This window comes from Sorex fumeus, unplaced genomic scaffold (genome assembly GCF_029834395.1).
Source record: "Sorex fumeus unplaced genomic scaffold, SorFum_2.1 ptg000072l, whole genome shotgun sequence".
Lineage (NCBI taxonomy): Eukaryota > Metazoa > Chordata > Mammalia > Eulipotyphla > Soricidae > Sorex > Sorex fumeus.
The window spans coordinates 33,708,819-33,846,832 of NW_026606129.1; the positions used below are offsets into that span (position 1 = coordinate 33,708,819).

The window sequence follows — 138,014 nt, forward strand, 5'->3', positions numbered from 1 at the left end:
AAAGCTGGCCTCCATCAGAGAGAAAAAGTAGATAGACTTTTCTCAATGCCACTCTCAATGTGAGTACACTGAGTGAAGGAAAAGACACTTAGCATCTTTGAAGGCAGATTGATTTTACCACAATCAAAAAAGTCCCAATTGGGCTGGAGAGAAGGTACAGAGGGTTAGGGTGCTTGCTTTTTTTTTTGGCTTTATGGGTCACCCCAGTGATGCTAAGGTGTTACTCCTGGCTCTGCACTCAGGAATGACTCCTGATAGTGCTCAGGGGACCATTTGGGATGCTGGGGGTTGAACCCAGGTTGACTGTGTGCAAGGAAAACACCATCTCCACTGTGCTATAGCTCTGGCCCCAGGGTGCTTGCTTTACATGCAACTGACCTGAGTTAGATCCCTGGCAACTCATGGACCCCTGAACCCTGCTAGGAGTTCATCCTGAGCACTGCCAGGTGAAACTCCAAAACAAACAAAAAATATATATCCACATTACAGTAGTTGTTGGGATTAATTTAGTGATTCTGCACTGTCTTACTTTCTGCCTCCCCTTGTTATTGTTTTAAGGTGATTTTCTTATGTTTAATCACTCCAAGCTTACTCATGTTTTATTATGAGGGTATAGGAGTGGTAAAAGGCAGAACCGCTCTCCTTTGGTTTTCTTTATAATCAGAAAGAAAAAATGTTCCTAGCACAGCCGATCAAGTTTCTTCTTACTTGTCTTTATTCAGGTTTGGACCATACACCTTTTTTGAAGCAAGGTTGGGATATTTTTGTAAAATGTAATTAAATCTACTACCTAAACAAATAGTAGTTCTAATGGAAAAGTGGAAACAAAAATGGTCATGGATACTGTGTAAGCAAATAATGGTGCTGGTCATATTATATAACTACATATTAAGCCTGAAATAATAAAAATGTAATGATTCCATAAAAAATATAGAGTTCTTCTGCCCTATGCATATCCAGTTCCTATAACAAATCCCACCACTATTATTATCTTGTCACTTGTACATTTATTTAACTTAACTTTTCCACTGACTTTTCACCCTTTATTCATATCCCTCATATCTCATAGCTATTGTCTTACTAGTTTCTGATGAAAAAGCACACAATTGAAACAGCAATCTTCTATTACTTTACATTATGGGTTGACTGAGTGTAGACCTGGGATTGGCTGATAGGGCTTTACTTGGTTCTGAGTTGGAAGTTGGATCCACATCTGCAAGTCTCTAGTCAACCTTGAGATGGAAGTTGAACTAAGAAGGGCTCGTAACTCTCATACAATGGATGCCAAGAATTACAAGTGGGCCAGCTTGTACATACATACACATGTTAAATCTTAACTTGCTTCATTATACTTATTACTACCTATTGCCCCCCAAATTTAAAAGGCTCAAACTAAAGGTCAACAAGCAGATAACCCTTCATGTCTGTTAGGAGGAACTACACAATCACAAGAGAGAGATCAATGAAGGGAGATGTTCAGAAAAATAGCACTGTAGCACTGTCCTCCTATTGTTCATCGATTTGCTAGAGAAGGCACCAGTAACATCTTCATTGTGAGACTTGTTGTTACTGTTTTTGGCATATCAAATATGCCACAGGTAGCTTTCCAGGTTCTGCCGTGCAGGTGGGATACTCTCTGTAACTTGTTGGGCTCTCCAAGAGGGACAGAGGAATAAAACCCACGTCGGCCACATGGAAGGCAAATGTCCTACCCACTGTGCTATTGCTCCATTTTCTCTCTTTAAAATATATTCTAAGCATTCCAAAATCTTGGCATTTTCATAACCACTCTAAACCTCATACTGTGTTAACACTGATGATATGTGTATCAATAATATCCTCCTTGATGACTTTACCTGGCTATGGTTTTAGGTCCAGCTTGAAAGACTTTTCATCCCTCTAGACCTTCTCTTGGTGTCATTCTGGATTAGTGGATTCTTATGATAGCTTCTGTGGGGCCTTCACATTTATTATTATGAAATTAGTTATCTTACATACATTGTGTGTTTATTATTATATCACATTAGATTATAAGGACTGCCTAATGCTCTTCAATTAAGACTAGTATTACATTTGGGGGGAGGTTCTCATGCCTTTATGATATAAAACAGAATTTGTGCTAAAACACTGAATAAAATACTGCTGAAAAAAAAACTGGTGGATGGTAAGTTGAATTCTACCCTAAAACAATGGGAAGTATTGAATAACTGCCAATGTGATTTCTATTCTGGTATTTTGGGAGGGGAACACTTCGTCAGTAGTGGAAGATGTAGTAAAATATCATGGGACTAGAGAGGGTAGAAAGATAAGGAAACAGGCATAAGCCTGTTTACTAGTATTTCGGAGAAATAAGAACCATGAGAGGTGGGAATGAGAGCAGAACAGGCTCAAGAGATATTTAAAAAGTAAATAGATTCTACAGCATTTAGTTCTGGAAGATAAAATAGACACAAAGTCTTAGCTGGTTTTTGTTTCTGGTTTGGGTGGCTCATTAGTGATAGAGTTTCTTCTTGACATGTGTGTACCAAGGTGACATCTATTTTGAAAACATAGCTAAGGAGTATGTGATGGCAGTGTAAAATTTGTGGAATCAGTTCGGTAGGCAAGTGAAATAATTATTGCTCAAGTGATAAATTAGAACCTGATAATTAGTTTTCTAGACCCTCAATTCATCAGGGAAGCCAGAGAGATCCACGGGTCCCTCAGGAGAACTAAAATAAGGGGCAGAGGCTATAACAGGCAAGCATACCATTTGACCAATTACTGGGAGTAAAAACAGATTTATAAAAATGTGAAGAAAGAATAGCTGGATAAGCAATTAGAAATGTAGAGCACTTTTTTTTGTGAGGGTTTCTATAAGAAAATGCCATAAACAGGATAGTTAAAACTACAGAAAATTATTTCTTATTGTTTCAGAGACTAGAAGTCCAACATCAAAGAGATTGTACTTTTTTTTCTCATGAAGCCTCTTGTCTCGATTTGCAGATAGCTTACATTCTTATTGTGGGTTGACATGGCCTTTGACATTCTTTCACTGATGGGGAGGGGGTGTCTCCCAAGCTATGTGTATGGTGTTTAGGGACTCCTCCAAGTGATACTCATTGTTCATTAGTAGGTCCTGAGAAAGCAGAGCTGTGATCAGACCTGCAGAGCTGGGGACCAGCAGGGCCTCCTCTGTGATACTTGGGAGCTCTAGTGCTACATTTGGAGTGCTCAGGGAATCATGAGGTGCAGAGTATGCTTGCACTAAATTATCTCACTGGGACATGCCACTGTCTTTATAACCTTATTTAACCTAATTATCTTTTAAAAGATCCTATCTTTAAATAGAGACTTTAGGGTATGGATTACAGCTTCAACATATGCATTTGGAGGAACACAGTTCAGTATTTTATTTTTCCCACTGCCAAACTAAACGATATATATAAACGATATATATATAAACGATATATATATATACATATATATCATTACCACAAAAGCTGTTCATGATTGTGTTTCTAACATAAAATGTTCTAATACCCATCCCTCCATCAATGTACACTTCCCACCCAAACCCCCAGTCTGCCTCATAAGAGGCACTTCTTTATCTCTTTATCTATTCTCTCTCTCTCTCTCCTATTTGACAATATAGATACTGAGAGGTGTATGTCTATGTTCTTTGCAGCATTATTCACAATTGCCAGAATGTGGAAAAAACCTGAGTGCCTGAGAACAGATGAATGGATAAAGAAACCACAGTACATCAACACAATGGAATACTACACAGCTGTTAGGAAACATGAAGTCAAGTCATGAAATTTACTTATAAATGAATGTACTTCGAGTATAATACTGAATGAAACAAGACAGAAGGAAAGGGACAGCGAGAATGACTGCACTCATTTGTGAGACATTAAAAAAGAAAACACAATATGAAACTAATACCCAGGGAGAGTAGAAACTAGAGTCAGGAGGATTGGTTGACAGTTGGGCGCCTGCCTCGGGAGCTGGGAGTGAAGGCAGTTGGAATAGCGAAGGAACCACTATGGCAATAATAGCTGGAAATGATCACTCTGGGTAAGAACTGCATGCTGAAAGTAGGTAAAAGTACAATTCAGTCCTAACAGGAGGATGTGATAGTATCATGGAAGTCAAATGAGAGAGAATGCTAAGTGAGAGAGGTGAGAGCTAGGATACATGGTGAAGGAGAAGAATTCAGGTAACTATCCATGTGTGATTCACCCACTACTCATGCCAGATGAAGACATGATGCAAGCTAAGCGAAGGAACTTTCCATTGGAGAAGTGATGGCAATGGTTTGATTAAGAGTAGGATATAAGGAAGTGATAATAATATCAGAGGATGGCTCTGATCTCTCTGGACACACCCCCAAATACAATGGTGATCAGTCAGGTGATTATAATCAATTACCCAATCAATTTATTCTTAGGGTAGATTCTAGAGTTAGACCTCAATGCTGACTTGGGCTCTGTCCTTTCCTTGTTACGTGACTTTTGCCAAATATTTAATCTAATTTTTCAGTTTCTTCATGTGTTCATGTGTAACATGAATGTTTAGAGCATGTTACAAAATAACAAATGGTTATCACTTTTCCTTTATGCCTTAAAAAAGTTGCACTTTGGGGGCTGGAGTGATAGCACAGCAGGAAGGGTGTTTGCCTTGCACATGGCTTTCCCAGATTCAATTCTCAGTATTCCATATGGTCCCCTGAGCACCACGAGGAGTAATTCGTGAGTGCAGAGCCAGGAGTAACCCCTGTACATCGCCGAGTGTGACCGAAAAAGCAAAAAAAAAAAAAAGACTTTTTCAACATAATATGTATTAATTTTATAATTTAAAAACTCCAAAAGAAACAATTTGTGCTTTCTGTAAACATGCAGCATTATTAGTTGCCATGTCTATTTGCTCGAGTAGGGCGTTTGCCTTGCACGCAGCCAACATGGCCGACCAGAGTTCGATTCCTCCGCCCCTCTTGGAGAGCCCGGCAAGCTACCGAGAGTATTCGATATGCCAGACACAGTAACAACAAAATCTCCAATGGAGACATTACTGGGCCCGCTCGAGCAAATCGATGATCAATGGGAGGGCCATGTCTATAAAGAATTTTAATGAGAGGAATTGGTTCAGGAAATAGATATTCTTATTTTTCCTTTGTTGGAAGTCACAAAACACACTGAGCACTGAAGGGCACTAAAGGCTTGGGCTGTGTGGACTGTGTGGCTCCAAGCTGGAAAGTTAATAATCTCTGCTACAAAGACTTCATAATTATTGAGAAGGAATTCTAAACAATGAACAAGACACACCATGTTAGAAAGGGTCATATTTACATTATAGGTTAAATAGACTAAGTGATCCTTGGGCAGGAGGGCTGGGATCATGAATGACCCTGGAAGATGACAGCCTCCTAATACTTACTATTGTCTCAGCGCTTATTGGCCTAAGAAAATGATCAGGAGATAGGAGCTGAGAATACGGAATGGTTGATTTACTAGGAAAAGAATCTCCTTAATGGCTCTAGCTTCCAGTAAACTCAACAGCTGTGCGTCAAAAAGTTCAGGTGATAGAAAGTTCTTGTCTCTTTACAACTGGAAAATGCAGCTCTCAAATGAACTCCATTTTGGTTCTGTTCAATTGTTTTTTGTGTATCAATTTAGAGCTTATAAAACTGAAAAATGAGAATATATAAACTGTTTAACTTTAGGTCCATTTTCGGTTTGAATGTTTTTCAATTTGGCAAGGGCTTAAATAATGCCTTTTCACTGGTTAAGTCTTAAGTCAAGTGTTTTTTTAATTAGGGGGTGGGGTCATATAAACTGATGCTCAGAGTTTACTTCTGACTCTGTGCTCAGGGCTTACTCTTATTGGTGCTCAGGGGAGTAAACAGGGGTCTGATATGAGCAAGGCAAGCATTTACCCTTATATTATTTTGCTGGCTCCCTGAGTGGAGCTTTTATGTTTTGTGTTGTTTTGTTTCTTTTTGTAAATATCCACAGTAATTCTTATGTGGCTAAACAGAAGACTCCACAAAGTCAAATAAACAATTATGTGTGAAAGCAAAGTCTTGATCAGTTATATTTTTAATGAGAATCCCCCTCCCAAAATCAGTACCAAAGTTTTAATCTCATCCTATTAAAATTACATGTGAATTTACATGTCTCTAATTTCATTGCGATCATTCCTAAAAAGTGATTTAGCACTTAATATTGCTGAATTTAAGCTCTCATTTTTATGAGATTGATAAACAAACCAGAAATATTAAAGGCAAACAAAGTCAAAGGCAGAAGTTGTGTGCTGAAGAGATATAGTACAGCTAGCAGAGGACTTGCTTTCTGAATTCCCAGCCCAGATTCAGACCCTGGTATCTCATATGATGTTCTAGTCCTTCCAGGAGTGAACCTGAGAGCCAGGAGTAAGTCCTGAGCAATGCCAGTTATGGCCCCCAATCCAAACACCAACCAATCAAACAAAAACCTAAAATAACAAGCACACACACACATGTACACACACACACACACACACACACACACAAACAGCAATGGTAATATGTGATGACAAGACCTCAAGTTAAGTATTACAAATTGTACCGTGGAATAAAATTGTACCATGGAATATAAATATCTTAAAGCTGATCTCAAAAAATATAAAATATCTACCTTCAGAATAAACATAGAAAAGAGTCTTTAGAGTCAAGTGGAAATTTTTCACTTCAATGTATTTGGAGAAAGGAAGCATATTTATGCTACATGGGGGGTACTGGGCAAATGGAGGGGAAAACAGAAAAGAAACCTTCATTTTTAAGAAAAGGAAGGAACAATGACATCATCCTTATTGAAACTCATCCTGTTCCTATCTTATGGTATTAGATAATAGATGGACTTTTCCAGAGTCACAAAACAATGGGTGAGGAAGTAGCATTTTCTCTGAGTCTTTACTATTTCACTCATGCAGTCAACTAACAAACGTGTATTAGACATCTATCTTATGCTAATGGCTAGGGGATAAATCACTGAATGAAGAAATACATAATTCCGTCCTTGAGAATTCTGAGCTTGACTAGGAGAGAGGAATGGTGATAAGGTATGATACAAACCATTCCAAAATTACAATAGTAGCAACTGCTAAAAATAGAATTGCAGGGGGCTGTAGTGATAACACAGTGGGTAGGGCGTTTGCCTTGCACACGGCCAACCCAGGTTCGATTCCTAGCATCCCATATGGTCCCCTGAACATGGCCAGGAGTAATTCCCGAGTGCAGAGCCAGAAGTAACCCCTGAGCATTGCCGGGTGTGCTGCAAAATAAATAAATAAATAAAATAGAATTGCAAATGGTGCAAGGAAACTTATAATAAAATGTCTACTCAGAGAGATGAAAGGAAATGGTACTCCTACATAGAACCAGGAGTAGGCTGGATAAAGGGAGAAGGAAAAGATGTTGACACTCAGAAGATTCTGTGCAGGAAGAAAATATTGTATGTATAAGGAATCCAAAGAAGGCACTCAGTAGGAGAGTAGAAGAGGCTAGAAGGAAAACAGAATATGGTGAGTGGGGGGAGGAGTTACATATATCTTAAAGAAAGTATATTTTATTCTCTATCTCCAGTGCAGTGGAAAGCCATTAAATGATTTTACTCAGACGGTTGGGTTGCTATAATCAAGTTTGCATTGTGAAACTACCCTTTGTTCTGATTTTAGAAACCAAGAGACAGGGCCCCAAATGACCTAACCTCAGATGAGGTATTGGTAGATTCTCACTCAGGGGATGGCAGCGCCAAGGTCAAGGAAGATGCTGAGGAAAGGATGAGAAGCAGAGTTTTAACTCAATCTGCTTGCATCACTAAAGCGGCTCCAACTAGGCTGTTGGGGCACAAAAACCGGGAGCCAGTCTTTTTGATTACACTGCTTGTTTCTAGAACTGGAAAATGACGGTGCCCTCCCCATAAAAAAAATCAATCAAAAGCAGCTCTGTGCTGAATGGGACATTATTGACAAGACATAAAGTTTCAGGATCAAACAAGGCAACTCTTTGATCCATAGCAAGACTTTAACTGGAGATTATTGGAAGGGCTCTTTGCCTGTATTCCCAGTAAGTCTGTCTCCTGGCCTCTGGCCTCTATAAGCAAACAATCATTGCGCAATGTCAGGAAGAACTCCCAACCAAAGGTTGTAAAGGACCAGCATCTATGTTTTTGAGAACCATCAATTAGGATGAGCTTATAATTCCCAAAAGCAGGTAGGAAAGAGAAAGGGGTTTCGGTTAATAACTAATGTGGAGGTTAGGAAGAAGTCAGGCTTATTTGGGGGCAAACCTGCTCACTCTAGCAAAGAGCTGGAACTTAATCCTGCCCCACTGTTCCTCCTCCTGCAGGGAAGAGACTGTTTTCTCTCTACACCGGCAGCACTGGCAGCACGCTGACTTCAGGCCGGTGGTATTTTCATCTTTTCTGCCTATTCAATACATTGTGAAGATGACATATTCCCTCTGGGGAAAGGCTGATCATTTCCAGGGAGTCACGGAATCACTTTGAAAGAGACCCTTTAAAAATAGGAGACCCCCACCCTTCTCCAAATAGGAACCCTCCACCCTTCTCCCAGCTCTTCTGAAAGGGATCTTAGATATAAGGAATCCGAATCTGCATTTTAATAAGACACTGTCAGGGGAAACTGATGCACATGAGTGTTCAATGGGGGAAACTTCTGCACTCCGACCTAGTGTAAGAAAAAACATTTGGCACGTAACCACGCCTGTATAACTGAAGTTATGTATAACTGAAGCAAGAGTTTAATGAAGCAATACTTAAATATTTCCTTGGGGGTATGCTGGGGGAACATATGCTCAAAACTCATTCGATTTCTGCCTTCCACTCATGAGTGGCTTTAGGCAGCCGGAAAAAAACAAACTCCAAAGCCCTTAGGAGGAGTCTAAGAGAGGTGCGGGCGAGGGGGTTCGACGCCAGTGCAGAGGGGGGCTGCAGTGGGGGAAAGCACGTCCCCTTTCTGGGCTCGGCCACTTTCTGAAACGTGTGCACGGAGGAGTCACTTCGGAGGAAGCACGCGGAGCTGGAAGGCGGCGACGAGGGGCAGAGGAAAGTTTGCCCAAAGCACGGGAGGGGCCAGTCTCGGGGACGTGATTGGCAGTTCGCAGGGAGTCGGGGCTGGAAGCGGCCGAGAGGGAGAAGGCTCCGGGCCGCGCGAGGTCCTGCCCAGCTGTTGGCGAGAAGTTTCCTGTTCCCCCCGCGGCGCCCGGGTGCAGCGGAGTGAGTCACTCGCGCGCCCCGACCGACGACACCCCCGTGCGCGCACCCGCCCGGGGACGGAGCCGGCCGTCCCGCGCAGCTCCCCTCGGCCGCCGGGGCCCTGCCCAGCCTCCGCCGGCCTCCAGGCCCCCTCGGCGCCCGCCCGCCCGCCGCCACATCTGGCCGCACCTCTGCCCGGCCGGCCCGGCGCGGGGTCCCGAGCGAGGAGCGCTGCCGGGGCTCGGGACTCGGTCTATGCGGAGCAGCGGGGGCTGCCATGGGTCGGGGGCTGCTCCGGGGCCTGTGGCCGCTGCACCTCGTCCTGTGGATGCGCATCGCCAGTACGATCTCCCCGCACGTTCAGAAGTCGGGTGAGTGCTGCTTCCCCCCTCTAATCCCCCAGACCCACCAACCCAGGCTTGGAGGAGGGGAGGGTGTGCGGCGGTGAGTGTGTGGGTGGGTGGGGGGACGACGACACCGGGGCTCCCCGCCCCTAAGTCACGCTTGACAGGAGACGGGGGAGAGCGATCAGCGCCCGAGAAGACCCCGAAAAGTTGCCCCCCGGGACAGTGGGCACCGCGCACCCCTCCACCCGTGGACCCCGCGAGCCGCCCCGGGCTGCGAGGCTCCTCCGGGAGGACAGAGGAGGCAAAGTTAGAGGCGATCGGGGCGCGGGGCGCGCTCGGCCCCTCCGAGCAGCGGGCAGGAAAAGGCGTCGTGCCGGCCGCCTTCGGGCGCACCCCTACCCCCGGAAAGGGAAGTTTGAGAAGTTGGTGTATGCGAACGCGGCGGCGGAGCAGCGGTTTGCACCCGCCAGGCCCCCTCCCCCCGAAAGCCCCGGGCGCACCTGGAGCCACCCCGGCCCGCCGCGATGCTGCAAGTCCAGCCCGGGTGCGGCCCAGCCGGCCCCGCTCCATACGCCAAAGGGCAGGGCGCCGCGCGCCGGGGAAGGGCTGCACGTTTTTCCCCCAGGCCGGCTTCTTGGCCCGGAATCCGGGGATCCGAGTCTCCAAAAAGGAAACAATTTCCCAAGGAATGTTATCTGGCCCCACGGCCCACTTGGCACGGCCGAGCCAAGAGTGGAGATGGTCAGGTGGCAGGGGGGACTTAGGGGCCCAACGCCCACTCGGTGCTGAGCGTCTGCACACCCTGTCAGCCGGGACACCGGGGGCTCTGCGAAGGTCCTTTGATAGAAACCCAAGGATAAAACTCCTAAACCCTGTGCCCACCTGATTTCTATCTTCAGAGGCTCCTGAGAGGAAGCGAGGGGGAGGGGTGCAGGAAGTGAGTTTTTCAGGGTTAATGATGCAAAGAACAGACACCCCATCCAGCCCACGAGTGCCTGCGTTGAAGTTAGAATGGTTTGTGCCTGTGATCCTGATTATTCACTGTCTGCAGTTCTGTGTACCTGAGTGTTTGTCCCACTGTGAAGCCATCAGTTTCCTTATCTGTAAAATTGGGTAACGGAGGAGGGATGGGTCACACCCGGCTGGTGTTCAGGGCTTACTCCTGACTCTGTGCTCAGAGGATTGGAGTACCAAATGTTCCAGGGATCCAGCCTTGTCGGCCGCGTGCAAGGCAAGCATTTTGCCACCTTTCTGGCCTCTAGAACAGGATCATTTGACAGTTCCTTTACAATCTTTAAGCATCCTGGTCCTCCTTCTCCCTCTTTGGTGACGTGAAGTTACTCATGTTTAAGTTTGGGATGAAATGTGAAGGATTGATAGCCCACTTTTGCCAGGGCTGCAGACTGTCTCCACCTTTGGTTCTAAATGGTACTTCTCAGTACCATTGAAGACTTTTTAAAAACTCTTTTCTATTGAAAGATCATGGAGACAGGAGGTATTAAAATGGAATGAGGAAGGACTACTGAAAACAAAAAATCCTAATACAAAATTTCAAGTTCCACAGTTGAGTAAAATCTGTTTCTTCCTGGAATATTTTCTTTCTTTCCTTTTTTTCTCTTTGTTTTTGGGCAACACCCGGCAGTGCTCAGGCTTAATCTTGACTCTGTGCACAGGAATCACTCCTGGCAGGCTCAGAGAACCATATGGGTTGTTGAGGATTGAACCTGGGTCAGCTTCGTTCATGGAAAACTCTTTAAGAGCTGCTCCTGTCGCTCTGACCCCTCTTCTGGGATGTTTTCTTTCCCTGGTAATATCAGCAAGTGTTTTACCTGTCTCTGATAGGACTCCAGACTCCTAGGAGTGAAGTTACATTTTACTAACAAATATTTTTTAATGGCGTCCATAATTTTCTATGCATATTAAAATTTATGAGAACTTTTGCATCACATTATGAAAGGAAATTAGGGAGCCTGATTTTCCTAGGGTTTGTTTACAGGGGTAAGATTTATGATTTGCAATTCCAGACTCAATAGTTCATGAGTCAGTTTCATTTCATCTGTATACACACTTTTAAACAATTAGCTTAAAAGCCTAGTGACTTTTTATTTGGGCTTTTAAGCAGGTTTACAAAATGCACAAAATCCTTGTCTTTATGGAATGAAAGATTCCAAATGGTTGAATTTAGAAATCATTTTGAGTTTGCATTCATTTTAAGTTTTTGAAGCTGGTTGGAAGTAAAAGGTAGCTATAATGAAGACAGGAAACCTGATCCATCCATTTGCATTTTGATTTTCCATGGTTTCAGGGTCTTTCTGACATAATTGGTAAACTGTCAAAACATTTTACAAGACATTTTCATAAGATATGAGGAAATGAGAATGTTTATAACATCCTGTTAGGTTACCTAAAAATACTGTTTTCTGTTTAGTATATAGAAAATTGGACAAAAGGTATCAGCATATGAATAAACTTCACTAAGAAATAATTTTTAAATATTGGGTTTGATGTAATAGATTCACATTTTTAATGCTCAAAAGCTACTCTTGTGGGGAAAATGTTAAATGTGGGGAAAAAAACACTTTATTTTCAGACTTGAAAATAAAGTATTTGTCTTTTATTTTTCAAATACTTAAAAAGAGATTATTGTTGAGGACTACGTACTGTTAAAAGTCAGTAAGGATAAATTTCTTTCCTCATCATGTTAATGATCTACTTATTTTGTCTAGGGATTAGAAATCTCTAGACCCATCTTTTGATCTTTGTTCCATTTGCTTTTGTTCCCAGAAAGCACATTCTCACCTCTAGGTCACTTCATTTAATAATATCATAGTTTTGACCAATTATGGTTCATACAAAATACTCATCAGCTTTGGAATGTATTTATTGCCTTCATTTAAGACCCTGGTTTGATGAGCCCTCATTGTCTATGTAGTAAACTAGCTGCTACTCCTTCCTTCCTTCCTTCCTTCCTTCCTTCCTTCCTTCCTTCCTTCCTTCCTTCCTTCCTTCCTTCCCTCTCTCCCTCCCTTCCTCTCTCCCTCCCTCCCTTCTTTCCTTCTTTCTTCCTTCCTCCTGCCCTCCTGTCTCTTCTTCTCACATACCCTTCCTCCTTCCCTTTCTTCTTTCTTTCTTCTTCCTCGGTGTATGTGTGTGTGTGGGGGGAGTGGTGGTGGTGGTAAATCTACCGCAACTCATGAATTACTCCTGTCTCTTTCGCTGGGATCACTTCTGGTGGGCTTTGGGGGGCCATATAGGGTGCCAGGAAATGAACTTGCATTGACTGTATGCCAGGAAAGTGCCTTACCTGCTATCCTATCTTTCTCACCCCCTCCCCCTGCTACATATTTTGTACTTAACTTTGCCAATTTCCAGCAAAAGTCTTGATATTTTAATCCTGTTTTTCCAATAAAGAATAAAAGTTCATAGATGCCATTTTAAAAAGTGGTCATTGCTCATTAGCAATGGTGTTTTTTGGGTTTTTCTTCTACCACCAACAGGATGCACAGTCCTGGCCTCATGTTCTGATGAGTCAGACAAGCCTTTTGCCCACACTGAATGTAACATGTGCATGGTATAAGAGGGAAAAAAAGAATACATATTTTAACAGCGCTTAAAGAATAATTGAATACTGGTGACTTATATTCTAGAACCCTCGCCCCCTTTCAAAAATTCATTTTGTGCCAAATATACTAGAAGGGGGTGCATGTTGAAAGTTTTCCTTCTCAATCCCCCTATTCTCCCTCTGAACAGATTGTTTTCCATGAATCTCGTCTTTCTACTTGCTTTGTATCATATCCCTTGTCAAACACCTTAATTCTCAATTCTGCAGGCTGCATGGTGAATGCACTGATACGCAAAGTACAAGCAGTGGGATCCAAGCTGCCCATTTGAAGGTTCTGTCGGTTACTGCCTTACTCTCGTCCTCAGTACCTTCCCTCACCTGAAAAATGAGTCTTAGGGAGTCCTGGTGAGGGTTAAATCAAATAATGCTTCAGCATGTTTTAACAGTGTTGCTGCATAACAACTCCTCAGTAAATATCAGCTTCTGTTATTATGGTTAAGTCTTTAATCACTGCTCCAGAGGCCAGTGATAGGTCTGATTCTGCAGCCTCCTGCCCTGCAAGTTCACTCCACAGCTATCATCCGGCAGACACGCCCTGCACACGGTGTAGGCAGCTGTGCCTCATTCATACTCTATCGGTTCCCTGTTCTGACTCCTGCTACCTGGCTAAATTTTGCTCCTTTTTATGACTTAACTCAAGTGGCACCATAAGGAAACATGTTTGAATGCTACCACTTGAACCAATTGTCCCGTTTTGGTACAGGCTATTTTCTTAGCTGATCAAAACAGTAAGCCTGAGTTCGAGCATTATGCACATCCTCCTGTTCCATTAGACCTTTCACTCTCCAAAACCAGGAGTGTGTCATCATTTCTTTATCTTCAGGTACTCCCATGGTTCCCAGCATACCAATTAGCCCCGAGGAAATTCTGAGCTGAGCCTCCAGTTCTGCTCACTAGTTACTATGAACAAGTTGAATATTTGAGCAAAGTGGTAGGCAGTGTTTATGGGGACTGTGGTCTGAATGTGAAGGTCTTTTAGTGTTTATTTTTTTCCTATTGTTAAGGTGAGCTGGAGTGATAGCACAGCATTTAGGATATTTGCCTTGCACGCGGCCAACCCCAGTTTGATTCTTCCACCCCTCTTGAAGAGCCTGGCAAGCTACCGAAAGTATCCTGCCCCCATGAGAGAGCCTGGCAGCTCCCTGTGGCATATTCGATATGCCACACACAGTAACAAGTCTCACAATGGAGATGTTACTGATGCCCATTATTAGATGAATAATGGAAGGACAGTGCTACAGTGCTACAGTGTTAAGATTCAGGAAGGTCTATTTGGTGCCAGAAATTAAACCATACTCTCTATCACTTGAACCTTTTCCTGGCCCCTATCTATTTTATTTTATTTTTTAAGTGCGGGGGTGGAGTGGGGGTGGGGGAGCAAGTCCAGGTCTCACCTGGCAATGCTCACTCAGGGTAACTCCTGACTGCACACAGGAATTATTTCTGGTAGAACTCAGGAAACCATTTGGGATGCTAGGGATCTAGTCAAGGCAAGCACCATACTGCAGTACTGTTGCTCTGTCTCCATCACCCAACCTCTTTATTTGTACATTTTGAAATTTGGTGTAAGGCATTCAAAGCCATTATGGTAAGGCTGTTTTAAATTATTTAGGACTGGAGAGATGGTTCAGGGGTAAGGTTCTTACCTTGCATGCTGCTCCTCTAGGTTTGGTCTCCTGTTCTATCTTCTCCCAATGCTAGCAGTGCCAGGAGTGACCCCTGAGTGTAGAACCAGAGGAATCCCTGAGCATGTTGGTGCTACAGTCCTTTGAACTATCTCCTCAGCTCATGAAATATTTTAAAAGTTTCACTCAAGACATTTTCCAGTAAACACCATATTCCTTTTTTTTTTCTAGAAGATTGTCAAAAGGAGAGTTTCATTAAAAATGAATCACAGAATTCTGAATTTTGTTTTAATGTTCTCTTTTTCCCGTCATGGTTCTATGTTTTGGTTTATAAGCAAAGCAGTAGCTCTAGGGGAAGTGTGATCCTATAACAGGCACTGACTGGAGAGCAGTGTGGGTATTATTTAGATATGTAACCCCCCAAACAGTTTTAAATAAGGTACAGAAGAACCACACTTCTGGCTGTGGTGTGACATTATTTCGCCAGTTTCTGTATTAAAACATAACAGTGTCACCGTGCTGTCTTCTGCCAGTTAAGTCTTCCTGCACAGCTTTTACAGATTTAACTGTTTGTCATCAGTAGAAATGATTTAGCAGATTGACAGTGGAAGCAGGAAAACTCCCACTTATTTTGCACACCCTCTTTGCCTTGTAATACTTTACTCATTGGGCACTTGTTGCTTCTGACTGAAACAGGATACTTCTTTGCCTGGAATTCAGAAGGTTTGAAATATGGAACAGGTAAAATGACTTATCCCAGGGATAAAAGGGGAGATAAGATATTTGAGAATCTGGTCTGAGTCAGCAGCTTGACCTGGATTATCTCATTTAATCTTCAGAAGGAGTTTTCAAGATAAGTTTCCCTAGCTTTATTTTGTAAATGCAGAAGATAGAATCTATGCAGGGTTCTTTGAGATTTGCCATTCCATGTATGTGTGAATTCTAAGCTTGCCCTGTTTGTATTCAACAGGCTCTTTTTGCATGCATGTGTGTGTTTGTATGTGTCTATGCGCGCGTGCGTGTGTGTGTCTGTGTCTGTGTGTCTCTGTGTGTGCACATGCGCATAGTGTATGCATACACCCATGCCTGTGTTCCAGGGTGAGGACTGAGTAAATGGGCCATCATATTTAAGAAAGGGAAAACTTGCCACCTCATGTCAATCATGAATTCAGTTCCGCTGGTTTTATGATTTGCTTTCTTAGTATGCTCTGTCTTCTTCCTGATTGTCATTCTATCACCGGAAATCAAGATAGGGCAGAATCTGTTTGCATAAGGAAATTCTGTAGTTTCTACTCTAGTTGTAGCACCTATTGGTGGGGTCCGCTGCAGATAACCCAGAGTTTAACCATTTACAGCAGTTGGATGTGCACTATTTTCAAAAAAGGTAGTTTTTATACCCCACATTCTGTGAGTGTCTGGCCAGCATCTGTATAGTAGCCTCAGAATATCTATTGATGAATATAGAAGAGAGAATTTATTCAGCATAACCAAGGGGGTCTATTTGCCTTTTGAGGTTCAACTAATTTGAAAAGCTGTTGGTGATTAAGATTGTTTGCACATCAGGATGGAATCTGCTTTGACGTGGATCAACTCTTTGGATCTTGGTGATTGATTTAGGGCAGTTTGTGTGTAGTCAGTTTAGGGATCCTTAGCCTGTGTTTTATTTCCAGTGCCAAAGCTCCAGATCATGAGAATGGATTTAGCTGCAGGGCAAGTACCTGTGACTGGAGAGATTCTGCCTGAGAACGGCTCTTTGCTGTTAAGACATGTGGCTCTTTTCCCCCTTCTCCACCCCCATGATGAGATATTTCCTTCCAATTGTTTCTATCTGAGTGAATATATAATCACAGTATATGGGTAAAGGGGCTTTGGCACTGGGCAATTTAGAAGATGGTACTATTATTTCTCTCTGATTAGAACTTTGTCCCTGGATTGAAGAGACTCCTGGCCTCCAAGTCCACATTCATTTCGTTTTTGAGATTGCATTGACTTTATTTGAAAACCAGATGATCCAGATTGGCTTCTGAACACTCTGTGGATCCTTGGGTCTGTGTTTCTGAGGGTCTCCAAAGGACTGCTGTGTAACTCTGTGTGTGTGTGTGTGTGTGTGTGTGTGTGTGTGTGTGTGTGTGTGTGTGGAGGTGTGAGTATTTAAACTCAGATGTGCTTATTCATCTCACAAGCTCCTTTTTGGTGTAAGTTGGTGGAACAGGCAGGCCATGGAAACTGGTTCCTGGCCTGTTTTTGGAATGTGTTTCTTCCTACCTCCTAGTTGTATGGAGGGACTTGAAGTAGTTCAAGAGTGTTGATTTTGCAAGACTTTGTGAAAAATCTACTTGCCCACCAAAGTAGAAGAATGAAGCCTCTTTGGGGGAACCTCCTAAGTATTCTCAGGAATGCCTTAGTGCTCAGGCCTATGATGTGCTGCTGCTTGGGGCTGGGTGTCCTGGGGCCACAGGGACCACTTCTGCATGCAGTGCACAGGTGCTTGTGGGACACCAGGCTCTACCCAGTGGTCCTGAAAGGCTGGGAATATGTGGTGCCAGGGATTGAACTTGGGGCTTCTACATTTTGGGCACGTAATGTGGTCCTTTAAACTATCTCCTTATCTAGTAAAAGCAATTTTATTGGATAGTTTCTTCGCTTGTTTTGTAACTTTCAGTATTTTGGCGTGTGGTAGCTGGCCCTCCTGAGTCCTGAGTCTTTCAGTGTGAGGACTCAGTCTGACATCACCACATTCCTTGGCAGAGGTGTTGGGTACAACATTTGTTTTGTTAATTGTATCTTGTTTTCCCTGGAGCGAAGAGATTGCTCACTATGAAAACGTTAAGAATGGTTTGTAATCCTAGTTTTATATTCCCTTTGGGGGGAAAAATCAGTTTTCCATAGTTTGCATTCCTGAAGGAAACTTTAATTTCAGTTATTGGTCATGCTCTGCCCTCTTCATTTATGCACTTTAAAAAAATTCCACTTGCTTTTTTTTTGTATTTCTTAGGTTAGGAACAATAAAATAAATAGTAGGGGTGTCCTCTTCTAGAGTTGTCAGTACTCAATATGAGGATCCCTGGCTTCCTCATTTCTATTTGAGGGAAATGAGAATATCAGAGCTGTATAAAAAATGAAAAATGGGCCAGAGAGATAGTACAACTGGTAGAGCATTTGCCTTGCATGCACCAGGCCCAAGTGTGATTCCTGATACCCCATAGGTCCTCCAAGCCCTATCAGGAGTGATCCCTGAGTGTAGAGCCAGGAGTAACGTGTGACCACCAAACAAACACATACACACAAAAAACCTAAAAGCTCTTCTGAAGCTACGAAAGGTAAAGAGTTGTCAAAACTATGTATGCTGAAGAACAAGAATTTAGACAGAACTCACATAATTGTTTCTGAAGAAAAATAAGAGGCATATTTCCAGTCCATGTCACAGCACCTTTTCCCCATTTATTAAAGCTGCAAATCCTTACACAGAATTCACTGACTGTGGAAAACAACTCACTTGCTGCTGGTGGATGACTACTGGTCATTTTCCAGCTCTGCAAAGCATTTCTAGGGAAGTAGAGCTGGGCTTATGTTTTCTGAGCGTGTTGTTCTGCTTTTGAGAGGAAACTTCTGAAAACACTTCATGTACTAAATGGGTTTCCTCATAATGATTTTAGCCATCACATTCAGACCCTGCTACTGTCTGGAGGAGACTGAGCACTAATCATTATTTGTGGTAGATTTTATAATGCTCATTATAAGTCATGTAGGTATTAGGATACCTGATTAAAGACACCCAGTTAGCAAATGATGATGCTGGTTTTGGAACCAAGACAGTCTGGCTTGGAAATATGCCTCTTATTTTTCTTCAGAAACAATTTTGTCCTAATTGTTCTTAGGAGATGACATTATCTCAGTTGACCTTGATCATTTCCCCATAGCATGGGTAATGGGAAACTCTAAAGAACAAGTGATTATCCAAATAATTTGTCTTTGTTTTATAATACTCTATCTTGTCAGTGTAATAGAATAAAATGGTTCATGTACCAGGTGATCAGACATCACGCTTGCCTTATTGACCTCAGTGGAAAAATGAAATATACACCGGGTGAGGGATGAATCTTTATTGTTGACTCATGGAACAGTTATGGCATCCAGACTTTAGGTATTCTGAGTAAAGCAGGAATTTTATTTGGATGGGTTAAGGAAATTGAAAGATTTGTATGGGGGTATGTTTATCCTCTTACACATATCATATATATGTATGTATATATATACATATGCTGGAGCGATAGCACAGCGGTAGGGCGTTTGCCTTGCACGCAGCCAACATGGCTGACCCGAGTTCGATTCCTCCGCCCCTCTCGGAGAGCCTGGCAAGCTACCGAGAGTATCTCGCCCGCATGGCAGAGCCTGGCAAGCTCCCTGTGACTTATTCGATATGCCAAACACAGTAACAACAAAGTCTCCAATGGAGACGTTACTGGGCCCGCTCGAGCAAATCGATGATCAATGGGAGGGCCTTTCTTTCTTTCTTTCTTTCTTTCTTTCTTTCTTTCTTTCTTTCTTTCTTTTATATACATATGTATATATAGAATGCCAGAGTGAGTTTGCTATGAAGTGATGATAGATAGTCTTCAAGCCTGCTCCCCAGTATTAGCCCCTGTCCTGGCTATGGAAGGGACTGTGGCAAAGTAGTAATGGAGTGTTATAAAATTAAACAATATTTCTGAAATCTTGTGAAGTTCAGAATCTTAGAGCTCACATATGAATAAACTTAATAAAGGTTTTGTCAATTTAGAGGCAGTTCAAATATTTATAACTGATAATGAATTATGAAACTATTCCAAGTTATTCAAGAATCAATTACAAATTATGATCAGTAATTATAGAGGTAAGACTGAATTACTTTTTATTTCTCCATAGAGAATACATTATTGGGAAGCTTATCAAAGATCATGTAATTAAAATGGAACACAACTATTTCAGACATATATTTGGTAGCTAGTAAAGATGCATCTTTTCCTCCAAATGTTATATTTGTGGTATTTATACATTTTAAAATTTATAGTTTTTATGATGCTATTTTGAATTCATCTATCCATCTGTTCACTTACATATCTAAATTTCTTTTTTCAATCTTTGCATTTCTTGAAGAGTACTGAAAAATTATTAACTTGAGCTTCCGTAAGACGCAACTCTATGGCTAATGGTAGGACTTGCATGTGAGCTTAGTAAAGTTTAAATGCCTCCCCACTCCCCTCCTGCCCAAATTACAGACAGAAGTCTGAATTGTTATGACACCAAATCAAATTTATTTCTCGCTTACTTAAACCTTTTGTCAGTTTCCTAATTTAGAGGCCTCAGGCCAAGTAAAAAAGACGATGCAAATAAACAACTTTTAAAAATCCATGATCTTGAATGAAACAACCCAGGCCAGACCCTTCGTTTGGGACTGAGATGCACTGGAGACAGCTGGTGAAAACTGTAATGTGTGTCAGAGCCAGGGTTTCTGGGTGCCGTGCTTAAGCCCCTTATTTCTTCTGGGTTTCATTTTTCTTCTATGATGTATGACATAAATTGGGCTATATGGGATGAAGAGAGTACAGAGAGTTGCCTGGCACATGGCTGACCCAAGTTCCATCCCCTGAATCACATATAGTATTAGTAAGCCCCTGCCAGGAGTGATCCCAGAGCACAGAGTCTGGAGTAAACCCTGAGCACAGTTTAGAGTGATAAAAAACAAACAAACAAACAAAAAGAACAAATATTGAGCTAGATAAAGTGTAATATTTTTTCTCTTTGAAGCATTTTATTCTGTATATTTTTAAAAGGATTCATTGAAGTTGTCTTAGAAAACTTGGTTCATTATTAGAGAAAACCACCAAAATTTAACACAAAGCCAGAATGGTAGCTGGGGTGTGTGGGGGGGGAGGGTTGTCAGAACTTTGCATTCAAGTTTGGCCCCTGAAAGCCTGTGGCTCCCTGAGCAGCAGTGGGAGTCTCCATGGATGCCCCCAAGCACTGCCAGGCCCTGCATTGTATGCCCCAACCTACTTCTCTGATGTAGCTTGCAGTGGCCCTGGGATCCCATTGAGCACATCTTGGGAGCTGCCCACCCTCCCCCAAAAGATCATCACAAGTCGGAACTGACACAAACCACCAGTACAGATTTGGAATTTGTTGAAGATGTTCATTATTTTTAAAAAGGAAAGAGAAGCCATAGTTATTTTGAAAATGTCCTAGGGCAGGTGCCTGAACACACATCCTGACAAAATAGCATGTTTACTGCAGTTGGCACTCCTGCTTTGCTGCAGAAAAGCCTTCCTTGGGTTTGGTGGTCAGACCATTCCTCTCTGGTTAATTATGGTGCTTTCTTTCTCCCCTTCCGCCCGATGGGTAAAAGTGTCTGTGAAGATTCTTTTTTTTAATTTTATTTTTATTTTTATTTTTTTAAGGTGAAACACTGTGAAATGCTTTACTGTGTCTTTGGAGAGAAAGTCCCATGGACTTCTCGCTTTGGGTGGGAGTGGGGGGAGGAAACATGTCAATGTAATAAGTTTTTCTTTGCCCTTCAAAGACAACCTCACCAGGATTCTTAAAATATTCCCAGCAAAGGTAGAATTTGCTTCCATCATCAGAGTACTGTTTTCTTTCAGAGCTTCCTCTAGTAGCTGCTAGGCCTGCAGATACTGTTCACAGCAGAGCAGGCCTCTGCTATCTACAGCTCTGAAGGACTCCTTCGGCTACATAAGCATTTAGGTTTTAGCTTCTAAAAGCCATCATTTGGGAGAGAAAAGACCATATGATAAATCGTGTCCTTGAGGACTGAAGAGATAGTACAGTGAGCAAGGTGCTTGCCTTGCACACATCTTACTTGGGTTTGATTTTTGACATTCCATATGGTCCCCTGGACCCCTAGGAGAGATCCCTGAGCCAGGAGTAAGGCCTGATCACAAATGGCAGTGTTACCCCCCCAAAATAAATAAATAAATAAATAAAAGCAACCAAACAAATGTGTGTCCTTGAAATATGTGAAAAGCAGTAGCATATTTTATATGAACTAGTCAGGAACATCTTAATTATATAATTATTTAACACTGTAGCACTGTCCCATTGTTCATGGATTTGCTCGAGTGGGCACCAGTAATGTCTCACAACAAATTGTGAGACTTGTTGTTACTGTTTTTGGCATACAATTACGCCATGGGGAGCTTCCAGGCTTTGGCGTGCAGGTGAGATACTCTTGGTAACTTGCCGGGATTTCCGAGAGGGGCAGAGGAATTGAACCCAGGTTGGCCACGTGCAAGGCAAACACCCTACCTACAGTGCTATCGCTCCAGCCCATAATTATGTAATAGTTTCTAAAAATATCAACCCATCCGACATCTTCTTTTAGTCATCAATTCTATTAGAGGGGCCAGAGAAATTGTACTATGGGTAGAGTGCTTGCTTTCCAAGTGGCTGACCTGGGTTTGATCCCCAACACCCCACAAAAGTCCCCTAAGCACTACTAGGAGTGATCTCTGAGCACAGAGCCAGGAGTAAGCCCTGAGAAAAGCCAGTTGTAAACCCCAAATCCTTAATTAAGTAAATTCCGTTAGATGTAATCATATAATTTTGATGTTTTCTCTTATGATCTCTTAATTCTAATAAGCGGTGGGCCTGTCCATCTCTGTTGCTCTCTTCTATCACCTCTAGCTAGCTGCCCAGCTTGTACTACTTCTCATTCCTTAAGAAAGCATTTTCCCATCGTTTACCATTTGTCAGTTAAATAATATATATTGAGACCCCAGTTTTACACCCTGATTGGGAAAAAGTAGCTTTGATAATTGTGTCTAAAACTGTTTCAATACCTCTTTCTTCTTAGTTAGGGTCAGGAACCGGTACCATTAGCATCACTGAGAATTTATTAAAAATGCCAAGCATTGACCCTTTTCACAAATCAGCTGCATGGGAATGCATATTTTAAACAAGATCCCCAGGTAATTCCTGTGTGCACTAAAGTTTGAGAAGCATTGCTTTCACAGCATTAATGCATGTTTCACAGAGGAGTTAAATAAGTAGAGATTTCAGTGGAACCAATTAGAATTGCTTCTGTCATTGATGAAGGCAAGAAGTCCAGGAAGGTTCCTGGTAGTATGATGAGGGTCTTTGGACTCCTAGGATACCAGACCCCTCCCCCTGCTTTTTTGTTTGTTTGATTTTGAATTTTGGTTTTGTGTCACATCCACCAATATTCAAGGTTTACTCCAGGTGGTACTCAGGGGGCCATATGGGGTGCTGATGATTGAACCTGGGTCTGCCACATGCAAGGAAAACATTTTACCTGCTGTACTATTTTTCTGACTCAGCAAGCCCCTTGCAACAGTGAGAATAAATGCACTAAGAGTGGCAGAAGAGAGAATGCATGGGTTGATTAATGAGTCACTTATCACCAGGCTGGTTTCCCAAAGCATCATTCATGGCCCTCTCTGCTGAATCTTCCTTGAACACCAGCAGTAGAATACAGAGATCTATTCTCTGCCAAACTCACAGTATCCATCACAGATTCTCAATAGGCATTGAATCACAGAGCACCTTGACATTTGTAGGCCTTTTTTTAAAAAATTTTTTATTTACTGAATCACTGTGGGAAAAGTTACAAAGCTTTCAGGTTTAAGTCTTGGTCATGCAATTATCAAACACATTTCACTTCACCAATACTTATTTTTCACTACCAAGAACCCCAATACACAACCCCGTCCCAACCCTCCCAATGCCTGTGAGGCAGATGAATTCTAGTTAACACTCTGTCTACTTTGATTAGATTCATTATTTCAACAAAAGATGCACCATTATTCTTTAGAGTTTATACCCCCAAATCAGACATGCTGAAAAGGCATTGTGAAATAATTTGTTTTCTACAGCTGGTTATAAGAATCAAATGATGTCGCGCGGCCGCAATAGCAGCTCGATTTTGGATTTCTAGTATTTTACTATTTAAGCCTGGAAGTATTTCTGCTGAGAGTCAGATAACTATGAGATTGGTTTCTGTGCTCTGGGGCCATGGCCGTGCCGGAGAGCTGCTCGTGGGGGGCAACTTGTGACCTTGTTAGGGCATGAAGGACGAGCCAGGAACACCCCCCCTTCCCATGAGGTTTCAGTCGCCCCTCATGACCGGCTCATACCTGGCTTTCCATAAAGCTCCTAAGTGGCTGCCATCTTTCTTTCCAGAAGGAAAAAGGCGGAAGGGAGCAACACCCTTTCCCCTCCGGGCAGGCAGTGGCTTGGATTAATGCATAGTCCATTCACTTTTCTGCCTCAAGCTGCCAGGTTCTGCATTAAGTCCGTGTGCTTCTGGAGCCATGGCCGTGCCAGAGAGCTACTTGTGGGGGGCAACTCGTGACCTTGGTAGGGCGTGAAGGACGAGCTGGGAACGCCCCCCTTCCCACAACTTATAAATATTTTTTAATCTTCTTGTGTCTTAAACTTATTTGGTCCATGCTCATTGAAGACTCACTAAATTTTTCTTGAATCTCAACATTTTTCAGACAATTACAATAGTGACACTATTGTTTTTTTTCACTGAATAGCTTCTATATTTTATTCAGTAGGCAGTTTTGTGTGTGTTTGTGTATGTGTGTTTGTGTGTATGTGAGTGTGTGCGTTTTAATTACTTTTGTCTTTAAGGATTGAGGGACCCTGTCAGTTTCAAAAGCCACTCTTTAGAATTTCTGATTTTTTCCAAATAATTTTTATTTTCTGACCTTTTTTTATGTTAAGCTAGTGATAGCACAGCAGGTAGGGCATTTGCCTTGCACGAGGCCGACCCGGGTTCAATTCCTTCGTTCCTCTTGGAGATCCCGGCAAGCTACCGAGAGTATTCCACCTACACAGCAGAGCCTGGCAAGGTCCCCGTTTGGTGTATTAAATATGCCAAAAACAGTAACAACAAGTCTCAAAATGGAGATGTTACTAGTGCTTGCTCTAGCAAATTGATGAATAATGGGAGGACAGTGATACAGTGCAGTGCTAAGCTATATTTGGCCCAAAACAAAACAAAACCAAAACCTCCAGAAAACTGGGTGGGTGGAGGATAGATGGGTGAAGGGCGTGAAATCCCCAAATAACCTATCTCACATTGCTTCCTCTGCATCAGATTTTACTAAATCATTAAAATGTCTTTTAAATATTAATATCGGCTATTTAATATCAAGATTTATTTACATAGAAACCTAGCAGCTTAAAATATGCACAGTCTTGTTTCAGCTTTGCTCTTAGATTCTGGAAGCATGGGTAAGTCTGAAGTCCTATTTTCTGTCACCTGTAGGACTTTCCTAAATGGGTTTTGTCTGTGGCTCCATTTGTTCAATATATGCAGGTTGCCACCATTCAGTCTTACATGTGGCTCTGATGAAAAGACAGTGATAGATCCCAAGTGAGATCATAGCCCTCACTTTATCTTTGAGGCCAGAAATTGCCTCAGTATTCTTGAAGGACAAAGAGATGGAACCCTGGAATACTGTGATGATCCCAAGCATGGGTAAAGAAAAGCCTCCCTCTTACTTCCAATTCTGAACCTAGCGCTTGCCCCAACCCCTAATTCATCTCTGCCAGACTTCTTACACTTTTTTTTGCTTTCAGTTTCTATTAATAGAGGTCTGATATGCTTCCTCCAGATTTCACGCATTCTTCCCATGCGTGAGAATATCTTCTTTGAAAGACACCAAGTCTACTTCTCTTGGGTTGTCCAGTATTTGTCCAGTCAAGTTCTCCTTTCTCTTCACAGCTCTCAAGTAGGGCTTCTTCCCTCTTAAGATGACCGAGTTGCTGAACTACCTGATTATTTATATGAGATTTCCTTTTCAAATGGAGGCAATTCCCAGAGGTGTTGGGGAGAGAGCCTGGGAATCCCTGACAATGCTTAGCCTATTTTGCAGAGCTGTTGATTTGGTGCTCAGGCCCAGCCTGAATTAGGTGAACTAAATTAACAACTAGCAATGGTGGCTTCATGGGGTATATGGTGGCTGGGGATTGAATTTAGGGCCTTGCACATACTAGGTTTGTGCTCTACCACTTGAGCTATCTCTCTGGCCCCTATATAATTGGTCTCAAATCTCTTACTACCAGAAAAAACTCATTGAGGGAAAGGGTCAAGGATGTAGCACAGTAGTGGAGCTTGCTTTGTATGTGTGAGGCCCTGGGTTCTATCCCAAGCATATAAGAAAAACAAAAAAAGAAAAACAAACATCTTGTTGTGGGAGAACCTTCTGTCTTTTGTCAGATGTTTTCATAGCACTTAGCTTACATTTTCACCAAATATGTTGCTGTTTGGAATGCATTATTTTAAAAAGCCAATGAAGCTGCTTATAGTTTAGATAACTGTGGTGTGTGTGTGTGTGTGTGTCTGTGTCTGTGTGTTTGTGTGTCATGTGGTGAGTACACCTCTTCCCATTTTACAGCTAGTGTGAATGTCAATAGCTTTGTTATTTATAACCATCTGTACTTTTTTCTGAGAGAACCATATGCTTGGGGAAAATTTCCAGCAACCTTATTTGCTCTTTATAGTAGAGACTTACTCTGTCTTCACGTCTTTAGTTCCTGTGAATTTGGGGGAGCTGCCATCTGTGGGTGTTAAGGGCTGTTGGTTTTCTACCCATCAGAGCTGCCCTTTGGTTCATTTATATTCCTATGCGTGAATGTTTTCAGACGACTCAATGTGTTCTGACTGTAGAGATTAAAAAAAAAAACCAGTAAACCTGACTTTGCCTGACTTTTCTTTCATCTGACTCAGAAAATTTTTGCTACTTTTGCCTTCTAGTTTTGTTAATCATATGGCATCACCTATGAGGGAATGATTGCAGGCAGGACAGTTGAATAAAGGGGTCTTGATGGTAAGAGATTGAAGACACCCTCCTACCTGCTTCAGTAAACATCCCAGTACTTCTGGTTTTATTTTTGGTAAAGTCCCACTAAAAGCATTCATGCTAAAGAGATGTAAGTATAAACTCTTCCCTTAGATGGGTTCTTAATAAGAATAGATCCTCAAGGAAAGTAGAGAAGAACTCAGCTGTTCTTTTAACTTGGTCTCCATATCTTCTTGCATAGCCACCCTGGAGAAATATGCAGTAATTATCAGTGGTAGTATGCTTCCTGTGCCCACACACACAGCTTCCAGACAGGTCACTTCCGTTCCAGCCAGAGCAGCACCCATGATGTTCCCCACTGTCTTGGACTTTATAATGTCACCTAGACATAGAAATACCTACCCCTGCCTTCTCTATCCGGGGTGGAGGTCAAGATGAGATAATAGTTCTAGGTCTGGGTATTCTATAGCACTTTTGTGGAATTGTTGAAATAGAATGTTTTTATTTCGATGTACCACTGGTTCAGTCTCAAAATTGCTGAGTTTGGGGGAAGAGCAATAGACAGCGGGTAGAGCACTTGCCTTCCACGCAACTGACCCAGGTTCCATCCTGTACCCCATATGATCCCCTGAGCACTGTCAGGAGTAATTCCGGAGTCAGAAGTTAGCCATGACCACCACTAGTTGTGGCATCAAAACAAAAAAATAAAATCTAATGAAAGCCTGCTGAGTTTGGTGATGGTGATGTAGGTGAGGTTGTTTGTAGCAATTATGTAATCAGCACTTGGCAAATTGTTTTGTCAAATTCAAAGTGTTTTCTATTTGAGGTGTTTTTTTAGGTCTTGTTTTGATTTTGGCTGGTGCTTAGGGCTTACACTCCTGTCTCTGTGCTCTGGGATCATTACTGGCTGTGCTCAGGGAATTGTATTGGGTGCTGGGGCTCAAACCTGAATCTGAGTTGTGCAAGGCAAACACCCTAATCACTGCACTATCACTCTGACCTTGTTACCTGTTTATTAATGAGATGCTTTGATGTCTTCAGGGCACAAGAGAAAGGCACAAGTAACAGTTTCTTAACAGATCATTGCTTGAATAATTTATTCTAACAAATTTTGAGTAAATGCTGATGCTCCAGTTAGCTTTAACTCCCCTCTACTCCAAGCCTATTGGCCTTGCTGCTTCTCAAAATATAGCTTATTTTATATAAAAGCAATGGACTAAATGTTTGATGCATTTGTTACTCTGTCTTGCCAGTCAAAACAGTTTTTCTCTCTACGTTATTATTCAGGTTCGTCTATAAGCTCTGGGAAAGAAAAAAACAATACTTGACCTCTGCTATAGTGGAAGGTTTGAGCTATGATAAATACTTTATAAAACGAATGTTAAAATAGATTCTGTGGAGGAACCCCCTCATTTCTTGGCAAATTTCTTGATTGCTCTGGCATTTCTTCTCTTAAAATATTTTGCTTTATTATGCAGTTTGAGACTTTACGTTGATGAGGTCCTTGGAGCTTGTGTTTTCTAAATCTTGATGTTATAAGGGAAGGAAGAGACCAGGTGATGGTTGTGCTGGATGAAAGCAGTTACATATATTTCAAGACACTCAGAGTTGTGTGTACTATGTCAGTGGGGACCAAGACAGCAGAGGAAGTCCCTATTTGTTATAAGCATTTATACCTATAAAATGTATTGTTAAAATAGCACGAACTATTAAAAAAATGTGAAAAGTCATAAAAATAGTCATTGGCCAACTTATTTAAGCCGATAATAACTGGTGCCAGAAAGACAGAAGGTAAGTGACTTGAATAATTTTACATCATTGAGATTTACTGGGGGAAGGAGCATCAATGGAAAAAGTCAACTTTGAAGAAAATGTATTGACAATGTCTGCATATACTAATTTCTCCATAATCCCCTATGTCAATATCTGTAACAGATTTTTATTTGCATGTCATATTTAATCTGGGAAATAGCCCTCTGAGATGGAGAGAACATTTACAGATGTGGAAATGAAGGGCCAGAAAGATGAAATCCTAGGAGGTGGCTACAAATAGTCATGAATTAGTCTTTTCCTCATATGTCCATTTTTAGTAATTGTGCTCCCTCTCTGCTTAGTTTTTCTCTTCTTTTTTAAATTTTTTTAAAGTTTTTCAATAAATCTAAAATAAAAACTGAGATTCCATTGTGATTTTCTATTTTGTGTTTGTTTGTGAGTCATACCTGGTGTTGCTTAGTGCTTACTACTGACTCTTTACTCAGGGATCACTCCTCGAATACTCTAGGGACCATATGGCAGGTCAGGGATGGAACCCAGGTCAGCCATATGCAAGGCAAGTACCCTACCCACTATACAATCTACTGGTCCTTGTAGTTTTCTATTTTTTTCTTTTGGTTTCTTGATTGTAGAAGACAGAATGGAAGGGTTGACATCTTGACGTCTGGTTCTTGGCCTTGAACATGAGCAGTCCTATTTAGTAATGGAGAATTCTCTCTTTCAAGGCATACTTCTTTGTATGTTTTCTGCACCACTCTTTCTGAAGTTCAAACTATGTGTTGAGTCATTTTTTATTTTCCTCTTTTCTTGTGCAGACAGTTTCTCTTTTAATCATGATGCAGACTGCCTTCCTGACAATTCTATCCGTCAGTAGGCAAATATTTCTATTTATAAAAGGCTATGTACCTTTGCCACAGTCTCGTGGTTATGCTTTTCACCAGGGCTTTGGGTGCTCAACATCATCAAGGAGGCGGACATGTTTACCTCAGAAGCACAGTTCTTCACTGTAAAGGCAGAGCTATGTCTTAGACTTTTCCAGAACTTCTTATAGATGGAATGTCTGAATAAAAATAGAACAATACAGCAGCCTATACAATAGCCAAGAGTTGGAAAGAACCTTTTCACCCGTTGACAGACAGTTGTATAAAGACATGTTATAGATACATGATAGAATACTCAGCTCTTAAAAAGTAAAATGAAATCCTGCTATGTGCAACAACATGTTTGGAGCTAGAGGTTATTATGCTTGGTGAGCTAAGTTAGATGGAAAAAGATAAACACTGTATATTTTTTCTCTTACACATGGCCCACAGAGAAACAAAATATAAAACAAAAACAAACATTTAGATTATAAAACCAAATTGGTGGTTACCATTGAGAGAGGTGGAAGGAGGTGGGTAAGTTAGCAAAAAGAGGTCATTTTCTTTGTTGTTGTTGTTAAGGATATGACCCTTACTGGGGATTTTATGTAGTCTCTTCAGACATTGATTTATAATGATACATACATGGAATTTAAAATGCACTGACCAATTAAAGAAACTTAAAAGAAAAAAGTTGTTTTGAATTTCAGGATATTAACAACATAATCATTTAAGATTTAATTAAATTGCTTTTCTATAAAAGAAATTTGACTTGACATTTTAAAGAACAATCTTGGGGTTAGACAAGAAGTAAATGTTTGCCTGGAACACAACCTTGACCAACCAGGTTCAATCCCTGACACCTCCTATGGTCCCTTGAACACTATCAGCAGTGATCCCTGTGCACAGAACTAGGAGGAGGATCACTGGACCATACCACTAGGGATGCCTATGTCTTTATTTATTTATTTTTTTTTGTAGGAGTACTGCTATTTATTCAGCCACTGATCATGAATTGGGCATGAACTCCACCTTATTTTTTTAAATTTTATTTATTTTTTCTTTTTATATTTATTTATTGAATCACTGTGGGAAAAGTTACTAAGCTTTCAGGTTTAAGTCTCGGTCATACAATGATCAAACACCTTTCCCTTCACCAGTACTCATTTTTCACCACCAAGAACCCCAGTATACCCCCCTCCAACCCCTCCAATTGCCTGTGAGGCAGATGATTTCTACTTAACTCTTCTCTACAATGATTACATTCATTATTTTGACAAAAGATACACCATTATTGTTTAGAATTTCCCCCCAAACAATCAGAATTGCTGAAAAGGCATTGTGAAATATTTTGTTTTCTATAGCTGGTTATAAGAATCATATGATATCACGTGGCCACGATTTTGGATTTCTGCAAAGAATCAGATAATTACGAGATTGGTTTCTGTGTGTCTGGTGTTATGGCCATGCCCGAGAGCCGCTCATGGGGGCTAATTTGTGACCTCGGTAGGGCGTGAAGGACGTGCTGGTACCGCCCCCCTTCCCATGAGACTGTAGTTGCCCTGTCACCGCCGGCTCATACCTGGCTTTCCTATAAGCTCTGAGGTGGCAGGCACCTTGCTGCCAAGGGGGAAAATGGCGGAAGGGAGCAACACCCTTTCCCTCCCAGGGAGGTTTGATGCTGTAGTTTAATGCATGGTCCATTCACTTTTCTGCCGCAAGCTGCCGGGTTCCAGATTAAGTCCTTTTGCCTCTGAAGCCATGGCCATGCCAGAGAGCCACTTGTGGGGGGCAACTTGTGACCTTCGTAGGGCGTGAAGGATGAGCTGGTACCACCCCCCTTCTCATGAGACTGCAGTTGCCCCTTCACCGCTGGTTCATATCCAATAAGCTCTGAGGTGGCGGCCACCTTGCTGCCGGGGGGAGGGGGGTGCGGCGGGGGGGGGGGGGGGAGGCGGAAGGGAGCATCACCCTTTCCCTCCCGGGGAGGCATGGTGCCATAGTTTAAAGCATGGTCCATTCACTTTTCTGCCACAAGCTGCCGGGTTCTGGATTAAGTTCTTTTGCCTCTGGCCATGGCCATGTCAGAGAGCCGCTCATGGGGGTCAACTCGTGACCTCGGTAGGGTGTTAAAGATGAGCCGGTACTGCCCTCCTTCCCATGAGACTGCAGTTGTCCTGTCAACGCCAGCTCATACCTGGCTTTCCAATAAGCTCTGAGCCGGCGGCTACTTTGTATGCAGTCCAGATGCATTTCTGCCAAAAGCTGCTGGGTTTCAAGATTTGTTTCTGAGTCTCCGGTATCATGGCCATTAATCAGCTTGATCAGGAGCCAGAGAAACCATTTGTAGGTGGTGACTCGGGGTCTCGTTGGGATGGGGAGAAAGAGTCAGCTCCACCGCATGTGGTGAGGCTCCATGTGTCTGGTTACTGCAGGCCCAAACCTGACTGTCCAGTGGCCTCTGGAGGATGGTGGTCACCAGGCCGCTAGGGGGAACAGGCCAAGGCACAAAACCTATTCCCACCTGGAGTGGCCTAGCGCCAGTAACCTACTGCAGGAACAGGACGCATTTCTGCCAAAAACCTTTGGGTTCCGAGATTCACTTCTGAGTCTCAGGGATCATGGCCATTAAGCAGTTCAATCAGGAACCAGAGAGGCCATGCCTCCAGCTGAGCCGGAGGTGGTTTGTGGGTGTGTCTCCCACATACCTAACTTTTGGCCGTTTACTTTCTTGGTAAACTTTGCCCTGAGTTTTTGGGGTCTGGCCAAAGGCACAGCAGCAATTTTGGGGTATCTGAAAGTCTGACGTTGCCATCAGGCTGCTGATGCACTCACCTCACCGGTACAGATTGACCTGCTGGCGGCACCATACCATCAAGGGATGCCTATGTCTTTAAAATAATTTTGAGCAGAAACTGTTTTCAGTTCTTCAGCACCTAACACTAATTTATGCTCTTGCTTTTTTATTACTTGTAAAGTATAAATGTTACCTCCCTAACATCATAACACTGGAGAAATTCAGTCATAATGTTGTTTTACTTAATTTTGCTTAAGAAAGCCAGTAAACTATCTCTCCTAATGCAATATGAACTGCTTCCTCTGCTTCTCTACCATTATTTGTCAGGATTATTTTTCCCAGGAACTTGGGAACTGAGGATTGTTAAGGGGGAGATTTTTCCTCACAGAGAAATTTTCTAGAAAAAGTAAACCTTATTAAATAATAACTGTGTTCAGGAATTTTTATAAGAAAATTTTCTTCACAAATTATAATTGTGCATGCAGATTTTTGCTAAGGCAAATGTAATCGTTCCAAGAAAAATACTAAGCTTTCACTCATTTCAGTAATAAACCTTCTTTAGATCTGGTATGCAGCTGGTGCTCTATCTATATTTACTTAATGGAGTGAAAAAAAGAAAAACATCACAGAGACTTGAAAAGAAATTAAATTACAGAAATATTTTGATGTAAAAGTTACCTTGTTTGTGTTATATCTAATTTAATTTTGTGATTTTTTTTCTGAAGAGCTTATCTACAACTGTTATCTCTGGTCTGAAGAACTATTTGCCTTATTAACTTCTTTGCTAGATTATCCAAAAGGAGATCCACTTTCTCACATTGGCCTTCTTGAACTCACTGTTCTCTTTGCCGTGTATGGTCAAAACATTTGAAAAATTCAACTTTCTCAGGAAAGTTGCTCCTAATATCTATCAAACAGTTCTTCCTTTAAGCTTATTGTGCTCTTGGTGATTGGCAAAGTATTTCCACCCTTTAAAAAGCTGGGAATTTGTAAAATATTCTCTTCAAAATTATTCTAAAAGTGATCTTTCATGAAGAATTTGTACAGTAGCAAGCAAATGCCTCAAGGCCAATTAGGTTTATAATCATTGCCTTATCCCAAAACATGAAGAGGGTTTGAGTTATAGAAATAAGTTATTTAGGTTGGGCTTCACTCTACCTGCATACATCTGTAATGAGATTCTGTTAAATGCTTAGTAATTGTACTCAGCAGCCACGCCTAGTGGAGAAATGTCATTGTAGGCTTGTCTCTCTCCATGTCTCCATACAATATTGCTGTGTACCCACTTTCCTCCCATTAGTTTCTTTTTTTTATTAGTGAAACACCATGAGGTACAGTTGTAGACTTACAAATTTTTGTGTTTGGGTTTCAGTTATACAATGATTAAATACCCATTCCTCCACCAGTGCCCATTCTCTACCCCCACCAATCCCAGTATCCCACCTACCCCCATCCCCCCATTCCATCCTGCCTCTGTGCAGGGCACTCCCTTTTGTTCTCTCTCTCCTTTTGGGTGCTGTGGTTTGCAAAAGAGGCATTGGGTGGCAATCATGTTCCGTCTATAGTCTACTTTCAGCATGCATCTCCCATCCTGGGCGGATCTTCCCAACACCCTTTATTTGGTGCTCCCTTCTCTGTCTGAGCTGCCTTTACCCTTAGAGTGTGCGGCTGACCTCCAAGTCATGGAGTAAACCTCCTGGTATTTATCACAGCTATTCTTGTTTGTTAGTCTCCTATTTTGTTACGTTATGTTCCCCAGATGAATGCAATCATTCTATGTCTGTCCCTCTCTTTCTGGCTCATTTCGCTTAGCATGATATTTCCCATGTAGTACCACTTGTATGTAAATTTCAAGACCATAGTTTCTTATTCATGTAAAATAACTTCTTTTCTGAATTGTATTTGATTTTTCAACCCTGTTACATGTTAGAGTCACCTTAGGAGATTTAAAAACCATCCCAATGCATAAGCCAAATTCCTAGAAATTGTGATTCTTTTACCCTGTGTAGGACACTGTTATCTGTATTGTTTTTGAAATATCCGCAGTTGACTCTGATATAGAACTAACACTGAGAAACACTGAGATAGTTTCATTTAGAAATGATATAAATGGAGAATCTGAATTGAAAGTTTCAAGTATTTATTTGCTGTTTCCCAGCAAAGAAGTACTATTTATTGGCTTCAAAAGCTTTTTTCTTCAGACCTTAAATCCAATGTAACAAAATGAGCAAGCTTGTGGAGTAGAGCTACGGGAGAAACAAAATTCCTTTACATCTGGAAATTCACCCACAGAGTGAGGTGAAAAACATCTTTAAAATTTCCATGTTTTTAAGTCTTTCAAGTAGACACCATAGACCATTTCTTAGTACCTATCATCATAATGGAGTAGGTTACATTACTTATTCTTTTCCCTTCTTGTGCTTTGGCTTTGGAATTACAGACTGTTTCTGCCCTGGATACATGGCATGCTGATGTTTATGGAAATACTCCCTTCCTAATACGCTAATTATAATACTTTGTTGTAAAAGGATCCAACCAGGCCTCTTTTTATCATCTGTGCTTTTACTTTTCATTTGAAAAGGACTGTGAGAATAGGGTTGTCTTGAGGGAGAAGCATATACTTAATGTTTATGCCCATGGACTGTTAAAGATTATAAACCATCCTGGAAATACTGGCTAAAGAGAAGTTAAAGAGGCAGGTAAATGTCTCCAAAGAGAGAGCTTGGCTCAGGAGGAATGTGTTTAATTAAAGTTTACTCCATTCCCAGGAGCACATAGAAGCAGCTATCCCTAGGGCATTGGGATTTTCCCTTGGGAATAAATTCTGCCACCTCTGGTCACCTTTCTCTGTTCTGAACTTTCAGAGGCTCATCCTTATTTGGCATGCTGTGACTTTCCCCCTCCCTAAAACCACGGAGAAAGAGCCAATATTTTTTTTCTAAAATGTTAATTTCCTTGCTTTAGGCTTATGTGGGATTTGACTGGAAACTTAATCTGGGTGCTTCAGCGCCTGCATTATGTTTCGTTTACTGAAATGGGGCTTAAAAAGAATTACTTGATACCTCAGGAGTCAGAGGAGCCTTCCTTTTTTTCCCCCATCGTCTTTTATCTTAGGCACCGGGATTTGCCCGTTGAGAGGGGGTGCCAGCTGAACTTGAGCCTTCATAAGTTTCAGCCTGTTGCAGACCAAGTTCAGTCCAGTGTTCTCACTTCTGGGACCTTCTGCTGCTGCCACTCAAGGTTTATGGGTTAACCAGGGAACTCTAGCCCTTGTTTCTAACTGTCATCTGTCCTCCCTCAGCAGCAATACTAGGGACAGTCGATCATTTAATACCAAACACATTCTGAAGGATCTTGGTGTGGAACTTGAATTACAAAGGGTCTCTATGCCAGAAGCAAGTGTCTTCGGTGAAGCTTCTCTAGCTCTGCCCTGGTTCTCTTTCATGGCACCGAGCATCTCAGAATCCAAGTGTCGCTGGAGGCTGAGAATGCCCAGTTTAGATCTCAAGAGGGGCTGGAGCGATAGCACAGCAGTAGGGCATTTGCCTTGCATGCAGCTGGCCCTGCTGAGCTGGGGTCGATTCCTCCGCCCCTCTCGGAGAGCCCAGCAAGCTACCAAGAGTAAAAAAGCCTGGCAAGCTACCCGTGATATATTCAATATGCCAAACACCGTAACAATAAGTCTCATGATGGAGATGTTACTGGGCCTGCTCGAGCAAATCGATGAACAGCAGGAGGACAGTGCAGAGCAGTGCAGATCTCTAGAGCTACATCACCCAATGAAAGGTTCTGCACCCAATGGAATGTTCTCTTTCTCTGTCCTGTCTACACGGGCTACCATCTGAGCACTTGAAGTTGCTAATGTGACATGAAATTGAGTATGGAAATTCAATGTTAGACAATGTAAATGTATTGATTGGGAGTGCATGTGTGTGATTTGGGGGCAAGGGGGGGATTGGCATTCTACAGGTCTAGGAAAAACCCCTGGTGATTCTCAGCAGCTTGGGGGGGGGGGTTGGTTATTAATCAGGTCTGATGTTTTGGTGCTTCTAAAGTTCAGTGGTGTCAGGGACCACCAGGACCCCCAGGGCCACCCCCAGTGATACTTTGTAGGCCACCTGGTAGTAGGGATGAACCAAGATTTTATATGTGCAAAACATGTCCTCTAGCCCTTTTATTTTCTACCCCCTGGGTTTAATTGGGATCAGCACTGTGGCACTGCATCACTATCCTCATGTTGTTCATTGATTTCCTCGAGTGAGCCTAGTAACATCTCCATTGTGAGACTTGTTGTTACTGTGTTTGGCATATTGAATATGGCATGGGGAGCTTGCCAGGCTTTGTCATGCAGGCAAGATACTCTTGGTAGCTTGCCGGGCTCTCTAAGAGGGGTGGAGGAATCGAACCCAGGTTGGCAGTGTGCAAGGCAAAGGCCCTACTCGCTGTGCTCCAATTGGGATTAATGTGATTAATGTCAATTTAAATTTAAAAAGCTCCTCTGTGCTTTTGGCCACCTTATTATGCAGAGCCACCCCAGGCTGCCCTTGACTTCAGAAAAGATGTGTCTGGAGAGAAGTTGACTCTTTCAGGTGCTCTAGAAGCTTTGCAAACCTCCTCTCTCCAGGAAAAAAAATCTCCTTGACTTCTGAACCATCCCCAACTCATTTGGACTAAATCAAACTCTATATTTTTAAGCTCTTCATTGATTATTCACATCTTCCTTAACCAAGTTCACTGTTAATTTTTTTGTCTTATCTTCTTTGTGATTATATCTTTAACCTGTATTCATCCCTAAATTGGAACTATTAAGTCACTTCAAAGAAAAAAAATGTTTTAACAAATACTCGAAATTTATCAGAAGGGTTAAATTTTTCTCTGGAAACTTGAGGAAGGAGTAAGAAACCTTTCACAAGACTTAGGAAAGGGAGAACTAGAAAGTGCCATGTTTCCTGAGTGCCCAGCAGGCAGGGTGCAATTTTGGAGAACAGCAGTGAAGTAGACAGAGTCTAATTCATGTTAGCAAACACAATCCCGCTTGTCTCTCAGAGATGATTTGTGCAAAGTACGAGGCAGAGAGTGGTGAGTATTAGAGATTTTGGAGTGTTTTGTCACATCCCATCTGAAGAAGGCATCTATCAACGATAAGGACACTGATACAGTGTCTTCAATCAGAGCTCCACAGACTGGTTGCAGAAGTGTGGTGTAGAAAGGTTGAAGAAAGCTATTCTGGTAGGAGAGAACCAATAAAAGTAGATGGCCTTCCTTCTTCTCCATTCTTCTCCTCCATGGTCTTTGATGTCTGCTTCTCTATATTTGCCAATGGAATAACAGTGACAGTGACATTTCTTAGACATACATTTTTAGATTGGAGTCCACAAGAAACAAGCCAGTCGGTGACCCCATTGATGCTAGTGAAAAGATTAGTCTCGAATGGAAGAGTCCATGAACTGTACTTTCTCCATTCAGCAGTCACTCATATAACTTGTTCCTTAGCCCAGCACTCAGTCAGTTTAATGAATACAGTTACTGAACTGGAGGACAAATGGAAGTTGCAAATGTTAGCTGCATCCAAGAGCTTTCATTCAAAGTCTTAAGAGCTAGAAAATAGTGTTGGACTTCCTAGTCAAAGGTAATTCATGACATATCTAAAAGTTACTTATCCATTGTATTAAATGCTATTTTATTATGCAAATGTGACCCTTTCCTATGAAGGAGCAATGTGTAGGGATTCTAGCAATGTGAGAAAATGGCATATCAAGGACTATGGCTTGATGCTCATTTTCCACATTAAAATGGCAGCCGAAATCTATCATGATGCTCCTGCATCCAGTTAAACAAAGCATCATATCAATGTTGTTCTTCTTACCAGCTTGATTGGGATTGTTAGGACTTAGAGGGCAGTTGAATTTACACTCATTAGATGGTAGCATCAGACAAAATGCAGCTACTTACCTCATGAGAGTCCTTTATCCTGTTTACTGCAAATAGCATTAAGTTCATGACAGCAATGAGTAATGCCCAGGAAAGGCAAAGATCAGCCTCACACTTTTTCATCCAGCAGCACTGTGAGAAAACAAGTAAAGTTGTCCAGTTTAAGGGCAGATTCTCAGATTTCATTTCAAATTTCCTGCTCTTTGTTGTCCTTTCTTTAAGCCTGAACAATGGCTGAAACTTGTTTCTTTTTTATTTCACTTCCTCTGCTTGAAAAACATGAAGGGGGGAGGGTGGAGGTGGTTCAAAGAGTTTAGTGTTATCTTAGAGACAGAAGTGAACCTGATCATGGTTTTTAGTCCCTGTAGGTCAACTAATCAGGTAGTTTGGCTGCTTTTACTCAGTTAAAAGCCTACCTGAATTTTATTTAAAGAAGATTCCTGTTTTGATTCAACACTGAAACTAGACTGCTCTCTACTTTCATTTCCCTGAAACTATTTCTTTCTCTTAATTTGCATTTTGAGGAAAATCAACTGAGCTTTATTTTGAAATGACTTTTAATTTGATTAATACTTATTGAGCCCCCACTATGCAGTAGACACTGGACTGATGTTTTTGTCATTCATTGTGGATCAAGACAATGACAGTCCCTGTCCCCATGAAATGTACAGCCTAATGACTCCCAGCCCCATCAACTTACACACTTTTCTGTTCTGTAAATTGGGAACAAGAATACCAGTCTTCCATAGTAATTTGTCTGATACAATCAAGATACTGATTAAGCAATAGGATATTTTTGTACAATAATGCCATTTGTTATATACTGAGTCCTAAGAAAGTCTTCAATTTTTTTTTTTTTTTTTTTGCTTTTTGGGTCACACCCGGTGATGCACAGAGGTTACTTCTGGCTTTGTACTCAGGAATTACTCCTGGCGGTGCTCAGGGGACCATATGGAATGCTGTACTATCGCTCTAGTCCCTGTATTCAGATTGTAAGTTAGTAAAGTAAAGTAAAGGCCCTCCCGTTGATCATCGATTTGCTCGAGCGGGCCCAGTAACGTCTCCATTGGAGACTTTGTTGTTACTGTGTCTGGCAGGCATTTTTATAATGTTCAAGGTTGTTTTAAACTGCTATTAGTAAATTACTCTGCTCTAAATCAGAATTTCTTTCACATCCCCCATAAAATGAGAGGAAATGCCTCCAAGTGTTGAATGGAAAGTGGCTCTTTGTCACCTGACATGATTTTCCTTCCTTCCAACCTCATGATGCATAAATGACATATAGTATTGTTTTGTAATGCTGATCAGCTCTGGAGGGGAGGTGGGGGTGGGGGGTGGGGGGGGTTGGAGCGATAGCACAGAGGTAGAGCCTTTGCCTTGCAAGCTGCTGGCCTGGCCAAGCCAGGTTCGATTCCTCTGCCCTTCTCCTAGTGCCCGGCAAGCTACCTTGAGTATCTCTCCCGCACAGCAAAGCCTTCCAAGCTATCCGTGACGATTTTGATAGGGCTAAAGCTATAGCACAGCGGTGGGGCATTTGCCTTGCGGGCAGCCAGCCCGGCAGAGCCGGGTTAATTCCTTCAGCCCTCTCGGAGAGCTTGGCAAGTATTCAATATGCCAAACACAGTAACAACAAACAACTCTCAAAATGGAGATGTTACTGGGCCCGCTCGAGCAAATCGATGAACAACCAGAGGACAGTGTTTGTTTGTTTGTTTGTTTGATCAGCTCTCAGGATCAGGCTTAAGTCTTTATATAAGTATAAAAGGGGTGGTATAGTTAAGTAGCACACTGAAGTTACAGAATGGATTTTCAGCTTGCATAGAAAACAAAATGTAAATCACAGGAACAATCTTGAGGCCTTTTTTCCCCATAAAACAGCATCTAATATTTAACTTGGTTGACTATGTATTTGGACTGTTCGGCTTTTTCTTCACTTTCATTGATTAAATTGTGGATTTTTCTAAAGAATCAAGGACATTAAAGATCATCTTAAAGATTACTTTGTTCATTTACCTCTTTGACTTGTCAGAAGACAGACTATTAGAATAGATGAATAGTTGCTTCCAGACCCTTCTCTGTTGTAGCCAGTCACAACTCCCAGCATAGTGGATTCATATAGCATAGAGGTAATCATATAGCATAATTTTTACATGAGTAAATGCCCTCAGTGAGAAAAAAAATAACAAATACTGCTTTCTATATATTTGAATGACTTAGAACTCTTAATCAAGTTAATTAAATATCTAGTATAATTGCTGTTCAATTTCTTCTATATTTTTCTCATCAGTTATGACTCAGAGTGTAGTGTTTTTATTTCTTTAAAAAAAGAAAGTCAAATATACTTTAGCTCGACAATTTAGAATTCTGTAATCTTCAGGCGCCTCATTGCCTCTTCATCTCTGCATGTCAAACTCACTAATTTTATTAGCATTTTGCCAGATAATACACTGTGTCTCAAAGCCAAGGGAGATCAGCTCTCTCCTGTTAAACATGTTGCAAGAGTCAGCAGACGATTTGAAAATTGAACTTGATCCTCAAGTTACTGCCTATTTGTCAAACCTAAACTAGTTTTGAACAATATTTTTAAACCAGATTACTTGCCTCTAAGAAGGATCTTTTACAGATACTAAGAACTCCTGGGAACTTTATTATAACAATGATTGGTTTTATTATATCTCTTTGAAAGCTTTGGATAATAATGGTAACACAAAGTTATTATATTTTAATTTGTCTATTCACTCATGTTTCATAGAAGATATTTTAGAAGTCATTAAACTACTTCATTCTATTGATGAGTAGGAATAGATTTACCAAGCTCTTAATTATCTTGTCATGTTTTTCCTGCAATTTTATTTCATGAGAGACCATTTGCATGCAGTGAATTTTTTCTAACCAAAGACTGCTGGCGTGGCATTCTTTATTGTCTAGACAGCTTTTCACGTGTCATTCAACCATTTGTCTCATCATCCTGACTCTAAAAAGTACCGTTTCATAGATTAAGAAGTGAGGGTTCCAAGAAGTTATGTAGCTTGCACATAATGTACAATTATTATTATTATTATTATTATTTATTCCATGGATAATGTTAGTAGAATTCAAATGTTATTATTTATTCCATGGATAATGTTAGTAGATAGCGGGTAGGGCGTTCGCCTTACAAGCGGCCAACATGGCCGACCCGAGTTCGATTCCTCCGCCCCTCTCGGAGAGCCTGGCAAGCTACCGAGAATATTCGATATGCCAGACACAGTAACAACAAAGTCTCCAATGGAGACGTTACTGGGCCCGCTCAAGCAAATCGACGATCAACAGGAGGGCCTTTACATTACCTTTACCTAATGTTAGTAGAATCCAAATTCACTGTCAAGATTTTGATCTTGTTAGAGACATAACCAAGTTGCCCTTAGAAAACATCTCCTAAAATAAGTGAAGTAAATTAGGAAAATTCACAAATATTTCTCTAAGAAATTAATTACTTTTCCTTCCCTTGCATATTTCCCTCTACTCCTATAGGCCAAACTCACTGCCGTTGACTTCTGTTAAAAAGATGTCAAGTTAAAGCTTTACAATGGGACTATATTGTCAAGCATCAGAAAGATTGCTTGACTTTGTTTCTCTCTAGCCAAGAGAATTGATCTTGTCGAGATTATTTTACCTTTTGGACCCTGATTTCCCCATATGCAAAGTGGTGACAACACAAGTACATGGTTTTGATGAGTAGATGAGTAGATAAAAATATTCATTACAGAGGGCTGGAGCAATAGCACAGTGGGTAGGGTGTTTGCCTTGCACATGGTCGACCCATTTTCTATTCCCAGCTTCCCATATGGTACCCCGAGCACCTCCAGAAGTAATTCCTGAGTGTGTGTGAGCCAGGAGTAACCTCTGTGCATCACTGGTGTGACCCTCCCCAAAAAATAAAAAGAAAATACTCACTACAACACCTAGTACTTTTCTAGGCAATTTGTTTACATTCTATAAATGGTAATAATGATATTAAATACTTCAAGTGAGGATATTATTCATTATTATTAAAATTCCACACATCTGAGTTTAAAGCATAAAGTTTTCCAAAAGGAAATTAGAATGCAAGATTCTGGTTTGAATGTAAAACTGTAATATTGGAAATAAAATAAGGGACATGTTAAATCATGATAATGTAAGCAGTAGGGACCAGGCAAGGGGGTGGAGAGGGAGAGTCAGAGGAATGGCTGGTATGAAACAAGTTTCATTTCACTAACACCAGCTCAAAGGCCACATCCTTACCACCAGCTGCCTGCCATCATGACGCAGTTCGAACCCACTGTTGCCAAATATTTTTTATTAAATGTAATTAGAATTCTGTATTTTCATGTGAGCTATCAAAAGTTGAAAAAGAAAAGAGTTCAACCTTTGGCTTTGGAATATGAAACCGATTGCCAAGAGGAAAGTGGGATAAAGACCACACTAGAATTGACATAGTGAGTAGTGGAGGGATGTAGGCACTTTGATGCTGGTGGGGTACAGTAACTTTGTATATCAGTATCCTCTTCTTTAACACTATTGTAGGTGCTAGAGAGGTAGTAGAGTCTGTGTGGCATCTGCCCTAAAAATGGTAAACCTGAGTTTGATCCCTGACAACCTCTATGGTCCCTGGAGCCTGCCAGGAGTAATTCCTGAATGCAGAATCACTAGTAACCCCTGAGCACTGTCAAATGTGGCTCAACCCCTCCCTACAAACAAACCCCACCCCTGGCCCCCAAATCACAAAACAGCACAAGAAAACCCACTGTTGTAATCATCTTGTCTAAATTTACAATAAAATACAACAAAATCTACCCTAAAAAGAAAGTTTAGGCTATACAGAACATATCTGTGGTCTGTCCCATCACCTAGTATTCTCTGCTTAACTTCTCGCCACGTGCTTTACTCCCATGTTACTTGGTGATCAAAACCCAAGGGACATCAGGAGTACGTCTCTTTGAGTGAAATATTTTGACCATTTTTCCAGGCAAAATTATACAAGTATCATTTGTTTTTATCACTGTTTTCATGTACTTTATACAACTAATTGATAAATCTTGCTGTCTCTGGTCACACGTGAGGACCATGTAGCACATTTGAAAGGGTTGGGAGTTCCCTCTCCAAATAAATTTATAAATGAAAGCCTCCTTTCATCGAAACTGATCTTTAGATTAAACAACTTGCCTATGTGAATGGTTCATCCCAACCACCTATTTTATTTTTCTGATTCTCTAATGGTTGCTTCCTTAAAAAAAATTATTACCAAATTATGTACTTTGCTTTGCATTTTCCATTAAGTTGCATTTATGTCTGCTTAAATTGAAAATGAGTAACATAAAAACAAAAACGTGTTTATGTAGACTGTTTTTTTCTTTTTGGGTCATACCCAGCAATGCTTAGAGGTTACTCCTGGCTTATGCACTCAGGAATTACTCCTGGATGTGCTTGGGGAACCATATTGGATGCTGGGAACTGAATTCAGGTCAGCCACGTGCAAGGCAAACACCCTACACACTGTACTATCTCTCGGGCCCCTAGACTATTCTTATTTCCCAAGTTCTTTGGATAAGCATTTTTTGTGCATCTTGTTTATTTTCCCTTGCAACAGTGTAAGTATCTTGAGGAAGGCATCTCTTAGTCTGACCTACCTTTTCATGAGAGTTTAATATGAGGTGCATAAGGGCAGAGAATTATGGATGTTTGTTAGGTTGGCTAATTTTTCTTGTAACAAATTATTTTCACTAAATTAGAATGTTATAGAACTCTATAAATTGTGAGCTCATTATCTCGCTGTACTATTTAGCAATGCTTCTCTGAGTGTCACCAAGAGGGTTAGTTAATCATTGCTTATTTTAAGTAATCTTTGGGTTATTTTTCTTGTTGCTATAGCATCCCATTCAGGTCCTAGTCCTATCAATCAAAATGGAATAGTTTTGTCAGTTACTATCACTTTAAATTATCAACTTAGAGCACCTCTCAGCGCAAGAATAAAATTATTTGGACAGTTTATGAAATAGTGTTAACTTCTGCTCCTTCACCTAAAATGCCATCCCATTTACTTAAGCATGCAGCTTAATTTTCGCCACCTGTTTCCAACTTTCCAGCCCCAGTTCCTGCTTGCTTGCTTCTTACTGCATTTTGTTTTGCTGATCTCAAAGTCTCAAATATCCCAGATACATACATGCATTGCCAAAATTAGGTTTATCAGCAGTCAACTAAAATTGCTCACATATAGACAACAACATTTATTGCAGAATACTCAGTACTTCCCAGCATTCAGAAGCATTTATCTACCAGAGTCCTGTTTACAGTGTAAGAAGGTGATTAAGAGACTTAAAAGATTTTCAGCTTCTAAATATGACAAAAGTACTAGTATTCTAAAATGCAGCCTTTGGCAATACTAAAGATATTTCCATCTGCAGGAATCATTTTTAAATGTTTGGAGTTTTTTTCCTGATATGTGATCCAATTCTGGGACATAGAATAAAAAAGGGGGGCAAATTTAGCAAGTGTTGGAAGAGCTCAAACTGCACTTCATTCCTTAGAGAGTAAGAAAATTTAGGGATAAGGAAGAAAACAGAGTGTGCTTATGTGGGAGTTGTTCAGAGTTATTTGGCTGTGGAGTGTTAAATAAGGAAGGATGCAACTGAAACTCCAGCTTGGTTATTTTATGTTCGTCACTGGAAAAGCCAGTTACTTTTCCATTCCACTATAACTTGTTTTATTCTACAAATGACTTCTTTAAAATTTTCTTATTAACCAAAAATTAAAATTCCTAGTTTAAGGGCACACTAATGTTTTTAATTTAAAGTACTCTTTTGGATTGGTTCTCTTAAAATATTATTTTATTCCTTTAATTTATTCTTTTGATGAGCACAAATTTGTGCAAATGCTGTTTCTTAAAGTAACCCACAGTAAACTATAAAACTCATGAGTCACAGAGGTTACTGAAACCCAAACCCTCAATGGTAAATTTATTTGGTTGAGCACTTCATAAAAAGAAGGAAAGATATATACTATCTATGTTGCAGTGAATTTAGGCTAGAGTTTTATTAAGATAATCTAAACTGTCTAGTCTCAGTGGTTGATTAGCCATTTCTTGCCTTTTAAGTTTATAAACTAAACTGATTTCATCCAGTTCAACTTTAGAAAAGAAAGCTTCTGTTCTGAACTTAGGTAGACAAAGTTTGGAATTCTGTTCTAGGCTGCTGGGAATTTTTCTATGTTCTCTCTCTCTCTCTCTCTCTCTCTCTCTCTCTCTCTCTCTCTCTCTCTCTCTCTCTTACTCTCTCTATCATCTCCCTCTCTCTCTGTCCCTTTGTAAATCTAGTGTTGGCCATAACAATCCTATGGACATCATTTCTTATCTACACTAGATAGTGTTGTCCATGCCAATCCTATGAACATCATACGTACTAGAACATTCATGTGCCTCTCAGTTTTTGAATCTGTCAAATGGAGGATGCTTATGTTGTATCACTCTCTCTTCAGAGACTTGACCTCTGGATACCCCATTCTGCTCCACCTCCTCTGTTTTATTTTATTTATTTTTATTTTTATTTATTTATTTATTTATTGAATCACTGTGGGAAAGGTTACAAAGCTTTCAGGTTTACATCTCAGTCATGCAAATATCAAACACATTTCCCTTTACCAATACTTATTTTTTACCATGAAGAACCCCAATAAAAACCCACCCCCCACCCCTCCCAGTCCCTGTGAGGCAGATGAATTCTAGTTAACACTCTATCTGCTTTGATTAGATTCATTGTTTCAATAAAAGATTCACCACTATTATTTAGAGTTTACCCCCCCCCCCAAATCAGACATGCTGAAAAAGCATTGTGAAGTGATTTGCTTTCTACAGCTGGGTTCAAGAATTAAATGTTGGTTTTGGATTTCTGCTATTTTACTTATTGACCCTGGAAGTATTTCTACTGAAAGTCAGATAGTTAAGAAATTGGTTTCTGTGCTCTGGAGTCATGGCCATGCTGGAGAGCCACTCATGGGGGGCAACTGGTGGCCTCGGTAGGGCGTGAAGGGCGGACCAAAACGCCCCCCTTCCCATGAGGTTTTAGTCACCCCCACACCCCCGGCTCATACCTGCTGTCCACAAGGCTCCCATGCGGCCGCCATATTTCTTTCCAGAGAGGAGAGGGTGAATGGGGCAACACCCTTTCCCCTCAGGACAGACATGATGGCCTGGATTAACGCATAGTCCTCTGTTTTAAACTGTATTCTCAGCTGAGTAACTTTCTGTTCTTTTTCTACTTTCTCAAAACCCCTATCCTTCAAAACCGGGCTTCTCCTTGAAAATGAGCTATTCCTAGATCAGTTCCTCTTCTTTGCTGATCTCATACTTGCATTCAAAAGGAAGAAGGTTACATTTGCTATTTTTACCTCTAAATCTTCTACATGCATCACAAAAGGTCAGGGACAAAGTTACTCTTTGAAATATCTTAGTTTCATGGTACATGGAGATATCACAGACCCTTGATAAATCGTTTGGTAAACAAATTTCAATGTATAAGCATAGATGATCTTTTATACCTGGTTTTTTTTTTAAAAAAAAGTGATTTATCTGCCATTTCAAGAGATTTTAAGAGGATTGAATAAGACATCCTTGCCCAAGACACCTGTTTCGGTCCCATGTACATTCTGGTCTTCCACTTTACCAAGTGGTAGTATCTCCAGTACTGCGTCTATGACCAAGTGGTAGTGAAAGAAATACTCATCTCTCCTACTTTTAGAATACTAATCATTAGTTCATAGCTAACGTGATCATAGCTCAAGTGATAAATCACTTGCCTTGCATATATGAAGTCTAGAACTTACCCTTTCTTGCCAGTACACTTCAAATGTAAAATGTTAGGTCTTGCTAAGAAGTTCAAGTAACTCTTCAGAGAAGGAAAATAGTCCTAAAATATCTTTGACTTACCCATAAGATGTGGTGGTTTGTTTTTAGCTATGAACTTAGGTATTTGATGCCCTTGCAGATGTCTTTATTTTAATGGGAATCATGAAAGAACTACTCCTAGCTTGTCTGACTCGTTTTATTCTGGGTGTCAGGCTATTGGGAACAGCCAATAGACTCTTGCCACCTGGTCTCAGAGGACACAGGCATTGGTTGCCAGCCACACAAGCTTTGACAGCTATCTGCCAGATGGTCTCAGAAATGCTAACTGCAATTAAAAACCTTTCCCAGAACAAGTCTTTCAATTGTGGGCCCATATGCTGATCAGAGCCTCAGGGCATATGATCACTTAAGAGTCCAAGCTTAAGAGAAAAGCATCTGGGAAGAGTTTTAAGATGAGAAATGCATGTGCAAGAAAGCAAGATATATATATATATATATATATATATACACATATATACACATATATGTATATATATATATATATAAAATCTTAGCACACCCAAAGTGAGAAAAGAAAGAGAAAAATTGGCCACGTATTGCATTCTTTCTGGCTTTTGTTCTCAAAGTATGACTTGGTGGTGTTGGCATAATCTAGGAATATTTCCTACCTTTAAAAGGAAGTTTGGTGAGTTAGACTCTAGTGCTCCTTCCTTCATCAACATCTATTCTAGGTATTGGCAAGGAAGGGAGGACTTTCTGCATGTGCCTGAGGAGAGTCCATTTTGATGACTTTAAGGCTAAAAAATGTGTGAATGAGCTTCAGGCAAGGAGTTAGAAGAAATTATTCCTCAAGATGGTAGCATTGACTATTGCCCGATATTCCAACCTCCTAAGTTGGCTATAAACTTCATATTTGGTAACCCAACAATGTTTTAAGTCAATCACTATTTACCCCTAGAGGTTAAGCATGTTCTTTTTAAATTTTTATTTTTAGTCATTTATTTTTAATTGAATAACCATAAGATAGAGTTACAAATGTTCACAATTAATTTTAATGCATGCAATGATCAAGAACCTATCCCTCCACCAGTGTACATTTTACACCATCAATGTTCCAAGTATCCCTCCCACCACCCCCATTTCATCCCGCCCCCTGCCTCTGTGGCAGGTGCATTCCTTCTTACTCTCTTTCTCTACTTTTGGGCAGTATGGTTTGCAATACAGATAACTAAGAGATCATCATTTATGTCCTTAGTCTACTTTCTCCGGGAGCATGCAGCTTCCATCCGGAGCTATCTCTCCAACCATCATTGACTTAGTGATCCTATTTCTATCCCAGCTGCCTTCTCCCCCATATCATAAGGCAGGCTTCCAACTGGGGAGCAATCGTTCTGGCTCTTGTGTTAAACACATTCTTAAGGACTTTGTTTTTGAACATGTGAAAAGTATACTCTGAAGTATAGTGATTTCTCTTCACCTGTTGCCATGGATTATTTGAAATGTGATTATTTATACCAATTTTAAAGACCCTGCTATAAAATATAAGTAAGAGCTTAACGGACATTTGTAGAATCAATTCATACTTAAACCCCTTTCCCCAAATAAACCAGGATGCTACAAAACAGTACTAGACAGGTGAGATGGATAGAAAGACACACTGAATGCATTTTTATGATGTTTTCAGGATGATTTGTGAAATCTTGGGGCTTTACCTAATAGTTTAGTTACTAGAAAATTCTATTTTTTTAAATTTTTATTAGTGAAACACCATGAGCTACAGTTGTAGACTTACAAATTTTTGTGCTTGGATTTCAATTATATAATGATCAATGAACCATGACTTCTGTCCAGAGATCTTTGTGTATTTTTCTGGAATAAGTCTAAACCTTAAACTGTGAACTCTCACCTTTAAAGACAATAGCATCATTCCAGATAGAGACACAGTCAAGCAGTTACTTAATTAATTTTCTCTAAATCAGGAACTTCTGTGTCTTAGCAGTGAGTTTAAGGAAAATGTGCCTTAAAATGAGGAAGGCAGTCTGAGCTAGACTGAAGGTCTTTAGTGAATCATGGGATCGTTAGAAGAGCGGTGAAATAGAATGGGCCACGGGACACTGTCAGATGCTGAAATAAGTTACCATGATCACTTCCTTCCCCTAGGGAGTGACTTTCTAGGGCAGAAACATTTTGATTGGAACTTCTTTCTGTGGAATCTTCTTCAGTAACCAGTTTGCCCACGATGGCTATATAATTTCCTTAGGCTCCTGTCCTGCTCACAGAGAGTCAATAGGCATTCAAATACAGCACCTTCATGTGAAAGCATCTTAATTAAAGACCCTTAGGAGAGCAATTTAACAGTAAGAATCGAAGGGAATTTTAAAGTTAATTAGGATTTGCTATAGGGTTAATTTGGTACCTTTTGTTGGGTTATTGTTTAGAGTAAAATCCTTTTCCCTGGTTTTTCCTGTGTATGCATTTACTTCTCAGTCCTTGACTTGACATATCTTCTGTGTTAAGTACAAGGCGTTTGATTGTCTTATGAAGTCAGAGTAGTAGTTTCTTTCCTGTAGACTGCAAGGCACTGATGCAGTGGTGCACTGATCCTTCACCACCTACTGCACCCAACTCTGATTATCAGTGTGCTGCTCCCTAGTGTGTTAGCAATGGCATTTGAGGACTCTGGGGGTAGGCCTCAATGATGCTTACTGTCTGCAAACAATCAGGAAACTGCATTCTGAAGTATTGAAGCCAAAGTTTCTGCCTCCTCTGCCTCCTCATTTCAGAGGAAGTTAACAAAACGTTTTGTCAAAATTAGGTGAGCTCTTTTCCCCAGCAAAATGAAAGCTACCGTTAAGCCCCTACACCCACTTCTGTACACCAGAGAGATACACACTCACAAAGAAGAAAACTGACTTAAAGCAAGTCTGAAAATATCTTTGCAGGCTAAAATGGTTAAGGTGGAAGGCCTGTTAATAATGAAGGCAGTTGGCTGGCTTGTTGGGGAGTTGGTGGGAATTGTAGTGAATATATCCTGTGTGAAGTCTTGGGGGAGAACAGGAACAAACGGATGAAGCCAAAAACTGTTTCCCTTAGTGATAGTAAGTTTTACTACAATAATGGGAACAATGAGGCTTCCTTGCTGAGGACTCCTATTAGATCCTGTATGTATTTTAGCTAGCACACTGTATGTACTTCCTATTATGAACTCCTTTTTTGTGCGCTTCCCTAACCTCATATACCTAAGTGTCCAGGTATGGAGTAAATTTGTCTGTTTGCTTTGGTTTCCCAGAATTTGCTAGAGAGGTTTGCTCTTTCTGGGCCTCCAGACTAGGAGTGTATTCACTGCCACATGCAGGCCTCTAGGCACTATCCATGGGAGCTCATGCACTGACTTACTTTTCTGGAATACGTATAAACCTTAGTAGGCTGTAAACTGTCACCTTCAAGGACAATAGACGAAGAGCTGTGAGAGTGGTGTCCTTGAGCTGGACCCTAGTTGGCCATTCTTTATTCAGTCTCTGTTTCTGTCTCCGTCCGTCTCTCTGTCTTTGTCTCTGTCTCTCTCTCTCTTTCTCTCTCTCTCCCTCCCTCCTTCCCTGCCTCCTTGTTTGATTTTTGCCGGTCTCTTTTCTGTTGCTTCCCTGTTGATTGTGCTTTGCAGGCATCAGATCTAAGCTACTTATCCTTGTCAACACATCTGCGGCTGCCAAGGCAGCTTCCAGCACGCTTCTCATCAGTGTGCCTGTCTCTCATATCACTCCCGACTCCTGTCACTTTACTCACACTTCTTAACTTTTGTTAGAAAAGGATTTGCTAGCCCAGAAAAGGAGTCCTGCCCCTCCAAGGTGTGGAAGTGCTAATTACGCAGGTTTAGGCTCATGCTTGGCACAAGGAAATGTCTCCCAGCTTTTAGTGAGGGATTCCTCTCCACTTCAGTTGGTGCACATGGCCGTGTGTGTGTGTGTGGGGGGGGGGGGGGGGGGACAGAGGATCTGTCTTGTGACACTCACCATTGATTTTTCAATACTGTTCTACTTTGCAACTTTGGTGGGTCAGAGATTTCACCCTTAGTTGCCCACTAGAGTCATCTGGGCAGCTTCTAAAATTCTTGATGCCCACACTATCCTCCAGGGTAATTAAATGAGCATATCTAGAAGTGGTACCCAGAATTTCATAATATTGTTTTTTAAAAATTTAGTTAATTGTACTTTAATTTAAAATTAGCAAAATTCTCTTTTATTAAAGTTTTTAGTTTTTCATTGAAGTAGCATGGTTACAACACTGTTTATGTTACGAATTGCAAAATTACCACCCCTCTACCACCACTAGAATGCCTAAGACCCTCCACCTCTCTCCCCATCTACCTTACAACACATACATATAAACACTGCCCAAACCTGACTTGGTAACATCTGATCTGTGTTCAAAAGCCTAGGAGTTGAAGGGGTTGTTATCATTAGATATTATTTATTCCTTTGCTTTGTTTCTTTATATACTGCATATATTCTGCATTTGTTCTTTTCCCCCTGACTAATCTCACTTAATATAACCCCCTCTACCTCTATCGAGTTGTAACGAAGGCAAGATTTCATCTCTTCTTTTCGCTATGTAGTATATTAAACTGTGTATATGTATCATGATCTTCATTTTAAATCCATTCATCTGCCATTGCACATTTGGATGGTCATCAGATCTTGGCTCTTGTAGATAGCACTTATAATTAACATAGCCCTGCATTTATTTTTTCAAATGAACATTTTTGTGTTCTTAGGAATAGATGCTAAGAGTTGGGATTACTAGGCATACAGGAGTTCTATTTTTTATATTTTGAGGTGTCACCATACCTTTTTCCATGTGTCTGAACCAGACAGTAGTCCCACCAACAGTGAATCATGGGTCCTTTTTCTTTGCATTCCTGCCAACACTGGCAGTTTTGGTCTTGTTGATGTATGCCATTCTTCCTGATGGAAAGTGATATCTCATTGTTGTTTTGACTTATATTTTCCAGATAATCAATAATGAAGAGCACCTTTATGCGCCTCCTAGCTATATAGATGTGTTCTTTGATAAAGTGTTTTTTTTTTTATATCCTCTCCTCTTTCATGGGGCTGATTGTTCTTGCTGTTGTTATTATTTAAAAGCATCCTAGGTGATTTATTTCATTGTGACCCAAGAGTTGATAGCTCTTGGTCTAACCTTAAATCCTAAAATGCTAGAAACCCGAATTCCAACTCAAAGAGGATTAATTTTTGTATTTAACAACAATAAAGATTCTAGGTCTAGAGAGGTACTACATAGTTCAAGGAGCTTGTCCTGCTTGTAAGCAACTTGTCTTCAATTTTGGTATTGCATGTAATCCTGGAGCACCATTAGGAAGGTGGTGCTGAGCACAGAGCTAGAAGTATGCCTGGGGCACTGCTAGGTAGGGTTCAAAAGTTTGTAAAATATAAATAAATATAAAACAATAAAACTCTCCAAGAAACAAATAGATGTTTACCTAAAACATGTATATATCAAAAAATACCAACAACCATAATAATAACAATAATTTTGTATCAAATAAGCTAGACCATTTTTTCTTTGCCTGTGTCTTGCAGTGAAATCTAAAGAATTGCATTAGTAGTTTCACAAGCGAATCAAATCTAACCATTATAGAAAAATATATGTATTTGTTGTTATGTTAGTCTCAAATTGAAAACGAGTTTGAGAGAGCATTTTGGTCTGTATTTTTAGCCAAAGCATAGAGCTCTTGGTCTGGGAGACATTGAGAATTTCAAAATAGTTCGGTACCTAAAAATACCCTTCCTGAAGTGGGACTTGAGGCCTGAGAGGGATGAATGGTTTTTTTCTTCTATATTTAAAGTTGCCACAAAAAGTCTATCTTAAATTTATATATGTTTGTATTTTTAGAGACCCAGGAAGCAGGTGTTATGCACCAAGCAACAAAGAGGGTTACGTGGCGGGGCAGTGAACAGAAACCTAAAAATCTGAAGACAGGGAGAAAGGCAGGAACCTTTGACATTAGAAAGAAATAAACTTTCCACAGATAGAGGATGAACAAACTTGCCTCAGTTTTTGCAGTGGAGATCTGTGTCCCCCATCTTCCTAAAGGCCAACTACTAGGTCTGGGCCACATGTGTCTAGGTGTTTCAGCTTTCTTAGTCTAGCATAGAGGTAAATGTTTTTTAGTACATTTTCAGGCTTCACTTGACTCTAAACTCATGCCTTTATGCTATTGCCAGTGTAAAAGGAGCACATTGAAGAAAACATTGGGGACGATCTTGTATCTCCTCTCAGCCTATACAATGTATGCTGCAAAGAGTCGTCAACAGGTTATGGATGAATATGAATGTATATTAATCCTGACACTTCCTTTATCTGCAAACATATTCTGTGTTCTTTCCCACTTGGTATGAAGGATCAAATGTAATATCTTGTGCTTCTTCGTTTTGTGACCAAATATCCTTTCAGTAAATGTTTTCAGACACTTTTTATGTGACAGGCACCATCCTTAGCATAGGTGACATGATATGTAAATAGGCTTAGAATAACCCATGAAATTTTCATTTTGACAGTGAATTTATAAATGAGGAAGTGATTTGAGGGAGTATGAGCTAAAGAGAAAATTCTTCTATAGAAGTTGCTATAGACTAGCATCAGGGCGGTTTTCTAGCAGAAGAGTGAGAGCCAGGCTTAAGGAAGGAAAGGACTTGTCTTCCACTTGGAAAAGCCCGTTTCTCCTAAGGAGTGATAAGTCCTGAGTTGCTGCTGGTGGTGGTGGGGTTAAGGGATAAAGTGACAGGAAAACGCTCTAAAGAAGTTGCATGACTTGGATTCACCTGCAGGATTTCAGCACCTCCTCAGTGTTTTGAATCGTGTCTCATAGACACCCTAGCCAAGGCTGGTTTGTCAGCTGATTTCTCTCAAGGCACTGGAAGTGAGAGTGAAGAGAATTCCTTACAGAAAAGACCTTTGACAACTCTACAGGATGTAGGTCAGGAAAATCCTGCTTTACCCCCACATTCTCCCAGAATGTGGCCAATTTCATTCACACTTTAGAACTCTGCTCTTTGAGAGATGTCTGCTGGTCTGGGTGCGACTCCTAGATTTAGTTCCCACATCTTCTTTGCTTCTCTCTATTTTGGGTCACCCTACCCTGATCTTCCCTCGTCTCTTCACCTGACCAAACTATTATTTACTTCAGGGTACTTTCCATTGTGCCACCAGCACCTGCTGCTGTGGAGTGGGCTAATCCAGTGTGTGCTTCTTCAGAGGCTGCAGAGGTTTTCTGTAGAGAGAGTGTCTTGTGATAGTCACTGACAAAGGCAAGAGGTTCCTCCCACTGCCCCCACCTCACCCACCACCCTACAATGGCCTTGATTACAAATGGTCTCTGGGAGGGAAGCTATACTCTGATGTGAAAGCATTCTTTCATGTTTCTCGGTATTCATTCTAAGGACTTCGGGTTTATTTGAAATTGCATAAGATCATCAGGTGGGGGACTGGAATGATAGTACAGTGGGTAGGGCATTTGCCTTGTACATGGCTGACCCGGGTTCAATTCCCAGCATCCTATATGGTCCCTTGAGCACTGCCAGGAGTAATTTCTGAGTGCAGAGCCAGGAGTAACCCCTGTGTATTGCCACATGTGACCCAAAAGAAAAAAAAATAAAATAAGATCATCAGGAATTTATTGGCTGCTTAAATAATCATTTCCTGTTTCTTTCTCTTCCTTTTTAGTTAACAATGACATGATGGCCACAGACAGCAATAGTGCAATAAAGTTTTCACAGTTGTGTAAATTTTGTGATGTGAGATCATCTACCTGTGACAACCAGAAATCTTGCATGAGCAACTGCAGCATTACGGCCATCTGCGAGAAGGCACAAGAAGTCTGTGTGGCTGTCTGGTAAGGTCGTGTTTTATGAATCCTCGCCTTTTCCTCTTGTATGGGTAATCTGTGCTGCTTGTACAGTGTCAGTGTGTCTCCATTTCTTAAAAGTAGACACTCATTCCCTATCCTTTATATGACCTCTCTTTCAAATATCAGCATTAACATTTGCAATAATAGAGATCAAACCTAGGCACACATGCGTATAAAACAGACACTGTTGCTGAGACACATACCCAGCCCTCTCTTTCAGTTATTAAAAGTAGTTTTCTAGGGACCGTGTTTTTATTTGGTGCATACACAAGTATTTTTGTGTGCTTGTGGTATGATATTTATAATAAATCTTATCAACAAGAAGGATTTCCCTCTTAACTGGTCCTTTAACTGAACCCCCACCACTCAGTGTTACACTGTAGTGACAACAGAATCTTTGTTCTTCTGAGGCAATGACAGACCTGTTTCGTGGGAGGAGAAGAAATGAAAGGTGGACTGTCAGAAGAGAACAAAGCACTTATGAGAATAGGGGAAGTTACTCCAGGAACCAGGAAAACATTTCATTTCCTAGTTAGAAGTTCTGGCCATGCCCTTCACAACCTCACTGGGCCAGCCACTACATCTTTCCCTTGGATTGAGTCATCTATTTTTTTAGATGAAATTCCCTTCTTGCTTTCTTAATTAGAACCCATCTCTCTTACACCCATGCATGCACAAACACACATACACATCAGTATCTCTTCCTCACACACAAACTCTCATATATTCAGTCCCACTCTCATACACACTCACATATACTGAGACACACACAGCCTCAAAAACCCACATTAATTAACATATGTATATTATGTATATATTTCAGACTCAATTCTGACATTTTGAATTAACAGCTAATTTTTTTAGGTTATTTATGTCTCTTGGCCTTTTAATAAACAAGAATGTAAAGAAACAAGCACTTTTCTCCTTCTGAGGGCTGTAAGTCTTTTGAAACTTTTTCCACATATAAAGTTGATGATAGATATGAACACCTTACAAATTTCTGCACACACTGTAATATGAACTAGTTTCTTAAGAACTAAAAGGAATATTAGCAGCAAAGGTCTCCTATGACTGCCTGTTGTACCTGTCAGCTTCCTTCATACTGATATCTGAATAATATTGGGAAATTGCATCCAGTGAGAAAGGATAGGTATGGTTAGAAGTATATGAAGCACATCATCTCAGGAATGATTGAGGCATTAAAATGGGGTTCATCCATAAAGAGAGAGTACAGACTCGATTTCAGAGATATTTGAAGGATCCTCTGGTGAAAAATAGAATAAATTTGTTTGCATAACTCTGAAGGACAGAAGGAAGCACTATAAAATTTAGAAGGGGAGGACCTTTGTTTAGTGCAAGTGTAAATATTTTCTTAATTGTATGTTTCCAAAGTGTGGAACAAACTTCCTTCTCAGCAAGAGTAAAGCTCAGGAGAGGTTGAAACTGTATGAAAGTACAATGCAGGGCAGATAAAGACACCAGACTGGACAATCTGAAGGCTTCCTTCATTTGTTCTCTTCTCTGTTGGCATTGCAGTGAAATTTCTATCAGGGTGCAAGAGCTTATTTCATAGAAACAGGCTCTTTTAATCATATTTTCTCCTGACCTCTAAGTACAAGTCTGAGTTATTGATTATGGACCAACTATCTCAGGAAAAGATCCTGTTTGCAGATTACAGGAAATAGGAACATGTGGGGCAGAAGCCACTGTTCCCTCTGCTCTCCAGTTCTGAAGAGTAAATGTAGTGACTGTTCATTAGATCTGATTTGGTAGAGATTGACTGCTATGGAGAATGTGGACGCCATAGCCCTTACCCCAGACCCAGACCCAGCCCTTACCCCAGACTCAGGACTGACCACCTCAGCTCTGTGACACTGGTTTCTGAGGATTTACCTGAATCTTTCCAGAAAACCTCCTCTATTGACCAGAGAAGCTTTGTTCATTTATGGCTCTACCTCCTGGGTAGCCCACCTCTCTTGCCTGGTTTATGCAGGGATACAAATACCTGATGATTCTGCCACAGATATCTCTGTGGGCCATCTAAGCTACACATTTTCCAAAGAATCAGCTCAGTTGTTTTTTTTCATCTGTGTCTATGTGCATGGGATAAGGATCAAGGCGATCCTGAAACTGATCTCCCCTTCAGATACCAAAGGATAACTACAGTTAAGTTTAAGGGAGTGGAAAGTTATCTGCAGATGTTAAAATTGCCCAAGGCCCCATTTGCTCCCAATCTCCACAGTGTTTAAGGGTCAACTCTATTTTCCTTTGTTTCCTTCTTGTACCCAGCTGTATGCAAAGATGTTCTACAAAGTTAGTTCTGCTTACCAAGAAGAGCACTCTTGCAAGAGTGAATGGAGGAAGCAAAGGAGGTCTTTAACCAGACTCAAGTAGTATGATTCATTTCCTCTTTGTCACTTTAGTTCTCTAGGCCAATGGGAAGTAGAAAGCAGGAGCTGTCCTGTGGCTACTGCAGCTGTGCTGTATGGCTCATAGCTTCTCCTGCATCCCGTTCCTTGAAACTTTAAATGAAAGAGATTCCATGCTTTTCCCTGGAAGCATAGAGGGTTCAGTTTGTCTTTATTAAGAAACATCAAATTCCACACTCTGCATATTCATACACATTCTTATGGGGACAGGGAGAGAGATGCTCTCATTTTCTGGTTGATATTTAGCAAACACTTTCTATAGTTTGAGGTTCAGGATGGGTAGATTTTTTTTTATTAAGTATTGAGTCTTTGTAATTTACACAGTCAATCATGGTTGAATTTCAGGGATACCGTTTTTCAACACCAATTCCACCACCAGTGACAACTCCTCTGGCTAATATCCCCCAACTCCCTTCCATTTCCCAGTCGGCTTCCTTGACAGGTACATTTTTAAGTGAAGTTTATGTAGTTTGATCTTATGTTTGCATTATTGCTGTCTCTGTCATTTACATATTTATATCATAAATGTACATGTGGGCTGGAGCGATAGCACATGTATATACTTATACCACACTTATACACCACTGATGTTTTTGACGCTCCGGATCCCTTCCCCTATTCCCCCTCATTTTCCTTTTCTTACCACCATAAGTTTCCTTCCTTCCCTGCCTCTTACATTTCTGTAAAGGGTAATCTTGGTATTTCCCCTTGAAAGCATACATTTCCTCCTCCTATTATTCTGTACACCACAAAAAGTGAAGTCATCTGGTACTTGTCTTTTTTCTTCTGGATCATTTCATTTAATATCATAATTTCCAGTTCCATTCAAATTCTAGTGAATTGAGTAAATTCATCTTTTCTTGCAGTTACATAGTATTCCATTGTGTATAGCATACTTTGATTATCCACTGATCTGTGGTTGGGAATCTAGGTTGATTTCATATCTCAGCTATGTGCTGCAATGAATAGTGGTGTGCAAATGTCCTTTTGAATGAATATTTTTGTGTTCTGGGAGTGGATACAAAGTAGTGGAATTGCTGGGTCATATGCTGGCTCTATTTTTACTTTTCTGAGAAACCCCCATACTATTTTCTATTAAAGTTGAATCAATCAATGCTCCCACAAGCAGTGAATGAGAGCAAAATTATCACCACATGCCTGCTGACAAAGTTTCTTCGATGTGTGCCATTCTTATTGGTGTGAGATGATATCTCATTGTCATCTTGATATTGTTTTCTAATAATAAGTGATGATGAATATTTTTCATGAGTCTAGTGGCCATCCTTTCATCTTCTTCAGAAAAAAAGTCTTCATTTCATGTCTCTATTTGTTGATAGGGTTTGTTGTTTTCTCTTTGTGAGTGCTTGGATATAAAGCATTTTGATCATATGCTTTTTGACCAAGCAAGTACAAGCAGAGATAAACAAATGGGATGCCACTAAACTAAGAAGCTTCTGTACCTCAAAGGAAATGATCACCAGAATACAGAGACAGCCACAGAGTGGGAGAAATTTTTTGCCAATTCCTCGTCCGATAAAGGCTTACTATCTGAGATATATGAAGCAACGGTAGAACTTTACCAAAAAAAAGAAAAAAGAAAAAAAGAAAAACCATAACACCCTATAAAATGGGAGAAAAGACGAAAAAAACATGTTCAATGCAATTTTTTTCTAGTATCATGTCTATGTGTTTTGGGTATTAGTGTAATGCTTGATTCATAAAAACTGTTAGGAAGTATTCCTTTTCTTCAATATTTTGGAGGAGCTTGAGGAGTAAAAGTAGTATGTCTTCTTTGAAAGTTTGATAAAACTCACTGAAAATCCCAAGGAAGGTAAAATTTTAATGCAGGTTTTCTTTCCAAAAGTAAAGTCTTCCTACAAAAGCTTTCAGAGCCAAAATGAGGTAATATGAAGAAGCAGTAACCTCTAATTTACATGGAAAAATATTTCTGTGTTCTCAGACACTTCAGTATCCTAATAAATCATACCAAATAACACAGAAAACCCTAAGTGGCATCATCTAATAAAAACAGGAAATATATGATGCATCCACAACCTGCAGAAAGCTCCTGAGGAAGGAGCACAGTGGTACTCCTTTCATTATTTCCGGCACATGTATCTTGCTAGAATAGCTGCTGAAAAACCAACCCTGGTCTCTATTTTCACTTTTTGCCTTATTCATTTAGACAAAACAAACACAAACACTGTCCTCCCGTTGTTCATCGATTTGCTCGAGCGGGCCCAGTAACGTCTCCACTTTGAGAGTTGTTGTTACTATGTTTGGCATGTTGAGTATGTCATGGGTAGCTTGCCAGGCTCTCCGAGAGAGGCGTAGGAATCGAACCTGGCTCAGCCGGACTGGCTGCATGCAAGGCAAATGCCCTACCACTGTACTATCGCTCCAGCCCTTCTAGACAAAATATTTTAATTTCTTTCCGTGAATGAAAATAAGTGCTAATGAAGCTAAAGAAGGATTTTTGAATAGGGATGTTTGATCCGAATTCCTGAAAAGTATTAGACACCAAATGCCTCATTATTCTGTGTGGCATCATGCCATTTCACTTAATTCTCTTTAAGCCCTCCTTCACTTCCTATGTAAGTGAAGAGGGCTGTAGGAACTCCTCTTGTGTCTGCCAAAGAGTCAGTCTCAGTACCTTTGAGTTCTTTACCCTGCTTGCTGGAGCTCATTCTGGACTGCGGGGATGATATGATTCCCAGCTCCACTCCTGCTTGGGCTGACCTGCCTTCACCCCCATGACTGCACTTTGTTGCAATCCTTCATTGATATGTATTTGGTCATTCAGTGTCCTTTGTTGAAGTACTAAGCAGTAGGACCAGTCAGAGTTGCTCCTTCCCTCCTTCTCTATGGGTAGGACTTGCTCTTTTCCTGATGCACACACCTTTTCCTGGAAGCTGCTTTTTACTTACAACCCGCCTCTCATTTTCTTTGTTCTAAGTAGGGAACTAGTAGGTGTTATAGAGGGGAGCAGTGCGTAAGCATGAAAGAGCATCTTGGAGTACACATGGGCTTATCTGGTTAAACTCAGAATTGCACTCAGAATCTTTGCCAGGAAAAATTACTCTTACATAATTGGACTGGGCTAGCCATGATATTTAATACCCCACCGGGCCTCTAACCATAGGGGTTGCCAGTTGATACAATTGTTGTGTATATGATGAGGTTAGAGATGGAGAAGGTAGGTCAGACTAACCTCAGTGTTGAACATTCTTGCAGTTGGTCATGTTTATGCAGGGTGCAGAATGAAACTGGCAATGAACCAAGCACTTTTCCAAGAATATGGGAGTTTTATTTTGACTTTAGCCATTATAATAATGAGCATTAATCATGTCATTTTAAAATATGATATTTACATAGAGCTAACTGAGCATTTCCGGGAGCCCATGAAAAATGCCATGTGAGAGAAGGTCTGAGCCCTTAACTGAGTTATTTTCCAAATATGACATACAAAGGTACAGTAAGTCTAGAACTAATTAGTTTAGGATGGCATAAAATATTTCACTGAGCTGGAAATGCACAATACTTTGCAATTTGTTGCCAGGTGCTATAATCCCTCCCCCCTTCCTTTTTTTTTAATTTCTTTCTGTTATTTGGCAAATTGCAATTCTTAATTTAGGGAGTTCCTTCCTTTTCATAGTGCAGCCAGCTGCTGACATGGAATATACCCTCACCCAGTACCCTGGGGCCCAGCCCAGGCTCAAAAGAGGAACTTTCCCAGGCCTGCTTTTTGAGAACAGTTTTTCTAGACATGACCCTGATTCTGCCAGAAAAACTGGGGTTGCAATGTGTGCTTTGTAAGATAGTACTGAAACCATAGAAGCCTTCTGTTTTCCCATGTCCTCCGCTTTCATAACTTAATTAAGATTTAATGAATATAGTTCTCCCACAGGATAATTCCCAAGGAAATACCTCATGCATGTAATCAGTCAGTGGGTCCAGAGAATAAACAAAGGAGAAAGTGGAAATGAAAGAGAGAGCACAAGAGAGCATAGCCCACCTGCCATGTTAGAACCAGAAGAAAATAGGAGTTCACATAGCATTTCTGTCAAGAAACTTAATTTATCCATTCATTTTCTCTCTCCTTCCTACACATCTCTGAACCCTAGGAGAAAAAATGATGAGAACATAACCTTGGAGACGGTTTGCCATGACCCCAAGCTCACCTATCACGGATTTGTTCTTGACGATGCGGATTCTCCAAAGTGTATTATGAAGGAGAAAAAGAGGTCTGGTGAGACTTTCTTCATGTGCTCCTGTAGCTCCGAAGAGTGCAATGACTACATCATCTTTTCGGAAGGTGAGTTGTCATCTCGTAAGGGTCTGGGACCTGTCATTGTGGATTTCTTGTGTCTGAGGCCTTAAAGTCTATCCCTCTGTGGCTGAACCTGGAGAAAGATTCCCCTCTGGAAGGAATGAGATGCCTTCATGTGGGTACAGAGGTGCTTAAGGTGTGACTCAGTTGGTTCTCTCATCAAATTTGGCTTATGCATGATAAATAGTATTTTCTACTTATAGCATTGCTGTTCAAGCACCAGCAGGTTTGTTCAGCAATTTCTTGACACAGTGCCAACAGATTTGTTTAGCAATGTAGATTCTGGGGAATTTCCAGGTCTCCTGAGTCAGAAACTCTGGGTGCAGGGCTCATTAGTCTATGTTTTCACAAGTATTCCAGATGATCTGATTCAGGGGAATGTTTAGAGTCACTGGTCTAGAAATAGGAGGCCGCTTATACAGGAAGCAGATATGCTTCAGATTCATGTAAGGGTTTTTGGGTACATAGTCCGTGTTGTCTAGTCTATATTCTATGACTTGTTGAAAAGTTACGTATTACTGGTTCTAATTTATGAGAAGAACTGAAATACTTGGGCAAAGGAATGAACAAAGGTTTGCCCAGGGAGGGCTAGATTTATTATTAACCTTCATCTTTGAAGCTTAGATTAATACTATGAATGAAGTATTTGTTCAGCTTGAAGGAAAAGCAAATACTATTCCATCAGTTAAAAAAAAAAGCTCTTGATTTTTTTTGTTGTTGTTGGGTGGTAGTTTGGAGTCATACTCAGAGATGTTTGGAGCTACTCTTGTCTTTACTCAGGAGACTGTGCGATACACAGGATTGAATCAAGGTCAGCCATATACAAAACAAGCATCCTTTATTATCTTTCCTGTATTATATTTCCCTATTTTATCTTTCTAACCTCCTAACTATTGGTTTTAGTTACAAAAGTAGTTTGTGTTTATTATGAAAGTTCAAATAATAATACATAAAATTTTTAAGCAAAAGTGTACTAATTTGTATTGACAGTGTTGAATACGTGCTTGACTTCGTCTTTCATTCTTCCTACACCTCATTCCCTACCATCTTCTTTTTACCCCTTCCTTCCCTCCTTCTATTCATGCATCCATTTTTTTGCCCATTTTTCTTCAGTCTATTTATCTACCTATCCTGCCCACTTACTTACATTTCAGTGCAAGTAGCTGGACATTTTGTAAATACACACCAATATTTTTTCACCCAACTCATTTTACTCTTTGTAAACAAGATAGCATATATATATATATATATATAGAGAGAGAGAGAGAGAGAGAGGTATAGGCATATAATTTTAGATATAGATACATACTGTCTTTCAGTTATTGTCTTCATTGGCATAATGTGGATTATCTCTCTGACTTCCATTCTTGATGTGATGAATTATTTAAGTACCTTCTCATTTCTATAAAGGTGCATTGGATATATTTTTTTTCAAACTATTTTGTATGCATGTGCACATATTTCTGATAGATAGATTTCTAGAAATTAAATTTCTGGATTAGAAGCAACACACATTTTAAATTTAGACAACCACTATGAAATTCTTGTGTTACTCCTTCCTGCAAGCCTAAGCATAGTCTATACCTTCTCCAACAGTGTAGATTGTAAGTCTTTGCTAGAATGATAATGAAAATATTCTTTTGACTGCAGGGGTGTAAGTTCACAGCAGGGAGAGTCCATTTCAGCCCAGAATAGGTCTTACTTTTCATTGAAAAAAGTCCCTGTGGAACAACAGTGCTGAGTTTCCATACTTTCCTTGTTACTTCTCTGTATGTGTTGTGTCTCATGATACAGACTCACCTCTTTTCATGTCCTTTGTGTTCTGCCAGGCTTCTTCCTGTGATAACTTCTCAGGGCATAAAAGCAGTCATATTCATTTCGCTAATGCAATACTTTTAAAATCACCCCTCACTTACTTCGTTCTTTTTTCCTCATACACTCCACTTTTCTCGTTTTACCTATGAATGGAGTGATAGCACAGTGGGTAGGGCATTTGCCTTGCATGAGGCCGAGCCAGGTTCGATTCCTCCGTCCCTCTTGGAGAGCCCAGCAAGCTACCAAGAATATTCTGCCTGCATGGCAGAGCCTGGCAAGCTCCCCATGGCATATTTGATATGCCAAAAACAGTAACAAGAAGTCTCACAATGGAGATGTTACTGGGGTCTGCTTGAGCAAATAGATGAATGATGAGAGAACAGTGCAACAGTGCTACAATTTTAGTAAAGAGCAAAGATATAACTAGTTTAAATTACATTAAAACATAACCAATGTGTCAAATTTCCCCAAGTAATTTACCTATAGAAAGAAAGCTCTGGCTAACCAGAAAAAAATCTCTCTAATAATAGACTTTCTAGACATGTTTACTATCATTTATGAAATTTTTCTCTCTATTTATATACTAGCTTGTATACAAAAGAGCTTATGTCATCCCAAAAGATCAATATTGATAAATGCTTGGTAAATTGGAGATAAGTATATTTATAAATCTTTAAGTCTATGTAAGCTTTTAAGACATTAATAACTTCAGTTTTCACATATTTCAATCCAGGTGATAATCATGAGTTCATATTAATATATTTCTTTCTCTTCACTTTCAGATTATTTATTTCCATATGAGTTAATATAAGTAAACACAAAGTCAGTTGCTCATTGTGCACAACACAACAAATCCATCATGGTTGATTTCTGAGTCTGAATAAATTCAGTGTCTCTTTGGCTCTGCAAGGCACGCTTTGGCTCTTCTTAAATGCTTTAGGTATAGGGATTGTTCTCTATATTGTTAGAGATATTAGAAAAAACGTTGTGGCATTCATTTCTCCTCTAATTTCTGTTATCTCTTTATTCCAAGAAATGAAAAGTTGAAGTAATTTTTATTTTTGCACTGGAAGCCAAATGACTGGCTACCACAAAGTACAGAAGTGTTTTAGGTTTTTTTAAAAAAATTAATATAGTATTATTGCCATATTTCTCAACTGCAAACACAATAAATTATAATTTCTTATATTTCCAATTTTTCTTATATATATAAGAACATATTTTTCTTATATATATAAGAATATATTTTTCTTACATATATATCTTAAGGTTCAACTTATGCCTATATATGTTTATATTTATATATAGGCATAAGTTGAACCTTAATATTTTTCTTTTAACTATAGATATTTATTTTTAACATTTATATAAGTGCTTTCATTTAGAAAGTGATGTATTATGCCCAGCCATTTCTATAGAATGGTCTCATTTAATCTCATAGCTACCCCATGCATTAGGCACTATTAGTATATTCATTTTATGGGTTAGAAAAACCCAGTTCCGAGAAGTTTAATAGTTGTGCAAAATCATGTGACTACTGGGTAGCCTGTATAAGATTTTTTAAGGCCTATATATGAGCTAAAATATGCAGGAGGACTTTCCTTCCCTCCCTTTTTCCTTCCTTTACTCTTTCTTTCACTTCTATTTTTCCTCCTTAATTCCCTATCTTTCTTTCCTTCCCTCCTTTCTTTTTCTCCTTTCTACCCTTCACATACTTCCCTCCCTCCTTCTATTACCATTCTTTTCTTATTCTCTCTTCATTTCCTTTTCCTGCCCTCTTTTTGACTCTCTACCTAAAGAGAGAATGCTTATCATTAAAAAGCAAATACAACAAAATAAGGGTCATGTAAATAGACTCTTGCTTTCATGTTGTCATCTAATTCCCTGGTCAGTGTTAACAGCTGATTGTTCTTTCAGAGAGATTTGTCTGGATGGAAAATCCTGAATTTGGGAAATAATATTATTGAGATCATTTAGAAGTCATATTCATTTACATAAGGGAGAACTGACTCATAAAATATGGGGTTCACCAGATGGTGACAAATGCATGCAGCTGGGTAACTATCACCTCCAGATATAGTCTCCTAACTACCAGTGAGTTTCATTATGCCATATTAAGTTCATTATTCAGATTTTATTCTCATTTTACAATTTAATTACTTTTTGTATTTTTTATTTTCATATTTTCATATTCTTTAATCAGTTGACCTCAGCCGTCTGAAGAATAGATTCTGCCCCCACTTTCAGATGACAGAATGCTCCTGCATTCTTTTGCTCCTGGAATCACCTGAAATGTCTAGTCTGCCTTATTTTGCTCAGCTTTTCTCTGCCACAGTCTTGTGGGTTGGGTGTCACGCAATGAGTGATGGTGAAGCTTGATGGCCGGCTTCAGAGAGCAAGGCAGTCATAGGAGCACCAGACTGCCCATGTGCCTGTCAGTTAATCTGCACTGCTTTCAGCTCCTTTTAGTCAGAGAAGACCTGAATGAAACCTAGGAGGTGGTGGTTGGGTAACTAAGCTTTCCTGTTGGAAAATGGCACATCCATTTTGCCGAAAAAGTATGTGGTTGATGATCTCCTGCCAAATTTTGAAGAATCAAATAGAAGCACTCCATTTTATTTATTTCATGAATGGCTTCCAAGTACACTTAGAACAGACAGTTGGCAAAGCACTGAGACAGGAGATGACTTGCTGTTTTAGGTGAGATGGACACAGACTGTAGGACAGTGGGTGAGATTGGCAGCCAGAGGTGGGGTTCCCAGACATAAGGTTTGCGCATCACTTGTTAGCTTTGTCATTGTAGGCTACTTACTTGGCATCTCCATTTTTCTGTCACATCTGTGAATGAAAATACAAAGGCTTTTGTCATGTTGTGAGAATTGGCTAGATCCATGCATGTCATGATTAATATATTTCTACACATAAATCACGTATAAGGTATTTACAACATCTCCTGGTACAGGATTCCCTAGCAGTTAGCTATTAATATTAATCTGTACTTGGATAGAGGTACAATGCTGGTACTTAAATTAAGACATAAGGCCAAGAATAGCCAGGCCTTAGGTCTGCCCCAATGTTGAGGTCAGCCCCAATGTTAAGTAGTGACCGTGGATAGGTCAGCCATATACTTGAACCCTCTATCCCATAGGAGTTTCAGTGGGTTTTATCTTGCTTCAAACCCTGTGTTGTCCAGTTTCTTTTTTTTTCCCTCTGCATGCCTTCACAGAGGCCAAGGGAGCAAGCTGAGTCTAGGATTTGTAATCCAAGCTAACCACATCCCTGACATCGCTGGATAATATTACCAATTAGGCATGTTGTTCCTGATTTGATTCAGAGTCACAGCAGGAGGCAGCTAAATGAAACTGGAACAACTCACAAGAGCTTTTCAGATCAGTGATTAGGCGGATTGTAACTCTGTACTTGCCAAAGAAATTCATCACTCTTTTTTTTTTTTTTCAGTTGAATGCTTGCTCTGGGCCACATGACCTTCTCATTGAAGGGCCATGCCACTGTGGACCAACTGGCACTGGCAATGGTGCCTGCTAATCTGGGGTTGGTGTAGGGACTGAAGAAGGGGAATCCGGAGTATGCCAAGCTCTGCTGGCACACAGTCGGCTACTACTTTCTTACTCATTCCTCCATGGGTAAGGAAAATGTGCTAGTTGTGGAGCACCACTCTTTAACAGGGTGAAAACCCTTACTGCTCACTGGGGTCCCAATCCAGTAGCAGCAGCAGCAGTGCTGGGGGATCTTGTTGAAAGTATAGAAACATGGGCCTTCCTGTACCTGTTGCATTAACATCTGCCTTATAATAATGTCCTTGATGATTTGTTTGCAAACTGAAGTGTGAAAAACACTGAAGGGAACTCACCCAGCTGGGAATGGTGGGTCTCAAGAACCAGAGAAGGGAGTTGTAAATTTATGCTAGTTTGCTAATCTAATCTGGAGCGATAGCACAGCGGTAGGGCGTTTCCCTCACACGCAGCCAATATGGCCGACCCGAGTTCGATTCCTTCGCCCCTCTCGGAGAGCCCGGCAAGCTACCGAGAGTATCTCGCCCGCACGGCAGAGCCTGGCAAGCTCCCCGTGATGTATTTGATATGCCAAACACAGTAACAACAAAGTCTCCAATGGAGACGTTACTGGGCCCGCTCGAGCAAATCGATGATCAACGGGAGGGCTAATCTAATCAGCCTAGGAGATATACATTCAGCCTTATATGCAGGCATTGAGAAATGAATATACATATACATAGTTCTGTTCATTCAGGAAAAGTCCCCAAGGAAATGTAGGAGCTTTTCAGAAGTCATTCTAAAGCTCCTAGGCTAGTTTATATCTAGGTATAGAGATGATCAGGCACCTTTTCTGTGAAACATCTTCTGTTGGGGTGAAAATCTCCTTTGTGGTTCATCTGTGGCTTTGTTCCCTTGGTACTTTCCAAAACAAGAAGACATTTAGAAGTGCTTTCAAAATGCAGTTCAGAAGATGCCCCATATTGATTCAACAAGGGAGGTTTTTGGTAGCCCAGGGAACTCCAGACAAGAAATAGAGTATCGATAAACGGTATCATTGAAAAGAGTCTGTAAGAATGAGTTTATTCCTCAATTGTTTGTTCTGATAATCTGCTGTTGCATACAGGGAAGGCAAGAAGAGACTAAAGAAGATGATTGTGGTCAGCTTACAGTGTTTAGCAAGCGTGACACCCTTGTACCTTAGCAGGGTATGGTACACTTTCCCTCATCTTGAAGCTGACCTTCTTTTCTAGAATTCAGAGGCACTCCAGTTGTACCGAAAAGGGAATTAGCATGAGAGTCTCATATTTTGTAAAGTTTGATATCAAGGCCAGAGGCCCATCCGTGAGTCAGCAGGTCAGTCATTTATGCCTGCACTACTATCACCTGGCCCCCACCCTCTTCATTAACTGAAGTCCAGACCTGCTGGCGCCATGCCCCAGGACCAGACTGTGGGAATTTCAAGAGAATGGTAGTGATGTCCAGTGTCCTGGAGTGAGTGCCCCCTGTGATTGAGCCATCTGTGCTGACCTCCTCCAATACCTTCTCTTGTCTCCCAGAGTCATCACTTTTGTTTCCAGCCTCATGTTTCACCAGTTACTTTTCGACTGCATTGAGGTATAATTGACAAATGCAATTATAAGATATTTTAAATATACATTGTGATGATTTGATGCCCATGTTATGAAAGGATTCTATCTAATTAATTAATACATTCATCACCACATACACTTGTCATGGTGTGTGTGAGGGATAGTTAAATTCTACTTGCACAGCAAACTTCAATTACTGTATTATTAACAGTAGTCATTATGTTTTACATTAGACCTTTTGAACATATTCATTTTAGAACATAAAATATGTACCCTTCTGCTATCTTCTCTACTACTCTTCTCAAATCACCAGGCCCTTGCAACTGCTTTTCCGCTCTCTATTTCTGTGGATTTATTTATATGTTTAATTACACATAGCTCCAACCCTCTTACACATATCATATATATGTATGTATATATATATACATATGCTGGAGCGATAGCACAGAGGGTAGGGCGTCTGCCTTGCACGCAGCCAACATGGCCGACCTGAGTTCCATTCCTCCGCCCCTCTCAGAGAGCCCGGCAAGCTACCGAGAGTATTCGATATGCCAGACACAGTAACAACAAAGTCTCCAGTGGAGACGTTACTGGGCCCGCTCGAGCAAATCGACGATCAATGGGAGGGCCTTTACTTTACTTTTTACTTAATTACACATAATTGATACAAGCCATCTTTTTCAGTCTTTTGTTGCCTAACTTATTTCCTTAACATACCTTTCAAATCCATCTTACTGTCCATGCTCATATTATACAGTCCTGAGGATTTGTTTTATAAATTCTTACTATTTATAAATTGTATGAAATTCAGTCTCAGGATTATATATTCTTCAGTATTTCCCTTTTTAGCAGGAGTGATTAATAGTCCAATGTGCATATCTATCAAGTCTTTTTCCATTCATCTTTTGACTGACAGGTTGTTTCCATATCTCGGTTATTATAATTAATGTTGCAATGGGGTTATAGATACCTCTTCAAGATCCTGTTTTTCCCTTTCCTCTGAATATAGATTCAGAAGTAGAATTTCTGGATCACAGGGATAGTCCTATTTTTAACTTTTTGAGGAACCACCATACAGTGTGACATGATGGCTGCATCAGAAGTTTTTGTGTCATTTTCAGGGAATACACTCAACTGCTCCATGCTCAGGTCTAGGTGAGGAGATACTATCAGCTTGACACACTTTACCTAAGAGACTCACTGTTCTTGGGTACATAACTGGCTAATAAGCTATAGCCTGGCTGGAGCGATAGCACAGCGGGTAGGGCGTTTGCCTTGCACGCAGCCAACATGGCCGACCCGAGTTCGATTCCTCCGGCCCTCTCGGAGAGCCTGGCAAGCTACCGAGAGTATTCGATATGCCAGACACAGTAACAAGCTATAGCCTAGTCTTGCTAGCAGCAAGTCTTTGGCAAGCAATACAACCTCAGATTTGCACTGTGTGGAGCATGAGGAATGATGTTTATAAGTAACAGTCAACAGGACATGCATCTTTTGAGAACATCATGGTGTTCCCAGTGACATTGTCCAGGATCAAATCCCAGCCAAGCCCCTTAGAAGCTATTTGTCTTTGGATGAGACTTTTCAGCACCATTTTTCTTCTGTAAAACCCAGGGGTAGAAATATTGTTTACTTTGAGTCAGATTATTGCGGGAAGAACTAGGTTTATTAATGTTGGGCACTTAAAATAGTACCTGGTACAGAGGAATTAGTCAATAAATTTTGACTGTAAATAGTTACTGTTGTTTCCTTAGAGTCAAATATCTTATCTCAGATTTTAGCCAGACCAGTAAAGAGCTTTGTGCTAACATCATATTGCTTTCTCCTTCTTCCCAAACATTTCTTTAGCAGCATTGTGTTTGGGTATCATCCATCATAAGCAGGAGTCCTATGAGTCAGAGTGCTATGCTCACTGTAAAGAATGATCTCGAGGAAACTATTTGCTTTATTGTATTGTTATCTTCCCGGGGAAGCCAGGAGTCATTTCTTCCAACTCTCTGCCTTGGAAAGATTATTCTCCTCCTGAAGACCAATTTGCTTCTGATCTGAAGGGCGTTTTGAAGCCTGCAGAGCATGGGTCAGCTCCTTTGATGGAGGACCTTTTTTGATGGCGGACCCACTAATAAATATTTTTGGCTTTGCAAACCATAAGAGTATGTGGCAGCTACTCCACTCTGCTATGGAAACGTCCAGAAACAGTATGTAAACAATCAGATATATGGCTGTTTTCCAAGAAAAAACTTCATTTGTAAAAATAGGCTTTGGGCCTGGTCCTGATGAAGATGAACAGGTTTTCTTATATTTTCTTGTTCAGCACCACTTCCCAGAAAACATCAACGAAAGCACAATGAGACTTTTGTTCTTTGGATCACCCCATTGGGCCTGCTTTGTCACATTTATCTGACATTTGTTTGATTCCAGCTCACAGTTTTCCATTTTTTTTTTTTTTTTTTTGCTTTTTTGGGTCACACCCGGCAATGCACAGGGGTTACTCCTGGCTTTTGCACTCAGGAATTACTCCTGGCCGTGTTCAGGGGACCATATGGGATGCTGGGAATTGAACCCAGGTCAACCGCGTGCAAGGCAAACGCCCTACCCCTTGTGCTATCTCTCCAGGCCCATCCCATTTTTACTTTCATTTTCTCCACTGCTATGTCTGAGGTTTGTTGGTTGCCAGAGGTTTCTGTTTTGTCATTGAGTAGGATGGACAGTTAGTCCTCTTAGTAAATGTATCTGTTCTCTCTGCTTGGCTTGGAAACCAGGATTCTAGTAACCACAAGTTGAATTTCTGTGGTTACAGAGAAGCAGACCAGCAGCATCAGGTTGGCTCCTATGGCTCTGTTCACTGCTCAGCCTCCAGCTATGTGCAGGCCTTAGCAGCTTGGCTACTTTCTCACTGGATTAGGTGGGAGAAGGGCTATGAGGTCTCCTGGTAGCAACCGTGCCCCATCCCTTCCTCTCTCATTGTTGTAGGATTTCTTTTAAATGCAAACAGCCTCCTTGGTTTGTGAGCTTAACTCTGGCAGGAAGACAAGTGATATTTTCTTTCTTCACAATATCAGACACACGGTTTCCTGTCTATGTTTAACTGGCTAGTAGAACATCTCAGCCAGCTCGTTCCTCCCTGGACCTCTTGTGACCTTCGCAACTTTGCTTCAGGCCATCCGGCAAGCCCACCTTATGAACTGATTCCACACCTGACATGCTTTGTTGACTCCTACTTAGGTTTGGGAATCAGGGGAGGCTGAAATGTGCTGTCCCCTTCCTCTCACATCTCACTTGGTGTTTGTTCTGTGTGGGCATAAGGGAACTGGCTTCTTGGGGAGGGCAGGAAACACTTCGTTCTTGAATGTACAAAATGAGATTTTGAAATGGTGCTTGAACAGCTGCAGAAGCTCGAGACATGCTTCTTCAGAGCTGGGCATAGGCCGGGCTGGAATGAAGTACCTTTTTGTTGGGAGTGAAACAAACCAGATTTACTTTCTGCTCTATATGTGGAAAGGGAAAAAAAAATCAGTGTCGAAATACAGTGCAAAAGAGTTGTTAAAAGAGGAAGTAAATTAGGGAGGAGAGTCACCAGCCTGGTTCTTGGGAAAGGAAGTCAGCTATTTGAGGGGGTGACTCAGCGCTGCAGGAGTGTTTGGTTGTGAATGAGTTGGGTTAGGAAGCCACCACTGCAGCCCTGAACTCGGGGCTGGGGTCTGGCCCAGGAAATAATAAAGAGTGTACATGCCAACGGGCATTGTGACTCAGTCAAGTGAAGCTTGGAATGTATTCAGTGACTTCAGGCAAAGCCACTCGCTTTTGTAGTTTCTTTTTTTCCCCCTCAGTAGCAAAGTAAACAGATGTTCTGAGGTCAGATGTGGTTGCTGTTTGCAAATACCTCTGCCCTGGAACTTTAGGCAGATATGAATCACAGCAGCGTGAATCCAGGAAGGACAGACACTGTCTTCAGTCCCATCCACTGTGTGTACGTGACCAGTAACACACTCGGACGTTGGTGTTGTGGGAAGTTTTGAGGCTGCCTCTGCCATTTCTCATCAGTCCTTGAGCCACCTGTATGTATTTGGTTCACACAGGGATGGGTGATGCTCCCTGTGGGAGTGCTCAGGGGCTAGCTGCCCATGAACTCCAAGGGCTGTCATTACACCAGCTGAAAATCTGGCTGTCCTGCCTTTGGAAACTTTTTCTGATTCTCCAGACACTCCTGCACATTGCTAATTATGTAAAATATCAATCATGGCAGCACTAATTATGCCTATTTAAAATAGCACTGGCCCCCCTTTGTTCATCGATTTGCTCGAGCGGGCACCAGTAACATCTCCATTGTGTGACTTGTTACTGTTTTTGGCATATTGAATATGTCACGGGGAGCTTGCCAGGCTTTTTCTTGCGGGCGCCATACTCTTGGTAGCTTGCCAGGCTCTCCGAGAGGGGCAGAGGAATCAAACCCGGGTCCCCGGGTTGGCTGTGTGCAAGGCAAATACCCTACCCGCTGTGCTATCGCTCCAGCCCATTTAAAATAGGTATTCACTTTTGAAGAAACCATCCATATTTGTTTTTCTCCTTGTTTTTTAATAGCTACTTCAGAGTTAGGATAAAGCTGGTTCCAGAAATGTCAAGAATTAAAGTTCTTTTCATTCCTTCTCTTCTGTGAGTATCATCCTATTCAAAGTACCCATTTCTTCTGTCCGACTGAACTCGCTATTTCCCATGTTGGCTGTAAATTGGAGACACCTGAGCAGCTATAAAAAATGACTCATTCACTGGGTCTCTGCCCTGCCATTTCTAATTTAATTGGTATAGGGCCTGGTATTAAGGTTGAAAAAAAAAGTCCCAAAAATACTCCAGTCTGCAGCTAGTGTTGAGAACCACTAGACTTAAAACAGATTGTTCTGCCAAGTTTTTCATTGACTTCGCATATAACTTGGAAAAAGGTGGTAACAATTGGAGAATGGCAACCACAAAGGGTGTAGCTGCAATTCAAGCCTTCTATATTAAAGGAGGAGAGAAGCAAGCAAACAAAACACCTACATTACTGCCTCCCTGAGGACTAATAGGAGTCTTTATTAGAAGATATTACTGTGCTGTCTGCAGTTTAGAAGCAATTACTTCAGAATGATGCCAAAAGTCTCTCTGGGAATAGGCATCAGAAGTTGTAGAGATGATGAGGTGCCAGGACGTTTGAAATCTTTAAATGTGACAGAGAGTTTGATGGCAAAGTGTGAATACCACTGCCAGTACAAAAACAAGGCAGGGAAAGGAAGGCACAGTTCCAAAGGGCTCAGACTGTAGGGACACCTGCAGAATACTGTAGTTTACTAGAAAGCTGGAAGAGAAATTATTTTGTTGCCTGAGAAGTAGACATAGCATGAATGAGGTATGTGCTTTTTGAAAGCAGTCTAGTCTCCCTCCCTGTAGGAGAGTAAGCTAAAAAAAAGGAAAAAAAAAGAAATGCAAAATTACCTGTGCTTTCAGGTTTCCTAGGAATTGAAGGGCCTCTAGACAGAGTAGAAGATATAATTCAAAATGCCAACTGGATTGAATTAAAGACTTGGGGCAGGTGATGATTCTAACCAAACTGAAGCTGAGTGCTCAGAAGACTGTAGCAAGATGAAAATGAGCACCGCCTTTTGCAAAGAGCAAGTATCAGGCCTGCATCTCTGTTGGTGGACAAACTTCATCATGGTCTTATTTGTCTTTTGGACAAAACCTGCCACACTTCAGGCTCCCTATTAAAGAATATTGTCTTTCTCTAAAGCCAGTGACAGAAGTAGCAAGAATCTGTAACCCAGGAAGGATCCTGAATACTGATACACAGAGTGGAAAGAATACTTAAGATGGCACAAACAGAATCAGGAATTTCAGACTTGCCTGAAATGCCAGGTATATCCAACTGTAACAGATAAATATTAAGTCGAGCTCTTACATTCAAATAATCAATGATAGAGAGCAGCTTATTTAAAAAACAAGATGACTTGGCTTTTGTTTATCTGCCACAGAACCATAGTTTAAAGGTGAATTCAGCTCAGACTGAGATAAGGGTGATCTGAGTGAACTGTATCCAAACAAAATGGCAGAAGGAATAAGCCAACAGCTATAGTCTAAAGTTACACTCATTGCAAGAATTGGTGAGAGTTCCTAGTGATCTTTGCTACACAGATTACATTCTAGATCTCGTTTCTGGATCTGGTGAATTATGTCCTTGAGAATATTCAAGAAAAACAAATCAATCTTGGGCCTGGTAGCACAACTGTTAATGGGCATACCTTGTATAAGACACTCCTGCACCAAATGGTCCCCTAAACATCACCAGGTACAGCCTTGGAGGTCCCCAGCACTGTCAAGTGAGCCCCCGGAAGTCCCCCAAGCACTGCTGGAGTCACCCAGATGATTCATAGCACAACAGAACCCAAGCAGCACCGCAGTTAGGGCCCTTATTTATATCAAGTCTCTAATCTGCTTTGACTTGAACAGTCTTTGGTGGGCACAGTCCACTGGCGGGAGTCCCCAAGCCTTCTGAGTCTCCCCTAAACAGAAAAGGAGAGGAGAAAAATCATTTTTGCTAGAATTATTTTGGAGAACAGATAACTTTATATCCAGACAAAGACCTGTAATTTACTAGGTGTCTGCTATATGCCAGGCAAGCAGATTTGGAGGTCATATATGTAAGACAATAGAGTATAACGTATACAAATTTTGAAGAGTGATTGAAGGAAACTGGGACACTCAGCCTGAAAAAATAAATGAGTTAGTGAAACCGGATAAATGTCCGGCAGGAGTTTGAGCTGTCAAGCCATAGAATAAATTATTTTCATTGTCATCTGCTTTAGAGAGAAACAGGAAAGCCAATAAATGATGTGCAGGAAAGATGCAGTTCACTTAACATAAAGAACATTTTAAATATCCCCGTGTTAGACTTGACTTTCAAAGATCTACTACTGAATCTGTTGGGATTAGGTTATGGGATGGTTTATGGATTGGGGGTTCCTTTCATTATAACCTTTCAGTCAGAGGTTTTATCACTTCCTCTCAGGAATATTCCAGGAGAAGATGTTGTAGTGAAGATGACATATAAAGCCCTTTTGTTGGAGAGAGGTGGGAAGAAAACAAAGGAGACTGAAATATGATGGGAGGGGTGGAGAATAACTTAGTTTTGAAATGTGTATAATTGGAATTGAGCATATGGACTCACTCCATGTTAGGATAAAATATTCTCTAAACCTGTCCAGAGTGTCAAACAGTTCTGTCCATATGCTCTAAGTTAAATGAAATCTTGCATGCCCACTGAGCTTACAACCCCGTCTGTTGTTTAATTAAAATGATTTTTTATTGTTTGCCTGAGTTTAATTGTTTGCTTTTTATTGAGATGATGGATGGGGAATTCTATCTCATTGTACACTCCTCCAGCAGTTAATTTGACTAGAACATTCTCTGGAACTCTTTCTTATTGGCTTGCACTGAATACCACTGTGGCAGGTCTTTCCAACAAGCCTGCTATGAATCTTCTTGGGAAGAAGGAAACCATCTCTATGGCAGAGTACCAAGGCACTAATTGCACATTTGCTAATGCTCTGCTTCTCAAACTTTAATGTGTAAATGAATTACCTGTGGAACTTTTGAAAATGCAGAACCTGATTCAGCAATTTGGGTCAGAGTTGAGTTTCTGCATTTCCAGTAAGTTTCCATGGGATGCGTGCTAGTGCTACTGATCTGGGAAACACACTTTGAATAGCTGATGCCAAGAGATTATTTTTGTATCTTGTCACCAGAATGTTTAAAGAGCCACTAAATAGCAGTAAGGCATTAGAACTCTGGGATTAGAAAGTATATGTAATATACTGATTTGTGGAATATAGGGGTGTAAATGTGTTTGCGTGTGTGCATGTGTGTGTGCGTGCATGTATGTGTGTGAGTGTGTCTGTGTGTATGAGAGAGAGAGAGAGAGAGAGAGAGAGAGAGAGAGAGAGAGAGAGAGAGATGAGGCAAGAACAGGGGAAAGCTGATGATAAAAATGTGGAATGTAACAGAATAAAGAAGGTTTGTTTTGTTCCTTTTAAAATCCTTCTCTCTCTCGCTCTCTCTCTCTCTATCTCTCTCAATCTGCGTGTACATGGCCAGTTCTGTGACTCTGATGCTTTCATTGTGTATTAAATAGACATACTTGGAATATCCAATTCCAAGTTTAAGAGGCAACTCGTACTTTTTGTTCAAATACATTATATTCTTTATTATAAGTGGGTCCACATTTACTAGATATATGGTTCAACTGAGTTATCACCTCAGAAAGAAAACAATCCAAACCAAACATTTGCTCGCATTTTTTTTTTTTGGATTCTGCCAGATTGTTTACCTCCATGATCTTCTACCTGATTTATTCTTCTTTTCAAACTGGTCATTATCTGTCATTCAGACCTATGTCTGACAAGGTTGCATTACTGCCCTTCTTTAAGGAAAAACAATCCCACAACTCAGAGAATCATGGGGAAAGTGGTTTTTTATAAACACATCATCACCATATATGACAGATTACAAGAAGAGCCAAAGATATCTGCTACCTCATATTATTGATGCTTCTTTACCAACTCCAAATTGTTTCTTTGTTTTCCTATTTGTTTGTGGTCCATACTCGTGGTGCCCAGGGCTTCCTCTTGGTTCTGTGCTCAAGGATCACTCCTGATGGGCTCAGGGGAACATGTGGGGTTCCAGGAATCAAACCTGTTGGCCATTGTCAAAGCGAATGCCCTTTCCATTACACTATTGCTCTGGTCCCACTCAAATTTTATTTTTTTAATCTGGTTGAATATATATGAAATGTATAAACTAAAATCATTTTTATTGTTGTTTATCATAAAAGAGCACAAACATATTGAATATTTCTGTCTAAAGGTGTAACACATAAGGCCTGACACATCATCTCTTATAAACCTTACAACATTCCCATGGGTTTGGCTCCCATTTTCTTCCTTTATCATACACATTATATCTACAGAATTGATTGCATATTTTTCTCTTTAATATTGTAGTCAATGACAGTAGTGATTTACTTTGTTTTAAGTGCTGAAACTTATTTCTTGGTTACTTGATCTTGGTCTCTTATTTTTCCCTGATATCTTCTATTGGATTCAACTTTCTGCTACTTTATTTAGAATTTTTTAGAAAATCACTATACACTAGTCAAACTGTTGTGTGGTTTTATTTTCTTATACTCATCTTGGTTCTTTTGGTTGCACTAATTACATAGATTGAATTAAGCCACAGATACTAATACTGTTTTCTGAGTAAGTTTGTTGTTTATCATAAAAGAGCACAAACATATTGAATATTTCTGTCTAAAGGTGTAACACATAAGGCCTGACACATCATCTCTTATAAACCTTACAACATTCCCATGGGTTTGGCTCCCATTTTCTTCCTTATGCAAATCAAAAAGGAGTCCAGTCATCACACAGCCAATAAAAGACAAAGCCAGTCTTAAACTAGTGTCCCATGGTAGGAAAGACAACACAAATTGAGTTGAGACATTTGCCTTGAATGTGGCCAATCCTGTTCCCTCTCTGGCATTGCATGTCCCCCTACATGGCTAGTGCCCCTACCGCTGTGCTATCGCTCCAGCCCTGAAATGACTTATTTCTAGAAATTTCATATGCGACTAGTATATGTTTGAGACTCTGGGAGAACATCATTACTCAAATATTTGGATAAGTCCCCTTTCCCCCTACACAATTTTTCACAATTGTATGTGAAAAAAAAAGATTGTTTTCAAAGTGGTGGTATATGGTATATGTCTGTATATGTTCTTGTATATATTTCCTCCTTTTTCTTACTATTCCTCACCCTTTCTTCCTGCTTCCCTCTTCCCCTTCTCTTCTCATTCCCTCCCTCTCCCTCCCCTTCCCTTTGTCCCTTTTACACACACATACAGTCTAGAGCTATCCTCCCTTGTTCATCAGTTTGCTCAAGCAGGCACCAGTAAAGTCTCACAACAAATATTGAAACTTGTTACTGTTTTTGGCATATCAAATACTTCATGGGTAGCTTGCCAGGCTTTGCCATGCAGGTGAGATACTCTCAATAGCTTGCTGGGCTCTCCAAGAACGGCAGAGGAATCCAATCCCAGTAAGCTGTGTGCAAGGCAAATGCCCTACCCACTGTGCTTTCGCTCCACACACACACACACACACACACACACACACATATGCATAAACACTTCTACAAAGTTATAGGGTTGCTGGCTGTTTAAACTTGGGACTAAGTCAAGAACCACATACTATATTAGGTTATTTTGCCTTTTTAGTTTGTTTCTTGCTTCTGATTACATTGACCTTGAACAAGCAAGGCAACTTATTTTATTCAGACCTTTTTGGTTTTATCCAATGATTCCCACTTGATGCAATTCTGAATAGGTATTTTCATAAAGTTTCTACTGATACTTTAATTGAAGGGAAATTTGGGGGAACACTTAACTTTGCAAAAATAAAATTCTAAGACATGTATACTATTATTTGGGAAACACATTTAACAGTAAGAGATTGAAAGACAGATTAATATATTCTCAGAACGTTTTGAAGTACTCATTCAATTTATTTAAATAAAGTTGGATTATCATGTTTATAGTTATTCATGGGTTTGTTTTGGTAAGTTAGACATGTATATATTTAGGATTTTAGCCAATTTTATGTAAATCTTCAACTTAATCAACAAAAATGATTTTCATGAGTTTTTTTTGTCTTTCAACCCTTTTTTGTCTATAATTATGTGCTTCTGTGCTTTGTTCATCTTTCTATGATTAGTCTTATAGGCTTCTGTTTGTGTATTTAGTTGGTCATAATAATCATAATGTTTTTGATTCTCCTTTCAGGTTTGTTGTCGGTTTCATGAATTTCAACTTTCATCTTCACTCTCTTTTCTGCTGTTTTCTTTGCCTTTATAATCATGTACATTTCTTAAATGTTTGTGTTAAACCCCATGTTGGCTTTGATCCTGATAGCAAACATAGTACCCCTCTTTTTTGACACTCAACTTCTTCCTCTACATCACTAACTGCCAGGCAAGGTTACTCTGCTTTGACCCCAGCTCACATATTGTATGGGGAGAATAATATGTATCGAGCAGTCTCCAAATATTGAAAATAATTGACATAAAACATAGTGCTTGGCATATAGTAGGTGACCAGTAAGTTAATGTCATATATTTTAATTCTATAATTAGCGTTCTGGCTGGAGATAGGAAGTCCTTCTTCCCCTAGCATATCTCGCTTGAACACAGTTTCCTTCGTTGGCTCTTCGCCAGTTGCATATATATCCTGTTGCTTTAGATGAAGATGGTGTGTGAAAGTCTTTGTAGTAAGAATGTTGTTGCTGCTGCTACCTTCATAAGAATTTCTGTAGATTTCATGTGATGTTTTGTAATCTACCATTACACCAAAGTGTAGGGAAAAGGATCATCCATGTCCTCTATCACACAGATAAATGAGTGTCCTGGTAAATTGCCACAAGCCCCTTCTCTGAATTGCCAAACTACTGTTTTGATCTTAATTTAACGTCTTTACTGTGTGATTTTTAATTAAGATATTTAAATATAGAGGTTCAGTTTGAAGTTTCTTTTAGCAACCCACCTTGTATCTAGGCATAACAAAAGACATGAAACTTGGTGGGAAATTATGTGAGTCTGTGTGTGTGTGTGAGTGTGTGTGTGAGTGTGTGTGTGTCTGTGTGTGTGTCTGTGTCTGTGTCTGTGTCTGTCTGTGTATGTGTGTATGTTGTTAGGCAACTCATTTACTTTTAAATCACTCCCAAAAGAACTTATGTTATGGAATTTTCCCTTGAAAGTCTCAGTTTGTTTTCATGTCATAGTAACATTTAACTTTGACATTTGTCCTTAAAAATATTTTTTATTGAAACTCTGACATTTGCAAATAGTTCCTCATTTACAACAAAGTCTAGCTTCTCTATGTGGAGTGGAATACTTCTGGTTGGAAACTACCAGCACTATTTACTAGACCTCTGGGTTCATTGCTAAGAAGGCAGCTTGGTGACATGGAAAGAGCAAAGGCTTTAAAGCCAATAAAACCTTCCGCACTTAGAAGACAGTCTCCCCTGCTTCTTGCAGTTGAGTGAATCCAAATTACTCTCAATACATCCTTATTTTTTAATCTCTCTCACTCTCTCTCTTTCTTCCCTCCGAGTCTCTCCCCTTCCCCTCCACACATATTATGAAAGGTTTATTTAAGCATCAATCACAGGTCCAAAGAAACTACAAAGTAAAATAGATAAATATGTTGTGGTAATTTTGTACAAGTAAGTATTTCTTCATCTCGAAACTACCTGCAGAACTATTTTCTTCCAGAATAGCAGGTTAGCCAGGGTGATAATACAGCAAGTAGGGCATTTACCGTGCATGCATCCAATCTGGGCTCAATCCCCAGCACCCCATATGGTCCTACAAGCTGGCCAGGAGTGATCCTTGAGCACAGAACTAGGAGAATCCCTAAGCACTACTGGGTATGTCCTCAAAACAAAAATATCAAAGATTACACATTAGATTATGTATTAGAAATTTCTGCTGTGTAGTAGGTGCTCAAAAATTTGTTAGTTCCCTCTTGTTTCTCATATCCACCATCCCAGAGCAATATCCCTAAAACTCATATACCAAAGAAAATACGCTTAGCCCAGGAGCAAGGCAAGACCACCATAACTGTTACTCTGATTTCTCTATTTTTGAGCAGGTCTTCCCACTTCAAGATAAAATAAAAATACTAAAAAGTACAAAACTAGCTTAGTGAGCTATTATAAAGTGAGCACTGTTGCAACAACTGCCCAGATTTTTAAAAAATAGAAATTTGGCAGCAATCCCAGAAGTTTCATCATGTTTCCCAACACAATCACAGATCCACCTTCTTTCTAAAAGAAACACTATTCCTCTTTTGTAATGATTACTTTCCCCAGTAACACTATTATGTAAGTGTGTACCATTAAACATTATGTAGTCCTATTACTGCTTTTATTATTAATATGATAATGGTATATACCTAAACTGTATCTCTTTTAATCTATTTAATATAATATACTTCTCTCCTAATTCCTTTCTGTATTGTTAATAACTATTAAAGAACCCTTTTGACCTGGGATGTTTCAGGGTCTGGATTTTGCTTATTGTATACTTAATCATATAGTTCACTATGTTTATCTCTTCTTTATATTTTCTGTAAATTGGCAGAGAAGAAGTCCAGAGACTTCGTCAGACTTAGATCTTTTTGGCGAGTATATAGGTGGGGTTGTTACCCGAGTGGATGTAAAAATGTCTGTCTTTTAATATGCAATACTACCTGGCACTAACAGCTATTATTTGACCCATTTAATTAATTACTGGTTTAAAAATGGTATAATATATTTGTATCAACTTATTTTTATTTACAATTAGAATACTTTAATAAAGATTTATTAAATTATGGTAACTCAGTGGTTTTATACTTACGAAGAGACAAGACACCCCCTTGATGTTTCCTTCAATTTTCTAGTTTTCTTTATGAAAAATTGATGCCCTATTTTGTCAAAATTGGATAAATATATTTGTATCATTATATCATAAATATAAGCATAATTAATGGACCCTAGTGCATTATATAACTCCCATGTCCTATCTTGGCTAGTGAAGTCTCTTCAAAATGGCTCCTGAGTTTTTTAGTCATTACCTCTCTAGTCTTTGATCATTCTCTGTCGTTTAGTATAGCAAATGATTCCAAATGCATTTCTAGTCTCGCATCTAGAATTGACCTTTTCACCAGGAAATCCTGGTTTCTTCTCTTAAAAGTGTTCTTTTCATGAGATATTTCCTTTCTGAATCAGGAAAACCAAAATCCAAAAGCATTTAGAGGAAACTCAATTTCCTGATTCCTCCTGACATTAAATTTTGATTTTTCTCAAATGTCATGGTTAGTTAATGACAGATCCAGGAAAAGAATCTCAGTCTCCCAGTCTAGTGTGCCTTCACACCACATTCTGAGTATCTCTAGCTGTGGTCTCCACCTGTCACATACAAATTAGAGGTACCCTTGGTTCAAAATGAAACATGTACCTATATAAATAGAAGAGAGTCTGGTTGATTTATAGAATTTAGCCTTTGAGGGAAATGGGGTTATTTCTGTAGAGTTATGCTTATCAGATGCATTAATAGATCTACTTTATTCTGTTTTTTTCATTCAACAGTCATGAATATCTCCTTACTTATACTCTTAATTTGCAAGCAGATGACAGTGTGCAAACTTTCTTCTTTGACCATATTTCTAATTGATTGTGCCAGAGAAACTAGTCAAGAGAATTGATACTATGGACACATTTATGACGTTTCCTAAGTAAACAGAGTAAGCAAGAATGTTGTTGAAACAACTATGGTTTAATGCCCTCCTGTAAAACAGGGCTATTAACAGAAGCTGACTTGATTCTTAGATAAATAAGGTGAGATGATAATTATGAAATGAATTACTCAGTATATAGTTCAATCAAGCACATCATATGATAATGTCCTCTATTATTGTTCAGAATATTTAAAGGAGAGCTTTCCATCCTTTCCAATCCTTTGCATATAACCAAAGTTTTGGCTAAATCCACATTTGTCCATGGGGTGTAGCGATCATCCTATAAGGGTCTATCATTGGCACTAGTTTTCTCCAGTAATAGATTCTCAGAGAAGCAGGCAGACTCAAAATATCTACTCTAGGAAATTCTGGCATAGTGTTTAGAGTTCAAGTACCTTTACTTTGCCAAGGGCTCTTAGAATTTTTGTGTGTGTTCCATGGACTTCTTAGAAGTCTGGTGAAGTATATGGACTCTGGTCAACGTGAATCTTTTTTTTTAATGCATCAACTAAAATGTGCAGGATTTCAAAGGAAATCAAGGCAATTGAAATGAAATCACAAAATACTTTAAAAAGTAAATTGTGATGTAGTGAAATGTGTTCCTATAATAATGTTTTAATTAACAAGATACATCGGGTCTAAAAAATTAAAATATCTAAAGAATGAGTATAAATGCTATGTCAACAAACATAATGTACTATGAAAATATCCACAGGTTTCTGTTGATAACAAATTCAAAGGCACAGCTAATATTAGGAAGTAAAATTTTAGTTAAAAATATAAAGAAGTTAAAAAAAATAAATTGCTTGCCCCTTTTAAATTCACAGATCCTCCTTATTCTCTCTAGAGTCCAGTTTAGAAATTTCTGTTCTCGATGTGTAGAGCTTATCTTTTTTTTTTAATGAACACTGGGAAAAAATCTGTCATTATTTGTAATGTCACTGAGAAGTATAGCTCAGTGTTGTATAACAAGGGTGTATGAAGTGACTTCCAATTCTTGAACATTTATACATCAGGTAAACAATTCATGGAAGGTTCTTATAGTTTATCAGTTATGTCTTGAGTCTCTTTTGTTCTAGATCTGAGGATAGGTTCTGACAAAAAGAGAAAATTTCAGGGGTTTTCCTCATGTTTAGACTTTCTCTATGCAGGGAAAAGATGAATATTTACAGGGATAAAACTAAACTGTAGTTCTTGGTTGTTATGAAAGAAATGGACAGATGTATATTTAGAATATGTCCCTTTATATTGCAGTGGGGAACTTCCAACCCTGTACCATATAAGGTCTGTGAAATCATGTCATATAGCCCTGGTAAATGATGGGAGAGACACATATGCTTCTTGTGGACTTCTCCTCTTCCTGCACTTTTATTACATATAAATGATGTTATAAATATCCAAGAGACACTTGGAAGTAAAAAAGTAAAAACATTCCCTATCTCTGAAAGAAGCTTTATCCACTAGTTGCCAATATCGGATTGGCTGTAAAATCATTCAGTATAATCACCAGTGAAGAAAATCACTTTATCAAACTGAGAGATTTATATAAAGACATGCTTAATGGACTCTCACCGATGTGAACTTTGAGATAGGATATTGGGTGAAAAGTAGGGGTTGCTCCAACTAGACCAAGCTATTTTCAGATACCAGCTTTATCATTTCCTAAGTTTATGATCTTGGGAAATTATTCGTTCAAATGGCCATTAGCTTCTCACTGTAAAATGGGTTTGTGATAGCAATGTCTATCTCATAGGGTTTTTCTGCCCATTAAATGTAATTATTAGTGACCTGGTGGTGGTAAGAAGGTATTTTCTGGGGGGCAGCATAAGTAAGGCCCTCCCGTTGTTCATTGATTTGCTCGAGCGGACCCAGTAACGTCTCCATTGGAGATTTTGTTGTTACCGTGTTTGGCATATCGAATACATCACGGGTGGCTTGCCAGGCTCTGCCGTGCGGGCGAGATACTCTCGGTAGCTTGCCGGGCTCTCCGAGAGGGGCGGAGGAATCGAACTCGGGTCGGCCATGTTGGCTGCGTGCAAGGCAAATGCCCTACCACTGTGCTATCGCTCCAGAGGTAATTTCAGACACAGACTCTGTATAATAGGGCTGCATGACTCTAATGCCAAGCTCCTCTCACAGGTGGGTATGGTTTTTGGAGCAGCAAGGAACATGCTAATAATAAAGATGTGACCCAGTAGGACAGGAAGATATTTCCCGAGGGGTGGCAAGGAGGAGGCAGTTTTGAACACAGATTCTCTATAATGGAGGCCACATAGATCTAATGTCCGGCTACTTCCACAGGTGGATATAGTTTTGGGCATGTGTGCTGCCAGTTAATTTCCCTCACCATTTCATATTCCAGGAAAGAAGAGACCACCACCCACCAAACTTCCCCAGGTTCCTCCCTGAAAGTGAGTGGGGGGGGACACTGATACTGTATTTCAAAGAACCACCTTCAAACTGCCACAGGTACTATGGGGAAGCAGTGCAGAACACCCCCCCCCCCCCAGCCACACACACACCAACACCAACACCACCACCACCACAAGTAGTGGGTGAAGATAGGAGCCCTGAAGCTTCCATAAGGAATGCCAACATACATAATCTCTCTGATAAAGAATTCAGAGATGAAGTAGTGAGGATGTTCAATGAGCTCAAAGAAGTAGAGGAACAGACATCCAATAAAATACAGGAAGATATGAAAGAAACAGAACAGACAACCAATGGAAAACAGGAGGAAATGAGAGCAGAAATAAGATAAATGTAAAAAAACAATATTAATAAAGAATTCAGTAGATGAGATGAAAAACTCACTGGGTGCCCTCAAAGTAGAATAACACAGCTGAAGACCGAATCAGTGAGCTTGAGGATGAGATGCAGTAAACCTCTAAGCAACAGCAGAGAATGGGAGGAAAAACTCAAAACAGCTCAAAGGTGGGCAAAAGAAGTATGGGAGTCAGATAAGTTTGATTTGTGTGTTTCTGTGTAATTGGGGGTGGTGAAAAGCAGTACTTCTTGCTGATCTCTGAGTAAAGGAAGTTCTGGCTTCTACCTACACCTAAATCTGATGGTTTTTTGAGTAGCTGCACAAAGCTTTTAATACTTAGAGAGTATGTGGGTGGCTCTTCTTTAGATAAAGCCACATCCTAGAGATTTCCTTTAGCCCTAAATGCTTTTTAACCACCTTTTACAGTTTCAAGATTGACAGCTGTTGTTCAGTAATTCCTCTCTACCAAACTGTTATATGTAGGTTTTTTTAAAACAACTCACAGGAAGTCAAGGAAAGAAAGTAAAACATTGGTTTCTGACAGTGAACAGGGGATTTCTAGAATCTCATCCAAGCAGTGCCACACATAAATTTCAGAGGTTTTCTGAGTTTCTATTTATGTTTGACCTTAAATGGGATAGAACTAGCATGAAAAACACTATTCACACAAAACTAGGCGTTATAAAATTAAATTACTGGTATTATTGATATTAAATAAATAGTTTATTTGGATGCTTCACAGAATTGAGAATACAGGAGATATGGCTATGTAAACAATAGTTTAAATGTTTATAGTTGTATTATTTTCCCAAATATAAAAGACATTCTCAATGTTCTAGAAATTCTGCCAGTGTATTACAGATTATGAAAGCAGCTTCTTTATAAAAGGGATCATTTCACCTTTACCCACGAAAGATCAAATAGTAAATATTTCAAGGCAGAAATCACGGTTGGCCTATAATTTTTTACTTTTATTTCTCCCTTTTTCAATCCCCCCTTTTGTTCCCTCTTTAATTAAATAAAACTTTTAATTCCTTCTTTATAAAAAACTTTTTAAAATAAAACAAGTCTAAAATCACTCAGGAGCTAGCTGATCAAAATACACTTGGCCTTTACCTCTGTCTGGCTTATTTTCTCTTGATAAAAAGAAACTATCAGAGAATCACACTATTTTAGATTATAAGACATCTCATGTAATTACACATACGGAGTACTTAAAGCAAACACCATTGCTGGGGTCTTCAGATGAAAGAGGGAGATGGCATGACTTTTTCTGTTGTTGCACCTAAATACTATTTCATTCGTTTCCTTCACATTGTTCTCTGGCTGACTTTTACTCCACAGAACAACAGCAATAATCCATATACTTCATGAAACATTTTTGTTTTTTCCTATTGTAGTTACAGTGCTAGCCATAACTGCTTGTCTCATGGCCACATTCACCACTTATCCCAGTTTTCCCTGGATCTATTTTGATGTCTTCAGTGTAAAGAGTTTATGTTTACAGAATCAACCAGGAACTTAAATTCATTTCCCTATTTGTAGGATAACATTGTTTTGTCCTTCCTGCATAGCCTCAGGTAGTTTAGGTTTATTGGGTTGCTCCCATCACAGTGCTCCCATCCCTCTGTGTTTATTTGTAACTTCTTTCTTTGTGCTCTGTTAACTTGAAAATATTGTTTTTCTCTTCTCCCTAAATCCTTTGCCTAGTTTATTCAGAGCAATGTCCTTTTTGTATGGGCACCAGAAGACAGTATATGCTATGCTTTTGTAATGTGACTCTCAGTGTCCAACTCCCCAGCACTCTGGACTCTTGCTATACCAAGTCTGTTAGCAAAATCAACATAAGAAAGCCCTTCCTGAGGGCCCAGCAGGTTCAAAGGAAACACCACCCAAGAAGTATACCAAAGCCCTTGCTGACTGCCCAAGGACAAAATACTTCTTAAGGCATTTTTTTACTTTCCTCAGTCGAATAACTATCAATCTCTTAATACTAGTTATTTTTGTATGGACACAGTAAAAGATAACATTGAGGCTTGTAACATTGAGGGCAACTCTCCTGGGAACATCTTGCCACAGACGCAGACTACAGTGCTCAGGCCAGATTAATCATTCTTAATCCTAGCAGGGTCTGAATCTAATTATTACTTTTTTGATCATGACAGCATTTGTCCATGACCAAGCTCTTAACTTACAGTTAAACATTATGGCACTTTAGCCAGGCCCATCTCGATGCCAGGGTAGCACATAGCTTACCGCTTGCCCTGGTTCCATCCAGTCCCTCGTTGGGACCCTGCTTTGCTAGGAAGTAAGGGCAGCTAAGTCTTAGGTTGAGAGAACAGATGCCCAGGAGGAAAATAAAACTGAAAGTCACATTACAAAAGCATAGCATATACTGTCTTCTGGTGTCCATTCAAAAAGGACATTGCTCTGAATAAACTAGACGAAGGATTTAAGGAGAAGAGAAAAACAGTATTTACAAGTTAACAGAGCACAAAGAAAGAAGTTACAAATAAACACAGAGGAATGGGAGCACTGTGATGGGAGCAACCAATAAACCTAGACTTCTTGAGGCTATGCAGGAAGGACAAAACAATGTTATCCTATACCTATTCTTATTTTGTCTCTGTTTTGCCACACCCAACAATGTTCAGTGCTCACTCCTGACTCTGCTCAGAGTTGAACATGGTCACTCCTGAACATGGCTCTATGGACAATATGGAATGTCAGGGATTAAATCAGATCTGCTATGTGATGATAGGACAGTACCTTAATCACTGTACAATCCCTCTGGTGTCATTCCCCATGTCTTTCTAATACATTAGTGTATCTTTGTTCCCAGTAGTGATCATTTTTTTCTAAAAAAATCTTGGTTGCAGAAATTCTGCTGTTTGGGTAATATTTTACTAATTTAGAGTGATATCAATAGTTTCAAGATACTAGTTTTAAAACCTTAAGTTTTCATCCAGAAAAGAAAACAAGAAAATGAAGCTATTTTCCATTTCAAACTTGCCTGAAAAGTAGGCTAGAGAACTATAGAATTCTAAACACCCCAATGTACTTAATGTCTTACCATGTTTGTGAAGTTTTGGTGTCAAATACAAAAATTTAAGTAATGTGTTCTTTTTGAGTGGTTATGATGAACACCATTCCAGTGGACTTTATTCCCTTCACATTTCTTTTCTTTTCCTTTCTTTTTTGGCTTAAATATCTACAGTAGGTGAAAGCCATTTATTTACTCAGTAATTTACTAGCGTTCTCTGACATCATGTCTAGTTCCATACCAGCTACCCATCCCTTTCCTTTCTATTCCCTTGTGCAGAGCTGTTGGTTCTTTCTTTTTGGCACAGCATGCCTGCAACCCATAACTGATTTTTTCCCCTTTTTTCATGGATCAACGCAGAGACAGTTTTTGGGCTTCTTCTCTCTTGTTTTCCTAAACTTTTCCACATTACAACACTGCATAGATTGGAGCACACAACTAGCACCTATCCCACACTGCCATATTTTGCCAGGCATTAGTATTCCTGTCCTAATTTCTTTTTGAGACCCATGACATGTTCCATAGTACAGACTCCTAAGTGCCATGTTTACCGAATGCCTCTAACATCTGAGCATGAGGCCTGCTCATTAATAATACCTTTGCTAGAGGATTGAAAGACCTATAAAGCAATAATGTTTTGGCATTGTGGCCCAAGGGAGACAGCTAGCATAGCACTTTCACAGGACTATAACTACTTTCACTTATCTCCTACCCTCACTGAATGATTCCATCCATGCCCTTCCTCCCAAGAGGAAACTATTTAATCAAAGCTAACCAGAACCAGCTCATGAATGAATAGTACATTGAAATTAAGTAGCTGGTGCTAAGGACCCTCTTCTGTCAACCCACAGGCTCTGCTTCAGGGGTCTAAGACAGGAACTTAGCTGCGTTTTCTTTTCTGTTTGCTTTGGTTTCGGTTTGGGGGCCACAAGTGGCAATTCTCAGTGGTTACTCTTGGCTCTGCATTCAAGGATCATTCCTAGCAGGGCTTGGGAACTCTGTAAGGTGTTGGAAAACCAACGTGGGTTTGCTACATGCAAGGCAAGCACATTACCTACTATCTCTCCTGCCCCAGCTACTTTTTCTTATTTAAATTCTCTTGCTTTTATGCAGTCTTCATTGTTGCTGTTAGTTGTCACTGTTCTGTGACATTACAAAGCACTTGCATTCAAGAAAGATGTACTATGGGACTGGAGCAACAATGCGGTGGATAGGGTTTTTGCCTTGTATGTGGCCAACCCAGGTTTGATCTCCAGCACCCCATATGGTACTCTGAGCCTGCCAGGGTTATTCCTGATTACAGGTTCAGGAGGAAGCCCTGAGAATTTCTGGGTGTGGTCTAGATACAAATAAAACCAAAAAGAACAATATTGAGTGGATATAAGGTACTGACTTTGAAAGAAAACCATCCACAGATTCCCTTCACCACAGTGGCCACTACCATTCTTTATCTATTGCCAAAGCCTCCTATAATTAATTGAGCTTACTTGGCACTTTGTAGCAGCTTAACCTGATTAGACAGCATTTATTGCTCTCAATGTACTTTGCCATGATAAAAAAAAGCCCCTGCCAGTGTGGAGCTGTCTGGGGGATGGAGACAGTATGAAACAAAAGGTAGAAAACTATAAATGGGATCATAATTATTATTCATGGCGCTAAACTGTCTTATAGAAGGCCCTCCCGTTGATCGTCGATTTGCTCGAGCAGGCCCAGTAACGTCTCCATTGGAGACTTTGTTGTTACTGTGTCTGGCATATCGAACCGAGTTCGATTCCTCCGCCCCTCTCGGAGAGCCCGGCAAGCTACCGAGAGTATTCGATATGTCTTATAGAAATGATATAGAAATATGAGACTGCTAGAAGTAAATTTCCAAGTTTTCCAAGTTCTTTAGGAAATGACATTTAAGCTGAAATTTGAGAGGAGACATTGGTGAGACTGCCATAGGCAGGGAAGAAGTGATAAGTGCAAATTTTCCTGGAATAAAAGTTCTTTATCGCTCTCCCTTCATACAAACACACAAAATAAGAATATAAAATCTCAGGATGTCTGAGATGGGTCTCCACTTTCACCTAGTGCAGATTTACTGAATTTGCCTTCTCTCTGTTGTTTTTGTTCCCACCTCAGATATTGCCAGCAACAATCCCGACTTGTGGTTAGTCATATTCCAAGTGACAGGTGTCAGCCTCCTGCCACCCCTGGGGATCGCCATTGCTGTCATTGTCACCTTCTACTGCTACCGTGTGCACCGGCAGCAGAAACTGAGTCCCTCATGGGAGACCAGCAAACCGAGGAAGCGGATGGAGTTCAGCGAGCACCTGGCCATCATCCTGGAGGATGACCGCTCAGACATCAGCTCCACATGCGCCAACAACATCAACCACAACACCGAGCTACTGCCCATTGAACTGGACATGCTGGTGGGCAAAGGCCGCTTTGCTGAGGTCTACAAGGCCAAGCTGAAACAGAACACTTCTGAGCAGTTTGAGACCGTGGCAGTTAAAATCTTCCCTTACGAGGAATATGCGTCCTGGAAGACAGAGAAAGACATTTTCTCCGACATCAACCTCAAACATGAGAACATTCTCCAGTTCCTGACAGCCGAAGAGCGGAAGACTGAATTGGGGAAGCAATATTGGCTGATTACAGCTTTCCATGCCAAGGGCAACTTGCAGGAGTACCTCACCAGGCATGTCATCAGTTGGGAGGACCTGCGCAAGTTGGGCAGCTCCCTGGCCCGGGGCATTGCTCACCTGCATAGTGATCACACCCTGTGTGGGACACCCAAGATGCCCATTGTGCATAGGGACCTCAAGAGCTCCAACATTCTTGTAAAGAATGACCTGACCTGCTGCCTGTGTGACTTTGGTCTTTCCCTGCGTCTGGACCCAACTCTGTCTGTGGATGACTTGGCCAACAGTGGGCAGGTGAGTTAGTCCATGACAACCCCCCCCCCCCCCCCACACACACACACACACACTTTGTTCCTCATTTAATCTCTTGACTCTTGCCTTGTGTCTTTTTCTCTAGCAATCTATGCTTTGAACATTTGCTTAGTGGATCTAGTCGCAGTAGGCATGCCCAAGTCTTTCCTGCCACAGTACTTTGGCTAACAAATACAAATCTTTTCCAATTCAGAATTTTCTCATTTAGTCAACCCTCATTTCTCTCTGACTTAAAAATTATTTTTCTTTACTTTAAATACTGATAGTTCTTTTATCTCTATTTATTTACCCTTCTGTGGTTCTACTCTGCCCTTACAACTATACTATTAGTAGGTGTATTTGACCATTCTAGAAGGCAAACTCTTTGACATCCAAATCCATGACTGTTGGGTCACACATAAAACAATTTCTTGTACAGTGAAAGTAACCAGTAAGCATTTGTTGGTTGAGCAATCAACAATTTAACTATTAAAACATTCTTCAAATTAAAGTATAAAGCTTTCTAGCTCTGGAGCTATTGCAAAGGGACTGGAAATTACCAAAACACCCTTTATGAATGATAGGGCTTATGTTTCACATACCAGAAAGTACCATTGTTTTCTCTAACCAATTAGAATCAAGTGTTTGGTCCACTGCTCGATGGCTGCATTTGCAGTATTGGGAAAACATGGAAGAACATGTGCCAGGGGTGTGAGTCATAATGGGGTAAAAACAAAACATTCTTCTAATATTTGCCAATAACAAACATTACTTTCAGTTATAATGTTATAATGTTAATTCCTCCTGATTTTCCTAAGGTCCTTGGGAAGGTAGAACTTTACTGTTATTAATGAAGTACTTTATACTACAAACATAGCTTTTAAAGTGACTCTCTACCTTGAAATATTTTTCTTATCAATCATAGTATTTTTCATATTATCAGTTGTCAACAAAATAAAACTACATAGCCTTCTTATCAAAGATGAAAAATGATCCAGATTTGACTCTTTATTATGGATGTACTTTCATATTTAAATTAATAGATACTGTATGCAATTATACTTCATTTTTGGAACACTGGAATGTGTCATGGGATAAGCAAAAACTGAGAGGAAGACTATTCTGAACAAAATCAGTAGCAATTATTATTGCTTTGTTATTGTTTTCATCATAAATCATGGAGTTTGAAAAAAATGTCCAATTAATGGAAGCAAAAAATAACCATCCTAGGGTTACTGATGCTATCCTTCAGCATTTTATATGCAAGGATATTATTTGGTAAAATGATGACATATATCATGGGGTTAGAAGAAGCAGCCCTGGGGGTTGGCACTTTCTTATTTTGACATGCTTTGTTTATGTCCTTTAAAGGGCTTTAAGGGAGAGCACACCTATTTTTAAAAATAATTGCATAAGATGTACCTTTCTTGTTTAGGTCTCATTTTTTAAAAAGAGCATTGTACTTTGTAAAGGTCAACTGCATATGTAGGGGACAAACATCAACTATCTTTTGAAAACAAATATGCAACTTGAATTAAATTATGGCCCTCAATGTTTTTGCTTTTTGCTTCAGGTGGGAACTGCAAGATATATGGCCCCAGAAGTTCTAGAGTCCAGGATGAATTTAGAGAATGTTGAGTCATTCAAGCAGACTGATGTCTACTCCATGGCTCTGGTGCTCTGGGAAATGACGTCTCGGTGCAATGCTGTGGGAGGTATGTGTGGTCCACCACCATGGCACAGGGGTGGATGCGCCGTCAAAGTGATGTCACATGACTTGCTTCAAGCATGATTCTAAGGTTACTAAAGCATCGACCTCATGATAATTGTATGAGATGTCACTGTCCTTAGACATTCCAGAACAGTTGGGATTTGTGTTAAAACAGAAACTAAGGTTTAAGCCAAAAGACACATTTGCAGCACAAAATTTTTGAGTCTCCCTTCCTAAAGTTTAATTACTTCTCCTTTGATATATTTCTCTGAATATTTAACATGTTTCAATAGATGAAGACCAAAATCATTTCTAACATTTATTTCTCCTATCAAATAGATGAGATTTTTCAGAAACATATTCAGGTTTTTTTGTTTGTTTGTTTGTGTGTGTGTGTTTTGTGTGTGTGTGTTTAGTGTGTGTGTGTGTTAAGGTTTTTAAGAGTTACAAAGTCCAGGTGATAGATTTGGCTCAGAATTCATTTTTATGGACATAATTTTATTTGAGGGGAAAAACAAATGGGATGATCTGATATATTTGCCTAGGCTTTTGAAAAGAGATAATAGCAAGAAATGTAGTATTCCTCAGGGAATTGGAGGAATGTTATTATTTAGAGAATATTATTCTCTGATCTTCCCAGAAAGGTAAGTGGCTGAGATCTACATTATTTAATCTTTTGTCTAACTCTTGTCTCAGTTTTCATTAGCATCATAGACCTCACCTTAGAAATTACGCATGCCAACCCGGTTTGGACAATGTGCTGAATTAAGCGAAGAAACCCTCATTTTTTTTAAACTCGTCTCATAGTGATTTTATACTCATGATGGTTTCTAAAATAATACAGGATTCTCCTATATTTCCTTCACCCAGTGTCCCCTGATATTATTATCATACCCACTTACTCAATACAGAAAATCAACATTAGTATAACACTCTTAATCTATAGGACGTACTCGAATGGTTTTCTGGATTAGGGTCCCACACTTCATTCCACATCTGTTACTCCTTAGTCTCATTTCACTTGTGAGAGTTCTTAGTCCTTTGTCTTTTATGATGCTGATGCATGTGAGGAATTTAGGACAATATAGAGGGACTCTCATTTTGGATTTCTCTGATGTTTTTTAGGATTTGGTTGGGATGGTTAATATGGTACAGGAATATCACTGAAATGATTCTGTGCCCTTTCACTGCCTCATTATTGGGACAACAAAAGTTGTTATGCGTGATTTTGATGATGTTTAATATGCACTTGATCAAGGTGGTGTCTGCATAGTAAAGATACTATTTTTTGAGAAGGTATTTTGAACCATTTTAAAGATACCAAACACCTGCTTGTTAAGGATATTAGTATTTTTCTAGATTGTAATTTTACCTGCAATACCAAGGCTCTATAACTAGTTCTTGCCTATAACAATTATCACAATGATTTCCAGTTGCCCTATTTTTTGCTACATTCATGAATAGATTCCTCTTGGAGAAGTATATCTCCATCCCCACCTAGTGTTTATTCACATGATTATTTAATTCTACAAATATGAAGTTCTGGATAATTATTCTATGAACATACACTTTTGTCATTTTATTTTAGTTTTTGAGATAAAACCAAGTTTTATTTAGAAATTTTAGGGAAGCGGAAGAAGAGAGAGAGAGTAATGTGCTCAAGAGATAATATGGGCTTCTTCAAAGACTGAGCGAGCTCCTACATTCAATTCTAAAAGTATACATGTGCCAAGGCAGCATATGCATGTCTGTCATTTTATTTTGTTGCTCAGATTTTCATGACTTTGACTACTGGACCAAACTGCCTGATATCTTACCTAAGATTTGGTTGGCATTGTTGCCAGCTCTGCTTCCACATGATTTTTAGATTATAGTTAGCTGACACTTCAGGATAAGCCTGCCCTTGCTCCTGCCCCCAACTATCCCTGGATAACCTGCAAGTACCAACACTAATTTCCCTGAATTTTTGCTTGGGGACGGCATTTCCTATCTCCCTGACACTGTTATTTTCTGGCTTCCTGCCTTAAATTTCTTCCCCCACTGCACTTCCAAAAGTAGCTTGGCTTTTCCTTGCATAGTGAAATTTGTTTAACCAAGTTTTAGCTATGGAGAATAATTTTCTGCTTGAAAACTTTGACAGTTGCCAAATGAATCCTGAGCCCCGTATGAGTTCTGCAAAAGACAAAGCTATTGTCAGTGTTAGAATAAATTTACCTCGATTTCTGGATCTTCTCCTCCTTTTTCAGACCTGTTATTTAATAAATATGAGTCTGAACTGGCATTCTGTCTTTTCCTCAGTTGGTATAGCCAGCTTATTAAGGCCCTGTGTGAGCTCGCTACTTTCATTGTTATCCATGACCGAAGCCCTTTCCTGTTGATATTTGCTGAGTGTGAAAGAATTTGGGCAACGGGGAAGAACTGAGTTCACCAACTTTTATAAGGTCTAAAAATGGATACAGCATAAACAAGTTTTCCCAAGGAAGGAACAGAATCTCATTTGTTCAGTGAGTCTCAAAAAACCTTTCATAACCTTTAGGATGAGAACTGACAGCTTTGGGTGGCCAGAAAGAGGCCATCCTGGTTCTCATTTTGTTTGATCTTCAGTCTTCTGCTCTGTTTCTCTCTTTCTCTGTTCAGGCTGCAAAAAAACAAAGTATTTGTCTCTCCTCCCTTTGACTCAACAGGGAGTTTTTTTTTATTTGATCAGCTGAGATTTTTCATTTGAACTCATGGGAAGCTTTGTACCTTGTTTTAAAAGCTCCACCCTAACATTCCCCCTCCCCGCCCCCTGTCATGTTGGTACATCTTTAAACATTTTTTGCTTCATCTTAATTTTACAGACTTCCATTTTATATTTTGAGTCTCTTGGAGGACCAGAGAGGTGGTACAGTGGGTAAGGTGCTCGCTATGCATGAAGCTAACCCGAGTTTGATCCCTGGCACCCATATAGTTCCCTGAGAACTGCCAGGAGGTGTCCCTGAGCAGAGAGTCAGTAATCCCTGAGCATAACCAGGTATGGCCAGAAAAAAAAACAAAAAAGAGTCTGTTGGAAAGTCCACAAATCTGGAGTCTGAAGACAGGTATGCTCCCTCCATACTGTTAAAGAAACAAAGGTCTTACACTCAAGGAGCTGTAGTTTACTGATGAAACATTTTTTTAAATTACCTAACAATATAAAATTTGCACATACAGATACTTCTCTTACATTGAAAATAAATTAGGTAGCAATTCTCTTTAATTGATGTTAGGCTTTCATTTATAAGGTCAGAAAGAGGTTGTAAAAGAGCATCCCCTAAGCTGATTGTCTTTTCTGTGACTTGAAATACAACATGTAATTAACATTATTTTCACCAACAGTCTACTTTCCTACAAAGGAGCTGTGCATTATACTTACCTTGGTCAGATAAGTTACAGAACGATACTTTACAATATAGATGAATTAGTATGTTATTCAGTTTATTCTGAGTAACAGAACATCTATCAGACTGACTAGGATATTATGACATAAGAGAGAATGACTAAGTTCCCAATATTTTGCAAGATAACAGGGTATCTTGCAAAAGATTGGGAAATCCCAATTTGTCTTCCTTAAAGTGACTCCATTCTGTTCTTAAGGTTGAACTCAAAACTCTTTTTTTCTCAAGTTTTTATTTTTTTAATTTTTTTAATTTTTTAATTTTTATTAGTGAAACACCATGAGGTACAGCTGTAGATTTAACAAATTTTTGTGCTTGGGTTTCAGTTATACAATGATCAAGTACCCATCCCTCCACTAGTGCCCATTTTCCACCACCACGGATCCCAGTATCCCTCTCACTCCAATCCCATCCCATCCTGCCTCTGTGGCAGAGCATTCCCTTTTGTCCTCTCTCTCCTTTGAACTCAAAACTCTTAACATGAATACTAAGACGTCTATGCAGTATCCTCATTCTGCATCTAGCCTTATAGAAGTCCTATACATATGACCCTAGGCTTTATTTATGCTACTCACTAGAACACCAAAATAGACTTTTAAAAAATCTAGTGCCAATACATTGATTTAGTCCTTCAAGAAGATAATGGCAAGGTGCAGAGTTGAATACCCACTTTGGGCAAAAGCAGTGCTACAATAAGGCCAAGCTTTGAGGGTTATGCCACTCCTGGTTGTATGGATCATATGCAGATTGGAGATTGAATGTAAGTTGATTCTGTGGAAGGCAAGCACCCGAACACACGTTTCTATTTCTCTCAGGCCCATTATTCTTTTTCTTCAGAGAAGCCCAGGTTAAACAGGAGAAAGGGACAGCACTACTTGGGAGAAACCATATTCTTGTCAGGAAAGAAAATGCAAACAGAAACTAATAAACTAGTAAATAAACTAATAAATCCCTTTTTAAGCCAATGGATATAACATTATTAGCATAAAATTCCACTCAAGACCTCAAGATGTGCTGCAGTATTTAGAGAGAGTGGTAAGAAGGAAAGTCTTTCCCATGGAAATAGATTCGGTCCAGATGAAGACCACCACAAGGGAATAATTGCTACCATGACTGAACACTTGCTTCATGGATCCACTCATTTACCATAACTCTTTGAAGTAGTTATGATTCTTCACCCTATTTTTCAGATGAGAAAACTAAGGCATTAGGAGACAAGAGCATTATGGAACCAGAAATCAAGCCCTGTTATCTGACATCAGTTTCCTAGGTCAATGAGCACCGAACTAATAAGAACATATTTGCTGGGTGCCAGGAATATGGTGTAGAGGCAAAATATCTGCCTTGCCTATATGAGGCCCTGGTTTCAATCTTTAGCACCACAGACAAAAAATAAGAACATGTCTACAAAGCAGTTATTATTACTATTGTTTTATTACTATTGATACTTCTTACATTCTGACTTTTGACCTAAGCCTTTCTAGAAGGTCTTGACAAGACAATCACACAATTGCATACCATTCAGTAATAGCCTGATTTCTGAAAGTCTTCAGTGATCAGCCTTCCTGTTTTTTGTATTAATCTATGCCTGTTAAATTCTCTAGCATATAATAGGCTCAGTTCTTCCAAGTCTGAGATAGCTTCCTTTTCCCTATTTTTCTAAATAAATATTCATTTATTCATTCATTCACTCAACAAATATTTGCTGAGTACCTATTGCATGACAGGCCTTATTTAAAATGCTAAGGATATAGCAATGAAAAGGACAGTCAGTGTTCCCAGGGGACAAGGAGTTTAATGAAGACCTAATATTCTAGAAAGACATGTAATGAACAAATAGGTATCTAGTATAACCTTGGGGCATAATGATATTAGAATAAAAAATAAAGCCGTGTTAGGAGATAAGTAGTGGCAAGGATGTTATTTCTGACACTTAGAACATCTCAGAGTATACACTCTCAGAGTATACAAGAAAAAATTCCAGCCCCAGGTCTTAGAGAAATCTGGGGCTGGAATCATAGTACAGCATTTCGGGTGCTTGCCTTGTATGCCTCGCCTGTTTTCAAGCTCTGGCATCCCATATGGTTTGCCAATCCTTCCAGGAGTCATCCTTGAGCATGAAGAAAAAGGAAAAACCAAAATAAAAGAAGGTGATTGGTGTGTTCCTGATTTTTAAAGGAGAAAGTGATAAAAAGCATCCCAAGCAAGAACCAACCTAGGGACTAGTTTCTTCCACAAAGAAAGCTCTCTTGGGGCCTGGGGTCTGTTTGGTGTTCATGTAAGTGGGCGAGTGCTATGTAGAAGGCAAAGGAAGGAGACCCAGTTTGGTCAGCTCAGCAGACCCAAGTATTCACATCCTGCTCTGACAGAGCTGGCCCCAAAACAGACAAACTTCCAAACCCCTCACCCATAAGGCCTCTAAATAGAATCTGACACTCAGCAGTCAGCAGAGCAAGTTCTCCCCCAGAAGAAAAACACAGTGCCCCCAGTGACGTCTGCGTCTATTGTCAGTTCACAGCAGTCCTGTGAGACAGACAAGAAGTGCAGAACAAGCTAAAAGCAAGGAAAGGGCCTAAGAAAATCTAAAAAGGAAGGCAGAGTATGACTTCAGAGAACATAGCATTGAAACCTCTCATCCTGAATTTCTGGGAACTATCCTTTGAAAAGCAGATATGAAAATGGAGGGGTCCGCCTTAGGGAAACTGTCGACAACTTTGCCGCCCTGTTAAGTTGGAACTGCAATCAAAACAACAGCTGTGGACCAGATGCCGCCTTCTGAGGAAGTGCACTGCCGCCCCGTCCCAGAGACTCACACTTGGAGGCTTGCAGAACTGGGAGTTAGAGGCAAATGCAATTTCTCTGAAGAGCCTTCTGAATGAAATTACCAGAAGTTTCCCAGACAGTGGGTGTACAGGTGGCTTCCCTCTCTAGCGACTGAGAAGAGCAGCCAGCCAAGGGAGTTGGAAGGAAAAGCAAGTCGTCTGTGGGAATCGAGCATAAAGAATGAAGCTTCTTTGAAAAACTATTGTTTGACCCACACGGGGGAATCCGAAAGTGTGGGCCTCAGGGAACCTGGCTTAGGTCTGAGAGGATATAGGGACCTGGTTGGAGGACATCAATCTGGTGTGGGCCACAGTGCCACCAATTGAGTAGGGTAGGGGTCCAGACCCTGGACAAAGACTCTGAGTATTAGGGGTTTATTAGGGAAGATCTCTAGGGAGCATCATTAAGTGGGAGAAAATGAGGAAAGGGAGTCTGTATGGATTCACCTCTGGAGTACCAATATTGGAGTAACATCCTACTTAGCACAAGGGCATTTGCCTTGCACACAGCCAACCTGGTTTCAATTCCTCTGTTGCTCTTGGAGAGCCCGGCAAGCTGCCGAGAGTATCTCATCCACATGGCAAAGCCTGGCAAGCTCCCCATGGCATATTCAGTATTCCAAAAACAGTAAAACAAGTCTCACAATGGAGACGTTACTGGTGCCCGCTGGAGCAAATCAATGAACAATGGGATGACAGATAGTGCTACCATCCTACCATACTAGGGTTCCTGAGTCAGGGCAGACTCAGATCTCAGCCCCACTATATCTTGCAAAATTGAAGTCATTATCTTCCCGTGACGTATTTGATATGCCAAACACAGTAACAAGTCTCACAATGTTACTGGGCCCGCTTGAGCAGATCTATGAACAACGGGAAAACAGTGACAGTGACAGATCTTCTACCTCTTATTGTTCTTGGGGCAAGGCCAACTTACAGGCCAAGATGGAAGACAGAGAAAACCCAGAACCTCAAGTTGGAAAATGTTATTAGAGAGAATAGTGCACAGATGTGTGGGTCTGCCATTTGCCAGCTAAACAAGGAGACCCCAAAGTATCAATGGAGGACACTGCAAGCTCTCTGATTCTGTGTAAACTGAGACAGAAAGTTGGGACATCTTTCCTAAGACCTCATCTCTTGTTTGTGATGGAGCCAGGGCAAACACAACTGCTAATTCCTCCACTTGGCTTCTTATTAAGTGCTCATCTCTGTATCACTCTCTAAACTCTCTCAGTTTTTATCCTGAGGATATTTCCAATTTTTTTAAAATATTAATTCTCATTTTAATTTAGCCAAGTGTGGCACTTTGTGAACTCTATTCACCAAGGCTTGCTTTCTCTAGATTTCTTCACAGAGTGGCAGCCTGAGCCTGGGCACTGTTAGATTGAATGAACAAAGAGGAACTCCATTATTGTGTTAGCTGTCTTACCTACTTGATCCTGATTCATGCAAGCTGAGACAGTCTCATTTTCCTCACATCCACCACCACCACCAGTTTCCACCATGGCCTTAGACCCAGAATCCACTAGAGTTTGGGTTAGCTTTGGTAAATTACAGGAGCTAATAAGAGGGCTGCTCTTTGTGATTGATTTTTTTTCACATAGCTGGTTTAGAAGTCACAGACTAGAAGTGCCCAAAAGGTTCTATCAGGCTCTGCTTCTTAGGGTTGCATAAGGAGGGGTGCCAGCCAAGGATCCCATGCAAGGAACACAATCATGGGCAGCATTTGCACCAGGCCCACTGCCACTTGGGGTTGCCCCAACTGTTTGTGTTTTGTTTGAAAGAGCAGAATCTCATCGCCAGGTTTGGTAAAGAGGAGCAAGCATGAAAAGGCTTCCTAAAAAGGCAAAGTCCTTTATTTCATCAGAGTGGCAGTAACACAGACCTCTCTTCTTGGAATCCAATGTCCCCTTTGGCCTCTGTTTTCTCAACTGTGTAATGAGGTGGTAGGTCACATCTCTGAAGACTTGTTTTCAACATTCTCTGTCTGACTCATTTGAAATCCTTAAATATATCTGCTAATTTATATTAATTTTCACTATTAAGGTACAAGTCTGACTCTTTGCAAAACATTTTGAGTAGCACTTCATCAAGCTCATTTCAGACTTGCCTTATGATAAGAACAGCACTGGGCTTGGGGGTAGATTAGTAACTTTAATACTAGGAGCACCCCCAGTGGGATTCTTTTTTTTTTTTTTTTTTTTTTTTACAATTTGTTTCCATGGTGTTTTACCAGAGTCTCAGTTCCCTGTGAAGTTAGGGCAAAACACCTGGTCTTTTATAAAAAAAATAATTAGATTGAGAAGTGCTCCGCTCTGAACAATAAGGGAAAATTTTCAATCACTTTAATCCTACAATTCACATATAGTCACTGTAGTGAAAGAAGTTAGAGGTGAAGTGCGGGGTGGGGGTGAGATTTGCTTTTCTCTAGATCCATTGATTTTGTAATTTGGGGGCTTGTTCTTTCTTTTTTTAATCAGGTGTATTTTCTGAAATGATTTTATTTTCTTTTCTAATCAGATGCATTTTCTACATCAACATAAAAAAAACACCTAGATAGAGATGAAAGATAAACAAGCTGCACCAGCAGTTTTGCTAAAGTGGAATTAACATCTCCAACTCTAAATGTCCTGATTCAGCTGGAGAAAGTTGGAGTTGCCAGGCCATCAGCTCTTAGCTAATTCCCCATGATGGTCTGAGTTTCAGAGCCGACGGCTCCATCCTGGGAAGGCCCTCAGGTGTGCACTACTGGGAAGAGGCCTCCTGATCTCTTAGGGCTACCCCTGAACTAGGCTTCCACCAGCTGTCTGTGGCCACCTCCTTGCTTACTCAGAGTATTCTGAGAAGAAATGGGACAGCTAGCCGAAAGCCAACTGAAAGATGGCTTTCACAAGGCATGGCCTCAAGCATAATACTTGTCATCTTCCCCTTCCCAGTAGAGACTCAAGAAGGGCATTGCCTTAGTAGCCAAAATGACTTAGATGGCAGTGCTGCTTGTGTGGCTTTCATCACTATCACAATCAGACCCTCGAAATGTGACTGACAGTCACGTGGACACACTGCCTAGCATTGACTTATCTCTTAGACACATGGTCTGGCATAATAATAGCACTGCACTGTCCTCCCATTGTTCATTGATTTGCTCAAGCAGGCACCAGTAATGTCTCCATTGTGAGACTTGTTGTTACTGTGTTTGGCATATCAAATACCATAGGGAACTTGCCAGACTGCTGTGTGGGCGGGATACTCTCAATAGCTTGCCCGACTCTCTGAGAGGGATGGCGGAATCGAACCTGGGTGGGCTGTGTGCAAGGCAAATGGCCTACTTGCTGTGCTATCATTCCAGCCCTGGCGTAATAAAAAAAAAAAAATTAAGGATGGGTATGTTCAAAATGAGGGACAAGGGAGAAGGCAGGAATTGCAAGAATCTAGATAAGGGGCCATGGAAATAGTTGGAAGGGCTGGAGCTCATGTTTTGATCCTAGTACTACATATTCATTGAGTACTACCTTGAAAACCCTCCAAACACTGAAATGGATTTATCCTCTGAGCACCAGTAAAATATGTGTGCATTTTAAATCATCGTCCCCTCTCTAACCTGAGAAGCTAAGTTTTTTTTTTGTTTGTTTTGTTTTGTTTTTGTCAGGGTAGGGGGTTGTTTTGTTTTGTTTTATGCTTTGGACACACCCAGTAGTGCATAGGGGCCACTCCCAGCTCTGTGCCCAGGGATTGCTCCCAGTAGGATTTGAGGGACAGTGACGTGCCTGGGCAAAAAAAAGTATGTGCTCTAATCCATTATACTAGGTCTCTGGCCTCTGAAAAATGACTTGAGTGTTAAAGAATTAGAAAATGTCTGGGATCAAATAATGCTCTGCCAGACTTGGCTGTTGAGCTTGTTATTGTCATTGCATTGTCTGTTCAACTTGAAAGAAGATCCAGAAAGATAGCTCAGTAGGTGTCTTGCATGTAGGATGCCCAAGTTCCAAATCCAGCACTGCATGGCCCCTAAGGAATGAGAGGGATTGGCCCTAGAACACAGAACCAGAAGGAGCCCCAAGCACTGCTCAGTATGGCCCCAAAACAGAATGTTACAGAAACTAAACTTGGAAGGAGGTAGGAGAGTGATGCTTCTATTCGCGCAGTGTGACTCAGAACATCTTTTCCTTTGCTAGCTCCTTTCAGACACCCCCAAAATTTCCTTCCTCTGCAGCCCTCTGTGGTCTTTGAAAAGGTCAAGATGTGAAGTGAGGGACTGGAGCAATAGCACAGTGGGTAGGGCATTTGCCTTGCACATGGCCGAGCCGGGTTCGATTCCCAGTATTCCATATGGTCCCCTGAGCACTTCCAGGGGTAATTCCTGAGTGAAGAGCCAGGAGTAATCCATGTTCATCGCCAGGTGTAACCCAAAAAGAAAAAAAAAAGATGTGAAGTAAGCTTTGTATCTCTGGGGAATTAATTGTGAGGGATGTCACAACTTACCCAACTAACCAAGGTTTTAGGAAAAATAGAAAGTGATCCCGTTAAGATTATCTTAGTACTGGCAAAGGAATTTTTTCCTCTCTTTTGCTATAGAGCCATGTATTACATTTTATTAAGACATAAAATTGTCCCAAACCCTATGCACAGTGATATAGACCCTCCCCCCCACACACACTTCTACCTCATTCCCTATTGAATCTGCTTTGGTCCACTCAGCACTTAAAAATGACAAATTTAAAATATCTGCTGTGGTTTGTAGCGCTTTGAAGCTTAGGATTTGAAGTAAATTGACCTTGGGTTATGATCCCAATGCCAGACACTTTTTCTGAGTTCTGGAGAGCTGTCGGCCATGATACAGACATCTGGGAGAATTTTGATACTGACATTTCTTCTCCCAATGCTCCCCCTGTCAGCTCTCGCCTAGTCCTGAATATTCTATTAGGTATTGGTAATTTCATTTCATGATTTCAAAAAAGGCAACATCAGTGCTTCCCCTCTGTGTAGTTAGGCCACTACTGTCAGATGCTGCAGTGTAACTGAGAGAGACATAGGGAGGGAGAAAGGAGAAAACGCTTTTTGGGCAACTGTTTCCAGCTTTCTTTCCCGGAAGTTGTGTTTGACACAAAGATCTTTGTGTGATAGCTCATTGAGAATAAGGCATCAGAAGAGGCGTGTAAGAGAAACAAGAGGCAGAAGATCATAAAATCTCTCATTTTAGGAGAGGTCTAGCTAGACCCTGAACTCCAGGGGAGCTCTGGAAATTGAATTTCACCACAGCTATCTCCTGCAGAGGCTCAAGAGGGTTAGACTATTTAAACTCTCACAATAATTTGTGATTGGCCACATACTGCCCCTAAGGGTGAAGCTGTCATGTTCCAGAAATTTCCAGCCAGACATCTCTCATCAGCAAGGGCAGTGTTCCAGAGAAGGGTCTAGGTGTGAGCCCTTAAGACCAGCTGGGGTCTGGTGCTCTTGGTTTGATAAAGAGGTCTAGGCAGGAAGCCAAGCACCTGCTATCAGAGCCAAAATAGTTTGAAATGGAGAATCAGTGAACTGATACTTTATTTGAGGATTAATTTATGCCATATACAATCCTATCCTATGAGATGGTTAGCATATGCACATCTTAAAGCACAACACTTAAAGGGAATCATGTTACTTGCTTTGATTGATAGAAAATAGCTCAGGCGAACTTCCAAGTTCAGCCTCATCATTTTGTAGAGGAGACAGGTTATGTCAGATTAGATTCTTACCAAGAACAAAATGCTGAGTCTCAGTTCTCTGATTTTGCTTGAGTTCGTCCCGCCTCATTCATTTCATTTCATTTCATCATCCTGTTATTTGTCGATTGCCTCGAGCAGGCCCCAGTAACGTCTCTTTCATCCTAGCCCTGAGATTATATTCAAGGCTATTTAGGAGAATGAGACCCATCATTGTTACTGGTATCTGGCATATTTGGTACGCCATGGGGAGTTTGCCAGACTCTGCCCTGTGGGCAGGCTACATTCGATAGCCTGCAAGTTTGTCCAAAGTAATGAGACAATAAGATGTCAAAAAAAAAAAAAGTTCTGATAAGATGTCGCGCGGCCGCAAATGCGGCCGCGCGGTTCCGGGATCTGGATTTTATAGTCTCTGAGTCTTGGCCGCTGATGGGATTACACGGCGCCAGGGGGCCAGGTGGTGGGTGTGACCCTCACCTACTGGAATTTGGAGGATCTGGGTGGAAGATGCTCGACTCCAATTCGAGTAGGCTTGGAGGTCTCGGCCCCGGAACCCGCGTGGCTTTGTCCCTCTGCCAGTACCTTCATGTGTGCGGAGAGTGGTCTCAGCATGGTGGTGGCTCATATTGGTCCCGCCTCATATTGGTAAAATGTATATGTACAAGACAAGTTTTAAACCCTAAGCAGAGAATTGCCAAACACAATCTTAAACTTCAGCCTTGAACATACAGCTTGATAGGGGATAAGAGAGTGGGGAGTGGGGTTGGGGAGGGAAATACCATTATGCAAATCAAAGCCCAGATTTAGCCCAAGAACAATATGAATTGCGTGTTTGGGGCATGTGAATACGAGATCAGACACACACAGAAGGTTTGTCTTGTCTTCATGTAGTTGGAGGTCTTTACACAAAATAACCTTATATTTCAAACTATGATAAAAGGAAATATCCTGACAGCTTTTCTACTTGGGTGAGGCTGAAGAAGATAAATAGTCAAGTAGGGTTCTGGGAAGTAGGGAAAACTAATGAAACTAAAGAAACCATCCTTCTTAGAGTGTCATTTTGCCATTGAAAATTTAGTTTTGGAAGACTAATTCTTAGTCTTTGAGGGAGTTACTGGAAGGTTTGCTAATTAGATATGATTACTTTGAAGCTAAATGTTACAGGTCCTACATGCTTTGGAAAAAAAGTGTTGACTGCATCCCACTCTCTCCCTTTTAGCTTATGCTGAATTGTTTTCTTTTTTTAATTGCCCATTGCAGCACTGATCCACTCACTTAAATTAGTGTACTGTTTTTATATTCATCTAGAGTGCATGCACTTCGCTTTGGCCTGAATGTGAGATCTATCCACTCATTTATAATTTTATTCCTCCCCAAAGCATTTATGGGGATTTTATTGCAATGTGAGGGTCCATGTTGTGAATGCGTTGCGTACTTCAAAAGAAAAGGGCATTAGTCTTCCTCAAATGCATGAACCTTGTTAGGTGAGACAAATAGCTCATTGTAAAATATGATACCTAAAAAAGCAGCATTGCCCAGGACATCCAAAATGACTGGGCCGCAGGGGTGAGAAGGTGGAAACTTGCTGTCTTAGAAAATGTGGAAGGAAGTTTCTAAAAAGAAATCAACCTTTGTTGAAATCTGATCCCTAGTGAAAGGTTTATGCTATCCTCTATTTTTTTTTATAGCATGGGTTCTTGAAGGAAAAGTGACTTTTTAGAATTCTATTTGATGTTCATGTTAAACCATGTCCTGTATAATCCCCTTTAATGTTTTGTAACTTTTTTTTCTTTATTGCAATAATAAGGAGTTGTTTTGACCTTTTTTTTCTACTTCATCATCTCTCCCCATAAATTTTTATCCTCATGGTAAGATACCTATAACATAAAATTGACCAATTTATTAACAATTATAAATTAACCATCTTAAGTGAAGAGTTCACTAACATTAATTACATTCACAATGCTGTTCAAGCTTCACCATTATCTCTTTCCAGAAGTTTCATCTCCCTCAGCTGAAACTCATATGAATAAAATAGAAACCATCCATTTCTTCCACCAGACCTCCTCTACCCCTCGAAACCACTCAATTGCTATAAATTTTCCTACACTAGATACGTTGTGTATGTAGAATCATATAGGATTTTTCCTATTATGTCTTACTTGCTTTATATAACATAACGCTTGTAAAGAACACTACATTTGATCTTAGCCAAAAGGCTGAGAAGCAGTATGCCAAAAATAGTAAAAACAAGTCTCACAATGCAGACTTTACTGGAGCCCGCTCAAGCAAATCGATGAACAACGGGAGGACAGTGCTACAGTACTACAATGCTTTTAAAGATTCATTTATGCTATAACATGGGTCAGAATTTCACTCCTTTTTATGACTGAATATTCCTGTGGAACTTAACATCACACATTAAATCTGTGTAAGTTCTGGGTCCACAACCATGGTCATACACAAGATTTTTCTCCCACCAAAGAATCACTTTACCCCTTAAAAGGAACCATGTCTCCCTTTAATATTTGCTGTGTTTAGATGTAGGCTTGTTGATCATGTTGATACAGCTGAGTTTGCCTCCAGTTGTAGAATAGTCTAGTATACAGCAGACATCAATAATCCCATGACAATTGCTTCTAAAGCTTCTTCCACTACTATTTCTTCCTTTTGTGTTTAACCCACTGTTGTTAAACATTGAGGTTAAAATGAACATAAATATGTTTTAACACTCCTTTCCTCAAGCCCTGCCAGTTTATACAATGGGTGCATCCCCCTTCACCCCAATCCTCTCACTGACTTCCTTCTCAAGGACCCTGTGTTTGCTGTTTTCTTAACAGAAGTGAAAGATTATGAGCCACCATTTGGTTCCAAGGTACGGGAGCATCCCTGTGTAGAAAGCATGAAGGACAATGTGCTGAGAGATCGAGGACGACCAGAAATCCCGAGCTCCTGGCTCAATCACCAGGTAAGAGCCGAATCAGATGGATTTCCAAAGAGTTATGAAAATGAAAGGTCTGGAAGGTTGGGCTTCCATGTGAAGGCTGGTCCCCTTGTGTTCTATAATCCTTTGTTTACAAGACAATTTCAATAAAAGAGAATTGAAACCCTATCATGAGCTCCAGCCAAGCGGGGAGATGCATTTCCCAAAGGGGAATTTCAAGTAATCTTTTGAGGAGCATGCATTGCCAGATCCAATTCCCTGGGTTCTGGATTACAATACTTTGTGTGCAACCTTTTCTACTCACTCCCCTGCTTTTACGTGGGGAGTTTATGTTTTGTTCCAAGTGTTTTCCAATGAGTTCCAAATGTCTTCTGCGATTCTTCTACTTGGGGATGAACTATGTCACAAACTGAGAGAGAAGCAAGAAGATGCGAGAATGAGAAAGAAACAGCCTTTGCTGACTGCCGGGTCGGGTCAGGACGCGAGCACAGCATTCATGGCTATGAATAGACAGGAAAGGCTTCTTCAGGAGTAGATGAAGACCAGGAAAGAGAAGAATGTGAGCAAAGCAATCAAGACTTGGTGGAAGGCAATGCCATCCACGGGCGAGTACAGATTCTGCACCTTGGGAGGCCTGTCCCAATTCTTTGGGAGTATTCTGAGAAGAAAATAGCAGGTCAGCAGCTCATAAGCAGTGAGAGAACACCTGACATTGCAGGAAAGAGCTGAGAGCGAAGAAGGAACAGGGACAGTCTGGCCTATGGGCTGGAATCCTTTGCTAGCTCCTGTGGGTAATTTCCTTATTCTGTAAAGGCTACGGCTACGTCTGAGACATTTTCAAGAGCAAAGCAAATTCAGAAAGGCTGGAGCTCCCAGCCAGCCACAGTTAGGAGGACAAATGGGGCTGGGTCCCACCCATGCTAGACTAGGACCATGAAATTGGGGCAGCCTAACTTGATCCAGCCTGTGCCAGCTGAGGCTTCTGCAGGTCTTTCAGGCAAAACCCCTGCATACTCTGTGAATGTGAGTCTCTGCCCTCATCTCAGAAATCAGAAGGCAGACACTGATGTGGTTTCCTTCAAACAGTTGCCGCCTCTGCTGTGTTGGTTCTCGTAATGAAGCCATTATTCATGATGATAAAATTCTGGAAAGAATTAGCATAATACATTTTTTTTTCTTAATGAGATTTGTTGCCCTATTGATTTCAAGTTAATGCTTAATATTTAATTTAATTTACTGCCTGTAATTACAGTGCCAAAATAAAATAAATGTTCCTTGTGTACCAACAATAACACTCTACTCTTAACAGGGACATCAATCAATTCCGTCAATTAGGTGAATTATACAATTAATTCAACATCATGAACTCACTTGCAGGGCATGGAGAGAGGGTATCTGGGGAGAGTGGATGGTGTCAGAGGGCAAATGGAGACGTGTTTGTCCCCAACAGGACAGTGTGGGGCTTTGTCTCTCTCATCTGGGACCCTTAAGCTTCTCTTACTGGCTAAAGCACATTAAATTACCACCTGTTGGACTATCTACTTAGCCCCTCTGTTTTACTTCCAGAAAAAACTTGAAATAGTAATAAATGTATTTGCACAGTAAAATGAAATAAATGCTCTGAAGAAGAAGACTTCTGACACCCTGCTGGACAGTGTAATCTAGAGAAGTCTTTTGTTTTACGGCTTTCACCTGACTGTGCTCAGGTGCTTTTCTTAGCTCAGAAGTGACCCCCAGGTCGTGCTTGGACCATAGGCAGTGCCAGGGATTGAACCAGGATGTAAATTGAATGCAAGGCAGAGGTCTTAGATCCTGTAGAACCACTCTGGCTCCTGTATGAGTCTTTTGAATGGGACCTTTATGGAGTGAAGTTGAATTTTTTAAAACAGACTGGAGTCAAGCTCATCTGAATTTCAAAGACATTGTTCTCCCTGGGTGCAGCCTTCTGTTGGAGAGGAGGGTGCTATGGCAATAGGCATCCTTGTTGGCTACCAAAGGCTACTATTGAATCACTCCATAGGTCAAACTGATGAAATGAAGCTAGACTATTGTTCGGATTCCACTCTGATTGGTGTTTAGTACTAGGAAAATAGAAATGTTTAAATGAATCCAACTGTGAGATAATTCTGGAAAAGACAGAACTGTAGGAAGAGTAAAAATGTTAATGACTACCTGAGACTTGGGGATGGAAACCAGGCAGGGTAACTAGATGCAGAGGACTTTTAGGGAAGTGAAATTATTGCATGCAAATGACAATGGTGGATCCAGGTCAGTCTACCAATATATTATAGCACCAATGTCAGACAGCATAGCACAGACTCTCGTGTTAACCATGGGCTTTGTGAGAGATGAACCCATTGATACATATAGAGAACCTATTATTTGGGGCTGGGATCTTGTGTGTGGAGACCCTCTGTCCACCCAATTTTGCTGTGAACTTAAAACTGCTCTTCACTGACATTTTTTAAAAACAATAAAGTCTCTTGTAAAACATGGGAGGGTGTAGAATGGTTTTAGGTATCATTTTATGGGAGTTTTCAGATATTGAAGATGCTGCTCTGTACTTCCTAAAGCCTACTAGAGACTTCTTGTGTGCTTTTTCTATTTCCTGGCCTGAGTTGAGCAAATAAGCCCCTAAGTAGTAGAAACTATAGGTTTCCCAGGCAGTAATGGCCACCAAAGGGCCCTTCCCTTCATGGGCCCCCGCACCCTCCGTGGAGCCCAGTGACTCAGGGCACCTGTGGACTTTCTCTCCCTCTGCAGGGCATCCAGATGGTGTGTGAGACGCTGACTGAGTGCTGGGACCACGACCCAGAGGCCCGGCTCACGGCCCAGTGTGTGGCAGAACGCTTCAGCGAGCTGGAGCACCTGGACCGACTCTCAGGACGGAGCTGCTCTGAGGAGAAGATTCCCGAAGATGGCTCTCTGAACACTACCAAATAGCTCTTCCAGGGCAGGCCTGGCCTAAGCCAAGGAGGCCACCCCATCACCAAAGAACAGAGGCAGCAAGAAGCTGCCCCGGAACCGGAGCTTCCTGGAAACCTGTTTTTTCTTCTTCCTGTCAGCTGTGGGGGAGAGAGAGCAGCCACCATGGCAGAGGGGAGTGGGTGACAGGAAGCATTCTGTGCCTTTGACATTGTCATAGGATAAGCTCTTAGCACTTCCTCAGGAAATGAGTTGATTTTTGACAATAGCCAATAACATTTGCACTTTATTAATGCCTGTATATAAATATGGAATAGCTATGTTTTATATACATTTCTATATATGTCATATCTATATCTATATATATATATATATACAGCCATACTCTGGAAAGAGACAAGGAAAAAAAAGAAAAGATTCCTAGGAAATGGGTTGGATGAGAGAGCTCTGGAACAGCACCCTGCAGGAAGGGGCCCATGGCAGCATTAGCATGCAATCATCGTTCAAAGCCTGGTCCTCTGACTACGCAGGGGCACACTTGGTTTTAGAGGAGTGGCGCTTGTTTCAGACAGAGTTCAGGACAGTTGCACTGCACTAGCCTTTGCAAAACCAGGCCCTGCCCATGGGTTCTCTTCTGGCTGTGGAGTGAATGAGAGTCTGCTGTTCAGAGGGTCCTATTGGGCCACACTGTTTGTGGTTAGATACTGAGGATCAGAAACAATACGGCCGTTGTGTCAGCCCTGGACTTTTCACCTGAGCTTCAGGCTCTTACCTATGACTCATGAACTACCTTCCTCAACTAGCTCGAAACTCTAAGAGCATAGACATTTGCAATCTCATTTCTTGACCTCAGACTTCAGGAAAAAAAGCAGGACAGTTTTCTTTAATCGGTTAATCATCCACTGGCCACCTTTCATCCTGAGGAAAGATTCTTCTTTTGAAGCACCGCCCCATCATCCCCAGCTCACCCCAACCCCCTCCTGTTTCTAGTCCAAATCTCAGACCTTCTCCCACTCATTCCTACAAGGGAACAAATTTCCCCTTTTGGGTTCATCCTCTAAAATTTTTCATCACATTTGACTTAGGACTCTAGCTGTCTGTGCAAGCAGCAGTAGGTTCTCTTTTTTTTTTTTTCTGGGTTCCTGAAGTGTGAGTACATTTGGCACAGGTGGGAAGTATTTGAGCTGCTACAGTCAGGACTGCTGCCTCGGGCACTTTGAACCTACATTTTGCTTGGCCAGCACAGCGCTGAACAAAAGTAAGTCACTTTTTCAATATTTGGAGACTGCAAAAAATATCTGGGTCCCCCAGTGAGGATAGAGAGCAGATGATTTCCTGTTTTCTCCAGGCTCTATCATTCACTAAACAAAAAGGCCGGCAATTAGAGAAAGCTGCTTCACTTCTTGCCAACAATGATGGTTCCCATTGCCCACTCCCACCCCAGTCTGCAAGTTGAGCTTACCCTTAACCAAGCTCCCTTATAAGAAATGTGCATTTAAACAGCCATTCTTTGGCTCTATAGTATGGTTTTTATCACATCCTTTACTCTGTCTGGGGTTAAGATAGGATGTTGATTTTTTTTTAAAGACTAAAGAAGACCTTCTCTACAGGGTCCCTGTAAACAAATCTTCTGTGCTTATATGTTAAGAGTTTTCTCCCCTGCATCTGGGAGGGGAGCTCTTTTTCTCCAAGAAGCTTTTGGCCATGTTAATGGCTTGTCATTTCAGCCTTACCAACCTCTGCAGAATTTACAAGTGAGGACTTGAATGAGAGACACAAGAGTCCCATTTGCAGTTAGGCAATTTGTGTCCACATGGACAAGAACAAAGACTGAGCTTTAATACTCTATAGGAAGCATGTTAATCCATAAACATGTATTCATGCTGCAAATAACAATCTCTCTTTTTTTTTTAAGAAATGTGTTTGAAGCTACTTATTTTCAGCCAAATAGGAATTTTACAAGGGACCGGCTATGAGCAGATCAGCTCGATTTTAGATTTGAAAAGGTCTCCATCTCATTGGGTTTTCACAGGATATGTTGGCATTTGAGATTAGGTGGAACTTTCTAGAACCCTACTCAGTGTGGGTAGACTGAGAGAGTTCAAGATAGACTGGCTGTAGTGTGAAATGCCTAGGAATTTTGTACTCCTTAGGGCTCTTTGATACCATCTCAACAGCTGTTGCTCATTGACCTCTAGTGGCGAATTTCTAGAATACCGGTCGATCAGTAGGATCTCCAAAATTCAAGAGTTTTTATCATTTCTTGGTCATCATCAGCCTAAACTGGAATGTAGTGTCAGGTGATACTGTGGCTCTTTTTGTTTATTTTTTGTGCTCAAGAAAAAGACCAAGACTACATTCTATAGTTCCTAAAAATGCTACTATGCATAAAAAAGAAAGTTTTATTCTTTTATGGAACATTTCAACAGTAATCATGTATTAAAATAGGAATGTGAAATGCTATATACTCTTTTTATATCAAATGTCTCAAGCACTTATTTCCATTTTATGCCTTGTCTTTTATATAAATAAAATGTTTATTAGATTGAATAAAGTAAAAATACTCAGGTCAGCTTCCTGCCTCCTGTTTCTATTTATTGTAGCTATGCTTACTTGCCATTTATGCAGAAGTGGTCATAAAATTTTTTTCACATTTCAGATCATGTCCAACTGACAGTTTGGATTTTCCTTTCTTAAAAAGCAGTGGCCAAAGTTCAGTAATCTGAAATGCAGCAGATGCTGTTGGTTCCTGGCCCCCGTCTCCCAGGGCCCTGACATGATACCTCTGCCTCCCTCAGTCCAGAGCTGCCTCCGTCTGCACAAATGACTCTTGCGGAATAAGCAGAGCCAAGGTTGGGGTTAGAAGTGTGCACACCTGCTTCTTACAGTCTATCTTTTGCACATGCGAGCGGGCAGATGACTATCCTCTGATTCCTGCCAGTTGTCAGGCTACTTTCCTCTCCTTAGACTCAATCACAACCTCCCGCTAGACTTTTCATCAGCTTATTTGCATTACATGATGAATGTGCCTTAGCAGTTGGCTTGAAGGCATTGCAAAAACGTGTATTGACTTTCTGCCCAGACGTTGAGCTTTCTCTTCTGAGAGATTCTGTGGCTTCTTAGGTCTCTTGCGCTAAGTTCTAAATGGTCTCTTAAGGGTTAATCTAGCCCCAACAACATCAGGGTTTTTAAATCTCAGCACTACCGCCATTTTGCATTGGATAATTTGAGCAGTGAGGAGAACAGTAGGCTGCGTAGCAGCCTCCCTGGTCTATACCCACTAACTCTTACTCTATGGCTACAACCCAAAATGTCACCAAACATTGCCAAATGTCTCAGGAGACAAAAGTCACTCTCATTTCGGAACTACTAAACTACTGAACTAGATGATGCCATATAATACAATTCTATCTTTAGTAGTGTGGCATCTTCAGTGGTTACTGATACGATGATTACCACTTAACAGCCTGAGACTCTGGACTGTGAACTCAGGAGCACTGTTTTGTTCCCCAGGTCAAAATTGAACCCCGCCATCAAAGAAGGGAGGACTACTAACCATACTGGCTTGACTCTGCTGAGCTATCTTCCCTGAAAACTAAAGGCCAAGCAGGCATTGGGGGCTCTGGATTGAACTCAGGAGCACCATTTAGCTCCGTGGCCGAGAATTTCTTCACCTCTCCATAACTTCACATAAATATACAAAGATATTCTAACTGTAGGCTCCAACCACACAACAACGCACAAGAAAAAATTCCAAACTGCAGAGGTCTCAGTTTTTCACACATGTTAGGAAGCAATGCAAAAGCCCATCAGGTTTAGTGCATGAAGATGCTAGCCCAGATGACCCAACGAGTAATAACGAGCTATATAACCGCTCTGATAATAAATTTAGAATAGAATTGTGTCTGTCCTCTGCGGAACTCTAAGGCTCCACTAACGCTATGCGGTAAAGATAAGAAATAGTGTTCAGAAAACTCAAGGAAAAGTCTAGAATCTCACAGGACAATCTAGAGCCAAAGCCCTGCTCTCTAGGAGCTAAAATTTAGAATAACATGTTAGAATACCTGGTGCTTCTTTTGTCTTCTTCAAGCCGCCTTCCAAGGTAAAGGATTGTCCCGATGATCCTCTTCTGTGTGGTGTTCTCGGGGTCTCAGCTCTCTCCCCCAGGTTTGGGTGCTTAGTGGAGCCAGGGGAGAAGCAGGCAGGGAGCTGCCTCTCTACACACCTGTAGATGTTGTGTAAATTTGGGTCAAGAGAACAGCTGAAAGGTCAGCGACTGTGGCAGGGGGCATTACCAAACACATGGTACTTTAGCTGATTTTGGCTTGTGCCAACCTTTAAAAAACATTATTTCAGTGGATCTGTTTTTCACACATGTTAGAAAAAACATAAACAAACTAGCCTGGACTTTAATAAATATTATTGCTGGAAATACAGCTGAGTTTGAAAACATGAATCGACTTCTTCAGTGGAGTCAACAGATAACAGCCCTTACGCAGGAGTGAATGATTGTGACCCACCCACACCAGACACTATCTGGGCTCTTCCTCCTTATGTGTTATAATCGTCACTTCTCCTTCCAGATGCAAGCTGAGGAAACTGAGGCAAGGCCTTGTTAGGAGTCTCCTCAGTGAGCCATCCTAAACCAGAATTTAAACAAGAGCAGCCAGGCTCCAGGCTCTACCTTCTCATCCTGACACACCTCATCCAGGAATCAGAGGGCACGCTGGAGAGTCTCTGAAATGTTCCAGAGAGAATCTGCCCTTTGCGTAAATCACAAAGGAGGGAGGTTTACTCTGGAAGGAAGTTGGTCCTCAGGGAATCCAGGAAGAGAAACTTTCCTCAAAGGCATTCTGGGCTGCAGCCCAAGACCTTCAACTAAAACTGGAACCATGGTGGTCTGGGCCTCTTGCAGCTCCATTTTTGCTGGGCTTATTCCAGTTCGTGCCACTGCAAAGTCAGGAACAGCCCCCAGTTGACAATAAATCTCCACAGCCCCTCAGCAGGGACCCAGTGCTCAGCCCTTGCTTGCAGATGCTCTTTGTGCCCAGGAGCTTCAGCTGGGCGGCGGTAGTCTTTGTTTCAAGCTCTCTATGCAAATTACATGCTAATGACCTCATCCTGAGGCTGGATGCCTTCCCTGGGTGACAGGGAACTTTTCATTTAAACAAGTGTGTCCATCCCTTTACACAAAAGTCACTGCAGTTGGCATCTGTTCGTTCTGTTCATTTTCCTCCTGAAATAAGCTGCCTAATTGTTGCTTATCACATTTCCAATTAGGTTTGTATTTTTTTTTAACCTTGAATAATTACAGCTCCAGATTCTTGAATTTGGGGCCATGGTGTTCGGGTTTACTTTGCAAACTGTGCTGATAAAGGCAAGATTGTGAACTTTCCCACATTACATGGCCTGCCAATCAGCCTCACACAGTGTAATTTAATTCTAATACACCTCCTGATCTTTGGTGCATTTAAAAATAACTTGTTAATAGTCTTCCTATTCTAATTAAGCTGAAATTGCACATGCTGTGAAATGCTTGCTCCCTCTCTTTCTCTCCTTCCCTCCCTCTACACATAAACGCACGTTCCCTCCCCCCCACCCACAAAATGCACACAAACACACATTATTGATCCTTAAAAATCACTTTTGCCAGCAGGCTATGTGGCACAGAGCTTCTGAAATTGTCCTCCAGGTTTTCTCTTCATCCATGCTGAGAATGGCAGAAACAGAACTCTTAAGTCTTTGTGCCAGAGGGTCATCAGAAAAGATTAAAGGCCTTTGAAAATTTTGTTTTGTCAAAATAATCATAACAAAATTTTTAAATGGGGACTTTTCCATCTCTTTGGTTCAAATCTCAGCTCTGCCACTGACTTGATTTCTAACTCCTGCCATCCTTTTAAGCCTTATTCCTTCAGCCCCCTAATGTATACAATAGGGATAATGATAGGACCTGCTTGGGAGAGCAGTGACAATTACTGTAATCAAGATGCTATTCATAAGTGTTGGACAAAAGCATTTATTTTTTGTTATTACTATTACCAGTTTGCATTTGACCATGAAATGAATCTGTGTTCTATTAAATGCTTATTGCTTTCTAAACCTTTGGGAAGATGGACAAAGGAAAGGGAGCTCTGTTTACCTGAAACACATGAGAACACTCATTTTTTCTTGAGGGGGATATGTGACCCAGAAAGCAGCATGACTGTGGTGACAAACCCTGGATTCTGAGAGATGGAAAGTCTTTGGTTTTAGTCCTGCTCCACCATCTCCTACTCCATTGTTCCATGATTTTGTTTTCAGGTTCCTTGGGCCATCTGAAATTCTTCCCTGTAATATACATATAATATATATACATATTATATATATATATATTAGAAATCTAGAAGAGGACTAACAAATAAGGACAGGAAGTAAAGTATTTGCCTTGCATGTGGTTGCAGTAGCTGTGACCTTAGTTCAATTCTCCAGCTCTACATATGTACCCTGAGCACTGCCATGGATCACTCCTGAGCAGAGCCAGAGTGCTCTGAGTCCTTGAGTGCTACCAGTGTGACTCAAAAGACAAAAAAAGAAAGATAACATTAAAAAAAGAAAATAAGGAGCACACAGGAAAGACACTAAATATTATTAAATGCAAGATATAGTTTATATCCATTTTTTGACATGGATATGTACACTAAAACTTGGCTATAACACTAGACCCTTATAAGCATAATTTTATATATAATATGCACATACATTTTACATATTTTTAAAAACAGTCACGGTCACGGTCCTCCCGTTGTTCATCGATTTGCTCGATCGGGCCCAGTAACGTCTCCATCATGAGACTTGTTGTTACTGTGTTTGGCATATTGAACACGTCACGGGTAGCTTGCCAGGCTCTACCGTGCAGGCAAGCTACTCTCGGTAGCTTGCTGGGCTCTCCAAGAGGGGCGGAGGAATCGAACTCAGGTTGGCCATGTTGGCCGCGTGCAAGGCAAATGCCCTACCGCTGTACTATCGCTCCAGCCCTTAAAAACAGTATATATTTGTATATCTTTTTATATGTCATTTGAATGAGATTCCACCAGGATAATCCAGAATGACCTTATCTCAAGATCTTTAACTTAATTCCATCTGCAAAGATCCACCAAATAAAGTCTGACTCACAAGTTCTGGAATTGGAGCATGGCTAATCATGGCTAATCCCATGATTTGGGAAAAAGCCATGATTAGCCAATTTCTCTGATGTGAATCCTTCATGATTCAAAGCTCTGTTTATTGGAGTCATTTCCAAAGATGACTCTTACAGATTTGGTTTTGTTTTCTATCTTAACAACAAAAGAGAATGGTTACATTATACAACATTTAAAATATTACTTAAAGATAAATTTTATACCATTACTATAAAATTTTATGACTCAAACATCCACTTTGTTCAAATTTTGTCAGGAAATTTGGAAGAGCTTGAGCTAGAGACATTTCTCACCTTGCCTCTCTTCTGCTTTTGAATTCTGATGTCATCTGGATGTAGAATCTTCTGAAGTCAGAGCTGGACTCACACATAAAATATATCACTCTGGTTGGTAATTATCCTCTGGGAGCTAGTTAAAGTTATCATCCTGAAAAACATCACGTGGCCTTTCCCACTGGCAGAGTTAGGGCAATTGCATTCTTATGCAGCTGAATTTCTCTAAGGTAGGAGTATCACGACAGTCCAGAAGAAATTCTCATTTATGACATAGTCTTGGAAGTCACTGATTGCTCCCACTATATTGAACCAAGCAGTTTTAAAGTTCAAAGCAATAGGATAGAATATCTCACCTTTTCATGGAAGGAATGACAAATAATTTGCAGCAATGCTATAAAATAACCAAAAGAACTTTGCAGTATGTAGGTCCATTTTATTTCTGTGAAATAAGACTGCATTATTTCTTAGGCTCCTTTCATACTTAAAGTCTTGGTGTACCTTCCTTTATATTACCATATCAAAGTTTATGTGACATGTCCTATTAGGGAGAAAAATATTTAGTTTAGATAGCTTTCCCATTGTTTTTGTGTGTTTTTGTGTGTGATTTTTGGAGTCACATCCAGTGGTATTCAGGGGCTACTCCTAGCTCTGTTCTTGAGGGTATCACTCCCAGCATGCCATGCCATGTCATGGATTGAACCCAGACTACTTGAATGCAAGGAATATTCTCCACCTGCTGAAATTTCTTGTGCATCCTTCCAACCTTCCAATCCTCACGTTTTTATTGTTTCCTCTCTTTGTGTTGATTGTGTATCTGTGTGTATGCATGTGATGAAAGTAATAGTTCACTAGTTAGTAATTCTTTTCTCATAATTAAGCTAGAAGGATATTCTGGAATCTTGTTTTGAATTGGCATTAGCAGCCATTATAACCAAACATATTGTGCAGCAGTAAAAATTAATATATAGCACTGGAAAGATAGACAGGGGTTAAGGCATTTGCCTTCTTATAGTCAACCCAGGTTGGATTCTTGACATCACACATGGTCCCCTGAAAACTGCTAGGAGTAATCCATAAGTATAAGGCATAAGCCAGGAGCAAACACTGACCATCACTTGTGGTTATGGCCCCCCAAACAAACAAAAAAATACACTCTGATTAAATTATATTGATTATAGAACTCATAAATTCAAGTGTGCAAAAAATGCTATGGCTTTTTTTTTCTACACAACTATTAGTTTTGAGTCTGAATCCTCCTGCCCAGTGTGGTAAGAAATATGCCCTTTATTCTTAGCACTACCTTTTTCACTAACTTCTGAGATTTTACATTTTTTGATATCTTAGTGAGAACACCAGGTACAGTGTTGGGAAATTCTGGTTCTCAGTTACCAATGAAATCTGATTTTCCCTGAAATGCTCATTGTCCAAACTGCTTTATTGGTTAAGATATGCCTCTTCTCTGGCTCCTTGCCAGAATGATATTATCCTTGGAAGATTTGAGTTCCTCAGTCAAGATTTGCTTCATGGTATACCATAGACTGCTTCTTTAATTCCTGTGGTATCTGAACCTCCCAATGTGAGTAGAATGACCAGGGAGTCTCTGCTCCAGACATCACCATGACTCTCATCAGTTGTAAGGACTCTAAACCTTCACATTTTCCTTTGCCCAGACTCTGTTTCTACCCTTTCTCAATAGGTTTGAATAGCCTAACCACCTTGGAGCCTGAATTATTAGGAAGCAAATAAATATTCACTTAATCTTAAATTTTTCCCATTAGAAGGAAATATTTTCATTTCATCCTCCTAGTGCTTCAAAGAAAGGAAGAACTATCATATAGTTCTATCATATACTTCTCCATAACAAGAATGAAGTTTTACATCCTGCCACAAAAGAAATACATCAGACTCATTTTCATAACCTCCAGAAATAGAGAGAATCACACTTTCACCTGTTGCTTTCCCTGAGCTTCTATTCAGCTACTTCCTAAGACCTCTGGGTCTATCGATGAGCAGTCTTTTTCGCAGCTGACAACATTTTTAAAAACAGTAAAAAGAAAACAAAATGATAGATTTAATGCTTATTGTAGAAATAAGAATACAGGTCCATAACTTCTTAATTTCTATTTTAAGTGCAAAGGCTCTGAAAAAATCTAAATAAATTTCAAAACTCATTTGGATTCTGAATTTGATATGAGGTACTTTATACTCATTATCATATTATTTAAATATTTTATGTGGAAATAGTTGTATATACTTGGTTATAGGGATCACCCATACTGTGCTTTAGGATATGACATAATATCTGTCTTACTATCTCACTAAAAATACCCAAAAAGTCTAGATTACATAGTCTATATGACTCTGGATATTTTTGTGGAGAGCATAATATACATATATATATGTACGTATATATGTGTGTGTGTATGTGTGCATATATATCAGTATGATTTTTATTCCTGTTATTTCAATATATGTTCATTCATTGGCCTGATCTGATGGGAGGATATGATGATTTCAAGGTAAGGTTATGAGACTAAAACCTTATAAAAAGAGATTTTTGAGTTCTCTACTTTGGTTTTATTTTTTTATTTATGTGCAAGTGCTAGAGATAAAACCCAGGTCTTGTGCACGCAAGTCTTATACTTTACCATTGAATCACATTCCTGAATCCATTTTTGAATTTTGAAAGTTTGTGGCAGACTCAAAGCATGGGAAAGGATCATCTCAATAAAAGACTTTGTGTTACCATACTATAGGACTACTCAAAATGTATGCAGAATAAGAAAACAACCAAAAGAGAATATGATGAGGTAAGATATCCTGGGACTGGGGACCAGAGTGCTACAGCTCTGCAGATGATGCTGACTAAAGTTCAATCATAATTCCCCATTAGCATGGCACTTTACATTGTTCCCATCACAATAACAAAGATACAAGATTAGACACTCTAGAACCTCTAGGCTCTACTCAAGCAACCTCACATCTTCAGTTGTATACTACAGATGGTCCAGTTTTACTGCCATTATAGTGTCAATAAATTAATATTGGAGGTCAGCAGAAACTGGTTCCCAGGCCCAAAGGAATTTCGAAGCTTCATCCTGATAATTGGAAATGAACCTAAGTCAGTTTTTCCAAGCATGATCAGACTCTGAGGTATTTATAACTTCCAACAACTAGAAGCAAAGGAAAATGACACACCTAACCTCATCAGCAAGGTTTAATGAAAGTAAATCTCACATTTCCACAAAACAATGCAATAACTTATTCTAAAACTGCAAAGAAACTCCAACTCTCTCGAGGAATAGTCACCATACTTTGTATTTGAGACAAAAAAAAACATAAACAGTAGTCTGAACATAGTAGATAGGTAAAGGTAAAGGTAAAGGCCCTCCCGTTGATCGTCGATTTGCTCAAGCGGGCCCAGTAACGTCTCCATTGGAGACTTTGTTGTTACTGTGTTTGGCATATCGAATACTCTCGGTAGCTTGCCGGGCTCTCGAGAGGGGCGGAGGAATCAAACTCGGGTCGGCCATGTTGGCTGCTTGTAAGGCGAACACCCTACCGCTGTGCTATCGCTCCAGCCCCTACATAGTACCCAGACAATATTTTTTTCTTTTGGGGCCACACCCAGCGATGCTAAGGGGATCCTCCTGGCTCTGCACTCAAGAATTACTCCTAGTGGTGCTTGGGGGACCATATGGGATGCCAGCGATTGAACCGAGGTCAACCAAGAGCAAGGCAAACACCCTACCTGCTGAACTATCGCTCCGCCCCCCCAGACACTATTTTAGAAGCAGACCTTACATAACATTCTGAAGGCTTACACTTGTGGACCTACTGGATTCTACTGGGAACATAGACTCTTTATAATATTTTTATATTTGTACATAATACCAATAATTTTACCATTGACATTTTTTGTATATACTTTGTGATAAAAAATCTCTGCTATGGATAAATGAATGTAGTTATAATATTTATAATTACAGTCTCTAAAGTGTGAGGGTTTTTTTTCTTTTTGGGTAACACCCGCAATGCACAGGGGTTACTCCTGGCTCTGCACTCAGGAATTACTCCTGGCAGTGCTCAGGGGACCATATGGGATGCTGGGAATCAAACCCGGGTCAACTGCGTGCAAGGCAAAGGCCCTACCTGCTGTGCTATCCACTCCAGCCCATGAGTTTTTATTATATAAGAACTCAGCATCCTGATAATTATAAACTTGAGATTGGGTCATACAAGTACAGACTGCAATTCACTAATTGAGGTTGTATGTAAGCTAACCCCTTTCAAGTTCCTGAGGCATTCACAAGTCCTTCAAATTCAAAGGTAGACCCCTGATATGTAGGAAAGTAATGGTGGTATGCTTAGATGATGACTTTTCACCCTTTAAACATCCACACTGGATTTGTTTGGGATTAAACAGAAGTTAGCTGAAGGTCTCTCCTTCCAAACTTGAGGAACACACCTTGCTTGGGAACAGAACTGGTTTTGTTAAAATGTTTTTTTTTTTACTTTAGTTTCCTGGTAGAGTATGCAGAGTCAGGATTCCTGCAAGTAAGGTCTCTGCCGTTGGCACACATAGCAGAGGAAAAAGTGGTTAATGTAGGCAATACCTTGTGGTTTTGTTTAATGAGACAAACATTATGTTAACAACAGATATACTATGTTAGGAAATTAAATCATTCATGCGCCAGTATTGTGTAAAGAAAGCACATCACTCACATGTAGAGAATGTTCACTAAGAAACACCGAATGTGATTTCTTCAAATGTGAATACCAAGTTTAAATACAAACATTGATCATTCAAAAAGTTCAATCTCAAATATTGAACATTCAAAATTTTAAGTTAGATTCAAAAGTTTGTTACGTTAATCACAGAGGTGATTAAGTAAATTACAGAGAGAAGAAATCATGTAGAGAAATTACATAGACTTATATGAGTGGTATAATTTTAAGTTGAAAAGAATTATAAAAACAGAATTTCTACCTGCTTTTTATTTATTTATTTTTTAATGTAGGAGTACTACTATTTGTTCAGCCATTGATTCAGCTTATTGAATTGGGCATGAACTCCATCTTACTTTTTTCCCCCCTTTTTTATAAATTTTTTTATTGAATCACCATGAGAGCAGTTACAAAGCTTTCAGGTTTAAGTCTCTGTCATACAATGATGAAACACCCATGCCTTTACCAGTGCCCATTTTCCACCACCAAAACCCCCAGTATAACCCCCATCCCATACCCTCCCCCTACCTGTGGGGCAGATGATTTCCACATTACTCTCTCTCTACTTTGATTACATTCAGTATTTTGACACCAGTCCCACCATTATTATTTGGGATTTTATCCCAACACTCAGATCTGCCAAAAAGGCAACTGTAGACAATTTGTTTTCTATTGCTGGTTGTGAATAACATATTATTTTGAAATTCCAAAATTTTAACAATTAAATCTGGAGAGATGTCTATCAAACCTGCTGGGTTCCAAGATTTGTTCCTGAGTCTCTGGGGGAATGGCCATTGAACAGCTTGATCAGAAGTCAAAGAGGCCATTTGTAGGTGGCAATCCAGGATCTCTTTGGGGAGGGGGAGGAAAGTGGGTCGGCTCCACCCCCATCCCGTGAAGCCCCGTGTGTCTGGTCACTGCAGGTCCAAACCTGACTGTCCAATGACCTCTGGAGGATGGCGGCCACCGAGCCTCCAGGGGGAGCAGGCCAAGGCACAAAACCTATTCCCACCTGGGGTGGCCCGGCGCCAGTAACCTACTGCGGGCACCGAACGCATTTCTGCCCAAAGCCGCTGGGTTCTGAGATCTGTTTCTGAGTCTTTCTTGGATTATGACTGTTAACCAGCAGAGAGGCTTTGCCTCCAATTATATAGCTGAGCCATAGATGGTTTGTGGGTGTGTTTACTTTCTTGGTAAACTTGGCCCCAAGTTGTTGGGGTCTGGCCAAAGGCACAGCAGCAATTTGGGAGTATTTAGAAGCCTGAAGGCATCATCAGGCTGCTGCACTCTGTCTCACAGGTACAGATTGACCTGCTGGTGGCACCATACCCCAGTTCTACCTGCTTTTTAAACTTTTATCACAATAATTAGTCTATCTTCATTAATTATTTCATTCTTGTATTGATCTCTGTTAGATTGTTTCCCAACTTTCTGCATTTGGAATATTTCTGTAATTAAAATTTTAGTGTAAATTGATATTTATGTTTATTCTTTTTAGATTAACTGCCAGAATTTATCAATAGTTTTATAGTTCTTGTTATCTCTGCCAGTTTATACTGGCTCAACTGCCTGAGACAGAATTCCATTGTTCCCTGACCTCCTACCATTATTTCTAAGTTTCTCATCTCAGCCCTGCATAGCTCATAATCCCAAACTGAGAGTAAGGTAAAATTTGTGGGAATAAGAATTCTGTAATCAGGTAGGGTTAATACAGTGGATAAGGTGCTTGCCTTGCATGCAGCCAACCTGGGTTCCATTCCCAGAATCCCATATGGTCTCCTGAGCACTACCTGGAATAATGCAGAGGCAGGACTAACCCCTGAGTATGCCATGTGTGACCCCAAAGCAAAAACAAACAAATAAACAAAAAGAATTCTGCAATCTGCTCAGATTACTACCACCTGAATAGAGCTTGAATTGCTTACGGTTTTGTTTTTGTTTTGCTTGGGGGGCCACACCCTGTGATGAGCAGGGGTTAGTCCCAGCTCTACACACAGGAATTACTGGGGGTGGTTCTCAGGGTGAATGAGACCAGTTGTAGTTACTGGTTGCCTCAGGCAACCGCAAGCTAACGTCCGAGCTTGCAAAGCAGTGCAGAGATGCGATCAAGGAAGACCTCAAAGAGAGAAGAGCAGAAGTACTGGTAGATGCGGCAGAAGCCGGGAAAAGTATTCGTAACGCCCGCCTGTCCTTCGCCAACTATAAGACCAAGATGACTGCCCTCCGACGTCCTGATGGATCCATCACATCCTCCAGAACGGCAATGGAGAAGATTATCCATGACTTCTACTCAAATCTCTTCGATAGCCATGTCCACTTGCCGACATACCAAATTCCACAGGATGGGTATGTCGTTCCCAACGTTCTCCCTTCCGAAATCCGACACGCCATTTCGTCAGTAAAGAAGCAAACAGCACCCGGCCCAGACAAGGTCAGACCTGAACACCTGAAGAACCTGCCGTCAGTACTCATCAATACACTGGCTCGGCTCTTCACTCGCTACCTGTCTGAATGCAAGGTTCCATCTCAATGGAAAACCAGCAGGACCGTACTACTGTTCAAGAAGGGAGACATCCATGACATTGGCAACTATCGCCCGATCTGCCTATTGTCTGTCATCTACAAGTTGTTCACTCGAGTCATCCTGAATAGGATTGGCAGAACACTAGATGAAGGACAACCATGTGAGCAAGCAGGTTTCCGCAAAGGATTCAGCACCATCGACCATATCCACACGATAACCAAACTCATTGAGGTTTCTCGGGAGTTCAAGATGCCGCTCTGCTTAACGTTCATTGATTTAAAGAAGGCCTTTGATTCTGTTGAGACGGAAGCGGTCATTGAAGCCCTAGCCAATCAGGGCATTCAAGCCCAATACATCAGGATCCTCCGTGAGCTCTATTGCGGATTCACTACCAGGATCTCACCATTCTACAAAGAAGTGATCGTTGATGTCAAGAGAGGGGTGCGGCAGGGTGATACCATTTCACCGAAACTCTTCAGTGCCACCCTCGAGAACATCATGCGACGACTGGAATGGGAAGGAATGGGAGTGAAGATAGATGGTCGGCAACTACACCACCTCCGCTTTGCTGATGACATTGTTTTAATAACACCAAACATCAGCCAAGCGGCACAAATGCTGGCCGACTTTGACCGTGAGTGTGGAAAGGTAGGACTACAGCTGAATCTTACGAAGACAATGTTTATGAGAAACAGCCTTGTTCCTGACGTCCCATTCGCTCTCAATGGAACGACCATCTCCGAATGCAACAGCTATGTATACCTAGGTCGAGAGGTCAACATGACAAATGACCTGGCACCCGAGCTGCACAGGAGGAAGAGAGCGGCTTGGAACGCCTTCAAGAACGTCGAAGAAATAGCTAAGAGGACGAAGAACCTCCGGCTCCGGGCACATCTCTTTGATTCCACTGTTCTTCCTGCATTAACATATGCCTCAGACACCTGGGCCCTACGCAAACAAGATGAGAACGCCATTCAGGTCTCCCAAAGAAGAATAGAAAGAGCTATGCTTGGAATATCACGTTTCACTCAAATGAGAGAACGAATCCGGAGTTCTGACATCCGTCGACAATCAAGGATCAGGGACGCTGTCTCATATGCCAAGGTATCGAAAATCAGATGGGCTGGTCACGTAATGAGATTTAAAGACGACCGTTGGACTAGAGCTGTTACTGATTGGATTCCACGGGATGTCAAGAGACCGCGTGGCCGCCCACCTAAGAGATGGTCAGACTTCTTTGTCAAGGTCATGAACGATCGGTTTGAGGCCCTCCATGTTCCCGGAGCGAAGAGATGCCATTGGGCTACACTAGCACGCGACAGGGACAAATGGAGACGTTACTGGCGCCCGCTCGAGCAAATCGACGACTAACGGAAAGTTAAGTGATTAAGTGATAAGTGGTTCTCAGGGAACCAAATGAGATGCAGGGATCAAGCATAGGTCAGCAGCATGCAAGTCAAGCACCCTAATCACTGTTTCTCCAGCCTCAGTGTGTTTGGTTTTTTAACCTCAGTCCTTGTCATTGGCTTTGGACAGTGAGTACCTAGGTTTGTCAACATAGAAACCCAAATTTTCTAGCTTTTGAGAAACAATAATTTACAAGAAACAAGAACTCTTTCCCAAAATTTATCAAGAGAAGGGGCTTGTAGAAGGACTAGGGAAGGCGTTGATGTGGCAGCTCAGGAAAGACCATCATGGGTGACTCCATGAAAGGACCCTGAGTGGCTGGTAGGGGGATGGGGGAAGTCATCATTTTGTATGTTTTATATTTGAAAGCATCCATCTAGCTCACAATTTTTCTCTCTGTTGCCAAGAAACATTACACTCAGCTCCAGAAATTGCACATTTCCTACTGGTCTGTGCATGCCTAATTGAGATCTACAGTGGCACAGGAGTTTACAGGTAATGCTCTCCTAATGAAGAGCAACAGCACAAGGTCTAAGGTGTCAGAATGGCTGATTTCTGCCACCCTAGTAAGGCTCTACTTAGGGCAGTTCATGTAAATGCCAGGCTAGCTATGATCCCTCTTCCCACCCCCGCCACACACACACACACACACACACACACACACACACACACATCACCTTGCTGAGAGAACATGTTTCATCTAAAAGCTTGATTAGGTTGTCCTGAAAAATATATAGGCTAGATAAGTTCTCAGGAATTCACAGCTTGGACTTCTTGATGGTGAAGGCCTATGTCTAGAGCTCATTCTATTGTAGAATTATTTGCCAACATTTAAAATTTCTCCTCAAAGATAGAATAACATGAAACCATTTTATTAAATAAACAGTAAATAAAAAGATGAAGTGTACCTCAGGCAATATGCTAAGATTATGATAACAGAAAAAAAATCTCATTCTTTGATAGAGCAAAGTATACACAATCCATTGCATACACAATAATTATCTTTACCACAAAAGGAAAAATAAAATGTCATATAAGGCAATAGTAAGTTACAACTGGGAACAAGGCTTATAGGCTAAAACTCTCACAAATACAAAGAAACAAGGATTCAGCTTGTTAAGTTTTGCATTTCAACGAAATAGACCCCACATTCTCAAGAAAGAAAATAGAATGCAAATTCCTGGGATTAAAAAACAGCAAGCAATTCATTTAATTTTCAAAAGATTTAACATTTATACTTTAACATATGCAAAATAAATGAGCTTCAATAACTATCACATATATTATGCAGAAATGAATTCAAAGTCATTCATAAACATAGCTGAAAATATATAAAATTATAAAGCTGAAATGAACAAAATTAAGAGAACAATTTGTGTGACAAGTCTGGCAACTATTTTTTTCAAGATCTGACATTAACACTTGAATCATACAAGAAAATTTGATAAATATCAGTTGGCTCTGTTTGATGAAAAATATTAGTAAAAGAATGCAAACTATTTCTACATGTTGAGAAAAAATATTTGCAGATGATCTGGAGCGATAGCACAGCGGTAGGGTGTTCGCCTTACAAGCGGCCAACATGGCCGACCCAAGTTCGATTCCTCCGCCCCTCTCGGAGAGCCCGGCAAGCTACCAAGAGTATTCGATATGCCAGACACAGTAACAACAAAGTCTCCAATGGAGACGTTACTGGGCCCGCTCGAGCAAATCGACGATCAACGGGAGGGCCTTTACCTTTACCTTTACGATCTATCTGATAAAGGCCTTATAACTATAATTGATAAAGAACATTTAGATATAAATAACAAGACAAAACAAAAAAACACTATAAAATGGGCACAAAATTTAAAATAGGAACTTACCAAATAAAATAAATGGATTATGATAAAGCATATAAAATACTGAAATATCTTAATCAGTAGAGGAAACTAATTTAAAGCTTTAATGAGGCATCACTCCATAAGCACTAGTGTAGTTCACTGAAGAGGATTAGAATATGCCACCGGAAGTATGCAACTCTGACACAGGAACAATTTGGGGCTAAAGACAAGTAAGAAATAACAAACTCAGAATGGGTTCCCAGCCCTCTGTTCCTAAAAGCAGAGCATACTTTTCCTTTTGAGATAGAACTATGGCCAGAGACAATATGATTCTGCCTATTGAATCCATATTATATATTTTATCACCACTTATTCACCCACTTATAAGAATCCCCTATTTCCTTTTTCTTTATTTCCCCCTCCATACTTTATCACTTTTGCTTAAAAGCCCTGTAAAGGCTGGAGTGATAGGACAGTGGGGAGGGCTGTTGCCTTGCATGTGGCATCCCATATGGTTCCTCAAGCACCACTAAGAGTAATTCCTGAGTGCAGAGCCAGGAGTAACCCCTAAGCAAAGCTGAGTGTAGCCCAAAAAGCAACAAACAACAACAAAAAAGCCATGTAAGCTTGTATATCTAACTTTCTCTCTGGGGTTTTCACTTCTTCTATAGGCCTCTGCATACACGTGAAGCAATTTGTCCCCTCCACCTTCCATAAAACTGCCTTTGTCAGTTTAATTCAAAGATACCACATACCCAATATAAGCCAGTAAGTAAAGTTTAGTTTTTGTTTTGGAGTCAGACCTGAAAGTGCTCTAGAGCTCTGTAGAGCCACTGGGATCAAACTTGGTGCATGTGATAGTCACCTGGAACCAAACTCATGATCCACACTTCTAAGGCAGGCATTTTTAAAAATTCAGCCACCCACCCCCTACCCTGAGTTCCTTAGAAGGAATCCTACTAAAGACTCACCAAGAATTTAGCTTCATAGCTATCAAAGATTGGTGATGAAGACCTTGATTTGATATCAAAAATAATCAGATACCAAAGGTGGGAGTTCCTATTTACACTTAGATACCAGGGTTCTTGCTTAAATTGAACTTGACAGTGGTGAAACATGAAAGTTCAAGATCAAACTCTGTTCAAGAAAAGAACTGTTTAAGAGTCTAGAATTCGGCCAAGACTCTTCTCTGTTTACAACCAGGTTAGAATATACACACTGACAAATAAATCTGACAGTATTAGAACTGTATGAAGAACGCTGACCTCAGTTATTGATAATATTTTTGAGTAGATAAAGTATAGTAAAAGAAAAAGGAGGTGTTCACAATAATCTGAGAGTAACTGGTTTTACAGGGTTACAGTTTAGTAATTCAAAAATAAATGTATGTTTATAAGAGGTTGATAAATATATATAAAGTGTAGATCAGTAGATCCATATATTTTATGACTGAGAAAGACGGTAAAAATAAGCAGCATGTTGTGGATATTTCTCATTTTATTATCAATCATGCTGATATACCTATAAAACATCTGAGATATCCATTGTAACTTGAACTCGTTAAATTTAATGCACCATCTCAAAACTGTGGTTCACTCAGGTCAATTCTCTGCCAGGAAGGAAATTGATATATAATCCATCTAAATCTACACTATGCTTGATTCCTGTCATCAACTGTTGCTAAGTGTTTTCCCCTTATTTTCAGGGCTCAATGGTTACTTTCATGGAAAAGATAGAAAAGAGATTTCGGGGACAATTGATCTTCAATTAAGGAAAGTTTTCAGTAAGCAAACAGAATGAGGTTCAGAATCATCCATACATGTTCCTCTCATTTTTAATTCAGCAAGTTCACCCTCTTCCTTGCCAAACTAGCTTATATTCAAATCTCCATGACACAACAACTACATATCCATTTATGCAGAATCAGACTTACATCAATCTTCCACAAAGAAACATTTATTCTTAAAAGTACACCCTATCTTTGGCCCTTTGGAATAGTGACATTCATACATATGTCACACATGCAGAGTTGATGACTTGAAAAAGTGAAACGCAAAAATTATATAGTATTCAAGTCAGTAACTCTGATGTCAATTTTTTAGAACTCTACTCTCCACAGCTCTGTCAGGCACTGTTTACTCTCTTTTATCCCTCATCTATGTCATCTGGATTTTATTATTTAAGTACCATCATTCTAATCTTCAATTCATGCTTTTCATAAAGTCTAAGTATGGCGGTTAGGAAGCACTCCAATTAAAACCTCCTATTTCCTTTCTGGTCCAGAAAACCCAGACCACTTGCCAATACCTGGTCAGCTTCTTGGTTAAGACATCCAAGCCCTATAATGACATATGTTCAACCTATATTCTAGCTTTAGTCAGCTACACAGACATTTGTAGACTTAGAGATTTTGCTTTACATATACATATTTATAAAGGATGTTTGCAGCATTTTATTACACAGGTTGTTACAGGTAGAAGACTCTATGCTATAGCATAAATAAGGATTAGTCATAGTATTTTTTCTAGTAGTTTAGCTGTAGAGGGATGTGATTCAGGCACATATGCCTCTATTCTATGTATCATCTCCAAGATCTATTCTTTAGTTCTTATTCTTCACATTGGAAAAAGTGATGCAGAAATTCATACCTAGATTTCATTATGTGACTATGACTGAAAGGGGCATCCAGACCTTTCAAGTAATAGGGATTTTAAAAGTAAAAGATTCTTATAATTGGCAAAAAGCATTTAGAGGAATACATGTGTTCTTGTCTGTTGACCAAGTCTCTTTAATATGAATGTAAAAAGCCAAGCAGGTTGGGTTGAACAGTTCCTTACAAAGGAGGTTAGAAACATCAAGCTTTGGTCTGGAGCAATAGTACAGTGAGTAGCGTGTTTGCCATGCAAGTGACTGACCTGGGTTCAATTGAAAGCACCACATATGGTCCCTAAGACAGCCAGTAATGATCTCTGAAGTCAGAGCCAGGCTTTTTCAGACATGGGGGTTATAAAGAACCCTTTATTTCTATGACAAGTCAACTTTAAGTTCCTATGTAAGTGGATTCGTTTGTCTTTTTCTACAGGGGAATATTTACTGACTGACCAAAACACTTGACATCACAGTTTGTAGCATGTATTCCAAGATTAAATATTACTTAAGAATTTTCTCCAAGACATTGGTTAGTTGCTTTACATTAATGTTTCCAAGTGTTCCCCTAAATAACAAAGTTATCTCCATAGGAAAATTAAGTACCTACCTGACAACCTATATTACTTCCACAATTATTTATTGAACAATTGCTATGTGCTTAATCCCCAAGGGATATTACAGCCTAATTTTAAAAATGCACATAGATACATAATTGCAAAGAGTAATACTATATTTTAAGAGAGCCTACAGAAACATAGATCTCCTTTTGTATCTGCATAGGCAGAGTGCAGGTTGAGAAGGCATTGCTATGGAACTGAAAATGAAGCCAGATTTAAACTCTAAGTCAAAATGTGGTTAGATGATGAGGGAATGAGCAATCTTGTAAGAAGTATTATATAAGGGTATCGTGTGGGAGGAGGTATGAAGGGGATCTAAGAGATGAGACCTGAGAAAAGACAGACTTTTCTGCTACTCCTAGGCTGGGGAGCAACCCATCTAAATTAAAACTGTCTGGGAATTGGAAGAGTTCAGAGCCAATACAGTTAGTTGGAAATTTTAATCTTTATCTTGAGAATCAAAATCACTGCCATTGTTTAGCTTAACTTTTAGAACTGAGTATTGGGATCATGCAAGTCAATATGATGTAACTGATTCAGAAGATTCTTACTTCTGAGGTTGAGGTTCTAAACTAATGAATAACTTTGCTGTTTGCCCTAGGAAATTCTTGCCACCCACTTATCCAGATAAACATTTGACTCATCTCTTCCATCAAGACAAAAGTATGTTCAACTGCAGAAACAACTTGCTTTTTAAACACCAGTTTATGAAAATTTGTTTCTCTCTTAGCTGTGACTATCAGTCCTAAATTAATACTTGAGGAATGGCATCTAAATCAGTTTGCCTTGAAAGATCCATTCTTAGCTTCTTGAGCACAGACCTGATTGTAAATATTCCTTTTTCTCTACTTAGAAAGCAGTGTTTTGTACTTAGCAGAGTAAATTCACTTAACCTAACCAAGAGATTTTATTGTTTTCTTCCTTTATTTATTAATATTTCTGTGGTACCACATTGGATGGTGCTCAAGGCTTACACTCCTGTTTTTGTGTTCAGGGATCACTCCTGGAGAAACTCAAGGGACCATATGAGTGTGAGGGACCATATGAGTGCATGCACCAGCATGCACCCAGGCTGGTGCATGCAAGGCAAGTGCCCTACTCATTGTACTATTGCTCTGATAGAAAACAGAAAGAGGTTTTCTGATAGTCTTTCACAAATCTGGCAACTGCCAGTTTTAACTATAAACAGACCTCGGGAAGTTTTAAGAGGGTTATAAATTTCATTAGTTTTCTGTCTTATCTAGTTGCAGTTTGATGAACATTTCAGAAAGAACCTAAATTCACATTGAATGCATGTATTGAAGCTATTTCTGTAGTCCATTTGCGCATGACAGTAGAGACAGAATAAATAATGGACTGTGTCTTGAGATGTGTTTTGGAGGTGAATCTAACAAAGTCTTCTAATAGACTGGACAATGGGTAAGAAAGGGAGTGAATAACAATAAAGTACTGAATCAAGCATTAATTACAAATTTCAATTACCTAAACTAGTTGGAAAATGAATCATTCATGGAGAAAGAAACATGCATAATGTTTACAGGTTTTCAGAACAATGTAAATTTTGGGTGTAAGAAATCATAGGTCAACTCTGGACATGCTGAAGTGAGATATGTTTGAGATAATAAAGTTATCAAGCAAGCATTTAGACATGTGAGGGAACTTCCCACTGTTCTAATAATACAATGGCCTAATACTTAGAAAATAAATTTATTCTCTGTTCTATGTAGTCTTTGTTAAAATCTCTTATTCTAAGGCTTAGAGAGATAGTACACAGTATTTAAGTTACTTGCCTTGCATGCATCAAACCCCATTTTGATCTCTGGCACCACATATGGTCCTCCAAGCACCATCAGGAACGACTTCTGAGCACAGAAACAGAAGTAAGCCCTGAGCATCTCAGATATAGTCCCCAAATTAAATTAGTTAACTGATAAAATTTCATAATACCTCAATTAAAAATATTCTCTCTACATTTGTCTTCTACTTTCAGTATAAACACACTGGCTTGCATAGTACTTAGAATGTAATATGGTCTCAAAATTACCCATTGCTACAATTATTCTTGATTTTTACACTTTAAAAGATTATTCAGTTGGGAAATAAGCCTTACGAAACACCATATCTGCAGGACTAGTAAAACAAAGAAGTAAGGAAACAATAAAAATTTTCTACTTAGACACTGCACTCCATATACTCCCCATTTCACCAAGAGTCTTTATTTTAAGGGTCCAAGTATCTAAGATTTAATTGCATTAGTTTCCTGCGATAGCACAGTGGGTAGGGCGTTTGCCTTACAAGCGGCCAACATGGCCGACCCGAGTTCGATTCCTCTGCCCCTCTCGGAGAGCCCGGAAAGCTACCGAGAGTATTTGATATGCCAGACACAGTAACAATAAAGTCTCCAATGGAGACGTTACTGGGCCCGCTCGAGCAAATCGACGATCAACGGGAGGGCCTTTACCTTTACCTTACCTTTAGTTTCCTGCCAGGTTGCCTAACAACTCGAATCGGACGATTACACTTGAATAGATGTGGCTCACTGCCAGCAGTTTCTATCTTCATTGTCTACGCACTAACACCCAATTATGATGAAGAAGAAACTGAGAAGATCTACATGGTGTTGGAGAATTCTGTAAAGAAGACCACACCTTCCACAAGATCATTGTGGGTGATTTTAATGCCACGATAGGATCGAGAAGATCAGTCAAAGAACTCCACATCGAGCCCCATGGCCTAGAATGGAATGAACAGGGTGAGAGACTATTTGAGTTCATCAAGTCAATAAAGACCATCCATGGTAACTCACAGTTTCAGAAGCCCGAATCTAAACATTGGACATGGGAGTCTCCTAGTGGACGGTTCCACAACGAAATTGACCACATCATATTCAATCGACGGTATTGCCTGACTGATGTCGCTGTTGTCCCCAAATTCCAAACATAATCAGACCACAGTCTCCTTTGTGCAAAATTCTACTTCACGAAGCAGGGAGAAAGGGCTGCAAAGAGAACTCCCAGAATGACCGCCAACTGGGAGCTCTTTGGCACTATTACTGCAACATGGGAAGATGCCATTGTTGACAACACAGACGAAGAATACAATCAACTGGTCCTGAACCTCCATGATTATACAAGCAATGCTGAGAGAGAGATAATCACAAAAAAGACATCTCTCTTTGAAAACTCTTGAGCTCATGCACCAATGTGGCTTGGCACAAGCCTCAGGCAACTGCAAGTGAACATCCGAGCTCGCAAAGTAGTGCAGAAAAGCAATAAAGGAAGCCCTCAAAGAGAGTAGAGCAGTAGTGCTGGCAGATGCAGCAGAAGCCAGGAAAAGCATTTGCAATGCCCGCCTGTCCTTCGCCAACTACAAGACCAAGATGACTGTCCTCTGACATCCTAATAGATCTATCACATCTTTCAGAAGGGCAATGGAGAAGATTATCCATGACTTCTACTCGGATCTCTTCAATAGCCACGTCTACCTGCACACATACCAAATTCTGCAGGATGGATATGTCATTCCCAATGTTCTCCCTTCTGAAATCCATATGCCATTTTGTCAGTAAAGAAGTGAACAGCACCTGGCCCAGACAAGGTGAGACCTGAACCCTGAACAACCTACTGTCAGTACTCATCAATACACTGGCTCAGCTCTTCACATGCTACTGGTCTGAATGTAAGGTTCCGTCCAATGGAAAACCAGCAGAACTGTATTACTGTACAAGAAGGGAGACATCCATGACATTGGCAACAATCTCCTGATCTGCCTGTTTTCTGTCCTCTACAAGCTGTTTACTCGAGTCATCCTGAATAGGATTGGCAGAACACTAGATGAAGGACAACCATGTGAGCAAGCCAGATTCAAAAAGGATTCTGCACAATCGACCATATCCACACGATAACTAAGCTCATTGAGGTTTCTCAGGAGTTCAAGATGTCGCTCTGTCTAATGTTTATTAATTTAAAGAAGGTCTTTGATTCTGTTGAGACTGAAGTCGTCATCGAAGCCCTCGCCAAACAGCACATTTTTTTTGTAATTTATTTATTTATTGAATCACTGTGGGAAAAGTTACAAAGCTTTCAGGTTTAGGTCTCAGTCATGCAAATATCAAACACCTTTCCCTTTACCAATACCCATTTTTTACCATGAAGAACCCCAATAAAACCCCACCCCCCACCCCTCCCAATGCCTGCGAGGCAAATGAATTCTAGTTGACACTCTATCTGCTTTGGTTAGATTCATTGTTTCAATAAAAGATGCACCACTATTATTTAGAGTTTACCCTCTCCCTCCAGATCAGACAAGCTGAGAAAGCATTGTGAAGTGATTCGCTTTCTACAGCTGGGTTCAAGAATTAAATGTTGGTTTTGGATTTCCGCTATTTTGCTAATTAACCCTGGATATATTTCTAATGAGAATCAGATAATTAAGAGATTGGTTTCTGTGCTCTGGAGTCGTGGCCGTGCTGGTGAGCCGCTCGTGGGGGGCAACTGGCGGCCTTGGTAGGGCATGAAGGACGGACTGGAACGCCCCCCTTCCCATGAGGTTTTAGTCGCCCCCACACCCCCGGCTCACACCTGCTGTCCACAAGGCTCCCATGTGGCCGCCATCTTTCTTTCCAGAGAGGAGAGGGTGAATGGGGCAACACCCTTTCCCCTCCGGGGCAGACATGATGGCCTGGATTAACGCATAGTCCTTTCACTTTTCTGCTCCAAGCTGCTGGGTTCTGCATTAAGTCCTTGTGCTTCTGGGGCTGTGGCCGTGCTCCAATCTTAACTCTGATTTTCAGGGAGAAACGTTGGGTGATTTACTTCCTATTGATCACTTTGTATATACAGAGATGTCGCATAAGCGGCCGCACAGTTTGGAGGAAAAGTCCTAGTTCCCGCATACTCGAGCTATGCTTGTGGAGGCTTCTGGTCACCGGGGTTCCATCTGGGGGAGGCGGGATGCGGCACCTACCCCATCTGGGACTTCCCGGTGATCTTGGCTCTTTTTGGAACCTGGTTTCTTCTCCGGGAGCTGTGGAGCCAGCCCTCCATGTGGTCCTTCTTCTCTCTGTACTGCAATGTGCTGCAAAGATGGCGCTGGGGGGCGGGCCGTGGGCGTGACTTCCGGGATCAGAGGTTATATGGGGGCCGGGATGGTCCCGGCGGTTTGGAGGAAAAGTCCTAGTTCCCGCATACTCAAGCTATGCTTGTGAAGGCTTCTGGTCACCGGGGTTCCATCTGGGCAAACAGCACATTTAAACTCAATACATCAGGATCCTCCGTGAGCTGTATTACAGATTCACTACCAGGATCTCACCATTCTACAAGAAAGTGATCATCCATTCAAGAGAGGTGTTTGGCAGGGTGATACCATTTCACAAAAACTCTTCAGTGCCACCCTCGAGAACGTCATGCGATGACTGGAATGGGAAGAAATGGGAGTGAAAATAGATGGTTGGCAGCTACACCACCTCTGCTTCACTGATGACATCATTCTAATAACACCAAAAATCAGCCAAGCAGCACAAATGCTGGCCGACTTCGACCATGAATGTGGAAAGGTCGGAGTACAGCTGAATCTCACGAAGACAATGTTTATGAGAAATGGTCTCATTTCTGATGTTCCATTCACTCTCAACAGAATGAATATCTCTGAATGCAACAGTTATGTGTACCTAAATCGAGAACTCAACATGACAAATGACCTGACACCTGAGTTGTGCAGGAGGAAGAGA

General features: G+C 40.5%; 1 protein-coding gene across 1 annotated transcript; it reads left to right on the forward strand.

Moving 5' to 3' along the window:
- Positions 1-9,055: 9,055 nt before the first annotated feature.
- On the forward strand, positions 9,056-113,657 carry TGFBR2 (transforming growth factor beta receptor 2). The gene is made up of 7 exons (XM_056129537.1): positions 9,056-9,607; positions 54,620-54,788; positions 61,357-61,547; positions 90,772-91,571; positions 93,142-93,283; positions 108,057-108,184; positions 110,924-113,657. The coding sequence occupies exons 1-7, from the start codon at positions 9,514-9,516 to the stop codon at positions 111,101-111,103; spliced, it is 1,704 nt and encodes a 567-aa protein (XP_055985512.1). The 5' UTR covers positions 9,056-9,513; the 3' UTR covers positions 111,104-113,657.
- The last annotated feature ends 24,357 nt before the right edge of the window (positions 113,658-138,014 follow it).

Coding starts and splice junctions, on each gene's coding strand:
- TGFBR2 (XM_056129537.1), top strand. CDS start 9,514: ATGGGTCGGGGGCTGCTCCGGGGCCTGTGGCCGCTGCACCTCGTCCTG. Junction 54,789..61,356: donor GAAGTCTGTGTGGCTGTCTG/GTAAGGTCGTGT, acceptor TCTGAACCCTAG/GAGAAAAAATGATGAGAACA. Junction 108,185..110,923: donor GCTCCTGGCTCAATCACCAG/GTAAGAGCCGAA, acceptor CTCCCTCTGCAG/GGCATCCAGATGGTGTGTGA.